At 40.0% G+C, this 144,179-nt stretch overlaps 1 protein-coding gene across 1 annotated transcript; it reads right to left on the minus strand.

Moving 5' to 3' along the window:
- Positions 1–9,803: 9,803 nt before the first annotated feature.
- Positions 9,804–116,049, minus strand: MEGF10 (multiple EGF like domains 10). Its single transcript, XM_082783509.1, has 26 exons — positions 115,964–116,049; positions 104,505–104,606; positions 89,624–89,750; positions 86,435–86,536; positions 85,367–85,467; positions 77,372–77,464; positions 58,715–58,961; positions 57,992–58,112; positions 55,854–55,990; positions 52,329–52,541; positions 46,300–46,474; positions 45,306–45,426; positions 42,275–42,438; positions 39,481–39,583; positions 29,223–29,369; positions 26,881–27,015; positions 26,366–26,494; positions 24,646–24,774; positions 22,873–23,001; positions 20,311–20,439; positions 19,498–19,734; positions 18,084–18,211; positions 17,797–17,920; positions 16,723–16,767; positions 15,005–15,211; positions 9,804–14,024 (listed from the first exon to the last, which is right to left on the minus strand). The coding sequence occupies exons 3-26, from the start codon at positions 89,731–89,733 to the stop codon at positions 13,864–13,866; spliced, it is 3,387 nt and encodes a 1,128-aa protein (XP_082639635.1). The 5' UTR covers positions 89,734–89,750; positions 104,505–104,606; positions 115,964–116,049; the 3' UTR covers positions 9,804–13,863.
- Positions 116,050–144,179: the final 28,130 nt, after the last annotated feature.

The following is a 144,179-nucleotide window of genomic DNA, read 5'->3' on the forward strand; positions in this document are numbered from 1 at the left end:
TCTGGCAACTTGAAGTCCCCCGTAAGGACAAGGGCACTTGATCTCGAGGTATTTCGTAGTTCCTCAAAGACTAATTCATCAGTGTCGTCGTGCTGGCCAGGTGGTCTATAACAGACTGCCACGACGACATCCCCTTTATTTGTTTGTCCCTTAATCCTTACCCGGAGGCTCTCAACTTTGCCATCACCAACAGCAAGCTGCACACAGTCCAGCCCCTCCTTTCCCCCTTCGATTCTAGTTTAAAGCCCTATCTGTCAGCCCCGCTAACTCCTGGGCAAAACTCCTTTCCCCGCTCTGAGAGAGGTGCATCCCATCTGGTGGTGCCAGCGGGCCTGGTGTCACGTAGACCTTCCCATGATCAACAAGCCCAAAGTTCTGCCGGTGGCACCAGTCTCAAAGAGTCACATTTGGACGAGCCGAGTCTGCCTGTCAACATTGATCCCTCCCATCGGAAGGACAGAGGCAAACATGACCTGTGCCCCTGATCCTTCAACCAGTCGACCTGAAGTCCCTTTCGATTGCTCTTGGACTTCTCCTTGCTACGTTGTCATTCCAGCCTTAAAAATCCATTAGCGGGTAGTAGTCAGAGGGCTGCAGCAGGCGAGTGACTTTCCTGGCAATGTCTCTTACCCGAGCCACAGGGAGGCAACAGACTTCATTGTGGGTTGGGTCCAGGTGGCAAATCTCTGTCCCTTTTGACAGGGAGTCCCCCATGGTGATAACCATTCCGTCTTTCTAGACAGGAGATGGAGTGATGCAGGGGGGAGGCTGCCTTGTCTTTGGCACCCCCTCCAACCGGGATGGGCTTTCATCTCCATCGTTGTTTTGACTGTCAAGTTCTATGAGCCTCATACCTGTTACAGAAGGGTGGTCGGGAAGGTGAGGTGGGCAGGGAGAGGGCTCACCTACCATGCCGAGCAGAACCCTGCTTCCGTTCCCCCCTTGACCTAGGTCCCCTCCTACTGCCTGGCGCGATGGGGGAAACCTTGTCTTTTGGGTAGTGGCTGCCTGGTGGGACGGGGGACCCTTTGTTTCTTGTGTGGCGGCTGGCTCCTGTGTCTGTCTCCGGGTGGCTGGAGGATGCTTCCAGCAGCCAGTTGCCCTCTCTGACTCCCTGATGCTCCTCAGCATCACCTCCTCGCAAAGCTCTGCCACCAGGCTGAGCAATTCTTCAGCCTGGGCACACCTCCCACAGGCATACCCAGCGCTGCTGCTGTCAGACACTGACAGAAGACTCGGGCACAGCCTGCAGCCCAAGAGCGGGACGGCCGCGTGTTTCCCCGACACCTCCGTCTGGGTCGCCACGTCGCTAGCTGTGGCTGGAGAGGCCGCGAGAGCTGCGGAGGCCATGGCTTTCTGCGGGGTGGATACCATGGCTGGGCTCTTCCCACGCAGCGGACAAGCACGGATGGCAAAGACCGTTGCGACAGACCGTTAGCAAAGACCGCTAGATGGGGATCCCACCACTTCCCTGGGCAGCCCGTCCCGAGGCTGGAGAAGCCTCTCCAGGAAGAAACTCTTCCTAACAGGCAAGCCTGCTGCAGCTGGAGCTGTACCCTGCGCATTGCACGCTGGCTCCGCTTTGGCCACCAGCGGGTCCCTTGTGGGGGAGCCAGCTCCATCCCGCTTCTGGCAGAAGCCGTCCCTGCAGCTCCCCTTCATGGCCTTGCCACGTCAGCCCAACGCACTTCCCCGCTCAGCATTACAAGGGAAGGTAGTGACAGGAGAAAGGGTGACGCTTCTATACTTCAAGAGGGTAGACGTAGATCAGACTTGAGGCAGACGTTCTTTGCTCAGAGGGTGCTGAAGCACTGCAACGGCTTGCTCAGAGAAGCTGTGGATTCCCCTTCGCTGGAAGCGGTCAAGACCACAGTGGACGGAGGTTTGGGCCTCCTCAATTAACGGCAGGTGTTCGTGGCCATGACGGGGCATGGTGGGAGGGGTAGTGTGACTGGGTGGTCGCGAGGGACCCTTCCAACCCAAACCATTCTGCGATCCTATGGTTCCAAGGTGGTGTCCAGCAGGACCCCAGAAGCTTCCCAGCAAAGCCCTTCTCCCCAGCTGGACAGCTCCCAGCGAGTGCTGCTTCCTGGGGCCGTTCTTGCTCAGCTTCAGGACTTTGCCCTTCACCTCGTTGAGCTTCTTGGGGTTCCTGCCTTGTCTGGACACCGGGCAGCTGCAGACGTGCAGGCCTGGAAACGGGCAGCAAGCGTTTTTGGGGGGAGCAGCTCAGTAGTGCCTTGTTCGTGGGGAAAAATCACACCAACACCGACACCCCAGCTGGCCCTGTGAAGGGCTGCATCGACGTATCCTTCTGCCACCTGTCTGAAGCCACTGGCCTTCAGGCCCAGCGGACACACGAGGAAGTGGTGGGAATATCAGGAGGCAAAGGGGGAGGAAGCAGCGAGGGTAGGGACAGAGACACCAGCTGTGTTGTCACAAATACTGAGACATTTTCTGCAGTTTTCATGGCTTTATTTGCTGTCTAAAAGCCTTAGACTGCTGTGAGCCTCCCTGTTCCCCCCCGGTTGCCGGCAGTGCCCCATCTGCTGGCCCAGCCCCAGCTAGGCCAGCTCCTGGGGCACTGCGCTAGTGTCGCCGGCGGGGTGGCCTCTTTGCGGGTGGGGCAGAGTCCTGGGAAGCGGGGGCCCTCCTCTTTGCAGCTCGCCGGGGCCCCCTGCGTCTTTGGTCCCTGCCCTGGCCGGCAGTGGAGGGACCGGCCGCGGCCTCCTCTGGCTCCTCCGCTGGCGCTTGTTGGTTTCCAGGCGCAGGAACCGGGGTGGATGGACGGCGGCTGGGTCCCCGGCGGAGGGCAGCGGATGAGGTGCCAGGGAGCTCCTGTGCGTTGCTTCCCTCGGAGCTCTCTGGGCCGGCTGCTGGTGTCCCCAGCGATGCGGCGGCGTGGCTGGGGACTGCTGCAGGGCTGCCCTCCTGTCCTCCGGCAGCTGGGGAGGCCCCCAGGCCCAGGATGTTTCGGGCCTCCCCGCTGCAGCGCTGCACGGCAGCGGCAAGGAGCCGCTGCACGAAGCCGGCCGTCTGCCTTCCCAGGGAGGTCCTGAGCAGCAGGGCGAGGGCCCCCTCGTCCAGGCCAAAGAAGCGCAGCCCTGAGATGACGTTGCGCTGCGCTTCTGAGGCTGCCCTGCCGCCATCCCCGAGGAGCTGCCCCAGCTCGTGGCGCAGCCAGGGCAGCAGGGGCTGGAGCACAGCAGGGTAGACGCGGAAGAGGGACGCCCAGACGAAGGGGTGGAGGCCGCCCACAGAGGCTGTGGGCACTGGTCCTGCAGCCTCTGGTCGGGCAGCTGGCTGGGCAGGAGCTGCGTCTGCATCTGCCTGCTGGGCGCTGACCGGTGCCTCCGCAGGTGGTGGGATGACGAGCTCCTTGAAGCTGTTGTCCGCCCGCACCGAGTGCACGATGGAGCTCACCCTGCGCTTGCAGAGGGGGCACTCGGGCTTGCTCTCAGCCCACCGCTGGATGCAGGCGAAGCAGAAGCGGTGGAGGCATGGCAGCACGTAGCTGGGGTTCACCCAGCTGTCCAGACAGATGGGACAGCGGGTGTCCAGCTCCGTGGCCATGCTCTCCACCTGCTGAGGTGAGCTGGGGAGAAGTGGCGATGACGAGCCGCTCCCTCTCACCGGCGCTGCAGCAGCAGGAGTCACGCTGCAAAAGGCAGACAAGAGGCCATGGTCATGGGCTGAGCCGGGGGCGGCTGCAAGAGTTGTGCAGCTCCCTCAAGGACGAAACCCTTCCAGCTGCCCAGGGCCCAGGGCAAGGTGTCCCCACCGCTGCTGCTCTGAGCTCACCTCTGCTGCTCTGAGCGCTCGTCCTGGGTCTCCCGACGGCCCGAACGACGCAGGGCTGCGGAAGAAGCTCCGATGGCTCTGGGAAGGGCACTGAGAGCTACTGCAGCAACTCCCAGGGCACGACACCAGCACCAAGGCCAACCTCGCTCCTCACTCCAGACCTCACGGAACCGCTCAGCCGGAGTGCGGGCACTAGCCGGCGCGGTGGGACTCTGCGCCCGCATATGAGCAGCGAGGGCCACGCAGTCACAATGCGTCGCTCACGGCTCTCACAGGGCATCGCTCGGAGCCATCACAATGGGCCGTCCTGCCCCACAGCGCTCGCTCTGGCAGGGCTCTGGCCCCGGCACCTGCGTCTGTGCCTAGCACAATGTCATTACCACTCTGCCCCACAAAGTGGTTGTCTTCTTCTGGGCATCAGTGTTCTCCACCAGTCTCTGCAGCCTTGGCCGTGTCTCCGCAGGGCACCATCAGCTCACCCTGACCACGGCAGACATCTCCAAGTCCATTCGACGACAGTGTCCAGTCAATAAAACCTCACGCCTGCCCTTGAGGCAGCACCACACAGTCCCACAAGCTCTCCCCACCCTCCAGCTCTGCTGGCCAGTTCTCTGAGTTGCCCTGCTTCTTCCCACGCCAAGCCAAAGGCAGCCCTTGACTTGTTCTCAGTGTTTTTCTCCCTTCTTTCACCCCTCTCTGGGGTCATCTAGAGCAGATGACCCCAGAGAGGGGTCAGCACTTGTCATCCTTTGGGGGTCCTGGGTGGGAGAGACATCAGCAAGCCAGAGGGGTTCAGGAGAGGCCACTGATGCGGTGGGGCTGGAGCACTTGCCCTGTGAGGAGGGTGCGTGGAGCTGGGGCTGGCTCAGCATGGACCAGAGGAGGCTTAGGGACACCTGACAGCACTGCCTGGCGCCTGGGAGAAGGGATGACAGGGATGGGGACAGGCTCTTCCCAGCGGTGCCTGGCAACAGGAGCAGAGAAAAGCAGCATCAGCTGGGACTGGGGAGGTTCAGGCTGGAGATCAGGAAATACCAAAAGTTCTGTGAGGCTCACAAAACACCTGAATGGTTTGTCCAGCAAGTTGTTGGCATCCCAGAGCTTGGAGGTTTTTGAAACCTGCGTGGGCCCAACCCAGGGCACAAGTGTCACAAGCCCATGTAGGGAGGGACTCCCGGGGAAGTCCAGGAAGATACAGCATTGCCAGTGTGAAATCCAGCAAACATTTCCAAATATGCAAGAAATTCCAGAAGTAGCTGTTTCAGAGGGTCCATTGGCTGCAGAGCTTCACCCAGCTCAGCTTTTCCCCAGGTTCCTGCTGTGTGTCTGCAGGGTCCGATGTGGCTCTGCCATTGGGACCTGGCTCTCACTGGAGGACCCTCCAGCAACTCTTGGTGCTCCAAAGCAGCAGTGACTCCAAGGTGGAGTCCAGCAGGACCCCAGCTCCTTCCCTGCAAAGCCCTTCTCCCCAGCTGGACAGCTCCCAGCGAGTGCTGCTTCCTGGGGCCGTTCTTGCTCAGCTGCAGGACTTTGCCCTTCACCTCGTTGAAGATCTTCCCCGCTGTAGCTGGCAGGAAGAGCAGAGGCAGATCTGGGCCTGGACAAGTCCAGGCTGGTGATAGGGAAAACCAGAGAAGTCTTCTCAGGGTTATGAAGAACAGTCAGGAAACCCTGTCGGGCTTAGGAGTGGGTTTTCTAGCAAGTTGGGGTCACCCCTGAGCATGGGGGTTTTCAAGAGCTGAGCAGACCCAGCCCAGAGCACAAGGGTCACAAGCCTGGGAAGGGACACACGAGGAAGTCCCGGGAGGGAAAGCGTCGCCCGTGTGAAATGGAGACAGGGTTCCCAAATGAGCTCACTGCAGCCCAGGCAAGGCACAGAGGCTCTACTGATGCAGAAGGCCCAGCTCCATGGGGCGCTCTCTCCTCAGGGCGCAGAGCCCCTGCGAGAGCACACGTCCCCTCTCTGTGGAGCTCCGAGCAGGGCTTTCGAGCCCTGTAGGAGCAGAGGGCCAGGTGCCATGGTGCTTGATTCAGGGAAAGGGCACCGTAAAAGGCCCTGGTACCAGCAGTGGTGGGACATGAGTGAGCGGAAAGAGGTCCAGCAGGAGCAAGCAACCCAGCTCAGAGGTGCTCAGCTCAGCACCAAGAAGCTGACTCGTCTATAGCACCAGGCCCCACGGTGCTCAAGGAAGGGAAAAGGTCCCCTGCAAGAGTAGAGGGCTCAGCTCCTTCTGCTCTGGAGCAACAGGCACCCAGAGAGCTCAGCTCCAGGCCCCACGAGGGACAAATGGTGGCAAAGAGGCTGTGCAAGAGCAGCCAGAGCAGCCCCCCAGCGCTCTGTTGACGACAAAGAGGCTCTGCAAGAGCAGTGGGCAAGGACAGCTGACCCAAACTGCCAAAAGGGATATCCCATACCAAACTGGGATACCAATACAGACGATACCAAAGTGGGTGGAGCTGTTGACTCCAGCGAGGGTGCTGAGGCCCTGAAGAGAGACCTAGACAGGTTGGAGAGCTGGGCAATCACCAACAATCTGAAGTTTAACAAGAACAAGTGCCCGATTGTGCACCTGGGAAGGGGCAGCCCTGGCTATATGTACTGCCTGGGGGTGAGATGCTGGAGATCAGCCCTGCGGAAAGTGATCGCGGGTTCTGGTCAGCGGCGAGCTGAACACGAGCCGGCAGTGAGCCTGGGCAGCCAGGAGGGCCATCCGTATCCTGGGGTGTATCAGGCACCCAGCCAGTCGAGGCGTAGTGGGTTTACGTGGCAAAGGTTTTGTAGCAGAGGGCTGCAGTGGTGCCCTCTGTGAGAAGAGCCCAGCAGCCGCCCCGTGTTAGATGAGGGCCGATTTCAGCCAGATCCAAAGGGACCCGCTGCTGCCCAGAGCCGAGCCAGTAAGCGATGTCTTTTGCACCTCTGTGAGAGCAGATTTAGGAAAACTGTGGAAAAAAATAAAAAATAAAAAAGGAAAAAGGAAAAATAAAAAAGAATAAAAAAAAAAACACCACCACCAACAAACAACTGCTGTGCAACAGCAGCTGGGAGAGAGGAGTGAGAAATGAGAGAGCTATATCCCTGCAGCCCCCAGGTGAGTGCCGCAGGAGGGCAGGAGGTGCTGCAGGCAGGCAGCAGCAGTTCCCCTGCGGGCTGTGCAGGGAGAGGCCCCTGGTGGAGCAGGCTGTCCCCCTGCAGCCCATGGGTCCCACATGGAGCAGATCTCCACGCTGCAGCCCCCCCATGGGTGGAGGAGCCCCCGGTGGAGCAGGTGGATGTGGCCTGGAGGAGGCTGCGGCCCATGGAGAGCCCCTGCAGGAGCAGGCCCCGGGCCGGAGCTGCAGCCCGTGGAGAGGAGCCCACGCAGGAGCAGGGGGTCTGGGGGGAGCTGCCGCCCACCCGTGGGGACCTGTGCTGGGTGATCCAGATTCAGCTTGAGACTGGTCTCCGATGATGTTCCCCAGGGGTCAGTGTTGGGCCCATCCTCTTAGATATCTTTATTGATGATTTGGATGAGGGAATTGAGTGCTCCCTCAGAAAGTTTGCAGATGACAGCAAACTGGGGCAAAAGTGTTGATCAGACACACTGTCTGATTTTCTTTCGCATCCCTGTGTGAAACCAGGAGTTGGATTCAAAGATCTTTGCTGGTATCTTGCAATTTAGGATGTTCTATAATTCTGTGGATTTTAATTACATATAATATGTTTGAAATGAGGGGTAATTTCATTCAGCTCCATATTCTGATCAGATTCTGAATAGGGGTACAAATCATTTGGCACCATATCATTTAAGTGACTGTAATGTAGGGTTTCAAAGATGTTTTTGTTGCATCAAATGAACCTTATACATGTATTCTGCATTTTTTAAATTAATTAACCAAAAAGAAAGTCAATTAGCGATTACAAAGAAAATGCTGATAAATCAGTGATGTTATATATGCTTTTGTGTGCAGAATGGATTTTCTTCTTTTAAAATAGAAATGACATTTTAAGGCCCTCTTTGGAGACTGTAGAGGTAGCTAAAAGAAGCGTATAAGGAGGAGAAGCAGTCAAAGTGGTGACTCACATACTCTATTCTTCAAACTAGTAACTCACTAATATGTTTTATTTTTGTTTTTGTTTGGTGTGAAAAGCACAATAGTGCTGTGTCTTGTCATTTCAGGAGCTAATGTTGCAGCTCTTACCCATCCTCAGTCACAGTCAACAATGTCATAGACAAAAGGGGAAAAGAATAGGAAGATACTAAGAGGCAGTAGAAAACGAAGTGCAGGTTTTCCTTTTTATTTTGAAGAAAATAATAAAGTGCTTTTCTAGACCACATCTGGTAATACCTTACTTTCCAAATTTTTTTTGCAACATACTTTTTTGTTATTCAAAGAATAAGTAGAAGCAGGTTTTAACCATAATGGTACACAGAAATTGTTTGCATTCTTCAGACAAATGTAGCAGAGCTTCTGCATTGCCATCCATTATTGCTGATTGTGTCACGGACTCATGACGGTAAGAATCTGATTGATGGAACACTCTTCGTCTTCATGTGCCATACAGAGCATACAGTAACCATGCTAGGTTCCATGGTGATAAAATAAACCAATGGCTAGAAAAAGCTCGTATCCAGTCTTTTCTTTGTCTTGCTGCTGTTTTCAAAGCATTATCTTTTCCACTTCCCTATTTTAAAATTATGTTTATGTGGAACAAAATCCTACACACCATTACCACTGCCATGATAGGGATTTAGGGGAAGATTAAAGTGAATGGAAATCAAATTTTCCTTATATTATCTCTGATAATTATCTCTGAAGAGAAGGGATGAGCTGGAGGGTGTAGTGAGGTGGGACACTTGTTCAAAGGCAAGTAATCAGTTTGAAAAACTACTTTTCAACTGCTGCTGAGGTTATACTTTGGCTGATTGCAGTGTAAAGTCTCATCACAAATTTAAGGTGTTAATGAGGTAATTTAACCCATGCAAATATTATCAGATCCTGTCGTTTTTGGAAAACATGCACATATGTTTGAGGCATTTCATTTATTGTTGGCTATCCTGTTGAAGGCAGTCCACTCAGTGTTTTCGATGGTCTTGGGAGAACTAGAGAGTCTTTACTTTCTATTGGTGGTTAGAACCCTAGAAGTAATCTGTATAACCCACACAATCACTCACAAATCTGAGGCATGATCTTCAGTGTAGGTGTCACGGTAACTAACTACTACTTGTTTGCTTAAGGCGAAACATAATTGAACTAGTCCTTAAGAATCTTCTGTGGGATGTAACGCTTTCCTGTTAGTATCTAATGCTAAATCCCTCATCCTTGAGCAAACGGTGATAGCAATGAACAATTTCCCACACCACATACCTGTAGCCACTGCTTTTAGGTTCATATAGAGAGTCAAAGTTAAAAATCAAAAAGAACAGCATCTCATTTTACCCGATGTTTTTACATGGTTTGGTTTTTACTTTGGCTTTGGTCAGTCAAATGTTATTGTCCTACAAAAAAGGAAAATCACCTTGCTTTTGGCAGTTCAGTTCCACATCTTTTTCAAGGGCAAAGCTTTATGCATTCAAGAGACAGGTTTGAAAGAGTCACCCGCTTCAGAGAATTGATTCCTGCGTGATCTGACAGTAATAAAAGTTCAGCAGTTTAGAATCCCAAATCAGCCTTGCTATTCTGCAAAGCATCTCAGAAACTACTGGCTTTTTATAAGAGGGAAAATAAAATACATTACTTGTTGGTCCAGCAATGATAACATTATTTATATTTCCCATTCAATTTAATACTCATCGTAAGGAGCCTAAGGGGGAGGGGGAAGGAGAAATAAATTCAACCATTTCCCATCTTTCATTAGAAACTTTATTATGTTAACCTACAAGTATGTGAAGTGAAATAAATGGTAGTGAAGGGCAAAATGATGAACATCAGTCATCTTTGGAAAATAGATATATTTTAACAATGAAACAGGTTTTTGTTTTTGTTTTGTTACAGCTACGGAAAAAAAAAAAAAAAAAAAAGGAAAAAAAAAAAAAAAAGAATCCAGACATACTTGATAGGTTTTCTTTAAAAATATATTACAATTCAGTCTTATCAAAGTGAAGTCTTGTGGGCTAAAAAAATGAAAATATAAGAGTTAGGTTCAGTGCTCTAGCACTAGTGTAAGTGTACCAAAAATGGAAAGATTTTCTATACAGTAATTAATAAACACACACACAATTGTTTTCAGTCATTTAAACTACTATATATACAATCTTTAATATAAAGCATTTTTGTCAAAATTAGCTCTGTATTCTTCAGTCTGGATTATAGAGCTTCAGTGTAAGGATCACTATTTGGAAACATCTAATTAAAATATCCAGTTGTAGTCACAGTACTTTGAAAATTCAACGTATGTTAAATGATGCATTTTCTGCTTCTGAATTTTTATTCTAATTTCAGTATTAACTTGACTTTGCAGATTGTCTTAGCAGAAAGTACGATTACAACAAAATCTTCATTCTCCTCTAATCTGCACGTGCATTTACAATTAAAATTGATGGGAGTTCTCTGAGTAGATCAAGATAAGGACAAAATTTATGCATAACAGTGTGTTTAAAATATTAAAAATATTTGATAAAATAAAAAGCCCTTGGGGTTTATTATGCTTCTAAGTGACCAGAATTAATAAGCCTGTACTATTTAAACTTAAAGTTTATACTTACCACATGCTTTAAAATCAGCTATTCACTTTGTGCGGAATTTTGCACTTTATTAAACTGCTAAACAACTTGCTAGGGGATAGCTATCTCAATTTTTCAGTGCTATATTGCTCACTCTTATCATGTGAACATGTAGAAACAAGCATTTCTTTCCAATCCTATCTGTGGTGAAGCCAATTCTCTGTGTAGCTGGTGTTTGGTAAAACTATTGCATCAACTTACTCATTAAGTTCCCACCAGCATATGGAATGGATGTTCAAAAGCATTTTAGTTCTTTAAGAGTGGACTATGATCTACAAAAAGGATTGTTACAGTCATGAGAGTTGAGTTTTGAATCTGTTAAATTGACAACAGATGTACTCCAGAGCTAGCCTCCCTAACAGCCGTGCAGGAGATAGAAGGATTGCAAACAGAAGTCCCAGGTGCTTTTTTCCTCTCAAATGAATGATATAAAGGTTCCATTCAAGAGGAATGTATTACCCCTACAGGCAACCCATTTTGTGAGTGTCTACCAACAACCATCCGCTGAAGTGAATTCACAAGTCATTTACTTGACCTAGATGTACTGCAAATACAGCTCAGACATATCTAGACATTGCTTACGCTGACTACACAGCAGGATTTTTACTCGCAGAAAGGCTGGCTATGTATACATGGCTATGTATATACTTAGAACATAAACAATGGCAAAAGTATCAGAAATTCATTTGTTCTCACAAATATCTGGCTGAATATATCACTAGAGGAAGTTTTCAAACCAATTAAAAATCATGTATTGAGCTCTTCATTGCTTCATATTAAAAAAAGAACTGTTTCTGTGATGAGGATTTATTTATCTAGAGGTCTCCACATTTTATACAGAGTAAGAAAATAAATTTTTGTGAGCTTACAATTGCCAAATACAGCATTTTCTATTCACGGCTTCAGAGAAAGGTTTTATTTTAAAGTCTGTTTCACGCAGTACAAACACATGTATATACCATTAGCACTACACGTTCCTATATGCACACAAATTTGTTTTATGGAGGGATTAAATGGTGACTGGCTTTTAAAACCTTGTATTTAATTGCTATGCTGACAATGACCAAAGCTGATCAAGTTTATTCCAAGGAAGTGCAAAGGTCAGTGCTTACAACCAGCAAGAGCCAGGACCATTAAGGGGTGCTGCAAACAGGCATATGCTTTCCCCGAGGTTAAGCACACCTGCTACAAAGTCTCTGATGCAGAACTCTCATTTATCACCACTTCAATGACAACAAATAAAAGCACATGCTATTTCCATTTCAATCCAGGGGTTTGTTTTCAAAAACATTTCCAAAAGTGTGTGTTTGTTTGTTTTTCCATTTGATACCCTGCTGCATTTAGTATTTCAATGGCAACTGGTTATGATTTTCACAGGAGTGCATCTATTCCACCATGATAGATAATTCATTGTCTCAGGCTCTGCTGCACTCCAGGCTTAAAACTGTCACAGCGGTCCCTGTGCTGAGCTGGCACACATACCAGACTACTGACCTATCAGCTCCACTTCACATCATATAGTGAGTGTATCACAGGTCTCATGTGCCAAAATGTGACTCCAGTGCAGAAAAGAAGAGACTAGTAGGACTTTATGCTTCCCATTGTATGCCATAGTATGCAAGCACCTATATCCCTAAACTCCTCATAACAAGCTACAGAGTTGGTACTAGGGCAGGGTGAAGACTGCTGCGATTGTGTCACAAGCACATCAGCAGATGGCATCACCGTACAAGCAGCTGGAAGTAATATTGCAACAGCTGAGAATATCTTTTTTAGGTTTCTAAAGGTATCTTTTTCAGACCGTTTCAAACAGAGAAAAGATCCTTTTGGAAGGATGGTCTCCATCCATGTAGTCAACAGAATGAGCTACACTTCAAAGAGGCAGTCTGTTCTTTTTTTTTTTTTCTTTTTTTTTTTTTTTTTAATACTTTTTTTGCATTGTTATTATCCCCAACAAAAAAAACCTTGATATTTTATTTTTCCAATGAATTCATTAGAATTCAAGTTAAACTATTATGTAATTGCTCACCACCTCTTATAGTATCACTATGACATTATCCTTACTTTAATCCTCTTCCTCCACCCAGAGGTCTCTTTAACCAGACAAAGTAAAGGCCAGTTGGCAAAAATGCAAAAAAAAAAAAAAAAAAAAAAAGAAAAAAAAAAAGAAAAAAAGACACACAGTAGAATATTTTTTGCAATTACAAGCTAGATCACTAGGAACACAGATGTACACCTTAAAAATTGAGACAGAAGTTAATGAAGAATGGGAGTACATGTGTCACGTTATTAGCAATGCAAAAGACCAGCTTAAGCATGTTTTTCCCTACATCAACTATAAAAAAGAAAAGGTGCCTTTAGCAAGTATGCACAGAGATTGCTTAGTTATTTCTAAGAAAAAAATCACAACATTTAACTGTTTTTACCCTATATTACAGTAATTATTACTACCTGTTTATAAAATGTAAACCTTTCATTGCAAGTCAGGTTTACATAATTCATCACCTTTTTCCACTCCTTACACACTCAGTCCATGCTGACAAAAATAATCCGATTTAATTTACATATTTTATGAAGTAATTACTGATATGTTGTGGATTATTAGTTGTGTATGGAAGAAATAGTGGTCAGAACTGCAGCATATGGAGTTGAAATGTAGCAAAAGATTTGTTGAGGACTGGTGCTGGGTTTGGAGTACCCAGAGATCTTGAGGCATCGTATAATATTGATGTATGCAATGCTTTTGTCATCTTCAAAACTATTCAAGCAAAGTATTCCCACCATCAGTAAGGGACAAAAAATGCCTGATGATGGAATTCCCAAACAATTTCAGCATTGTGCTTACTCACAACCCATCTGATCTTGTTTCTTAGTATGTCTTGACTAAAGATCAGAATGGAAGGTAAAATTTGGCAAGGCAGTTTTTCTTCTACATAACTAATCACCTGTATAAAGTGGCATTTGGCAAGTTGCACTGTCCTGGGAGTATTTTCTACTTTGAAACATGACAAATATCAAGTCCACATATAAAGTAGCTGAAGTGGGATCTGTTAGCAAAACTGCAAACTAAGATTTTTAAGCCAGTATATTACAGTATAAATGTGTTGTATACCTGTTTCTATAAAATTAACTGCCATGAAAAAAAAAAAAAAAAAAAAAAGAACAATCAAGGTCTCCCAAGTGTGGCATTTGTCCATCCGTCACTTGTATACACAATACAAACTTCATGTAGAGATTCCTGTTTTATGTACAGCAATCGCCTGCTGGACAGATTAGGAGCCATAGGATGGTAAACTAGAGGAAGGAGCCATGCCACTTGTCCCCTTGAGAGTCCCACTGTGCTACACTTCAGCTTTTGGGGTCATTCACTGCCAACCTCCTTTGTAGAGGATGTGGGGCTGTCTCGAACTGGTAGCAAGTCATAGTGACATGGAATGTGGCTGTTTTTTGGAAGATCATAAGGATCCTGGCTGAAACGTCCACTGCTGCTGAATGCTCCCTGGACAACGCTCACTGTTGGTTCTGCAATAAAAGAGAGCACATATGTTCAGCACAAGAAATGGCAAAGAGAAAACACTGTATTTCGTTGCAGTTTGCATAACAAAATATTCTATCTGCTCCAAGGCAAAGATTCCTTGTCATGCTGAGTCCTGAAATGAAGGTGTGTTGGTGAGTTGATGCTAAGGCATTCGAGCTTTACACCAAATAGTGCCTCTAAGCTTGCATCGGGGCCCTACCATGAGTATATTTAATGACAAAACCAAGTGGATCAGCGTACATGTATGTTCTCTCTATATGGACAAATAAAAAAAATAAAGATTAATTTTTTTAAAAATGGGGGATTTTAATCAAGATCTTATAAAAATCCTTAAAAAATACAACACAGATACTGATGGATTTCAGAAGAATAGCTAACTGGGAACAGTAATGGAAAATGGTGTCCTGTAATGTGTGACACACACATTATTCTGGTCTTGAGACCATTAGGGAAATAATATGCTACAAGACCCTAATGTTTTCTGTAACTACAGTAATGCAGCAACCATATAGGACTCCTATCATTAAAATATCACTTCTGTGGGTGAAAATGCACTTTTCTGCTCAAGGAGAGGAAACAGACCTTTTCTATCCCTCCTATATACACTTGTTCCACCTGTGTTCAGTACTTAACAGATCTGAATTATATTGCAGTTAAAAACTGAGCATATCTTCTGCAGTTGTTTACAGAAAGACTTTCAAACTAAGGAAATCCAGAGGTAGCTGTGGATTATGGAACATAGAGCTCAAGGCATTTTTAAATGGTGCTCTTGTGAATTACACCACTTATCTGAAAATAATGAGTTTGTTTTTACAGTTTTTGAACAAAAAATAGAATTTGAAAGGATCATAATTTTTTTCAGTAGGTATTTTTTCATGTGTTTTCATTAAATTGATTCAAAGGAAAAGAATTTTGTGCTTCCTCTTATTAACCTTCAAAATCTCGAAGCAGAATTTCTACTTACCAACTTCATAAACATTCTTATTGGCTGAAGCAGAGCTGGCAATCTCAGCGTATGGGGAGTCCCTGCGAGCTGGTGACTTCATTTCAACATAGCCACATTCTGAACTCTTTGGTACAAGAGCTGGTGGGTCTTTTATAGTAGCGTATGGGTTTTCAGAGCTACTCAATGAGCAATTGCTTAAATTGTATTCTGAGTTCTTCACTAGATCTGAAAAAAGAAAAACATACTCTCTCAAGTACACGATGTAATTTGGACGTTGATACTAAACAGAGCAAAATGCATTTCCACTTTTACACAACTCTGAAATTACACAGACTTTCTTTAACCTTGAGTTTTAAAAGTCACTCATACATGGGTATTTATATTGAAACTAGTCATAACATTTCCAAATTGTTATACAGCAATTAACCCCTACTGGTCTGCTCTTTTAAGGGATTGATCTTGCCATCAGCAAAACATCCGAGTAACTTCACTTCTGATTAAGATAGAAGCTAGCATTAAATACAGACAATGTGTAGAATCAGATTTTTATACGGTCTTCAGAATACTTTTGCCTTTGCAAGTGCTGAACTAAGGACATGATTAAAATAAGTGATCTAACAGACTATTTCTGATAGCAACGGCAAGGTGGCTTCTAGAGATGGCCTATTTGGTGCAAAGTTTGAACATGCAGCCACACCAAAAGAGTTTCTCAGAAGTTTCTCTTAAGAGATTTTGCAGTGTCTGTGTTACTTTATTCTCTGTGTTGCTCTGTGGTATGTTGTATTATTTAAACTTCAGAGCTGTGACTTTCTCAACTGGTTCCTGAGTAAAGATTCAGCTTGAGAATGACTTTGGTAAGCCTGACAGTGGGTATGTGCTCATAAACTTGTGTCTCCTTTAAGATATGTTGCATTAAGATCCTTCTAGTCCAGCAAAACCAGGGAATCTCAAGTAGCAATATATAGCAAATTACTTCTCCAGCTTAAATTGTCCAGTATTATAAATAAGGTGACAAACCAGCTGTTCTTGTCAACATATTTAACTTATTTAGCTACACTTTTTTCATTGTTTGTATATCCAGACATTCCGATCACCCTTGCTATACCTCAGTCATAAAACAAAAACACAAGTATGGTCCAGCATCAAGTCTTATGAGTAAACTGGATAATTCAAAATATCACAATACCATAATTACCATGAATGTCCCAAGCTTTTTATTCTTCTCTATGCATTCATACTTTGATAAACATTCCAAAGTCCTGCAGTGAGCATGTTGAAGCATTGCAGGCTTGTTTGTGATTATGTAGTCCTACACTGTCCATGCCATTTGCAAGAGGAATTGGTTCTCTTTTAAAGCCTTTCATCTGAGGCAGCATGCATCCTTACCTAACTCACTAAGCTGAAATTCTTCTTCACCTGGCTAGAATAAGAGCCATTTTGTGCCTTGTGCATTACAGAAACATTTGTTGTATGGGACACATAATGGACTTAGAAAGCCTTGAGGTTTTTTGTTTTTTTTTTGTTTGTGGTTCATTTTGTTTTTAAGAAACCTACCCTCACAAAACAAAACAAAAAAATACACAAACAAAAATTCATGCATTTATGGCATTGATTCAATTACACAGTAATTTAGTCCAAAATTATATTATATTCTCTTTGCAGAAATCAAATATAATTTATAAGAGTAAACTGAATATTGATGTCATTTCATCTAGATGCAAGAGAAAAAAACTCACCTTTCAGGGATTTTCCCAAATATCCCCTATCAAGTCCAAAAGCACCTGAGAAAAATAATATCAAAACCAGAGAAGTTTTAAAATCAAAGAAAACTGATTACATAACAGCTTCTATATTTTTCAAATTACTTTTGGGATTAATTTCTACCTTAGTGGAAGTATTCTCTCATAAGCCCTGTGAGACTGCCCAATATAGGGTTGCAAAAGCATTATTAGTATCTGCAAGCTTTCATTAGCTCTCTGAACAAGAAAGGTGGGTAAGGTTATAAAGGAGTATGAAATTACCTGTTTGACCTCACACAAGTCACAGGCCATTACATTTTGCCCAGTTACTCTTGAATGAGCCTAATAACTGATGTTTGATTAACACATATCTTCTGTCTGGGTAAACTGTATCTACCAGAAAGGCATCCCATCTTGACCTGAAAACCTCAGAGTATGGAAGTTCACTACAGTTCTTGGTATTTTGCTTTCACAGTTAATCACTCCCACTGTGTTGTCCAAGGTCACTCTGTTACAGCTCTTTGACCTGAGGGAATGGCCTGAACTACTAGTGCCTACGTCTACAACTTTACAATTAGCTGTTAGGAACAAATTTATCTCAATATAAATCTCAGATTCAAGATGATGGGGATTAAAAAAAAAAAAAGATATATGTAACCTCTCATTTATTTAATATGAAATTGTAGTTTTGCCAAACAAAAACACTACTGTAAAACATTCATTGCATTATGACATTAATTAATATGAAAAACTTTTTATAAAAATGAGATCTTTTGCATATCACACCTCCATGGGGCATGAAATGGAGCATCAGATTGATTGACAGTCCCTCATAAGGAGTCACTTTTTCATCTGTATGGGTACTGCCTTAAAGGAAGTACAAACCCATAACCCTGAGCCTCACAGAATCTGACAAACCTGAAATTACAAACAAGGCTTACTAGTGTCACAGAAGAACCATTCTGATACCTTGACTGGAGAACATGTTCTACACAGAAAAAAAAATAATAAAAAAATCTGTTTTCTATTCCTTCTCAGCTACAATAAAAATAACATTGATTTTTTTCTTACCGAGCTCATTGAGGTAACCACCATGTTTCCAGTCAGCAGGCAGTGTTCCAGTGTAGTCCATCATGGTGCCTCGTTTTCCAGGTTCCACATTTTTAAGGTTCACAAACAGCTGATTGTTTTTTGCCTATTTCAAAGAAAGACAGATAATAGAAACTGAAACTGTTAGGGGATTGCTGCATGCCACTAGGAGATAGTCAGGGAAAGCAAAATAAATCCAATGAGAGGGAACACAGTAAAATAAATTGGCAGCTAATCTACACAGAAGAATCTAGATTTTTCAGCTTTACCTTTGCCAGGGTCAGCCTGTCCATGTTGTTGACATGAGGTGGGGTAGTGCACTGTGTTAGAGTGTGATAACTAGGGTTAGAGAAATAGTGACTGTTAGCATTTCCACCATTACTGTGAGGGATGGTTTCTGAAAAGGAAAAGAAAAGAAAATGATCAACTTAAAATAACATGCAATTTCTTTCTTAATCTATGTTTTCCACAGTGCTACATTGATTTCAGAATCTAGTCTGGAGTTTCTTGAATAAAAATCTAGAAATCTTGCGTACTTCTAAATGAATAAGAGATACAGTGCAGTAACTGACTAGTTGCATCCCCACTTTTAGCAAAGAGCATTCTCAAGTGTTACTTAATGACTTGCCTTTCTGCTCTGATCCCTTGTTTCATTTTGCATCTGTAACCATGGCATTGTCCAAGTCATAGACACTTTCACCACAGAGTTCACAGCAACATTTTTTGGTGCTTAAACAGCACCACTGTCTTCGCTGGTATATCTTTCTCTGCTCTGAAAAATGCTTCTGCTGGCTTCTTTAGCTGCCAGCTTCCTTAATAGCTGTGAGCAAAACAAAGGATTACCTGAATTTTCATGTACACCTGCATCCCAACTCACATCCATGGATCAAAAACTCCTGTCCTGTTTCAGGAACATTGCTCCTTCCCCTGACCTGTTTCAAACTTGGACCACTCTGCCCCTCTACACAGACTTGCTGCAGCTAGTGTGAAATTCTGATTTCCTCAATCTACAGCAGTCTTTCTGTATACAAGCTATTGGCATTGAATTTGAAGTCTCAGCAGAAACTACATTTTGCCACACTTTCCAAGTCTGTTTAAAACTAGGCACAGAGGAATAGTGAGGTTCATATATCCCCTGGTTAACACAGAAAAATATTTAGGGGTGTAAAATGTTACTGAGTAAAGCAAGATATATGATCACTTGATCCTTTATGTTACAAGCATATACCAGCTTTTTTGTACTAAATGCACAGATGAAATGACTACGATACAGAACAAACTAAACAGTTACAGATGCTGAACCAGCATCCTTCTGAACCATGTTGAACTGTCTCTGGCAGCTGGAAGGTGACACAAGCCTGCCACTGCTCTGGTGTGCTGGTTTACTAGTAAGTAGTGTGGTCCCAGGGGCTGCTCTACTATAAAGTGCCATAGGAAACAGTGAATCTGACTCCTCGTTCCTAAAGACAGAAGAACCCTCACCGTCTCTTTCAAGGGAGGCTTGCAAAGCAGACTTGTAGATGCACTCTCTGGAGACAAATATGCTCCTGCTCAGATCAGCCTTCACTAATGTAGAAAGGTGAAACACGCACATTCAACCCTGTTATATGAACCCTGTCAGAGCTCGACTGAAAACACAAAGTCAAGAGACAGAGGAAACAATCTGTTCTAAATCTCACTTACCTGAAATGGTGTAATCTGCATTGATGACTCTCATAGCAGGTGTATAGGTCACTGAGGGCATATTTGTTTCTTTCCCTTTCTGCTTTTGTCTGTAAATGATGAACAGCACTAGCAGGAAAAGTACAACCAAGACAAGAATGATAATGCCTGCTATAGCCCCTATCTGGTAAGAATCAGCAGGGATGGCAGTACTGGTACGGCTTAGACTGTTCAAGTTTCCCACTATAATTACACCAGCTGAAATACAAAAAGAAATGAAAATATATTACATAAATTATGAGGCTCACATGTCAGGAGCAGAAGACAATATTTCACTTCTCAATCTTTCTTTCTGTTAATTTTAACTGTACTTCACAATGCCAAAATAGAACTATGTCAGAAACCAACATAAAAACAGCCCTAGCCTGGAGGAAAGTCATTCATATTTTTCACAGAAAGAGGTGAAAAAGTAAGAAAAAAGAAAAGAAATTTTCTAGGCAAAAGTGCAAAGCAGATAAAGTGCACACTCTTATCAGCAGCTTTGGACAGTACAGCACTGTAAAACATTTCATTCAATCAGCACCTGAGTGCTTTGGTCCAATAAACTACTACTGAGGCATCTAATACTCACAAATATACAAAATATATACAATTTAGTAAAAGACAATTTAAACACGTATTAAACACACACAAAATTAATTTAATGGCTGATGCATAGATGACCTCAAATAGGTTGTCAAATAGGTTGACCTCAAATAGTTGAATAGGTTGACTAAGTTTTAGAGAAAGTAATTACAGTAATTTTCAGCATCTACAGTAATTCTGGCACCTTACCTTGATCACACCTGGCCCCCTTCCAGCCCGGGCTGCAGTAACACGTCCCTGTGATGTGGTCACAGGTCGAGTTGTTCAGACAGTCACATATCTGCCGGCATCCGTACCCATAGGTACCTTGAGGACATTCTGCACAGAATTAGATAAAATACGTGTAAATGAAAAGCAGACAGTTACCACTTCTGAAATGGGTACAGATCTGTATGTATTACAGACCTACAGCACTACACCAGCTACCATTTGCTGTCTAACCACGGATGTTTTCCCACATGGCCAGCAGATGGCGATATCTTATTAGTGGTAGAACTGAAAGATTTTATGAAGAGGAACGCTCTACCTACGTGTGTGTGTGCGTGTGAAAAATGGAAAAAGAAATAGATTAGAAAGGCAGAAGACAGCGAAGACTAGGCATGCCTGGTCTCACAGGTTACGCAGATCTAAGTGCTTGAAGAACCCTGTAATCATAGGAGTGATGCCCAGCATCTGGCTGGTGTCATGTGTATGGCAGATGTGCTAATGTGGTGACAGGGCAAGAGACTAGGACCACAAGCCTAATATGCACCACCTACTTACATAAAAACTGATCCCAGACTGCTTATAGGATACTTTGATACCATAATGTGTACACTGAGAAACTACAAGGAGTAGAAAAATATTAAATTATGAAAAATAACTTAATTGGAACAGTTTTACATGCATTTGTCTCTCCCAGAATGATTTGTATACAATAAATAATTACCAATCAAAATGTATCCTACATCACATAATTCGCATGACAGAAAATTACCCTACACTGATAAAAATTATTTCTTTCATGTTGACACCTGTGTTACTGTGTGACTTGTTACATTGTTGTAGTACTGATAGTTTGAGGAAGGGTGGTATTTCTCTTTCTGAGACTCAAATTTCTGAACCTCAGGATTTTTAACTACATTATTTTGTCCTTTAAAAAAAAAAAAAAATCTAACACATCTTTTATGTATTCCTAGTTTACAATAATTTATGAGATAATATAACACAATAGGTGACAAAGAAACTTCTTTGCAATTTTGATAAATCCAGATGCACATGTAATTTCCTGCTTATATACCACCACCTTCTCTTGGTTACATTCCATAAAACAAGATTACAACCAATGAAGTCAATGTCTGTGCAAAAGATACTATTCCAAGATATATTTTGGCATCTTGAAATCTAAACTGGAATACAAAGTCAATTCTTTAAAACTGAAGTTCCAATTCATAAATATCAGAACACTTAGTTTAATATTGTTGAACCATCATTACCAAATTATAGTATAAAATGTCAAATCTATAAACATCCTAACACAGCTAGATTTGCTAAAGTATTTGAAATAATATTTTGATATGATGACATCAGAAGAGCATCTTAAAAACTTCACCTTTTCCTAAGCATTATTCTCATTTTTAAGTAAAACATCCTGATATCATCAGAGTAGAATAAGAAAATTTAAATAACTAATAATGACATGTTGCAATGTATCATTTTACTGAAATAAACATATTCCCCCAAAATATTTCTATTTCATTGTAACTGTATTTTTCTTAGGAAAAAAAGTACTTTACTGTATTTTCAGTGGTTCTACCCCAGGTGCCCATTAGCCTTACCTACAAAACACCTCCTGCAGCTGGAGCTAGGCCCACTGCTGAGGGAATAAACTGTGTCTGTGGGGATAAAGTTCAGTACATGGTAACCTCCCCTCCCGTCTGTTAGAGTACTGCCAGGTGTGACATGCCATTGATAATATGAAACAACCCCCACATATCAAAAACAAAGACTTATGCGCAGTGCTGACGAAAAACACAAGTTTAAATCTTCAAAATAGTAATTAAGTTAAATTAGGGGTATGTGGGACCTTGTGTGGAATGGATTGCTTCACATTGCACTAATGCATGAATATTGAGAGCACTATTCACACTGTAATGCTTCACTAATAGAGTTCTGTCTTCACGAGCTTTCTGTCTTTATGAGCCTGATTATTCTTTTAATGTTGTACAACATTATACCACCACTGATGTCAGTGGTGCTATTCTTAATTTTCTGGGGTAAAGAATCACATGTAGGAAAATAAAATGACATATATTATGCTTTTATAATCCATCTGAATTGTAAAGACACGTCACAAATTTTAATTTTATCCACTAGTAATGATGTGATACTACTTATCTATAGTTTTCTAACTAATAATTTTCATTGTGCTTTATGCTAATGATAATTACTCAGACTAATTTGTTACTTTTACGTGTCAGAGCTGTTGTTTTTTAAGCATTATGTCCAAAGCAGCTAGAATGTGGTACAAATGCCTCTGAAATGTAGCTACAAGGTGAAAGAAACAACCACCATCATAATCAGTCCTAATAACTAATTCTGGGGGCATTTATCTGTTTGGAAATAGCCTGGGTCTGACTCCTGAAGCTCTTGCACAGTTAAGATTCTCATTGAAGCCAGGAGGTTGCATCACAGCACTTGCCAAAATAACAGGAGCTTGGCTCAGGATTTGGTGTTAGTTATCAAGCATGGACAACTCCCATTCCTACTTACTCTGCTCACAGTGCTTCCCCATGAATCCTGTGCGGCAGGTACACTGCCCACTGATGTGGTCGCAATCAGCTCCATTCTGACATTGGCATATCAATGCACAATCCTTCCCATAAAACCCAAGGGGACATCCTGCAAAACAAGGAGCGAGAGGAAAAAAGGAGTGAAACAGGTGCTCTAGCAATAAATTCAAATATTCTGATTAAGTACGTCATTGAAAAGCCATTTCAATGTGGCACTGTATAAACACAACAGATTAAGACCTACCTCATTTTAAGGGATTTAGAATATTCATTAGGCAACAAGTACATAAAAATGAGATTGCAAATTCTGGGGACAGCAGATGATCATAAGAAGGCAGCAAGAAGGGCTCCTCAAAGATATATGTTTTAAGGAGAAAGAGGGTACTTTGTGAACCAGAGCAGTGATTCTGATTAGTGATGAATGAACCTTCGGACATATTTTCTACACAGCTGATGTCGAATCATAAAAGAATAAAAATAATAACATATTGAATCTCAGCTCCTCACAAAGATGCCATTTCAGTAGGAAGAAGATATATCACCGCAAAGAGATCATTATTCACCAGCAGGAAGCAAAATAACCATGATAGCTGACAGCTGAACCAAAACAGTGAGTGTTTTCCAGAGCTGCATCCATACAGCACTATAATGTATGTGTTACTTCCTGCCACTATGACATTGTTCAGTTGAAAAAGAGAGTTATGATTTTATGAAAACGTTATTTAAACATGGCATGCAAAACAGTCAGAAGTCTTATTTTTCATTAGTTTGAAGATAACGGATGTGCCCGGATTACAGAAAGTGTGGATACCTGTATTGATAAACCAAACCGAAGCCATTAATTTATAATTTGTAATAAAGATAAGAAAACAACTTGTCAGTATCTAATGTTTCTCTCTCGGACTTTGTATGAATTGTTGCCAAGCACATAATGTGTGCCACATACCTACACAGTTGCTGAACTTTTTGTATTTTTACTTGGATGAAAAGGTCTCAGGAAAAAATCAGTATTCATGTACTAATTACCTAAAATCCAAAACAAATGATAGAATAGCAACTTAGTGAATTTATGTTTCTAAGTTCCAAGTAAAATTGTTTCTACATAGAACTGTGAATTACAGCTACTGACCTACAGCTGCTGTTGCAGTTGCCCCCTGGATGTAACAGCTACAGGTCAGAGATGTAGTCTGACCATTTTGGAATGACAACAGGGACTACACCTCGGTAGATCACAGCCACAGCTAAGCCAGAAGCTATTCTCATGGCTTTTGTCAGCATTGTGTTATGTTATTATCTTGGTTGTTGGTTCTCCACTGCAACAGTATTTCTTAGGGAGGTTTTGGAGAGTGAAAGATTTACATGGTACCATCATCTTGCCTGGTACATATTTAATATTAACCATGCTATGGTCCGCAGCCATAACTGTACAGGTATAGTGGTAGCACCTGAATGCCAGTCATTCGTTCTGCATGTGCACATGACAGCTTTTTCCACTGGGATGTCTGCCTGTGGCCAAAGGTTATCTTCCTCTGAAGGAAGGCTAAAAAGGAGCACAAATGCAATGGCCAGCAAGCCTCCAGTGATTTTACAGGGCCTTCCCCTGCAACCGTAGAGGTTATGCCTTGCATCTTCTGGATGAGAAAGGTTTAGCAGCAGCAGAAGAAATTAACAAAGTGTGAAAATACTGAAGGCAAATTTTGTCACTGATTTGTAGGCATGTTAAGACTATGAATGGACAATAACAGTCACTTACGCTGTGTACAGTAAAGGCCAGTCCATCCTGGGGTACATTTGCACTCTCCATCGTAGGCACTGCAGTAAGCTCCATTATGGCAGTTGCACGTGTGGATGCAGTTTGGTCCCCAGTGAGAAGGTGGGCAAGCTGAAACAACCCAGAGCAAGTAATCAATCACAAATGACAAGTTCTTTGGTACTCATGAATGGAGAGCTGCTTACAAGCACATGAGAGGGCTGTTTGGTTTGGGGTTTGTTGTTTTTCTTTTAAACAAATATTTTGGGCTGCTCCATTTAGAGACAATAGCCACAGACTTTTATAAATTATGGATTCATTTTACTAAAGAAAAAAAGTGCTCAAAAAGACTTAATGTATGAAACCAGTGATACATACTCAATTCTTAGTAACTAGGACACTTTACACCAGCTTTCTTGTGGAGAACAGAGAAGTCTGAAATATATCTTGTAGCCTACACCTGAAGAACAATACTAAGATTACTCCCTGCATTTCCACTGTTAGATGCTACATACACTCTTAGATGCTACATTAAAGGTTGGACCTGGTGTTTAGGGACATGGTTTAGTGGGTAACATTGATTGAAATTTTTACATGCATGCGTTGGAGATTGTGTGGATTTTGGTACCTTATACTATTAGCTATGTGCTTCCTCTGAAAATTTTGCTTCATCTAGTTCTTTCTTGTCAATAGTAATTTGTATGGATCCAGTAAGGCATCTGGAGAATGCCTTATTTAGTAATTATTTAATAAAATAACTTGATCAAATGTAAGAAAACTAGGGCCCAGGCCTACTTTTTATGTCAGTAACAAAGTCTTCACTGATTAGCAGACCATGCACAAATCAAGTGAGGTAGAACAACACTAAGAATGTGCATCTGTGAAACTTCTTTATGAAAGGAAGAAAAAAAACAAAAGTACTTACAAAAAGTCATAGCGAAAGAGATTTCCTAATAAGATGTTAACAAGTTTAAGAACAATGAGCTTGTTCTCACAACCACAGTACAGACTTGCTACTTGAGAAAATCTTGGCTTTGTTCTGAGCCTTGCCTGTAGCTCTCTATGCAATGGTAGTTAAAAAACAAAACTGAACAAAACAAAACAAAAAGGCCACGAATATTCATAAAACTGTCCTGAGGATACAAATCATGGGATGCTTACAACATTTACTGTGAGGAGACTACATAATTGCACATGCTAGCAAATAACAGGTCATGTACCCTCTGCACAACGCAAATTCACAAATCACAGAATGCTTCAGGTCGGAAGAGACCTTTGGAATCATTTGGTCCAATATTCCACTCCAAGGATCTCCAACAATAAAAATTTCACAACTTCTTCCAGAATGGAGACTTTGGAGCTTTGGAGAAATTTTTTTCTTGCATCCTGTTAGAGTTGCCCTTGATGTAATCTGTGAGCACTGTCTCTTGTCCTTTGGCAGCACACTTCTGAGACAAGCCTGATGCATATTCTCTAAAACTCCTCTTTAGGCAGAGGAAGACTGAAAATGGATTATCCAGTTGTATGCTCCAGCCCACTTACTAGAAAATTCATTGTGTTTATGATAGTGCAAATGAAATGCAGTAAACTTTAGGATCTCTTAATTAAATACCACGAAGTCCTCATTTCTGATTTATACAGTATTTCTTTACCAACAAGGAGAGAATTTATGTAGCTGAACCTTGATTGCTTCAAAAATAAAGGAAAAAAAGCTGATACTTACGCTGAGAGCAGTCACTACCAATCCAACCAGGGTAACACTGGCAGGATCTGTCGATAGGATTACATGTTCCATTATTGGTGCAGGTGCATATTCCAACGCAGTTCTTGCCAAATCTGCCACTGGGACATACTGAGAACAAGTTACCAGTGTTAGAATTCCTTTAGTAATCAGCACAAAATTGTGATTTCTTTATTTCAAGAATAAGAGATTTATATTTGGAACAAGAAAAGTATTTCTTAGTATAATATAGCAGCATGCATTACAAGTTCTGGTAAGCCCATTATACATACTCATTATAAAAATAATATATATAAGCATAAAGTGCTGTTTTGAAGAAAGGTATTTTTCATACTTAAGGATCAAGTGTTCAGAGAGCTTTAAACTGCTTAAGATTCTATATTTGTAAACTGCACATACCACAACAGAAATCACTTTTTGTTTTATACTTTCAGTAGACGGAATGAAAAACAGCGCTTGGTCTCTGCATCCCACAGAGTCTTTACTATAGCTTGTACCTTCATTACAGAGGGCTCCAGTAAATCCAGGTAAGCAGTCACATAATCCAGTAATATGGTGGCAGGGGCCACTGCTGTGTACACACTGTGGACATGTCTGGCTGCAGCGGTGTCCATAAAACCCAGGGGAACAAACTGGAATCAGAAAGAGCAAACTCCCATTGATTCCTGCACTTTATACACAGTTATGAACTGCTCTTTAGTGCAATTGCTTATAACTTCTAATTAGCTCTGCTTTCTAAATATGCAAGGGTTGTAATGGTCATCAATACTAATACAGATTAATGCTTTATACCTGTGTAAGATTTGCTCATCTTCCTATGGGGCTTTCTGTACTATAGTCAGTAACTACTTATCTGACATTATGTAACTTCTCAGGCCATATTTTACTTGTGTTATGTTTGATACGCATATATATTTCATATATTATGCATACTTGCCTATACATTATAAGCCCTCTACAATGTGAATGTCCTTTAAAGTATATTGGAAGAAAAGTACCTTAAAAAACAGGGTTAGCTTTATCGGTAGATGAATACAGTCACCTTAAACCTTAACTTCTTCTGTTTCCTAACCTGGCAAACAAATTGCCAGCTCTTCACTCAGAAAAATGTACAAATGTTTTCAAGTCATGCATTCATCTAGATACTCATCGTAACTCATTACCTTGTGCAGACAACTACACACCACCTAACTTTTACAGAAGAGATGAAAAATACAAAATGCTCCACTTAATACTTATGCCAAAGGTACTCATTTCTTTGGGGGTTGGGAAGGAGGAGAGAGGAGTTGGAGTTTTGCATAAAATCTCTTTCTTTGTTGCTCTAATTCCTTTTATAAATTTTTCCTTGTAAATTAGAATATTATGTGATACAATCAAGAGAAATACATGTTGCACAGCAGCAATCAGCACTGACACAAACTCTGTTGGAATCTTTTGATATTTCAATTTCATTCAAGATTCAGTCTTTTGGTTATACGCTTAATACAAATTAGGTGGCCACATCTCTCTAAGAAACTAACTTTTCCAAGTGAAACCGTGCCAAAAGGTCTTCCTGTTTACTGAAAAGGCACTTTCTGATTGGGATCCAAATTATTCTTATGACCTTTGTCTTTCGGCCTCCAGACCATGCACCAGAGAGGGGCTCTGAGATGCACTAGCATGGAAGTCACTTGTCCTGATTTTAGGCATAGTTCCAAAACACAAGGGACATTTGTACATGTAGTGTTACATTTACTCTACCTTTGGATTATCTGATTAACCGCAAGTCCTTTAGAGATTAGATAGCGAGGATAATTACTGCACTTAGAAATGCTTAAGGAATACTAATGCTCCACTGATGTGGGATTTAGAAGTACCAGAGGCAATCACATTCTTCAGCTTGAAATCTTGCCCATTCCTGGACTGTTTGTCTTCCTCTGCCTTTTCGTCACTCTACCTTTTGGTAATCGTTTCATGTCTCCTTCTTCCTTTTCTGCCACTTCTAGAGGACTGAGTACCATAGCCAGGGCTTTACTCCCCCTGCTTCTTGACCCTGTTCCTGGGAGAGCTATGAAAACACTGTTACCTTCCATTTGCAGAGGACTCACATTTCTCTGCCCTGAGCACCTTTCCCTCAGAGCTTCAACAATGTAAACTGAAGAAAGCTTCATTGCTGGAAAATGGTGATACATTTTCTTGGGTGGGTAGATATCTGTACATTATCTTATTTTTCCCTCCTTATTTCTGGTATGAATTGCCTCAGTTCATCTGTATCTCTCCTCTTGCAACACTTAAAAGTTTACAAGGACAAGTTTTTTAAATGCAAGCATACACACCTATGCTATCCTGTACTTACTGTGAGGCCTGATCCTATTAGCCATTCTCTGATGCTTCATAATAAATGTTTAAAAAAAAAAAAGCAATAGTTAAACTAATGATTCCTACCAGATTCAGTGGGACAGTGGGAAGCTAAGGATTTTAGTTTCTGAAAATCATGGATGTTTTATTTACCCGTCAAGATGTGTACTGAGAAATTCACATTTGTCAATAACATTTGGAAATGTTGGCCTTAGAGCAGAGTCCCCTATTCTATTTGTTTCTCAAAAAGTCATGTGCATAACAATGTCACTGCACACAATGTGAATAAAAGTAATGTTATACAACAAAGAGAAGAGCACTACTAGTTGGAAACATTTACTGAGTTCAGATAACACATTTCTGTGCACTCATACATTTTAACAATTAAAATGTCCGATCAAGGACTGTACTTGACAGCACAATTAACAAAGTACATGTATCTCATGTATTCCAGTTACAGGATGAAGAAGCAGAAGTTTTAAAGCAATTATTTTGTCCTTACTTCTTTGACAAGTGGTGCCTCGGTATCCTGGTGCACACTCACAGATTCCATCATCTGGAGAACAAGATGCCCCGTTTTTGCAGTAACAGGACAGCGAGCAATTTGGACCCCACTGTCCCTCAGCACACACACTGTCACAGTGTATGCCTGCAACCACAAAGAAAAAACAAATGGTCAGCTCATAAATAGAAAGCACTGTTATGCATAGCTGTTTTAAACCTTTGGTTCCCAGAGGACTTTTTTTTAAAACACTACTAACAAAAAACTGCTTATGAAAACTTCACCAAAATCAGGAGAATAGAACGAGAAGAAGGTAAACCTGTATCTCTGCTCCTGCCTTCCCCAGACCCCCAAACAATGAGTTTCTTTTATATTGCAGCTTGATGAAATGTACTTAAGGGCTGATCCTGAGCTCCGTAACAGGAAAGCACTTCCGCAGCCAATTCACATGGAACATAAGAGCTCCATGGGATGCTAACTCTAGGCTTCCATCCCACAAACACTTTAAGACTTACTACAAAGATGAATGCAAATTTCTCGGTATTACGAAGAGCTCCATCATTTTCCAGGACCGTTACACATATATATTATATAAAAAAAAAAAAAAAAAAAGTCTTTTATTCCTCTCACTTTCACCACTGGTATCAATAAAGAGAAATGAAAGTAGAAAGTAATTCAAATGTAGCAAAACAATGTTTTTTTGCTACCTCCATAATGACTGCTTTAAAACAGCAAACGCTTATTTTCAAATTTTCTGTTAGGAAATACTTGATGAAAAGGTATTGCAAGAACTTTTCCCCCTGACTGTAAAAATTCTTTAAGTCTGAGATAACTTTGTCTAATAATGGGGTGCAGGACACAGAATGATTTCTAATTAGTAGTGAGCTGATTACTGCTAAGCCTCATACCAAATGGAAAAATGTAGTGCACATAAAGAGTTTCAAAACACACCATGTGAGCATTCCAAAATGCTTAGCTGCAACAGTGTTAAGGATGCTGGTCAGTCAGTGTTTTGTCTAACCATTTCTAGCATAAAATTGATTAGAAGATCACCACAACCTGAACCCCTATACATGAGCCATAGCACAAACCACTAACTATCATCACCTAATTGCCTTTTTTTCCATTGCAGCACAGAAACGTGAAATATAACATTCCTGTTTCTTTTTCACACTATCTGCTTTTACAAAGTACGCTGCATGTTAAATGCCAGCAGGCTCCACTGTGGAACTCAGACCGCATTGTGTCTACAGTACTTTGCATTAACAATTAAGTATTATTGTAGCGCCTCTACTGAATGAAGCCCTTCGCTAAGGGAAAAGTGGACTGAATCCAACCACAAGTATGTCTTGCTTTGTAAGTATTTCCAGCAAAATATGCCACAGGTCCAGTGGCTGCCAGGATCCTAAAAAAGCAAAACAGTTTCACATGTGACAAGAAAAAATCTTTAACTTTGAAGAGCAAACCCCAGTGTTTGTAGCAACACTGAAAAATAATTACAGTGTTTATTCCTAGGCCAGGCACAGAGGTAATTCCCCAACCCCCACAGCATGTGCCGTGTAAAGCTGCCTATATCCAAAGACCAAGTCTCTAATTAAAGGAAAGGTGAAACTCCAGACACTCAAATTGTTTGTTTCTTTGCAAGAAAATCAACAGATTGAATAATCAAATATGTGGTTCAATAGACTGCACCAACTAATGCTGGCAGTAGAGAAAACACTTGATTTTTAGAAGCCAGATAATAACCATCAGCAGACAGTGTATGGGCCACCTAAAAGCCCAATTTGTACAAGATCATTTAGTTAATACTGACCTGAAAAGAATTTATTGCCAAGAATACAGCCAAACAAACAAAAAATGAAAGGTTTCTTCTACCATTACTTTCTTTTTTTTCTTTTTTCTTTTTTTTTCATTTTTTGCCTGGACGGGCAATGTCATTCTCCTAGCTGCATCCACATTTGAGAGGCAGAGAGCATAAACTGGCTTCTCAGCAGTCTGGGACAACTTTTTTCCTAAAGTGCACTTGTGCATGAACCCAGATAGAAGAGAGCAGTTTGATTCAGAGAGATGATGATGCACATGAGCAGGATGAGATCACTGCATATTTTAGAAACAAGACCACTTATTTCAGACACTTCAGACTTCTCTGCTTGAGGTTCCCAAATCTGAAAACTTGGGTTTATGTCTGTGAAAGCACAAGCTGACACATGCAGGGGCTTTCAGTGCTGAGCCTGACACTCTGTTCACTTGAGTGTTATCTGTCATATCATACAGAGCTTCACTCAGTGAACCCTGCCAGAGAAAAGACATTTTTCACAGAGTCTTAATGGGTTTCAGTGGTGTTCAATATACAATGGTCACTGTTAACAAGTCAGTGGTTGCCAAGAGTTACCACAGTGCATTATCTGAGATTATGTAGACCAGTGACATACAATAACACCAGGCTCAATTATATCGTCTTGATCAGTGCACAGAGGATGCTTTATGACAGTGCAGTGTCAAAGGGTGATACTGGGCATACTGGGACAGAAGAGACAAGGGACCCCATGCTATACAGATCCACAGAACTTAAAAGAGCCAATGAGCACCATTAAAAATGAAAAAGGAGCAAGTTCCTCCAGCACACATCAGGGAAAATTATGCATCAGGGAAAATGAAATTTAGCTTTTGTTCCCCACTTTCACCACCTTTGAGGAGGTAGTCAGAATGACATCCCTCTACTTCGAAAAGCAACAGTGCATCCTAGGTATCACTGAATAACAGTTGTGACAACATAATGTACTTGAAGAGTGCTGCGTATGGCATGTGTTTCACTATAAAAGGAATTTTATTAAATTCACTACTGATCATAAACAAAATCAATTACACTCCTGTGCCTGATAGTGCCAAGAATGAATGTAACAGGGCAGAAACAAAAATTGATTCAGGGATTTACTGCATCTCTGTCTAGAAAATTGTTGTAAGTCTCACTCACTCACTGGTATTTAGATGAGCCCAAAAGCCATTCAAAACTGGGAAACTGAGTTTAAAATTTTCACAGAATTAATTACATACATTTTTGAGAAAGAATGTATTGGAAATATTAAAAGAGTTCAGAAAAAGAAAAGAAGAATTTTCCTGAGTCTGATGCTTTATATTTCCATAAAAAGAGCTATGCTTTAAGAGAAAATCTAGACATTAGAGAGGAGAAAATAACATTTTACTAGAAGTTGGAAGCAAGATTAGACTTACCTTTCACAATGGTATCAGCAAGCTTATGACTGATACAGTTTTAAGTGAATATTAACTTCTTATACAACAAAATTGGTTTTGATAAGTTTTCATGTTGATTTTGATAGTGATAAGGATATCTGTGAGGAAATGTTTTTGCCAGAGCAATGGACAAAGAGCTCTTTGATGGCCTTCACAAGTTGCTAGGCAATAGCTGAATGGTCATGATAAACTTCAGCTAAGCTGCTCTGAAGAAATGCTCATGCATTTTATGCCCAGGGCTTTATGCCAGGGGCCCCACATCTAAATCAGCATTCCCCCAGCATTTGTGATTGCATGAATGAAGAAAATAATTATTTAAGGATAGGAATGTTTCTGCCCTTGTTAGCAGAGTGTTTAAATAATCCCTATACTATATTCTGAATATGTCGAGACTCAGTGATCTGTCCAAGTCAGTTCAACATAGAGTTAATGGGTTTTAGCACTTGAACTGGAAAAATATACCAATTATTTCTTATGACCTTCCAAGTTAAAGTTATTATTGGACTAAGCATTATTTCCCAGTTTATTTTGTTTCCTTTAGTCTGATAAAAGTTATCCAAACATTAAAAAGTAAGGTTATTTTTATTTAATTATTGTTGATTATTTGAGAAAAACTGTTAAGCACTAGATCACTGCCATTAAAGGAGTCTGAGACTTCTGATGGGGGAAAACAGAGAATTTCTTCCTTACTTCTCTGTCAAATGGGTGAGAGCCAAAAGGAAGTAACAACACAGGAAAGTGATGGAACATTTCAGAGACGCTGTAGAAGTATCCTCATTGCCCTGAGGGGAAGAGAAGGCCTTGCTCCATAGCTGAAGATAGCCAGAAGACTAAATATAATTGTCTCTTTTAGGGGCTAGGGAAAGGATCAAAGATTTTTCTCCAAATGTTCTTACTGTGGCTTCTTCACTGGTGGCAGTAGAATAGTTTGTACCCAGGAGTTTTGATAGGAAGCCAGATACAAATGCTTCTTTACAAAACCAGTGCTGTATCAGCTTGAAAGCAAACATCAGTATCCGTAATTTTTAGTGGAACAATCACTTTTGAGATAAGCTTGGTGTCTTTCTGAAGGCTGTATTGTTGCTGCATACTGTTGTCTGACCCAGTGATGCTCTTCTTACCGTCTACCACAGGAAAATAACAGAAAAAAATACACTTCTCCTTTTCTTGCCTTCTTGACAGGTATAAAATAAGTGTACTTAATTTATTGATTTAACATTCTTCTTTTAAAATAGTACTATTTCTTTCACATGAAGACCTATTGCAAAGTATAGGCAACAGAGATGCAGACACAATAAAGTCCAGAGGTAGAGTATATGTCTAATACTGAATACTAAAATTTGGAAAGCAAACAGTTTATCATGACACTGCTTCACTTTGTGGTGCACCTATGTTCACAGCTATAGGAACTCCTGCTTCAGAAGCAGAGGCAAAATCAGCTGACATGGAGGAAAAACTACGTCTTGGAAGAGGCTGCCAGCTTGGGTGCATGAAGGCACAAACACTATGCACACTCTCAGCAGCATCTCATTTCTCAGTCTGAATGTGAGAAAGGCCTATGACAGTATGCTTTGGTGTCTTTTTCTTCCATGTAGTGGAAAAAAAGAAAAATTGCGTAAGCACTAAAAGCTAAGGAGCATAGGAAAGGTCTAGTTGGTGCTTCCCTGTGGACCTGGTTATTTGCATCAGTGGGATGGGTGTCAGATGACGATCCTCTCTGTTATAATCCAGTAACAAATGTGCCTCTTGAAATAATGTCAGAAGCACATGGAAAGACACAGCACTTCCTCACAGCAACAACACATCTGGTGATGGACAATCTGACTAGCATCAGCAGGTGTCCGAGACAGCAGAAAGTCACCAATATCCTATAAACACTATGCGTGCTGGTAAAATATAGGCTGATATTTCTGCATCTGTCTTTTCCATAAACCAATGCTATTGTTTTGGTTCAGATAGCAGACTACTGGTGTTTCACAATCCCTGGCACCACACAACCTTTAAATTGATTTTAAAAATAACAAGTGTGGTTATTAGTATGACACGACATTTCTTTACAAACAGAAATGTCCAACAGAACTGTATCCAAGAAAACACAGCAGGAATTAATGTGTTACCACTGACACTCATGTTGCAGTGTAATACACAAACTGTCTAGAAGAAAACTTTTGTCTCTTTTACAATGCTTCTGTGAAAAATCTCAGTTTGCAGAAATATGAATTCTCTACTATTTCAGGAAATTTTAAATCTCTGTGTTTTGACAGCTTCTTGCAGGACAGCTAAAATGATGGGATGAAACTAACAGGTACTATGGTGCTTGATGGATTATGTTTATTGAGATAGGTGGTAGAGGTTAACTTCTTTCACACAAGTTAACTTAAGGTTTTGGTAAAAACTACCAGGAGACTTTATTATCTACTGGAGGTTACATTTTCTGTGTCTTTCCTCTACTTCATGGCTCTGTATATTAACGCTTCTTACTCTTTTTCATTGTCTGACTATTGCACTCCTTCTAAATGAAGAGAAGTTATTTATAAATTCTAGTGAAAATGTCAAGGGATGAGAGTGTTTGGGGCAGACATCATGTTCAGTGTGGGCGGATGTTTCTCATTTGTACCATCATGTCATGTGGCTCCTGGAACGTGATGGAATGGTGAGATTGCCAGGAAAAAAACATCACCCTTAACTCTTGTTTTTCTCAGCAGAATTAAGTTGCTCTATAGTGAGCACTCAGTAAATCTCAGAGAGTAGGATCTCTAACAGGAGTCCTATAAATGAAGTGACTTGTTTAGGATGAAAAATCTGAGTAGGTAAAAGAAACTAAATTAAAATTAAAAGGTCAATAAAAAAAATAAAATTAATTATTTCTAGAGTTTTATAACAGCTATTGACACTGCAGTAGTCAGAAACAACTTACCATTTCATTCATAACTGGAATTTCCAGATAATACATCAAGCATTTTCAAAAATAAAGAAAAGCTTCTTTAAGAAACTATGCCACATAGGACCTCATTGCTGACATAATGCTCAGCTGCAGCTCTGTCTTGAGACCAAAGGACAGGGTAGCATGTCAGCTAGGCTGCTCTGTGGTACATGACAACAGCACTTGTGCTTGCTTCAGAAGCAGGGAGCTCCCTCACTATCAGAGGGAGTACGCACCCTACTGGGTCAGTGACCACCACCAGGGCAGTATATTTCCTCTTCCCCAGCACTGTGGCACAACTGTGTCATCCAGCAAGGGAAAAATCTTCCAACCCTGATTTATTTCTGCAAAGTTACATAAACTCTTCCCTCTGATGAAATTCCCTGGAGAACAGAGCAGTAGAAATCTGCCCTGTTCAGAAGGCTGAGAAAAATGTTGCATTTAAAGTAGCTTCTCAGAAGCTTTATATGATTCTGTTGGTATCAAAACATTTGTATTGTCTTGGATTCATCAATTTATTCTTGTTTAAAAAAAAAAAAAGAAAAAAAGAAAAAAAAGAAAAGAAAAAGAAAAACCTTCATTTGGGTTAGATAAGAATTAGACTGATCCAAAATCATTTTCTCCCTTCCTTTGGGGGGATGAGGGGCGTGGGTGGGGAGTAAATAACACTAACAAATAGAAACTATTAAGTCTGACAGTTACTTTAACAAATCTAATAGAAAAAAATCTAACCTATTCTAATATAATTTGTTGCAGTTCAGTACTTTCGTGTATGTGTATCTGTGTCTGCCTATGTGTGTGTTTGTGTGTGTGTGTGTAAAAAAATAAATTCTCCATCTGTTTCTTCATGTATTATGCATCCACACACGTATTCAAAAACTTTTCTTAATCCTGTGGACTAATGCTATCCTTGCGAAGTAACGTTACAGTACAGCTATTTGAGAACCTGTTTCTAAGATCTTCTTTCCTTTTTTTAATTATTCTAAATATAAGTGTCTACACAAAGAACAGATTCCTCATGGGTACTGCTCTGACATGTGAAGTGTGGGAGTAGGATTTTTCCAGGCACTCAGTATAAAGCAAACTATCCCATTTATGTCATGTTGTGTGTCTAGACATCACCAACATGTTGAAACTAGTCTGATACACACGCTGTTGAGATGACATCATCCAGGGACAGATACTCAATTATATCTATAATCAAGCAAGAAGTCTTTTCCTAGTGAAATCTTATTGCTTTCTAAATATGAAATTGAAACAAGCTTTTACTAAAGGCAAAAATATTTTATCCTTTCCAACACCTGAGTTCAAGCACAGGCAAGATTTCTGCTGTGCCTGAAGTTCTTGTCACATACGTCATTAGCTATTCTGCACTGGTTGGAAATCTTTTGGATCTGTTATAAAAGTTGCCAGATTTTTATTATGGCCTTTCAAAACTACTTCTTTTAATCTGGCTTTATTCATTTACATACTTTTGGTGACTGATGATTTCTCTCAGTATTAGAAAACTTGCTACATTTCTTTCAGACAGTACCTCTAAAGCTTGTGAACTTATATCTGTCTACACCAAGTTGCTCAAGATCACCAGCTGACCATGTAATTTTTAATGTGGGATATGTCTATTGACTTTTTTAAAAAAATCATACTTTAAACAGTTCAAAAAAATTTGAGGAAGTATGTTCAAACACACACATGCAATTCTGAGACTACCTGACAATGAGAGCATCAAAGGCTGTTAAAGTCATAACATGATTGCCTAAAAGACAAAGCAGCACCTTTAGAAATATTAATCAATGGAATAATAGTTCATATGTTTTTATCTTTTGTTTGTTTGTTTGTTTTGTTTACAATTCACTCAAACCACTTCTATTGTTTTTGCGTTATTGTAGTATTCATTTCCCAGAGGTATAAGTTCCTGACTGCAAGTCACAGTGTAGCTTGTGGGAAAAGAATAAATTCAATCAAATCCTACAACAGTTAGCTGAGTGCTGGAGAGGCTCTGGAAGCCTCTCTCTTTCACACTGAAAGGAGCAACAAGAGAGAGGTACAAGGAGAAAAGCCTCTTCAAAGGACTTGGCAGAATCTTACAAACAAATTGCACAAATAAGGAATGGGTAAGTACTAATCAACCTGAACTGCAGACACAGAGCACTAAGTAGCTTGAACACAATATTTGTGATCCATCTACAGAGCTAAAAAAGAAACATGTGAAACTCAAAGTGGGGAGGGGGAGGGGAAGAGGGGAGAAGGAGATCAGTAGTGATTGCTTCTGAGGACATTAGAAGCTCAAAGAAAATTTTTTGAGCAGAATAATTTGCTAAACTTGTACATTAGGTAACTTGTTGCATGTTACTTGCTCATTTCCATCTAGTGTGTCTGGAAGTGTCAGAGAAAGAACAATACCGTATTATATGCACAGAATCTGCATAGGACCACCCCAAAATCAGACCAGATGTCTAAGTGTGTTGTCCAAGCACTCTTTGAACTCCGTCAGCCTCGGTGCCGTGACTAGCGCCCTGGGCAGCCCGTGCCAGTGCCCGACCACCCTCTGGGTGCAGAACCTTTCCCTAGCCCCCATCCTGACCCTCCCCTGTCCCAGCGCCATGCCGTTCCCTCGGGTCCTGTCGCTGTCCCCAGAGAGCAGAGCTCAGCGCCTGCCCCTCCGCTCCCCTCGTGAGGGAGCTGCAGGCCGCCATGAGGCCTCCCCTCAGCCTGCTCTGCTCGGGGCTGGACAAACCAAGGGACCTCAGCTGCTCCTCATACATCTTGTCCTCCAAACCCTTCACCGTCTTTGCAGCCCTCCTTTGGACACTCTCTAATAGTTTTATGTCCTTTTTAGACTGTACTACCCCAAACTGCACACGCCATTTGAGGTAAGGACACACCAGCCCAGAGCAAAAAGGGACAATCCTTTCCCTCAACTAGCTATCAGTGCTATGCTTGAGGCAGTCCAGAGCACAGTTGGCCTTGCTGGCTATCACAGCACACTGATGACTTATATTCAACTTGCAGTCAAACACAATCACTTTCTGTGGGGCTGTTTTCCAGCCTCTTGTCCCCGACCTGTATGTATAGTCAGGGTTGCCCCTTCCCAGGTGCAGAATCTGTCACTCACTCTTGTTAAACTTCTTATTGTTGGTGATTGCCCTGCTCTCTAATTTGCCTAGATCTCTATTATACCTGAAAGCATAAAAAAAAATAATCCTTTCTTAAAGCTGCAGAAACAAAACAGTGTGTTTTTCTTCCTGACTTCTCATCCTTAAATGGTATGAGTCCCTCCTTGAAATCAGACCCTTGCAACAGTACAGTATCACAGTGGGACACAAAGTCCTGAGCACTCAAACAGACAAACTTACAGTGTCAATTAGTCGTTACTGATGATGGAACAGCTTTTCTATCACTTAGAGCAGAGATCTATGTGAGAACTAAATCTCCTGAAGTGACTAATTTTCATGACGTTTCACACTTCTGCATAGTTTCATCATGTTTTCAGAGATTCTGCTTTACACAAACAGGGTGACAACAGTGTGAAACATGAATCTGATAAATTACTAAATACATATATTTCCTAAAGCCACATAGACAATATTGGAGAAACCTAGTAAAAAAGAAAAAAAAAAGTGCAACCTTTTACACGATAAAATATATATATACAGAGTTTTGGTGTTTTTTTTTTTTTTTCAAAAGTTTAAGAAACCCATATGGCAACACAGCTTCTGCATGACTTATGATCTTTATGGCTGCCTGATCAAAGTTCCTCAGTTTCTGGATATGATGCTTCTCTAACAAAACTGCCAGCAGAATCTTGATTATCTACAGTTGTTCCCCAATTTCATGAGGAGTCATATTGTGGAGGTGCCCAAGCTGTAAGATTTTGCCTTCTGTTTCCAGTTTTCTGTGGAACCCACACCCAACGAAGTTTCCGTGCCCATGCCTGTGAATCACAGGAAGGGACACAACAGCCACAGAACTGGCCCCTTCTTCTTCCAAGCCCACATATTCCTCCTCTACCCACAAAAAGCCAAGATTGAATACCATCATACTGGAAACTTTCATCATACTTTGCAACAGTCTCTTTTGTACCTGACCATCCTGGTAGACAGCGACAGTAACCCGTGGTAGGATGACAACCATCTGCATGGCTGCAATCACAGCGTTCAGCACAATCCATGCCATATGTGCCGTCCTGTGGCCAGGAAAAAAAATAAATTAAAAAAATGGAGAGATGACGAGAACTGAGAGTTAGAGGAGAACAAGTTCTGGTCAGTCCTGCCCCAGAAAGAAACCTCAGATCTCTGCTAAGTCTGTAATCAGCTTACTTAATATAAAACTCTTCTGGCTTTTGGAAAAGTTTAATGTTGTACATTTTCACTTTTTCATCCATGAGGAGAAGATAAAGAATTAATTAAATTCTCTTGACAAATCACAGACTGAGGGGTCTGGAAACTGTGATTCAGAAAATAGTAGCCTATGTTATCAGTGGTAGCAATGAAAGCTCTATTGTAATGTCCTTCTAACTTCCCTTACAGAGGAGTCCCTACTCTGGGACCCAGGGGTCCTAAAGAGGCAAGTATTTCAGTTTCCTTTCTGTCTCAGACCCTGACATCTCCATATCTGCCAAAAAAAAAAAAGGATGCCATGTAAAGCCATAATTTCTAAAACAGAGAAGCAAAATGTTATATTAAAATACATGTTCAGAGTGAAGTTTATTGCATAAACAATGCAAACTATACTACTTTCTTTCAATTAACAGTCTTTTCTTCTGCACTACAGTATATACTATGTTATACAATGGTATAAAGAGAAGTTATCTGCCTATGACACGGAACAAAAAATAAAATTACATTTTGGATGTGGAGCATTTTTGAACCCACAAAGAAGGTTATCAAGAGATTAATGTTACAAGCTGAATATCCTCCTCAGTGTGTTCAGCTGTGCCAAAAGAACATTGCCAATTTTCAGGGCACTATATGTGAATGTTTGAATATGACTTTCTCCTTCTTCAGTAGAAGGTTGCACACACTTCTAGGCAATAATTCCATACAAAATTACTCTAAGAACAAAATCTTTGCAAAAACCAATGAAGAATGATCCAAGGAAAAACACAATGTAATTTCACGTAATACTTCTCGGACTATCCAAACCAAGGGAAAAAAAAAAAAAAAAAAAAAAAAAAAAGGAAAAAAGAAACATGCCACGTTTAACCAATCATTTACATTCAAGACTAAAAATTGGTCACAGTCACATTTAAAACTGGAATTAAACCTGTATCAAAATTCATCTGCTGTTCTTTGATGTTTGTGTCTACATTTCTCTTTATTCTCCCACTCTGGAATTTTGAGGTAGAATATGCACTATAGTGTGTAAATGTTTATGGACATTATTTGATGCAGAGAGAAATAAATCAGGGAAAAACAGACAGACTAAGACACTGAGTGTGGAAATGCTGAGTTATTTGAGACAGAAATTCTTTTGAGCATTATTTTGCTATATTTGGAACAGTGGAACAAATGGCATAAAAATACTTTTTGTTTTAATAAGTTACTTTTGGAAGTTATTGATCTTGGGTAATCTTCAAAATTGGACACTAAGCGATAAACAAAACAGCTTTAGAAACAAAAAAAATAGTCTTCTGATGGAGACTATGATGGAGATGCATTTGTTGGAAATACTGCATAAACACACAATGTAGACATTCTAATGAGCTTTCCAGAATATTTGTTTGCCACTTAACTTACTATATCAGAATCAGCATATGCTATACCACAACAGTTCAATAGATCAAATTTTTATTCAAAACAAAGGTGTGCCTTCCAGTCATATGCTGTAGTTCGGGTACTTTTATCATGTTACTGCTAAGCAGAGCTAATCCAAAATGACAGAAGCTGGAATATGACATAGGTGGAGAATTTATATGGTTCATGTAAATTCAAAGGACAGGAAAAGAAGAGCAGAGACAAAATAAAAAGTCTCCCAGATTATTTGTTTAAAATCTCCCAGAAAATTGAACCTTGCCATTGGAAAAGATAGAATCTGGAAAGCCACATTTATCCGCAGAAAATTTCTTTTTTTTTTTTTTTTTTGTTTATTCTATGAAATGTACTTACAACAAATGATTAGTAAAACAATATGCTTTTGCATTTTCCAATTTTTTGTATTTACAAATTAAATAGTTTTATGGCTTCTCTTGGCTACAGATTGCAATGTGGAACAAAACTGACTAGAAACTTGTCTTCATCTACACAGTGATTTCTAATTGTGCTGTTCTCAAAGTCTGGGAGATGACGGAAGTTTGAGTCCTGATACAAAGGTAAAGATCTATCATGGAATTGGGTGAAAAGAGTGCTTGCTCATGTCTGGTTGAGAAGACAGGAAAGTTTATCACAGGTATAAGATAATTTAATTAAAATTATGTTGTTAGATGTGGAATATGTTTTTGCTACATTTATCTCTCATCATTCTTCCTAGAAATAGTTTAACAGAAGCAGTTTGGATGGCATGTGATGCTGAAAAAGAATAAAAAATTTGGTACTGAGTGTTTCCACACATTCTGTGTGAGTTTGTGAAAAGTCTCAGGTTAAACATTCCAGTATGAAAGCAGAGGAAATGTTCATCTGTGCATCTTCATTGTACGTATTCATTTTTTGGGTGGCTATCTATTCTGTTTGCTTTAGTGTGCTGCATAGTAGGATTCTTCCAGAAGATTTTTTGGTGTGTGTTTCTAATCTTGAACCCAGTAAAATATGGGCTAACAGGTACAGAGATCCTTAGGATTTATACACATAAAGTCAGGAGAATCACAGGAGTGTCCCCTTGCCCAGTATTCCACAGTGCAATATTGAGCACTTGGTATATTTAATAATATTTATTAAACTACCTGGCAAGGAAGTTCACACTTTTCTCCTCTCCAGCCTGGGGCACAGGTACAGGTTCCATCCAGAGCATTGCAAGCCCCTCCATTAAGACACTGGCAAGTCAAGTTACAGCCAAGTCCCCAGGTACCACTGGGACAATTGATTGAGCAGTCTACACCATGCCAACCTGCCAAGAATAAGAATTAAAGTGACAAATGAATCAGGTTTCCCTCCATTCCTCACTAAGGACATGTTTCCCTCCGTGTCCCACTTGGAATCTCTGAGATGCACAGCACCAGTAACATTAACTACAGGACGGTATTAGCTGTTTCAGCTGATTTGTCCGGATTTGAGTAAAGGAGTTGAAGGGCACCTTGTAACATCTGTGCACAGCATATACTTTGCAGATGGGTGCCAACATATGAGAGCTATTGATGGGAGATCTGAAAGGAAAACACAGACACCTTGAAATTTTGCTGAGAAGCACCAAACTATGTTGAAAGTTTTAAAGGATGGCCTGAAAAAAACAGGATTTTTTTCCTTACACTTAAGCTGCTGCTTTCATAACTCTTCCACCATCATTCAATAGACATTTCTGCAGCACAATTTTAACAGAAATCTTAGACTCTTCCCAACCTCCTGCCTCCCTTCTCTGCTACCAACCCCCTCCCCAAAAACAAACAAACAAAAAACACACTATAGAGAAAGCATAAAAGCAAAGTGTAGTTTGGATTTCTTCAAGGATACATAGAAGACATTTTAGATGATTTCTATACTTCTCTCCAAATACAAAATAGATTGCAATGGAAAGTGTTTCTGAAATGCAGCATTCACTGCTGATTATGCCTGATAGCAATGCTTCACAGACTGTGCTCTGGAGAGAAAGAAATGTAAATAGGTTTTCAAAAATGTGATCATCTATTGGATATGACAGAAACCGAGTGAGCCAGTCATATGTTATCATCAGCAATGACAGAGGCCAAGTTGCTAATTTTGTACCTTGTTTACAGTAAGTGAAGGGAAAAATAATTCTGTGCTGAGCCTAATCAATAGACTATGCAAAACACATGTATTGAAATAAAGCTGCCTCATGGCCTAGATTAACTTCAGAGTTTAGGGGTCATTTCAGGAAAATGTTATACTGTAGTAGATAGAAAATTGAGATATTTTCTCTAAGTGTCTTTCAAGCTTTTTAAAGTTTCCTTCTACACTTCCTAAAAGAGCTTCCCATATCATAAGCACTATTAAAAATGGCAATACTATGAGATATAACATCAGGTTTGCAATCGTCTAAGGCAGAGAGGTTATATTTTCCAGCCACGTGCTGACCCATCCACACTAACCTGTTTTTCTCAGAGCTAGAGCTGCCTCATTCCTAACATAATGTCTGAACAGCAATGTGACTATTAGTTCAAAAAGCAGAGGCAGGATTTTCTTAAAGATGGAGTGAAGCAGGGAAGATATTCAGTTATATGCAACATTGAAAACTGGAAGGTATTCTGACTTCACTGAAATCAATGGGATTTTCATCACTGTCTCAGTGGTGTTATACCAACCTCCAAAATGCTGGGCACCTGAGATATTCCATATGTGGGAAATACCTCTAATTATTAGAGACAACATGGAAAGATACATTATGTTATTGCTTTTGACTTGGTGCTTTGATCCAACATCTTTTACATGACGAGTGTTGGGTTTCAGTTTAATAAATCCATTTCACCATTTGCTGTGCTTTTCCAGTGCGGTATGACTAAAATGCACAAGAAGATAGGATGATATATGGCTCAAGTAGCTTCTCTCCTCATAATGCAGCTACTCTGCAGACATGCAACAGAGTCAAATCTGCTCCACTGTCTCTGGACAGAAAACAGAAGAACATAAGCTGGAAACTCTGCACATTCACTGCAGGGCTGATTTAATTGTAACAATCCCCAGTAAGTTGGAACTAGTTGATCTTTAAGGTCACTTCCAACCTGAGCCATTCCATGAAAATTAGCAGCCTACGTTGTCTACGTTTACTCTAACATTTCTTCTCCACTCTCAACCTTTCTGGCATGGGATTTGCTTGGGGGCATTCAACAGCCTGCCCCCTCTCTTCTCAGCAGTTCAGCATCACAGCTAAGAGATGCTTGCCTATAAATCCTTCCTCACAGCAGAAACAAAACAAAACAAAAAAACAACAGGCTATCAATGTGTATTTCAAGAGGGGATCTCTAAGCGGAGTTTAGAATAATATTTTTGGTTAAACCTTGTCGATCTCTGGATCTTAGTATGTGAAAAGATCTCTGCAAAATGCACCTGAGGTTGTCAGGTATCCTTGTTCCTGCCAAAAGCATATGCTGCTGGGAGATGCAGGCAGGCACACATAATTTCTGGAGGAGGTACACTGACCATCAAAGTTACTGTTGGGAGGAGATATGTTCAGCAGAGGGGCTGAAAGGCCTGAGCCCACTCACAGTAATGCTGGTAGATGCAGAAAGTTTTGGAAGCAGGGAGCAGAAGCTAGCACTGTTGATGGTGTCCTGAAGCTAATACATGTAAGGGGGTTAGACAAAGATTTGTCAGAGAACTGCTGAGAAAAAACAGTATTCAAGAAGAAAAACTTGCCAGAAGGTATCCATGTCAGTGCTAAAATGGCAGGAAAGGAGACTGTGCCTCTATGGTTCTGAGATGGGTGAGGATAGCAGATAGAGATGGTATTCATCCAGATGGAGCAGAAATGGGGCTAAGTGTTTTGGTTAGGTAGGCTGACAACACAGAAATTGCATACCAGTACTCATTCTAGCAGCTCATAGCCCTGCCATGAGAGATAAGACACAGCTCATCTCTGAGTAAGTAAGTACCAGTAATTCACCCAGCCACAGTATCCATATCTTTCAGAATGAACACAAAGTACATATTATTCTCTCTGAGCAAATGTCAGGAGAAGCATAAAGTATTGAATATATGGCCTTCTAGGGTGTCTTCTATTAACCAAATGTCCTGCTTCCTCTCTACTTCAGACACTCAACTTGATTTTATGATTATAGAAAGTTAATCTGAAGACATACTTACCTGCTTTGCAGGTACAAGAACCATCTACTGGTGAACAGATGGCTTCGTTTTTACAGTTGCACACAGAAGAACAGTTCACTCCATATGTCCCCGGTAGACAAGGAGTACCACAGTCAGCACCCTGAATTATACAATAAACAGTTTAAAAACTCTTCCAGGAAGATCAAGCAATACAATTGTATCTTTAACAAGTGACTTAGACATGGGATTGACTGTCTGTGATCACTGACTCTGGTGCTACAACAGTCAGAAAACATGCAACTCATGACCGTTCCAGGTTGTCACAAAGTCATTTTAAATTTAGCAAAAGGGAGTCCTTCGAGCTGGGCTCTTCATGGCTTCTAGGTCTACATAAAGCCACTCATTTTCTATTAGTTGCTGCGAGAGCTCATCACACATGGTGAACAGCACATGGTGAGACCAATGCACAGTATTTTCAGTAATAAGGATGCCTTTTGCAAAACCAAAACACACTAAGGTAGTAGTTTAATGGAAAATAATATGGCTTGTAAAATATTTTTAAGAATTAATTTGGTTGAACTATTATTCCTCGAAGAACAGTCATACTGTAAAATGTTTTCTGTGTTAGACTATAAGCATCCAATGCACAAACAGCAAATGTGTAAAAGCTACTGAATCCTAAACTGTAAAAACAAATGTCTTTATATCTAGAGTTTCTCTGAATGGATCATGAGTTGTTGTGGTAGGATGTCTGAAAATTATACTTCCTTTTTTTACACCTCAGGAGCACCTCCTCATTAGTAGCGATGTCTTATAAAGCAATGAACTTTTCTTTGTTAAAATGGTTTCATTTCAGAACTGAGAGCTAATCATAAGGCCTTTCCAGGGCCTTATCCTATAACACAGCCAGTGGTACCCAAATACTCTTCTCTCTCCTTTCCTGTTGTAGAGACACTCTGGCATCTTGAACAATTTCACACTTAACTAAAGGCAGAGGAGTTGAAAATGGACTGTGAAAGTGAAATGTATTTACCTTAAATCCAGGGGCACAGGTGCATTTTCCAGTCACACTGTCACAGTCAGCACCATTTTGGCAGCTGCAAATCTGCTGACAAGACTCACCATAGAACCCCGGGGAACATGTCTCATTGCAGTAGAGTCCAGACCAGCCAGGCTTGCAGGAGCATTCCCCAGACATAGGGTGACAGCTGCCAGGAGGGGATGAAAGGATAAATAATTCAGAGCTAAACATGACACCAATATTTTTTTCCAGAGAACAAAATGCTGTTATAGATAGGTTGCATAAAGGATCTTGCATTCTATGCATAGAGATGGTTTTCCTCCACAAACCACAGAACAGAGAGGACATATAAATGCATGCTAACTAAGATAAAAAGAGCAGCATTGTACAATAGGCAGACATTTTGGTAGAACATAGAAAGAAAAAAAGATAGATCATTTTTCCATGGCTTGCTGAAAATAAACGTGTCTTAAAAAATAGGTTTTACTATAAAATGCATAACAATAGTTACACATATTAATGTGATGAAAGCATTAAATTACACAAAATATATCACTAGGTTTCCATTGTAGGTAAAATGGGATCCTTTTCATAACTCCACCCACATTCATCCGTGTTTTGTCTGAGAAATATGATGCTTTACAAAAATAATATCACAGCATCTAATGCTAAAATAATAACACAACATCTGAGCAAGCATGCTCTTTTTTTTTAAACCTTTGGTTGAAAAGAGGACAGCTAGCAACTTCAGATATACCATCAGACCTGTGACCTTCTGGAGAGTATCTCCCCTGTGTTGGCCATACCTGGTAGGAGACCAGCTGTCCCTACCTGGAACAGCAGTTCCATTGAAGGGCCAGTCAGACAGCTGTTGCCTCATGACAAATGGACATCATCAGCTGTGGTAAGATGTATGTGCTGGAAAAGTGGACACAATGGGGTGCTCTGTGGTACTCTGGCAGACAAAGCACTTGCTTAATTCTCACCAAAGGAAAGTCTTAATATCCAAATCCAATATATTTACAATGGGAAGACTGTTTAAAGATATTTGTCTCCACTGACTGAAGTAAAGTTCCTTTAAGTGTGCTGGAAAAAATGTGCCTTTGTCCAGACACATTAAATGATCCATGACAAGAGCCTGGTTCTGCAAGACATGCTGACATGTTGTGTGGGGGTGTATATTTTTCTAACCATCTGAAAGCTTGAAAAAACACCTACAACACTTTTAGGTGATATAACAAAAGTAATAATAATGTTATTTGAAAAAGTTGCATCACAACAAGGAAAAGCAGTATTGGTTGCAACTGCTCTTGGTCTCAAGGTATATTATTTCAAGCCAGGAATTTTCTGTTGACAAACGCAACCACCTGATAATGTAGTGATGATCACAGAAAGCACGAATCATAAAAGGTATGGGATGATATTATGCCTACGTAATTAATATGGCTCTGTATTAATGCCTACACTATAAAACTCCGATAATTTGGGGATTGTAAAGACATTAAAATCTATTTTTTTTTAAAGTATTAAGCTGGTTTACATGAAGTGAGAGGAAAAGTCTTTTCAACTAAATGATACATGCAGAATTGGTTTAAACTCATGGGATTCACAGTCAACAGTACTGGTTATTTATTCTAAGTACACTTACTATGGAATAAACTGAAACAGAACTATTATCATAGAAAATAAATGTGAGATTATGAAAACACACGATACAGCAGTAGAATCAGACTTGTACCCTAGTCATAACTCCTTCTTGTAGGCACCTAAGTGACATTTTGGATCCGATTGCCCTGTTTCTTACCAGCAGAGGAATACGGAAAGACTGTGCAATCCTGAACAAATAGTCATTAGAATATGAATTAGGATCTATTTAAATTTTAAAATTAGTGGTACTGTCATTTTAAGACATAAACCCCAGCATTATTTGTTGTTGGCTTTTTTCCCTTCAGTAGAAGGGGAGACTACATGCATGAGCAAGCATTGGGTATGAAGCAGACAGAGGCATTGATATTCTGTGCCCCCCAGTGAGCGTTACTAAGGCATACTTGCACATATATTGATTGACACCAAAATTAGTATTCCATAATTTGTAATTAGATGCAGGAAGCTGGAGCACTTCTGAAGCTTTTTGATGGCTTCTCATGCAGTTAGCTTAATTGGCAATAAGATTTATATGTTAAGATAGGGAAATAAAGATACATTGAGAGATGCTGCCAGTACATTTGCTTTTATTCCTGGTCTTTTGTTCACACTTTCTGGAAATACAACCTTATTTTGTACACAGACAAAAAATATTTGTGGATAATTGATAATATACATTAGGAAGACTTAGATGAAGTTGATCATTTTCTAATGATTTATATAGATTCTAAACTGCTACAACAACCTGATACACTGAAATTCTGTATCAATTTATGCAGTACAAAATTTCCATGAAAAGTTCTACATGTATGTACAAGCCCATCAGAAAAATGCAAAATCACAAGATTCCTGAATCTTGATTTTAAAAACACCCCTAGACTATCTGCGTTAAGCATGTATCACATCATAAAATTTCCCTCAACTGTATGTTTCTCAGAAAAGGCATAAGACAACAGAAATGCCATTAGGGCTCATGTCAAGAATAAACCCTAATTCCAGCCTGAACCGTAGGAAATTATTGGTAATCCAGAATGACCCCAGATTATACTACCTACAGTAGTATCTAACGAGTAGTGGAAGATTACCAGAAAGAGCTTAAAAGAAGAGATCAAATTTAGCTTGTAGATCAAGCTGAAAGGAGTACTCATTCAGTAACACAGGTGTAATGTAAATCTTTGTAAAGCTTCTAGACAAATACACAACTACAGTCTGATCTCTTTAAATTTTTCAAACAATCATTGGGTGTTACTTGAGCAAAGCCATGATGAAACCCAGCCTAGCCACGTTTTAGCCTAGAACGCTTCTGTAAAAAATGAAGTAGTCACGTTGACAAAAGCAGATCAGGAAGTCTTTTGTGCTCATTCCAGCAAACTAGATTATCATAAAGACAACTTTTAATAAGTCCCACATGCAGTGGGTGTGGGTGGCAGGCACACATGGGTCTGCTCATACCATCTCACAGCACTGCTCCTGTCAACGAAGAGCGTTTTATGTGGTCATAGTCTCAACCAGCTAACTCTCAATCTAGTTTTATTGTTGACTACCTAGTGAAAAGGTGAAAAATCAACAGTGTCACCTAGTCGCAGAGTTCAGAGGGAGGTCTGTGTCTGATTTGAGCTCTAGCTCAAATCCTTTCATCCATATGACAAGATGCAACAGAGAAGAACCATTTGTAAAAAAATTACTTGACACATGAGGGTTGTTATCCACTGCTGTCCTCTGGGCAACTCAAAAAGAACAAAATATCTCAAGTACATCTATCTCTAACCCTTTATGGAATGCTTCACTGCTGGTATACCCAAGAACAATGATGGGCATGCCTCTCATTCCCAGCAAGTGCTATAAACCAACAGCAGCAGTGAAATCAGTGTAGCTTGTCCTACCCAAAACGTGAATTGACTCAGGTTTTAAAAAAAAAAAAAACAAAGTCTGATTGGCAAAGCTGTTCTGATGAATTTTCCTCAGTCAATGTACAGAAATAGAAATACATATTTTTTAATTATATCATGTATCTGTTCCTTTAAGCATTTGAAGAAAATGGCTAGTTACATTCTTGTATGGTTCGACTTACCTACATATATTTTACAGTTGTTTTTTTTGTTTGTTTGTTTGTTTGTTTTTCCTGCTAAGCATTTTTTTAATTAACTTTTAGTTCATTTTCTGAGCATTTTCTTATACAAAAACATCAGCAATAACCTGGGGCTCAAGGCTGACTAACAGCTCCTCTTTGAGAACATCTAAACCAGTGGTCATACCCAGATGAACGGTCACATCAGAATACTAGATATACAGACACACAACGTTTATTCAAAGAAGGAAATATACCCCCTTTTAAGTAACCTGGAATTACTCATTGTTACACTGCTAAATGGTTAATGCCATGAAGATCCTTTGGCTACTACCAGCCTAAATATTACTTGTGGTAAGCAAGTAAGGGATGAGGCTATTCCCTGAATTATTTAGCAAGTTGTCTCCTGAATGACTGATATTTAGTCACAGATGAACCCCCTAAAAAGATTCTCAAAAGCATAAGGGAACATGTCTGCAAGGGAGCTTTCTCTTCCATTCTGTTCCTAAGATACCCTTTGATTTTTCTTATTCGGTGGTCTTAATCATTTCCTGACCTTAGGGGATGAAATGTATATGAAAAATACACTTGTAAAGTCAGGAAAATTTTTGTTTTCCTCACTTTTATTATGTCTTTGCAAATGTGCTTCCAAATCTAAAGTGCTGTTTTGATTTGTCATATGGAGGTAAAAATGTTCAAAAAAAGACCAACCAACCATATGCTATTGTTTACATGTGAACACTTGTGATCCGATTTGACCACAAGCTGTCTTGCAACAGTATAAATGAAGAAACAGCTGTGTTGAACATGAATCAGAAGTAATCCCCGTAATATCAGAAATACTATACACGTCATGCATTCCTGTCAAACAAAGCTTCTACAACAGTCTAGAGACAAATTTTCAGGAACGCAGCTAACCATAATTCATAACACAATAGTATTCAGTCTGCTAGCATAATTTGAGAGCTGGACAGGTCAGCATTATAGTTCCATTTATTCTTGAATGCATTGCCGAGAGAATAAATGGCTTGATTTTATGTTGAAAACTCAGTATTTTTTTTCAAAAGGCTTTTCAAGTAAATGGGATAAACAGAAGTGCAAGCACACAACTGTGTAAGAGTATGAATGGAAAGTAAATTCAGTTTGCTGTCACATGGTTCGCCAGCAAAAGATATGTTGAACAACTCAGGCAATCCACAAAGTAATTTTTCACAGAGGCCTAGCAGGTATTTCCACATAAGTGCTTGAGTGTTTTAACATTACTTTTACATTCTGACTAAAGGTTTTTGTTTCATCTGTGAGGAAAACTGCATCTTGTATACAAAGTACAGCACCATTCTATGCAACAGTCGATTTCTGCAAATTTCTTCCACAACAGCTTTCAACAGCTGAACCTTACAGTATGCTCACAGAAGTTATGTAAGGTACTGTGATTATTAATACAGTCATGTATATAAACTCATGCACAACAACCAAAGTATTTCATCAAAACAATTGTGTTTTGTTATAAGAAAAGAATTGTTCTATAAATATGTTGGCTTGCTTCAACTGACATTCCTCCTTCACAGCTGAAAGACTGTCTCTGAATAGCTAGTCTATAGATTTTCATCATAATATGTCCAAACAGTGTGGAATCCACGAAGACACACAAAACCCAAAAATAGGACTCATTATCCCTGAATGAGGAGAGATGATAGAAGGTAAGCCAACTGGAAAACTATTTTCATTTGATTTCTAGGGATCAGATTTTAAGCTGTTTCTAGAAAAAAATATTTAAGTGAAACAAACAAAACAGTATTTCTGAAATCTAGAGTTACAATTGCTAGGACTTCAGATATTTTTATTAAAAGAACCTACTCCAATTCTTCTATACATATAGAGGAGGAGTAGGAAGAAAAATGGATTCTCTTCTTATGCTTTATCTCTTAATGTGATATCTCCATTGATTTCAATTCAGTTACTTCTCATTTATAATATGTGAGAATACTGGCTCCATATAGTGAACAATATAAAGATTTATTCATGTGATAAATATAGACAAAGGTCATACTTTGTCTTATTTCATGGATCATTGATTGAATATGGAGGTTAATATTAAGATCAAATATAGTTGCAAACACCAACATGCAGAAGGTCTGGGTTGGTGTTTTCTTTCTTGACATGGTTAGAGAATACTAAGCATTCTCAGAAATCTTCAGCTGTTTTTGTTTGCATGAAAGTATATCAGGAAACATTTCTACCTCAGAATATATATAATTTTTCCAGATTATATCCTGATTTCTACATCCTATCCAGAAAAAGAGAACACACTAAATGGTGTAAAGCCTACCTCCAGGTATTAGGCAAGTGGCAGGGACACTTTTTGTCACATTTGAGACCATAAACTCCGTCAGGGCAAAGCCTTGTTTCACAGCGCTCTCCAGTATATCCTGGTTCACAGAGACAAGCACCACTAATATGGTAGCATTTCCCACCATTCATACACTGGCAGGTCTCAGCACACCGTACTCCGTAAGTCCCCACCGGACACTCATCTTGGCATCTGTGAGAAAAACAAACAAAAATTAAGTTTACTTCCCATAAACTATAGTTTTGGGGGATTTAAGGGAGGTAGGATTTATGAGGAATTTCTAATACAGGTCTAAAACTCCTCATAAGTAGAGCAGGAATTTATATAACTTTATATTTTAAAGTGTCTGTCTCTCTGGCTTCCTTTACTGCTTAGTAAGTAAGACGTTAAAACATTGCTTCGGCAGATTTCTCTGGAAAAGTTCTCCCTTCTCTCCAGTAAAGGAGAAAACATGCATATGGAGAACACTGCATTTCTCATTCAAAAAACAGAACAAAAATGAATCCACTTAAATTAGACCTTAGGAATGAAATGGAATAAATTGTTAAGTATTTTGTTTCAAAAGTTGTCTACCTGTAACTTTTTTTTTTTCCCTTTCTTTTTAAGTGTTCTGGATTCTCCACTTAGTAATACTGTGAACAGCCAGCAGACATCTGTGCCCCTGCACTCAGGCTTGGAGGTTCCCTGACAACTGCTATCAGCTGACTGAAGAGAGTATTTTCTAATTATGTTTGCAAACGTGAAGTTTCCAGAATACCCTTATTTTCAGAATTTTACACTAAACATTTTTTTTTTTTTTTTTTAAGTTGTATTTGTCCTTCGAAAATTCATAGAACAACATAGGAAAATCTTCAACATCCCCAAATTCTTTCTTTCATCTGACTTTACTTATGTTCATATGTTAGGAAAAAACCTGGGTTTAACCCATATGGAAGAGTAGTAATATTTTTTGTTTCTTGTTAAGCAGAATGTTTCCTAATAAAGACAGTTCTTCACCAAACCTTTCCCTTTCATTCACAGAGCTTTCAGAAGACAGATGTTTAGTATGTAAAACATTAAAGGAATACAACTTAGCTTAAAGAAATTTAACTTTATCAGACTGTATGTTTAGATGACCAGCCTGACTACTAAAAGACAATTTCCAATACCCCACTTCTATAACTTCCAAATCAATTACTAATGAGCTTCAAAAGTTCATTTGGTTTCAAAAGTTCATAAAGTTCATTTGGTGATTTTAAGAGACACGATGCAAGTTTATTTTTTTCAGCTTTAACTGTCAATAGTTCTACAGCATAACTAAAGTTTCCAGCAATAAGTACACTTAAAATATTTTATATGTGCCTCAGGGTAGACCTCTCAGCTAAACATGTTCATGCCTTGGTGTCAGGGACGACAACTTTTCATAGCTTGCATGACACAGAAAATGCGCCTTATTTATCAATATAAGCATCCTATAAATTATGAATTATGTTTACCATTCCACAGAAACAAAAACAATAAAACAGTTAAATATCAAAGCATCAGATCAGAACATGATGACACTGAAAGTCAGAGGTCTGCAGTCAATTTAGCACAGAATATCACACACAGAACATCTTGGATGCCTGTAAATTATATCAAGTTACTGATTACTTGATAATATGGCACACTGTTAATGCTTTTATCAGATTATAACCTGCTCATTTCCCCAGTCTTATAAAAGAATCTCCATGGTGGTGTCTTTCCATTTTTCTTATGAATTTTCTTATAGCATTTCTTTTTAAATTATTTTTTTCTTTTATGGTTGATTTCAGAAGAATTTCAAAGACTGGTATGATACAAGACACTGCACCATGTAACAATTTAGCAAAGCCCTCTGCCTGAGGTTTAATAGGAAGACCTGTTCAGTTCACACTTCTGCAGTATTTGCCTCAAATTGATATAAATACCTTGAAACTTCTGGACAACACTATCCCTGTTCTGAGTGGAGCCAGCAATAAAATACCTTTTACTTTAGAGCTGAAGCATTACACTAAAGTGGACAGTCCTGTCTAAATATTTCTTAATGTAGTTATACAAATAAAGGTGAGAATGAAATCTCTCCAAATGACCATCAATGACACCAGGCAAATTAGACAAAATTTAACCTTTCTACTTCTTTTTAATTTCATCTTCTTCAGCCTCAGAAAGTTCTAGTTTAAGTTGCATGCCCCTGTGTTAATATGCCTGAGGAGTTCTCTGTTTCTTGCTATTAGACCAACTTCCAGGAGTCACTACCACACTGAAATCTCAGATAAACACCACTAAGTTACGAACAAAACTGAAAAATAGCTTAGAACCTTTAAATACTGTCCTTTTTTCTGCTGGTGCATGCAGCCAATGCCCACACAATTCTTTTAGTACTTCCATCCCTTGCCAATCCATTGACGTGAAATAAGAACCAGCTGTCTACAACCTTGCTTCTGACCCATTCCTGCCCTTAGTGTATCTTGAAAAACAAAACAATTGCAAATACAGCCTGTTTTGCAGGAAAGAGGGAGTTCAGACTTGCAAAATGGATCAAAATACAGAAACCTGTAAGGCATTTCTGATTACAGTCAGATTTAAATTACAAGACATAAAATTTAACTGCTTTAAGACACATCAGAGTGTGGTATGTGTATTCTCACATTGATACTCATTTGATTTCCCTGCTGAAATGTTTTTCTTTAAATGCATCTGCCACCTTCTGCACCGTTTCTTCACAGAAGCAAATTTAATTTTTGCAAGCTCTGGACTAATTGTGTCTCTTTTTCATGATTTTGTTTTCCCTTATGCCTGGCATGGCTCTCCCCATGTCCTGTGAACAGTTGCGTGGGAAGTGCATATGATTGTAATACCTACTATTGTTGGCAGAGATCCCCTGGACTGACCCCAGTGATTAAGCTACTGCTGACTTCAGCAAATGAGTTGTGTACTATTTAAAATATATGCAGAAAAGCACTTCTTTTATACCTTTTCAAATATGCCTTCACAAATGATGTCTTGCTATGTTTTCTTTTCTCTGACATCTACTAAAGATGTTTTATCAGCAACGTCTGAAAATAATGAAGTTTCAGTACTTTGAATGGAATACTTTATGAGACAACTCTCCTGTGTGCTCATTTTGAAGAGGAGCTGGATGAGCTTTCCTTCCTATTACCACTGCCAAACATCTGCACAAAACCAAGAGCTTCCCACCTTACCCCACAGCCCAAACTGCATTATTCTGCACCGCACTCAAATGAAGACACACAGGATACTGGCAACTCATGTGACACAGTAGAAAAATTCTAAAACAGAGCAAATCTTCACAGAAGAGTAATCATGTAGGCTTTTTTAAATTGTGACCCAGTGTCAGCTAAGCAACATGGCACACATTTCACAAAACTCTTAATCATATCATGGGCATTCTCATTCATCTTTCTAGCAGCTTCTTAAATTTCTCTGTTGTAGCAGACCCCTTGCAGTTTCAACAGTCTCACCAAAAAAAACACTTTTACTTACCGTTCCCCTGTGTAACCTGGGCTGCAATGGCATTGGCCTGTCGCTGAGTCACAGGTCCCTCCGTTGTGGCACTGACACTCCTGGGAACAGTTTTTCCCATAACGACCCTCAGGACAAGGCTGACCACAAACCGTGCCCTGTGTATACAGAAAAAAATCTTAACATTAGGTTTGGAATTGCAGGTCAGATGGACAGTGAAGAAAGGTTTGTAATGAAGGAAGATCAAGATCGTGTCACTCATCTAGTGCTGATCTTGGAAATGCCAGACTCCTCTCCAGCTTTAAACACAGGGTACGCTTCAGGAATGTAGGAACGATCTTCTAGGATTTCCATTTTGCAGGCCAAAGCTCAGGGAAAACACTATCTCTAAGCAACAGTGAAAAAACTCAGACATCTAAGTCTAATTGATGTCAGTCTCTTCCCAATTTCTTTATCAGGAGTAGTATACCTCAAGACATCTAGAAATGCCCTCCAATGAATAGTGGCTTACAAATCTGTAATTGCTGTAATGCCCCAATTATACTAGTTTATGGTTTGTTTGTTTGTTTGTTTGTTTGTTGTTTTTTTTTTTTTTTTTTTCTGACAAAAGGAAAAGCTCCTTTAATTTCATTGAAAGCAGTATATTTTAAAAGCTTAGGTAGGATTTCTGCTTCTTTTCCACAGGTTTTGAATTTCTGCACTGCTAATTACATCACTGGAATTAACCGCACCTAGGTAGTGATAGGAGTATCAGACCTTAAGACTTTTAAGAAGCTAATTCAAGTGAAGCAGATTTACAAGCATCTCAGATGAAAAATACACAGGTATTTTAGCATACGTAAGACACTACAGAGCTTGTACCAGGCTTCTTCATTCCATCATTACATGAAAAGCAAAAAAGATTATGCTGACAAAATTGTTTCACAAAATTGAAAAATCTAAAACTAACAAGTTGTGCTTAAATAACTACAATGGAAAATTAGTCAATGAGATACATAAAAAATGAGTAATTTGTTAGTTAAGACACACTGGTATAAAATTTCCATCACTTCTTCATAGGTTATATTGTTTTTCATTAGCTGCATTGAGGATAATAGAGAATGTAAAGAATTTATGCAAATATTTTGAGTATTTGCATTTAAATTTATTTGCATAAATTTATCAGTAATTTCTGTTCTTCTATCATGAAGTGGAATAAAAAGCAAAAATTACCACAATCCAAGCTAGGGAGACAGTAAACAGTGCTACTCAAACACACAAAGAGACATCATCCACTTTCAGAAAAGCTCTCTAGTTGGTGAAAACCCACCACCACAAAAGTCCTCATGTACTGTGAGATAATTAAAAGAAAAACAAATGTGTTTTTTTATCCACCTATTTACCCACCCCACTATCTTAATGTGCTTTAAAAAGTTATTAATAAATACAATTAATAAATATTATCAGCAATGGTATTTTAAGAAAATAGTTGGGCTTTATTACTTCCAACTTTTTGGTCACCTTCCAACTCCTTTTTTTTCTAAATTAGAATTGGCATGGCAGCCTTGTGGTAAGGGGGCCTACAGATAAGCAAGGCATTTCATTTGTAGCTCAGAGGTAGATTCTTCTTTCCCTACCCACTGACAAGAGGGTAGGAAGTCTAAAGATAATGTCCAAGATCTGTTCTATTTCTGTCACCGCCATTTAACCATTTAACATGGTACTTTGGTGTTTTCTTGGAAATGTATGCATACCATACACTTGAGAACAGATAAAAAATCCACCACAACCAATGAATAAATTAAAAAAAAAAATAACCTCTCTCTAGGGAGGTACCTAGGAAGGTTATGATCTCCCTAAAGCACCAAACTATATCTAGAAATGAGCACCTTCTAGACAAAATTTAAAGGATATTGTCTCTTCATAGCGTGATTCATGTCCTTAGCATTCCAGAATCTTACACGGTTAAAAAGGCAGCACAGAACTGGAGGACTTTCAGTAACAGATGGTTTTGCAAGTATTTTATTCCAGTCCCTTGTGTTAAAGTACAGTTCTTAGTACTCCTGGCTACAGGGAGACTGTGTTTGCTATACTACTTGGCTATCCATTCCTGATGCTGCCTGAAATCTACAAATATGGAAATTTTATGGGGTCGTGTTGATTTCAGAAAGTGTTTTTACCATCCATCCCGATGGGCAGGCGCACTCCCCGGTCACGTGGTGACAGATGCCTCCGTTCTGGCAGGGGCACCTCTCCTCACACTGCGGCCCATGCTTCCCAGGGGGACAGAGATCCTCGCAGCTGGGGAGTTGGTGCACAACAGACAACTGTTACTTCAGCACGTGCCCCAGTCCCCAGCCACCTCTTCATTTTTAATGCTATTGTTAAATTTTCTGGCCAAAAGTATGCAACAGAAAGCAGTCCAAAATAAAGAGAAGCAAACTGAATATAGCATCCATAAAAACAAAAACAAAAACTAACAAAACCTAGGGAACAGACATAGCAAGCTAAGAATTATTTCTTCATAAAGATGTTTTTTTCTGCAGTGGTTGGTGTTCATTCACTTCTGCTGACAAACTCAATATATATTCTGCTAGGACAAAACCAAGTAAGTGTTTCAACGCAGTTTTCCAAACTTGTAGCCAAACAATCCTCATGGTTGTCATAAAGAAGCTCCTGCTGCTACTTTTTGTGGCTTTTACTTAGCAGTGCAGATCAAGACAACTTGAGGACGCAGTGAAATATGGTTTGCACAGCAGCCTCTCAGCCAGCCCTGCTTCTCTGTGTTACACAGCAGAATGAACAACAACTTAGTGGCAGAATTTATTCCAGACTTTATTTCTCCTGTTAGCACTATTTCAATCCTTAACCTCCCCCCAGGTTATAATATTCCCTCTGCTTACAAGGCACCAGTGTATCCAGGAGGACATCTGCACTCTCCAGTCACATGGTCACAGGTGGCTCCGTTTTGACACTGGCATTTTTGATGGCAGTCATTTCCATACGTCCCTTGGTCACAGCGCTCCTCGCAGCGCCAGCCCTTGAACCCCGAGGAACAGTGGCAGGCTCCTGTGATGGGGTTGCACAAGGCTCCGTTTTTGCACTGGCATCGGCTGCTGCAGTGAGGTCCCCAGTGGTCAGGGTCACATGCTGAAAGGGCAGAAGGAACAATTTATAGCACTTTTGTAAATAGCTTGTGGTAGAGCACTGAAGATACTATGAGTCAACCATAAAAATTAAAAAAAAAAAAAAAAAGGTTATGTGGTGCTTCCTCAGCTCCTTAATAGAAATTAACTACTTGGTGTTAAAACATATGGATGTTACAGTTTTGGTTATCTAACGTGTCATCACAATCACTCAAGTGCATCTTTCCTTGTCTGCCCCAATGCAGCCCATTAAGCCCTATAAGCAAACCAGTCAGGATATTTCAGCATCAAAAGAAAAAACACATTGTTTATGAAGAAATTTTTCTTAAGAGAGAAACATAGGAATTCTGTAAATAGCCGGAAGATTAAGGTCACACAGAGTTCAACAGGAATGTGCTAATCATATGGTCAAATGACCTGGTTTTATTTTTATGTTCTGTTGATAACAGCAATGCAACAGAAAAGCCTCAATTGCAGCTACTGGAAGTCTGGGCTCTCCCCTTGGTGACTGACAAGCATTGTTCTCCCCATCTTCTCCTGGGGCAAAAACGCCAGGCAAAGAACAGGCACGTTTTCTGAGAGTAAGACGATGTAATTCAAGACACATCCTCAGGGTAGGAATTATTGAGCTATGGGAGCTGTTCACTTAGGCTACACAAATAAAAAGGGATTAAGGTCTTTTAAAGAATCTTTTCCTTAAGATTTTTTTTTTCCCCAGCAAAGGTCACAAGAATGCACATGCTTAATGGAGATACTGGGAGCATCTAGACGCAAGAAAATGCAGAGCAACCTAAAGCATTATAAGCACCCAGCATTACTTTTCAAACTGACAGAGTGACTGCCCATCTGATTACTGCCATAGTTTCTCCATTTACCTATTTGAAGATGCTTATTTTCTGTTCTTATTTTCTGTTCTGAACTATACACACAACACATGGCTATCTGTGCCACACAGCATGTCACAAGATGCCTTTACCCTTGATAACTCACGTTCATTCACAACTTGTATAAACTTATTTTAAATGTCTGCATGGAGCAGAACATGTAATCTGCTTAATCAGTCCTCAAACTGTCCTCAGCAAACTAGATATTTGGAGATATATTTATATGTAAGGCAGTGGGACTGAGACAGTTGCATGTCTCTGATCCCTATACTTATTTTATTTATTTTTTTTACTTAACACATTAGTCTGGATTCAGATAACAGTCATCCTTCTGTTCCCAAGCAAAATAGATAATTTAAATTTCAGTTATTCCTCATGGAATAATAATTAAAACAAAAAAGAAGGTCCTGAGATGTCTGATAAACAGAAGAATTCAGACTGACCAAGCATGGCTCTTCCAGTGCAGAGCTCATTCAAGGATGAAACTGGCCTGAACCCACCCTAGATATAAAGACATGACAGACAGTGTTTGGTTGAAAAATTCCAGCTTGTGCTCTTCCACGAACAGCTGGAAATGGTGGAGCCCAACACATAGCTGTTTGTAGAACTAGCACAATGAGTCTCAGAGCCATACAGACCAAAACCATCCACCACGCATCTACCATTGCATCAGACACCCAGGCATGGAGATTGCCTTGCTAGAGATTGCCTCACTTGTGAAGCAGAGGATCCTCGTAGCCCCCTTGCTCTTTTTACAGCCCCATCCCCAGTCTGCCTCCCTGAACGCATCCTGCTGACACCTGCAGATTTACTGATGTTCGAGGTGAACGTGCTGTGTCTGTGAACTTGAACCTCTCTAGACTATTTTACTGCAAGAGCATGTACTGCACAGTACATAATAATTTATTAGTTTCCTGACGTGATCTTCACATTATGCTTGCAGGAAATCATTAAAATAAAAAGCATGGTATGGCTGCTAATAGGATTTCCAGTCTCATGACCATTCTCCTGGCAATGGCCAGGTGGGTAACAAATATTGACTATGTAATTTTTCACTACATCACAACAGTGAAGCATCCCACCAGGATCATGATGGCCATACCATAGCATGGCTGCACAACAGTCCATTATGCAAGTTCTGTCACCAGTGTAGTACCTAACTGTGAGTTATGGGCAGAGCCATGGAGAAATTTGCAGGATTAATGGGAAAAAGCAGTATTTTTGAATGAGACAGATAAATCATGTATTTTACCTCTATGTCCATTGACTGCTAATCAATAATGGTCCCCATAGGAAATTAAAGTGATTTGTCAGAAACTGATACACAGTTTACTATTAAAACAGAAAAGGGCAAAGGGTAGAAATGTTTTCTGTGGTGAGTTCTGTTTATTTTTAATTGCTTTTTGGAAGCTAAATTTACCAGCTACAATACCAGACTATTTCTGCTGCTTCCTATTATTCAGAAACTGAGAAAGCTGGACTGGAAGTTGCACAGCTGCTAATCTGGTGGAATGGATAGTGTTTGTGCTAATGACTATTGTCAGGTTACAGACTGTCAGCTGGAGTTTAATCAGAATAGCTGCTCCACTGTCCTGACTGCACCAAGGTCACAGACACGCGCATATGCTAACACTACATGCACACACGCACCAAAGTGCCAGCTCCTGGCTGCTGAACAGAGCTGAGGTTGTACATCATCTGTCAGCAGAGGGTATGCATGAAATAGAAGCAAAGCAGAGAGAGAGGAGTCCTCTGTTCGGAATGGTCTCAACATAAAGACAATGCATCTTAGCCCCACTGACTCCTGAAAACAGTCTCAATACTGCAGAAATGCAAGACCCAATCTGTAAACCAGGGTTAATTTTCTGTATTTCTCATATACAACTTGCCTGATACTGCTGTTTCATGCAGAGCACCATTCTTAGAAAGGTCACTCTCCTTCCCCTTTTCACATATGTTGCATTCACCCCCTTTTTTTCTGATTTAAACAGACAAGATAGTTAGCTGTAATGCTCACTACCAGTTTTTGTAGGAGATTCTCAGGATCCTCACTACCTTCATCTTACACCGCTGGGAAAAAAAGCATCAAAGGAAATGTTTAACAACACTGTGGTATTGATGCCACACCTTGCTGCTGTTTTTACACATTCTGTTCATCTGGGAGCATCTTTTTAGTCTCCATGGTGCATGCAGTGCACGTCATACAGTGCTACAAATACCATACAAAGAACTTTTCCTTCAAAAGGATGCTCAGTGAAAGTGAAAGTATGCCTTTGGCAATAGGGACAAAAACCCTCATGTAAAATAAGCAAGAATGGTTTGAAAATATAAGATAATAGTCTGCAGACATAAAAAAAATGCTCTCTGAAACTGAGTGCCAAATTATGATTTTAGGAACAAGGAGAAGCTCACAGATTCAAGTAAAAAAAAAAAATCTTTCATGGAAAAAAAAAAAAAAATCTGTGACGCAAATTGCTATAATTCTTCGGCATTTTGTAGCATCTTTGAAAAACTGAAGTTGTGTATTTCCTATAACTTTAATACACATATTTACTATACAAGGTGAGATATGTTTTTATGCAAATGGTTTCTGTGAGCGGCTGGTGACTTGCAAATTTCAGTTCAGGGAGCCCTGATATTTTATATCACAGAATATTGGTTTATATAATAATTAGAAGCATATCTGAAGAATTTGATGACTTATTTCTGTTCCTTCTAAACAAAGATGTTTTTAACAAAATGTGGTTGCATATTTGTCTTTTTTTTTTCTGTCCTTTTTTTTTTCTTTTTTTTTTAATTTGATTTCATTTCATTTTTAGTTGATTTCATTGAAAGGCAAAAAAAATAAATAAAAAAAAAATGAATGAGCAAGTATTCTCAACAAACCCACCTTGATCACCTACAATTCTATACTTCTGTAAAGAATGGCCCATAATGAGAACAAAATAAGGCTATCAAATCAAGTCAAAGAACATTTCAGAAGAAAATTCTCTTTAGAAACTCTGACTTACAACTACATTTTAAGTATGCTATAGCTCCCTTTATAACATCACATTCAAGTCAATGTTTTGTTTGTTTTGAAATCTGACTTCCTTCTCCTTTTGTCTTTCTTTTAGGCTAATGGGGAGGTAAAAGGAAAAAAAAAATCACAGCAAAACTTTACTTTTCTTACCATTGCGTTTTGCAGCTGTCTTACATGTAGCACCAAGATTTTATTTTGGTTTATATATCTTCCCTTTTGTACAGCAAAATGCTGTTGTGTGGTTTTGGCAAAACAGAGGAGACCCTTACTGCATAGCTATCATATTGTTATGGTCTTTTAAAACAACTTAAAATAATATCCCCTTCCACAAGTGGCAGAAATACATTAAACCACTCTCTCACTGCAAACACATTGTCAAGTACAAATTTAAAATAAACAGTGGCAAATATGCAGAATTCCTATCTTTCTGTCTCCAAAACATCAGCAAAATTTCTTCATATATGTTCAAGGAATCACAGCCTTTTCTAAATGAAAGTTACTTTTCCTTGCTTCAGTATGGAAAACAAACTGAAGCTGCCTGTAATATCTGTGGCTGTCCTTTCCTCATTTCTAGGCTGCCATATCAAGGACATGTCTAAATCTTTGCTCTTCCCTTTGCGTCCCTCCATTGACTCTCAGATATCTATTAACTTGTCCTTACTTCGTGGCCTCTGTGGTCTATCCCTCATTTATCATTTATCATTCAGTATACAAATATCAACCACTACATTTACACTGTCCATGACATTAGCCCCTTTGTTACATTTTCAGACCATTGTTTTTCTTGCTTCTCAAGTTTCCTCTACTACTTGGCACAGCTCACCACAACCCCAAACTATAAAACTGTCATGTTGCTCTTCTCCATGCCCCTACCTTGTAACTCTTCCTTCCCATGAAGTCCACAAAAAGTAGACGTTAAGCAGCAAGTACATTGAAATCAGTATCTGCTATGGTCATTTGTCAGTGTTGCTTCCTTCCTCATCTCCTATGTTTTGAGCTTTGTGTTAATGTCTTTTCCTTCAATGATGGGTTCTCTAGGACAGAAGCAATGTTCTATTCTGCATTTTTTCTTGCAGAAAGAATTTAAGACTACTTTATAATAATAAGTACAGGGTACTGCAGGGACAGAAAAGATGTCTACAAGGACTCCAGGAACCACCACCATCTACAACTAGGAGTATATCAACTGTAACATATCCTGTTTAAAAAGTATTCCAGTCTTTTGAAGCAGAGGATATAAATAAGAAAAGAGTTGTGGAGGAATGGTTAAGTGAAGTAGGTCATGTGAATGTTGAGCAACTAGGAGGTCGCGAGCTAACAAAGTATCGAACGCAGCTCATATGAGTCTGAGAAAGTACGTAAAATCTGGGAGGTTTCTGGGAGGTTTTAGGGAGGTTTCAGGTACAAGAACATGATATCTGTTGGTATGCTGGGAAAGTACTAACTGTTATTTTGGTGGGAAACTAGCTGATAGAATAGAGAAATGCACTAACCAATCATGAGCTTAGCTTTTGCAATATGTATGAGCTAATTATATTGAATTAGATAAAAGACGACTGAGCTATCCAATAAATCGAAGTTCACTGATCACTCATATTGAGCGTCTGTGTCTTCCTTCCGTCGACAACAAATGTCCTCGCAACAAATGGCGCCCGAACAGGGACTAATCTGAACGGGAACAGGGACATGCAATACAGGAACAGGGACTTCGCTGGAGTTGAACCTGCGCTGGAATTGTACCTGCGAGCCACGGTTGGACGGAATACGAGGACCGGTCCTGCAACGCAGCTCAGGAGGTGAAAAGGATTATAAATTGCTGAATCCCTGCATCTGAGGTCTGAAAGGTGAATGGACAAGAAACCTGGAATCCCCACACCCGCAGCTCGGAAAGGGAGTCCTCGCACCCGGGATGAGCCTATAGAGGGTCCCGCCGGAAAGCGTCGCCGAGGTCTTTGCAAAGGCTGCAACGGTACCGACGTATATAAAGGTATGGAGAGACAAGCGGCGTATGATTTGCTCAAATGCTTTTTAGAAAAGCGGAGCACACAGCTTACAGACTGCAAAAAGGATTTACCAGGATTATTAGCATATGGGGTAGCTAAGGGTTGTTTTATCAATCCTGATACAGTTTTTGAACAAACAGAGTGGCGTAAATTTGGGGACAAATTGTTTGATGAAAATAAGACTGCTAAAAAATTATTGAAGCCTTGGAGAGCAGTCACTAACGCCTTAGTTATACATCAGGCTGAGCAGAGAGTTGCTGCTACCGCTACAGAGCGACTGGGATTGCCGGGAAGTGCTGGAGCTGTGGATTGCCCACTGCCGCCTTCAGTGAGAACGATAACGCTGCCTCAGGGGGCTACGGGGCAATGGGAGCCTCCCCCCCCTCAGTCACCGCCACGAGCAGCGCTGCACTCGGAGTTCCGCGGAATCGAACGGCAGCCGACCCTCACCGTGTGGCGAGTCGGCACAGAGCAGAGGGACGGACATCAGGACCCTGCAGCCTGTCTGACGTAACCATGGAAGCAGCGGCGGCTGTGCTGCTTCTCTCTGGCATTCTTTTTATAAGAGGTTTACCTTGCAATGAAAAAGGGATACTAACTGGAGTGTTAATAATTGTATGTGTTATTCTTAAATGTCCAGGTATTTTGTGTTGAAAGTATTTGTGTAAGGGTAAGGTTTTAAAACAAAGTGTTGCAAGTCACTTCAGGAGGAACACAATGAGAGGCAATACTTGTTTGTTTGCTTATCATTCTAAATTATATTCTTGTGGTATGATTGAGGTTGTGGTATGATTGAGAGTGAGATGTGCAAGAGGCCTCTGAGTGTACAATTGTGCTCTGAGTGTGCAAGTGTGCTCTGGGTGTGAGTGTGCTGTGTACTGTGTTAGTGAGAGCCCATTTATTGCCATAGTACAGGCTGAAATCATAGGAAATTAGTACTGGTCAAGCAAAATCATGTTTCACAAGTATGGGGTCATTGTGTGAAGTAGCCACTAGGAGAAACTTAAGGGAACGTACTGTTTAAAACTTTTTGATCAAAAATGTTATAGAGATTTTGAAATGGTGCCGGAAACAGGTACCCAGTGGATCACTGCAAAGTGGACTGAAGCAGCTTTAGAATCTGCACACGCCAAAGATGACCAGGAAGAGGTTCCTGATAATTATTCTGACAATGACGTGGGTTGTGACACCTCGACAACTGTCAAGAACAGCCTTCGATCACCATCAAGTGATTAGGTTTAAGTGTGTTACTATTAAGTTGTGTTACTTACTATTAATTGTGTTACCATTAAGTGCTTACAGTAATTGTAGTGTTATTAGGGTTAAGTTGTATAGTTGTGTTACGTTATGTATCCTTTCAGAACATGCTTGTTTGGGGTCCCAATAGGGGATCCAAAGGAACTGAGTGAAATGTTAGCACCATATTCTGCCAGTATTACTCTACTCAGTAGATCCCTTTCTGCAAACATCTCGGATGGAGTAGTTGCTGCCCTGCAAGCTCTTAATAACTCACTGCCATGGGACCCTCAAGAACTGGATCTCCTGGGGTCTGTGGTAGTAGGGAATAGCAGTAGTAACTGGACACAAACATGCTTTGTACTCAATGAAGGGAAACAAAATAAAACACACTGGACCAACATAACATCGAGGACCCTTGGATTTGAGGCCAATGGACATTACTGTGGATGGAACAACACCGGGAACATTAGTGTACCATTTGGGGCATATGGAATAGGTGACACCAATTCGATCTGGTTTCAAAGTCAGGCCAAAGCTTTGCCACCTGGCATGTTTTTAATCTGTGGGGACCGTGCATGGCAAGGAATACCAGCTAGTGCTTTTGGGGGTCCGTGTTACCTAGGACGACTTACACTTTTCGCTCCAGATTTGCACTCGTGGCAGAACTCGACAGGGAGCAGAAGAATTAAACGAGAATTAAAAACTTTGGGTTCTGACTGTAATGATGGTGTAGAATTGTGGGGTCCAGCAGAAAGATTCTTTGCTTCTTTGGTACCTGGTGTGGGAACTGCACATGCTTTGACTAACATTAATAAGCTTGCTTGTTGGGCTGTTAAACAATCAAATGTAACAACACAAGTTCTTTCTGAAATGTCGCAAGATATGGAGAGCATAAGACATGCTGTATTACAAAATAGGGCCGCTATTGATTTCTTGTTACTAGCTCAAGGACATGGGTGTGAAGATGTAGAAGGAATGTGTTGCTTTAATCTCTCTGATCATGGGCAATCAATTCACAATCAATTAAAATGGTTAATGGATCATACACAAAAAATTACGATACAGAATAATTGGTTTGATGATTGGCTTAAATCTGTCTTTGGAAATGTAGGGGGATGGGTTTTTAACTTAATCAAAGAGGGACTTCACTTTTTGCTTATAATTGTATTGATTATAATTGCTGCACGGGTAGTCTTTAGCTGCTTATCTAGGAAACTAGAACAACTCACAGAGAAGGTGTTTATAGCCCAAAATAAAAACGGGGGAATTGTGGAGGAATGGTTAAGTGAAGTAGGTCATGTGAATGTTGAGCAACTAGGAGGTCGCGAGCTAACAAAGTATCGAACGCAGCTCATATGAGTCTGAGAAAGTACGTAAAATCTGGGAGGTTTCTGGGAGGTTTTAGGGAGGTTTCAGGTACAAGAACATGATATCTGTTGGTATGCTGGGAAAGTACTAACTGTTATTTTGGTGGGAAACTAGCTGATAGAATAGAGAAATGCACTAACCAATCATGAGCTTAGCTTTTGCAATATGTATGAGCTAATTATATTGAATTAGATAAAAGACGACTGAGCTATCCAATAAATCGAAGTTCACTGATCACTCATATTGAGCGTCTGTGTCTTCCTTCCGTCGACAACAAATGTCCTCGCAACAAAGAGTAACATTTCTAGGAGTGTCCACAGGTGACTTGCATTACTTGTGTTGGTTGGCAAGAGCTGGCAATGTGCAGTTGCATCCCAGAAAGCCACCTGTATTCTGGCTGCACCAAAAGCAGTGTGGCCAGCAGGGCTGGGGAGGTGATTGTTCCCCTCTACTCTTGTGAGATCCCACCTGGAGTGCTGCATTCTGCTCTGGGGCCCCAAGCACAAAAAGGACATCGATGTATTAGAACAAGTCTAGATGAGGGCCATGAGGATGATCAACGGTCTGGAGCACCTCTCCTACAAAGGCAGTCTGGAGGAGTTGGGGTTGTTCAGCCTGGAGAAGAGAAGGTTCCAGGGACATCTTGTAGTGGCCTTCCAGTACCTAAAAGGGTGGTAGGGGGACTACAGAAAAGCTGAGGAGGGACTTTTTGTCAGGAAGTAAAGTGATAGGACAAGGGGGAATGGCGTTAAACTAAAAGAGGGAGAATTAAATTAGACATTAGGTAGATTAGGTAGATAAAGACATTTACTTACTCTGAGGGTGGTGAGGCACTGTCACAGAGAAGCTGTGGATGCCCACCCCTAGAAGTGTTTAAGGCCAGGTTGGATGGGGCATTGGACAACCTGATCTAGAGGAAGGGGTCCTTGCCCATGGCTGGGGGGGAGGGCATGAATTAGATGGTCTTTGAAGTCCCTTCCAACCCAAACTGTTCTATAATTCTGATTATCAGGGAATAACAGCTACTAACAGCTAAGAATTGATGATGTTAATGAAGCAGACTAACACTGAGAAAACTTTGATGTATCTAAACATCAGTTTTTGATTTATGACAATCTGGCTGTCAAAAACCACTCAAAAGCTACTCATAGTTTTGAATTTGGAATAGCTTCTTTTTTCTCAACTACAGAAGTGAAAAAATGCTTGTCTTAACCTAAATACATGTTAATAGAACTAATATCTCAGATATCCAGTATTAAGTAGAATCTGATGGATCTCAGTAAGAAATTCAGAACAAAACAAAATGACTTTTTATGAAGGCTATTTTTCCATGGTGAAATAGCCACTCAGCTCATCTACCCTTCTGAGGACCTCAATAAATAAATGCACGCATACTTCCCCTTTCTCAATTAACAACAGATGCCCCATCTGACTTCCAATTGTCAACAGGAAAAAGGAAATTCAGTTCTAATTCATGTATTGCATACATGAACATAGTGTTCACTCTTTTCCCCAATTATGGGAATTTCCTCAATTCCTATAATTACAATATGAAGGTTTGCAAAGGCATGGCATACACCATACTCCAGATTAAAATCTTGTCAGAAAATTACATCAATAACCTTCACAGAAAACAAGGTTTTCACATACATAACAGCAGTCAGATCATATTTTATGTTAATACATTATGTAACTTTGATCTATACAAAACTAAATGTGATAACACTTTATGGATCCTCAATAACTCTTTGCTGATATGAACAGGAAAAGTCTTAGCCATGCAGATGTTACTCAATTTCTGAGCATGTTTGTGTTTAGAACAACATCTGTTGATTCACTAAGCAAAAGCCATGACAAAAATATAAAAGTTGTCACCAATCTAAATCCAGATCAACCTTACTGGGAAGTTTACAGAGCATTAAAACTATTCTCTGATACTACGGTTTGGTTAGCAGTGGATCTGAACTGATAGCATTTGTTTCCCTCGGAACATTCCTGCAGGATAATTAATCTCCCAAGTGGAATTAAAACCAAATAAAATTCAAGTCCTGCTGATTCTGAAATCTATAAATTACCAAGTATGTTCAAAAATTGACAAGATGCAATAAGCCCCTAGTGCCAAAAACCTGTATGTCAGCACAGACTGCAAGACAGTAAACATGGAACATGACAAACAAAAATTTCAGAGATGAGTCTAAAAGGCCAGAAAACAAAGCTGGCTATTCTGAATACAAGAATAAAAATATCCTCTAGAAAAGTTTCAAAGTCTGATTTAACAAAAAAAATGAGATTATTCTCCATGTATTTTTGGATATGCTGTTCTAGACACCTCAGGATTTTATGAAAATACATGCACATACATATCAGAATATAAATCTTTTCCTGCAGAGAATCACTTATAATAATTATAAAATATCACTGACTTTTAGTAAAGGACTTAGTATGTCAACAACCTAGACACAGAAATGCACAGTGTTTTTTTTGTTTGTTTGTTTTTGTTTTTCAGAACATGCTTTCTATTAAAATCTGAATTTCCTTTGAATCTTTTGTTTCTATCTGATTTCATTTGTTATATTGAAGGCTTTTTACCCTGTGGCATATTTTTCATTCTTTCTTTTTGTTTTGTGCAAAAGAAAGGATTTTGATTCAAAATGCTAAGCTTTAATTTAATTTAGGGATTTTATTTTATTTTATTACTTTGTAAAAGCCTTTTGATCCGTGAAGTGGAAGAACAATGAAAATGTGTTTTTCAGATACTATAAAAGACTAGAACTATATGCCTTTCACATGCCATAAATTTCAGAAGACTCTTTAAAGTGCTTTGGACATCAGAACACAAGTCTGGATAATGGCTAGGGAAAACACATACAGATGGCTCTTGATGTTCAATTTACTTGGTACTGAGATAAAATGTGTTAAAAATAATCACTATTATAAGAAAAGTTACAAAAGATTGAATTGTATAAAATATATTGTTGTCCATGATTCCAATATTCCACAGATCTCCAAGTAGGGCCATAAATTAGCTTTTTCCTTTCCTTTCCTTTCCTTTCCTTTCCTTTCCTTTCCTTTCCTTTCCTTTCCTTTCCTTTCCTTTCCTTTCCTTTCCTTTCCTTTCTCCTTTCCTTTCCTTTCTCCTTTCCTTTCCTTTCTCCTTTCCTTTCCTTTCTCCTTTCCTTTCTCCTTTCCTTTCCTTTCCTTTCCTTTCCTTTCCCCCAATTAATTGGTAAATTCCATCTTAACTGTTAAGTTAGTAAAAAATGTTATAATTATCCTTCACATGTTTGAAACCTGCTAAATGAGACAGTGACCAAATATATAAAACAGACCGAAAAGAAACCAACTCTAAAAATACTTCTGCATTGCTACTGGCAAAAAATAAATATAAAAAAAACAGGTTATCCAACAAATCAGCTCAGGTAAACACCACAAATACACTGAGTTTAAAAAATTGGTCAAAGACAAAATGAAAGACTTCTCTGATCCAGTTTTTTTTTTTTTTTTTTTTTTTTTTTTTTTTTTTACAAATGAATAAAATGATTGCCACTTACTTCGGTGTCTTTTTTCAGTAAATCTCAGTTTAAGTAAATTCTGTAACTGATAACTCAGCTTTGTAGAATATACATTTTTGTTTATGATTTCACTTCAAGACTGAAATGGTAATCCATCAGAAAAAAATGAAGCATCCTATAAATCCTAAAACTTCGCAACTCACTTGCTTTATAGAAATGATCTTACACATGATAATAATATAGTTTTAAATGAATTGTTGTACTCCAGAAAAGCACAGCTTCTGTGTAGCCCTGGGAATTTTGATATGACCTACTGTGATCCCACTGCAGTGACTTCACTGACAATGAACATGATGGCTACTTCCATTAATATCTGTTTTCCCTGTTAGCACCTGTCCTGACTTGCTGGTGGGTCGGTTTCTCATCCCAGAAATACTAGCCTTGTTAGAGGAGAAAATAAATTGTTCAGCTGGCAAAACTGCTATGTCAGTTATGGAATTATAGAAGTCCTACCTAAGAGAAGTAAAAACTATAAGAAGGATATGCATAATAGGAAAAGTTTGAATTTAAGACTGTTTATATTATTCTGTCACTTTTGCTAACATAATGCATTTATATGTGGCCATTCTGAAGTTGAGGGGCAGGAGGGAGGTTCTAAATTACTTGAATGAGCTAATTCTCTACATTTTCCATAAAAATAAATGGCTCCATATCAGGACACTCTGCAGTTTTACTAGTGTGTTTAGTAGTTACTAAGTTCTGTGAATTAATCCTCTGTAGTACTAGCATGTGATTAAAACCAGAACTCATTCCTACTGCCTGTTGAATGGCTTAGAAAAATTAAGGAAGAACTAGGCTCTCTATCTCGCAAGCTCTCAGTTCAAATGTTTTTGAGAAACAAAACAGAAAGCAATGCCTTAGCATTCAAGGCTCACAAGTTGTGTTGTCACAAATGAGATGCTCCTAGGCACCTTGATTAGCACCTAGAATTTGGGGGCTGTTTTATTTGGGGTGTAATGTTGTCTGCAGAAAATATTCACACATCCACCTCCTCAGGGTTAATGGATATTACAAGCCCCACTGAGAAACTGGCAGTGTCTGCAGCTCACGTGAGTGTCTCACACAAGCTATGCCAAGGGATCCAGTTTCTGCCATACTCTGCATCTGCCAAGTGCCATGAAGAAAGCAGCAAGATTTTCATGGAATTTGTAAACTTTATAAACATCCACAAGAGTAAATGAAATCTGACAGTAGCAGGGCTACTGTACCTTTCCTTAACAGGTGCATTTAAGGGTACAAAGATGTTTTTCTGAGCTGAGAGCTTTAAACACTCAACTTGAAATACTAAAGAAAAAAACAAAGCTGTTCTTTTCTCATGGTTTATAGAACTCTGGAGTCAAACTGCTTAATGCCATAAAGCTACTTGTTCTACCTCCATGCCTTCAGACTATAGTCACAATATTATTCTATTAATTACCAACAGAATTAAATTACAAATGAAAATCCAATAATTCAAACAAATCTGAGATTACACAACAGAACAGAAAGTGCATATTCGTGTTTCCATAGACAGTCTTAGCATAGTTGTCATAAACCAAAATGGAATATATATCATTCCCTTTCTGCCTTACTACTGAAGCTAGCTGGGGATTGTGAAGGCTATATTCCTTGCAGACATGCCAGTGAAATATCGATTTTGGCCTTTTGCCTCTGCTCCAGCTTATTCAGAAATTGTCCTATTGATTTTGAAGGAATTATTTGTGGACTACTGGGCATAAGAAGAAAAACAAAGTGAACGTCATGATTGCTTTACTGGGGATCCACATTAGGTTGCATATGTATCTAACTTGCACACACATTCAAAACTGATGATGAGGTCTGTATATTATGTATTACAGCAAAATACTGTTCCAATATTGAGAAAAGAAAATGGGCAGAAAATATAATCTATAAATGGAAAACAGAGTCTGATCTGCTCTACACGTCTGGACAGCCAGCTATCATTACACTTAGCAACTTTTACAGAAGACTTCTATATACAGCCCATAGTCAAAAATGCTCTTATAACAAATAACAACGCAACCTGACACACACAGTTTAAAAATCTGATACAAACAATAATCGAGTTTAGCAATCTAGTTTAGCAGGGAAAGATTGGGGTTGGTTGGTTGATGTTTCTTTTCAATAAAATTTATTTGTTCATATTTTTCACCTATAAACATATCTATCTGTGTCCCTTTCTGAGTTTTGTCCTTCTCCCCAGGACCTATCAACTTACACTCCTGAAGTTCAAAAACACTTCAAAGTGGTGCTGAGAGTGTGCTGTTTGTGCTGATTGACTCACTTCAAGGTACTTCAAGGCATTCAACATGTCTTCTGTCCACTCATTTGTCATTAATCTGTATACCGTGCTCAGTCAATAAATCTTTATTAGAATAACTTATTTTGTATGACTTTTATCGTTCTGCTAGGATGGAAGTATTCTGTAAATGAGTGACATCCCAATTCAAGTTGTTGATTTAAAAAAATTTTTTTTTTTTTAGATAGATGTATGTTAGCATCATCTCCTTCATCAATTCCCACTGAAATTCACTGCAAGCAAATACTACCTAATAGGCTGCAATACCTTTAACTGGAGGGAAAAAAAAAAAAAAAAAAAAAGAGAGAGAAAAAAAGAAAAAAAGCCTGAAGGAAAAAAAAAACAAACAACAACATTTCACAGAGGAAACATTCTCCAAGGAGATACAATTTAATTAGTCAAATTCATAAAACATGATCCATATTCTACACACAGCAGAAAACATCCACTCATACATTTTTTTGGGGTAGGATATAAGGTTTTCAGATCGGCAGAGGATGTGAAGGACAGGAGAGCTAAGGGTTAGGTTAGAAATAAGCACTGAATGAGGACAGCCTCAGAGACATTGACAGAGTATTCTACTTAAATCTTTATCCTTCTTTCCCCCGAACTGAAAGAAGCTGCTGACCTAAGCTATTGGGATGTAAAGGTTGCCACAAAAGGAAATGAGAGTCCACCAAAAAGTTTAGTCCCTGACAAGTTTATTAGACCATAGCATGTGATGGTGTGCAAAGATAGGAGGAAATGTAATTACGCAGCTTTTATTGTACAATACACCAATTTAGTCCATGCAATTACTATCACTTTTAGAGAGAATATTACAGTGTTCGGGAAGCACTTGTCTGCAATTACCACCACCGTAATTCAGAACCCACTGTAATACAGAGGCCACAGCATATGGTTTAAAAAATTGTTTTAAACAAAGTGGGTAAATAGAACTGAGAGACAACAAATAAAGCGTAGGGTGTGATTTGGCAGATGGACAGATGATGCAACAGGTCTAGCAGTGTTGTTCTGATACTTGCAAATGAAATTCCTTTGTAAGGAGAATAATCAATCCCAATAGAGAAAGGATCATATTTTGGAAGAAAATCTTTAGTTCTGAAGTTTTATGAAAATTTTTGTGCTTAGGTAGAAAACAGTTGCTTCCAAGGTATCTGTGTCCATGAAAATGAACAGAGTTCCAAATCTGAGAGTTTGCCTAGGATCTCCCACTTTGAGAATAGTCTCTCCCCTTCAGTCAGACTATCTTATTTAGTCATCAGTAACCACTACTGTACTGGCATGTCTTTTAACCATTGTTCCTGCTTCATTATTTAATTAAGTAATCAAGTGTTTATATGATGCACATTAATACAGTATGGCAATTTACATGTATTTTGCTTTAATTAGTATCTTGTTGTATCAACAGAAATGATTGCAAAAATAAAGCTCTCTCTTCATTGTATCCCATTGTGCCTTTCTGTTACTAACACTAATCAAGTCAGGGATCAGGCAGAAAATACAGTTAAAAGCAAAATTTGAAAATCTCCTACACCAAGCGCCAGGGCAATCAACAATAAAAGCCAGTGCCAGAGATTCAACTTATCTTTCCAAGACTACTGTCTGCTCTACAATTTGATGTGATCTGCATTGTAGCTCTCAGACACATGGACAAGTACATCACACATGGTTAGCAACAAATAGCGGCATTAACACTCAAAAGGACAATCTAGTGAAAGCAACATCTTACTTAAATTTGTCTGCATGGAATGGGACAAATTCCAAGCCAAATCTCCCAGTAACACATGAACAAAACTATCCCCCTCCTCAGCCTACCCCACTTCTAGGGCCACACTAGCAATCTGAAACAAATTTCTGCAGTTCCAGTTAGCTCTAATGTCATGCAGAAGCCTTCCGAGGATCACAAAACTCTCAAGAGATCACACTGTTCAAAAGTGCTTGAACAAAGGCTCTTTCAGTTTTGGCCTGTTGTGTATTCACACCAGAAAGTATTTTTGCTATTGAGACTGCCATGACAAGCAGTAAAAGGCAGTGAACTGAGGAAGAAGCACAGGAAAATAGCCGCACATGTATTCAGAATGAATTATACCAGACAGGTAAGGGAAATGGATTCTACAAAATCCTGTGAGAGGAAGGATTATTTCCAAAGAGAGATTTAGAGATTCCTCTCTCATCAAAATTGCCCTTTCAATTAGTTTCAAACTTGGAAATTTCAATAAATAAAAGTATTTCCTCATTCTAGGTTGTATAGTGATACACGTTTCTTTTGTACATTTGATTAGTTACAGAGGAGCTCAATTCATAAGGCTTTCAAAAAGAAAGATAACATTTCTTGACAATTTCCTTTTACAATTCAGCACACTAGATTACGATCAGCATTACCATAACACTGCAATGCCAACTCTTTCCATTTTATGCCTTAAGCAAAATTTGCTGCTTCTTTAGAGCTGTTTATGAGAAGAAGCGCTTGTAAGTATATACAAAGACTATACACCAAACATAATAATTTTAAAATAGTAAGTTCTTTTTCATGTAATTTATTAATTCTCTCTCATATTTCAGAAAATAAGCAACACATGATCAGTTCCAGATGGAGAGTCACTAAAGTATCTTACTAAAAAAAAAAAATCCATATTTTTATTAAGTAAAAAAAATGAGGGTGAAAATATAACCAAAATTATTTTTGTCCTATTGATTATCTATGTTTTTCACAGTTATTATTTTTTACAGGAACCCCATACTAAGTAAACCGGTAGCATAATAGCTATGCAAAACATAAGCTCTGTTTTATGAATTATATTTTTATATGGTCTGTTAAATTTAAATTATGAACATATCTTTTATTTTTGACTAAAAAAAAATAATGCATTCCTTTCAAGTGGACAGTCACCAGCAGTGACCTACTTTGAACTTGACTGTAATGAAGTACATGATTTAGTGTTAGACTAAACATAATATCTCCAAAGACTTTATGAAAGGGAATAGAAAGACTGAATAAATAACTTGTTATAATGAGCAAAAATACAGAATTACTCTGAGAAACTCTATGTTGGGTAAAGGCAAAAAATAATTTGTGCAGACCATGAATTGTTTACCTTTGACAGATGAAGACAAAGTACACAAAATGCCACTCCTACTATGGAGGGGTTTCTGCCCTCTGTCAAGACTCATTGTCTTATGACAGCCTCGTTCCTCGACTGCAGCACCTGGTTTCACATTCAGAGGGTCTAGAAAATTGCAATGCCTAAAAATGTTGTTAATTGCTATTACTTTAGTACTTCATTACATGGTTTTGCTATGTTCTTGTATGAAGTGTGTGATGGCCTCCACCTTCATAATTTCCCTATTAAGTATGACCACCAGCTGGCTGATGTGTGACTAAAGCCATATATCAACCGGGACACCATAGCAAGGTGTCCCAGACTCATCCTATATATGTCCTCGATAATCCTTTCTTGCTTCCCTTCTCTTCTGCACACACTCTTATGGCAAAGGGGAAGGAGAAGACAGTTGGAGAAAGATGACTGAAGTGAGAAAAAAATGTAAAGAGAATGAGCAAACAGGGAGGAAGTATTGATGCAAGAGAAGAACACAGCTGGTTAAAAAAAAAAAAAAAAAAAAAAAAAAGGAAGATAGGGTTGTCTGGAAGATTTACTTATAGCTTTTGTAGATGACCTTGCACCATCATTCTTCACAGAGCAAGAAAATAATGGAAAAAAAAAAAAAAAAAAAAAAAAAAGATTTTACTGCTCAAATACAACTTTGTTTACTTACTCCAGATACTAAGATCTGTACTTTTTGGAACGTTTCTGAGCACAAAATAGTTCAAGACATTTTGTGCTGCTACAAGGTAACACTGTCTTCAAGTAAATGAAGAAAAAAATCAGAACAGACACAGAACCTCACAACTCAAAACAAATGCCTTGACCAGGAGACCAAGCACAGGATCAGTGATAATCCACCCAAAATAGAGGACAACACATTGGAAAAAGCCCAAGACAGGCAGAAGCAGGTGAAAACTCACCACTGGAGCAGTTGGGTCCTCCCCAGCCAGGCTCACACTGACAGGTGTTTGGAGCAATACAGCGACCATGGACACATTTGTCAGCACAGTGAGCTGTCAGAGAAGGAAATAAGAATAAAAATTAATTACAGCTCTTAACACTTGGAAAGATATTCAAAACTTACTCTCATTCCAGATGTTTCATGCCTCAAATACCGTTTAAAAGTAAAATAAATATTAGCACATTAATATTTGATGGCTGCTCTTCAAAATAAGTTATCTGACTTCTGTCTCTTCCATTTTGCCTTATTCTGAAGGATCCAACTAATCCAGGTTGGTGCTTCTCAAATACTTCTGCATTTAACAAAGAGAAAATTGTCCACATTCAATGGAAAAACAGTCATAGTGTAATTTAGCTTAGAGAGCTGCCTGGATATGGTCGTGGGCAGCCTGCTCTTGGTGGCCCTGCTTGAGCAAGGGTGAAACCCTTTACCCTAACAAAGGGAAAACTGCAAGCCAAAAACATGTGGTTCTCTTGAAACAGCATGGACAAAATATGATTCGCAACACGTCAGGACTTTAATATTGCTTTTTCTGAATAGTTGCATAGTTCAAATAAAGCACAACAATACACTGATGACACTTAAGGTAAGGCACAAGGTACAAACCCTATGAATCACTGCAACTTTTTAATAAGTGATAATCAGAGCTGCTTAAAAGTTTTCATTATTATTTTTTGTTATGATTTGCAAGAATGTATGTGTGTGGTTCTGCAGATAAGGCTTATTTTGAAATAAGTCTTATTTGACACCTCATTTTGACACAAAGAAAACTTGAATTAGCTTCTGTATGCTGCACACCAACATAATTGACTCATAATACAAAAGGAAGAACTGGCAACCAGCAACTTTTTTGGCATTATATTCATAAGGAAATGCCCTCAGCTTTCCAAAATATATACACTGGAATCATTTCCATCCAGTTCAAACAACAATAAAACTTAAAAAATGTGCACAGGATGAGAATTTTCTTTGAACCTACATTTCCAGAAAAAATAAAAATTAAAAAATGACAGGAATATGATCAGTGTACCAATTAATACAAGGTGAACAATGGGGAAAGACAAAGTTGGTGTATACAAGAATTTTAATGAGACTTCACACAAATCATTTCTGTGCTGAACAGATTGAAAGTGCTATACAATAATTGGAGCAAATACTTGTAAAATGTCCTGTGATAGTTTTTCTAATTAAACATGATGAAGCAGGATAGTCATATTTATATTTTGTGTGGTCACAAAGAAAGAGAGCCACAAAGAGATCAACAGTATATATTACTTAAATCATTGGTTATCTGGGATCCCAGACACTAATTACATATTACAGCCTTTAGGTTTCCTTTGCAACTTTTATGTTTAATAAGCTACTTTTCAGATGTGCATTAAAATGACCTTCAACAGGGAGAATATGTATTTTTAAATGTCAAAAGTTAAAAACATTAATGTGTATTAATACTCCCAAAGCTATTTCATTCTATCTATTACGGAAATAATGACTAAATAATACATCCCACAACTCCATTAGTTTTACATCTAGATACGAATTACTTACATCTTTGAATATTCTTGCATAATAAGTGGTGACATGGGCACTGAAGCTCTCCCTAAACCAAGTGTGTGAAAAATCTTCCCAGTGAACCATAAAACAACATGAGATAGCAGTGCACATACATGCTATGTGTGCATGCTTGAATAACTTACTGAATACCAACATACATTACCCAAAATCATTACCACTGTATACATTTTTTGACAGCCAAACCTCTGCTAACTTCAGCAATTAAACAACATGGGATAAGGGCCAATGAAAGACCTCTTAAAATGTAAATACTATTGTTTCCAAATAAACATAATAAAGATCGCTTAAAATTGTGTGTGTATATATATATATATATATATATATATATATATATACATATACATGTGTGTATATATACATATATGGCATACAAATTTCTTTCTCTGAGAAGGGTGACATGAAATTCTTTACTTTGAAGAAGTTAAAGGCCAAGAATATTTCAAAAATGTTCAAGATTTATAAAAAATAACTATCCAGTATTCCTTTATTTCTTTTTTAAGTTACTTAATGCCCCAAAATATATCTGATCAATAAGCAATTTCCTTCTATATTCTAGATATACCTATTTTGTAACCAAAAGAAATTACTCTCCAGACACTAACTGGGCTAACTGATTCTTATTAACTGAATTGTAGTTAACATTCCTAAGAGACAGCATATATACCAAGATTATTTCACTGAACATTGGGACAAGAGAACCACAATTTACTACATGACCTAAAAAGTGTGCAAGGCTTTTCAGCTTTCAGGCTGAAAAGACCTGAAGTACATCTGGAACAGAGAGACTTTTCTTGTACACAAGATGTAAGAAAATATTTATGGGCAAAAACAGATGAAAAATTTAATGTGAAATCTCTTTGATAATGAGCAGTGTAAAGAAGCACCAATAATTCACTGACAGCAGTAAATTGCATAAGTCATATCTTATTCTTTTGCAAAGGAAAATCAATCAACATATGAAAAGCAATGAGAGCTTAAACTTGCATACTTGCTTTTTTATCTATTTTCCATTTTCTTCTGTTTCTTATTGTTTCTTTCAAAATCTTCCCTAAAATTTTGCCTTTTCCTACTTACATGTCTGTATTTCAGCAGGTCACATCTTTTTCATTTTCTTAAACACAGAAGGTAGATTTGCTTTTTCTGACTACAGAGTATCATCAGCCAACCTGAAGTATCTACAAAACACCTGCTGCTGTGCACACGTGCAGGAAGGGGCTGCCCAGTTCCCCAGACACAAGTGTATCTTCGTCTCTGTTCCTAACACCAGGCACTGGTGTTTCTGCACCCAGCCAAATGATAATGCCCTGTTGAGAAAACTCAGCAATGTGAATTAACATGAAAAGACACGTATAACCTGTGCAGATCGTTGACACAACTAGTACAGCAAGCTGAAAGCAGTGTAAAGCAAGGGCTTCGCAAAAGTGCTCACAGACATGCTGCAGCACTATAGCTTCATACTAAGGGGGATTAAGCCAGTCGTGCCAGAAGAGTAGCACGTGTAATGCAATCTTAGATCAAGTTGTCATATTCACATGCTGATTACGTGGCTCATACTGATACCAATGAAGGGAGGGAGAGAGTGCTCCAACTCAGGAGAAGATTACAATTCAAATACCTATTTAAATGCTGATGGATTCCACCATACCACCTGCGGTGGAAATGCAGATTGCTCCTCCGCTGTGATGCCTACTTAAAGTATCACAGCTGAGTGGAGTAACTCCAGTGCCTCATGCCACTTCCACTTCTGAACTAGAGCATGTATGAAGAGTGGAATATGATAAGACTTGAAATTTCTGAATGGCATTTTATGAATCCGCTCTCTGTGATTAAGAAAGTGATATGAAGTTATTTAATGATAAATCGCCATAGACAACATCTAGACAGCTGTGCATTACATTATCTGATGTTAAAAGAAGATACAGAAGAATTTCCAGTTATAAAATGTGAAAAGGCTATTTTTATCTTTAATGGAAGTTCATGAAAGCATTTTTATGATCATATTATCTGTCATTTATTTCCTTTGAAAAGCCAGGCGTAAATCAACTAACACAAACAAAAGCTTGAGATATTTTGTCTGTAATTATTTATGTATGTAAATGACCAAGAGAATCCACTATGGTTCCCAATTTAAACTTTCAGCTTTAAAACAAATGAGTCACAACATCAGATAAGCAGCTACCTGAAGACATACTTGATTTCATGAAATTTCATACCTGAAATCTCATTAAATAAATCTCATATTAAATATAATTCTGATCAACTGCACTGAGAATTTATATTAGAAGGAAAAAAGTGATACCTGAACAAGGTCTGTTTTGGGGTTGTAAGTAAATCTCCATATTATTTCTTTCACATAAATCACTTCCAACAAAAGAAGTCATACCACATGCATGACTGCATGCTCTGTGTTTGTCATTTGTGCTAATACCACTGTATCCTGATTTGGATTCCTAGAGTCTTCAGAAAGAGTAATTTGAAGAGATATATCTCTTTTCAAGAAAAAAAAAAAAAAAGCTTCTTTATCTGTTAAAGTCCTCAACATTTTGAGAATGAAAATTGAATGCATAAACCAAGTTAGATTGGAAATGTAAAAGAACTCTTCCACATATTGTACAAGATTTAACTTCAACTTCCTTGAAATTAATTAAAATATAGTCCCTCAGCATTTTCTGTGAAAAATGAAACACACATAACTACTTTTAAACTACATTATAAATGTGTTCTTTCAAATAAATTCTTCAATTCCATACTATATGCTAGAACGTATCCTTTGGTTAAACCTTTTTTTTTTTTTTTTTCTTCTGTGCTTAACATCTGTTTTTTATTAAGGTGAGGGAAATTCAGTTACTTGGTAAAATAGCTTCATAATTCTACCTATATTCTTCCTATTCTCCATTTTCTTTCTCAAGGAAATTCAACAGGCTTAATCCTGCTATGTTGTCAGAAACTGTAAATTAATGTTCACGCTACCAATATGCTACAAGGATGAATCTACTTTATGTGCGTTAATCTACAGCAAAGCTACCAGAAGACATCTTAAAGCCTGAATCCTTTTGCTTCAGAAACATGATAAAATTGAATGGATTTTGTAAACTTAATAAATAATAATAATAATACACTATTAATAAAAAGGTGTCTCAGCATGTAGCCCAGACTAGCATCCATATTCCAAATTAAAATAAATAAATAAATAAATAAATGAGAGCTGCAATATTCACAATGCACTTCCTTAACTAAATAAGAGACGAGTCAGAATTATGCAATCCATGTAAATACCTCTACTTTAACAGACAGTGTCATGATATTTTTCTACTGATACTGCTAACAATATCTGATTCTGATATAGTCTCTGCCACTAGTGTTACTTGCCTGTTTCTTGGCTAAAATGTGAAAGAGTTTGGATTTTTTTGAGCAATCATATGTGTATTTATATTGTTGATTTTTCACTTTGTGGCACCATACATAGGCTTATCAATGGCATTAGTTAAAAGGTGATACTAAAACTCTGAATCTGGGTTTGAACAGTTTACATTACAACAGTAATTTGTTGTTTAGAGAAGAACAAACAAAATACAAATTATTGTTTAAGTGATAAAAAGGTCTGTTTGTGTATTTTCCACACATGAGTTTACTTACTGAATCCAAAAACAAAACACAAATTTAATTTTTACTGAAAAGTGAAATCTTAACAGAAGTGTCACCTACTGAATCACCTGAAACTGAAAGATTTTAGAAACAACTACGAAGTTAGAGTCACAATTCCACAGAAAACTTATATCCTAAGACAAATTCAAATTCATATGTTCAGAATGAACTTGGAAAAAATCAAAAACATATATGTAAACCACTTAAATTTCAGCCCATGCTTTTCTCTTGCTGTTGGTCATTCTTTTCTTTGTGAATACTACATTTAGAGACTTCAGCAATGTGAGGCACCCACATTCTTGCTATAATTCTATACAGTGACAAGTAATTCTCTTCCCACAATAGTGCAGTAGCACTACCATTAGTAAGTGCTACCACTAGGACAATAGGCACTGGTGAGTATTCATGCTGTAAATTCCTAATTAGTATTTTAAAAAGGAAGTCACAAGATTTCACTTCATCACTAAATGCACTGAAGTGTTGAGTCATACCAAAATCATCTGCCAGTAGAATTTTCTAATTGAGCTTTTTAAACTGAGAAGTCAAGCAAAGGAACAAACAAAACATCAAACGAAAAACATCACTGTCCTTGGGGGTGCTTAGGGAAAGGTTGGATGTAGTGCTTAGGAACATGGTCTAGTGGGTGATATTGGTGGCAGGGGGATGGTTGGACCAGATGATCTTGGAGGTCTTTTGACCTAATGATTCTATGATTCTGTGATCATTCTCATTTATATAATAACCAAATATAGACAAAAATTGGTTCTTATAAGTCTAATAAATACGTTTAAAAAAAAAAAAAAAGATAAAAAAAATGCTGATCTGATCTTAGATTGATTCTCTTTTAAAGTAGGGTGTTTTTTTTTTCAGTATCATTTTGACCTTGCTTTGTCTTGTGCAGAAAATACATTTTAAATCAAAGATCTTACTGCTTTATTTTCAAATTCCAGTGAGTGCCATAAAACAAAAAAAGTAAATGAGGATTTCATGATGTTTTGACATTCACGGCGTACAATTTTCCAATATACAACTAAATCCGATCAGTCACTTCCAGTATGCACTTCACAAAACACAGAACTGTGCCTCTGAACAAATCTAGGCACTGTTTCACATTTATATTGAATAAATAATGTTAATGTATGTATTGATGCTAATTTTTCAGACTCTGTTTACCAGAGACCAAAGATGCATCCACTGTACTGACTTCTCCTAACATGGTTTGCAAAATCCAGCAGCAATGGCAAATCTCTTGTTATCTGTTATTTTGCAGAGCGTTTTGCTGGAGCAGCTCCTCCAAACTTTGAAAACTATGCTTCACCACTGTCTTTGAAGCAGTAAGGGAGGCGATAAATCTATGAAATTATCTCTGTTTCTCCCACTCTCAGATGAGAAAAAGCACCAGGTAAAGAGTGCTGTAGATGGTTAGGCAGGAGGTGTGTGGTGACAGACACAAGGTGACCTGGGCCAAGGCCTGCCCGGCCCCAGGATGGCAGGAGCCCACCCGCAGGCTGCGCTGTGCAGGCCCTGGGGGCCAGGCCTGGGCTGGGGGGACATGAGGCTGATCTACACACACAAGCAGCCCACAGGTCTGACGGGGCAGCGTACACGCTGCAGCTCTCCCAGTACGTAGGGCTTGTCACATTTTTCCCTTGGCTGGGCTTGCCAAGCACAGGCCTGCTCAGCAACTGGGCGGCAAGCTGGGACCAGCCCCCACAATCCAGAGGCTCCAGCCCCTCACTGGGCTGCTCTTAAAGACACCCACAAATGACATTACTGACAAAAGACTGGCTCTGATAAACCCATTTTTTCAAGGAGATTAAAAGTTTAAGACAAATTCAGTGTCCTGACTTCTGGAAAATTTACAGCTACAGTCCATGCTGTGTACATGTGTATCCACAGAGGAAAATAATGTTAAATACTACTGAATTAATTCTATTTTTAGCTGTATACATTTACACAACTTTGAGGACACACTGCCTTTCACATGTGCTCACCTATTATAAACTCCTCTCTGTCACTCTTGCCAGTGGAAGCCCCTAGCTGTCCAGTCTGCTGTACAGCTTTGAACAAGTTTCCACCTGACCTGTGTTCAGCCACTCACATATACTCTCAAGGCTATGGATTAACACACCCTCTATTTTCATTCCTCCTTTCTGCTGTGATCTTGAATGAATATTAGTTTAAGAATCAGACCTTTCTAGGTTCTTCACAAGGCTTTGCAAGAGGGAGAAAGAGAGCCAAGCCAGGGTTACTGCCAGTCTGGACAGAGTTCTTCAAATTCTAGATTTAGGAAGCTTTGGAGACAGCAGCATGTGCCCTACAACAGGGTGGTGCTGCTGCCTTCAAACAGTTGTTACAGACCTTCATACCTTCAAGAGTTGCTCAGGGATCAACCTGGGCCCATGCTGAGGCCTTGCATTTCCCTCCTGGTTTTGTTGGTGTTTGTTTTTTGTGTTGAAAAATGCTCTGACACTTGTGCTGTCTGAGATGTAATGTGCCATGTAATCATTAGTGAGAATCACATCAAGGTTGGTTACTTAGACTTCTGAGATCCAATTATCCTGTCATTTCCATATGCACAACACCAACTGACTTCAACAAGATCTGCATATGCACCACTGATGAGTAACTGAGCCCCCAGTAATGCAGCTCCCACAGATCATCCCCAAAAGGGAGCCAAACCAGCCCTGCAATGAATGTACGGAATTTCAAAGCAAAAAGAAGCTAGACTTACGGACACACATTTCCTTGCTTTCATAAAATCCAGGGCAGCACTGGGATTTACGTCTGTACATCGTTTTTTCACCATGTCTGTAGGCAGTACGGTAACTGATTCTAAAGAAAAAAATGAATGGTTGATGCATATATTTAATGGTTCAGAAACTAAATCATTTATATGCTTACATATTTTTTAAAATCTTCAGATAGCAGTAAAGATATCTCAGAAATATCAGATATATCAGAGATATCTCGGAGAATTCTCCAGAAAGAGACCTTTATTTATCTGTTGATGTATTTAATAGTCTTGTGGGTTCCACAACAAACCTTATTTCCATGGTTGGACAGACAGCAGTAAAGTTAAGGATTCTGGCTACTTAACCAAATCACAAACTACAGTATCATTGCCTTCACCATTAGCATCCCCAATGGAGACTAAAGTGTGGCAAAACAAATCCATTTCCCTGATCACTACTGGTGTCAGTTTCCAAGGAGAGACTACTTGGGGTTTATCCTTACAAGGGTGAGTCTGGTTTCTGGGACAGTGTTGATTAAGACAAGAGAAGTGCTAGTTAAGACACTTGAAGATGTCTTGAATATCTCTAAGGATATGGTTGCCCTGGACATGATCCTGGGCAACCTGCTCTAGGTGGCTCTGCTTGAGCATAGGGGTTGGACCAGATAACCTCCAGATGTGCCTTCCAACCTTCTTTTTACTTCCTTTTCAAGTAACACACATTTTCCCCAGAACATAAGGTTCAAAGCAGCAAAGTGTCTCATGAAGTTTTTGAACAAGTGCACCTGGTAGGATCTGGAGAATTGCACTTCATGCACTGCATGCTTTTTTCCTAACCTGTTCTTTTTCTGTCAGCCCTCAGTAGGGTGATATACCCTGACATGCTAATGACAGATATGTGACTTTGCTTGGATCAGACATTTTTCAGTTGACTCAGACAATCAGTGCTACACAAATAACTCACTATAAATGAAATATCCTATATGCCATGCTTGATTTTAGCAGACACAAGGTCTCTACACATATCTACAATATCAGCAGTTTGACAATTTAGCAATTATACATCACCTGTGTCGTGTGCACTTAAACCAGTTTAGGATGTCAGTACAGCTGGTGTAGTAAATTTGATCAAAAGGATGTGGATATGACTCTTGCACTGTGACTGAATAACTGGGGAAAAAGAGAGAGAGAGAGTGAACAGATTACTGAGCAAGTCCTTTACAATACAGTGATTTTATTAAGTCTTTAACAAAGTCCTAGTAAGTAGCTGTAGTTAGAACAGATAACAAGGCACATAACAAGAACAGATAACAAGGCACACCTTTTAGGCACATCCTGTAACTTCTGGATGTACACACAGTCATAGCACACTTAGCAATAGACAGTCATGGCTTTGACAAATACTTCTTTGCTTTCTAAGGTGAGGAGTCTGCTAAAAAGGTGCTCCATAAGCCCTCACAAACAAAGTTGTTCAGTCAATTTCAGCCTAATGCTGTCTGTTACAAAGGATCTATTATAGTCTGCTATTGTTTTTAACTACTATCTAAATGCTACTAGTTCTTAATTTCCTCTTTAAAAAGGGAGGCATAAAATATGTATTAAAATTCATGAGGAAATGCGTAAAATAAAGGTATAAAAAATAACAAAATATTCATATGCAACAAAACAGCAAGTGCAAGTTTAGGCTAAATATGAACCAGCTAACTTTATAAAATAGAATATATGGATTGAAAGGGTTTTTATCCACTGAGGGAAGAAAAACATACATGTAGAAAGCAATCATGTCTCTGTGTAATACATTTGATGAAATGGTACTACTAGACACTTAAAGAAAAGTAATTACGTTTAAATTCTAAAAGCAATTGTTGTCTCGAATGAGCAGCTAACTGAAGCAGCAAGGCAATGAGATGTGTGGCACATTTTCTCCTGCTTTACTAACATCACTGGAGAGCTGAAGAACTAGTTAAGAGACAAGATTATATTTATTCTTTTGTCATACAAAACAGAAAAATCTCACAGGATTTTCTGAAAAAAAATATATATTTTTAAAAACTGTAGCTGTATCCGTAATAAAACATCTTCATCGGTAGTGGAAAGGTCTGTCAATGTACTTACATATACAGGTGGGTGTTAATATAGAAGTACACCCACATAATAATTACTGAAAACAGATAAGACAACTGTACCATCCAACAGTCTGTTGAGCAATCAGAAGTTATAAAATACTTAAATGTGTACTTTTTCTTGTTTTCTGGCTAATTTTGAACAGAGATTTTTATTTACTTATTTATTTTATTTGTTTATATTTTGGTCAGAAGTACTATACTGAAGACCTATTACTTCTGCCTGTCAAATTATGAATATAGTGAAAATCCAGAGCCTCCAGAGCTGTCAGTGGGGCCAGAGGAACACAGCCCTGCTGCAGAAGGGAAAAATATTGAATCACCCTAGAAAATTCTTGCACAGACTGTTTGTGCTGGCAGTCCGACAGTCCTTGGTTGCGTAAGGGGGTTAGAAAATATGGGAACGTGTGGTCCGTTCCTGCTGTAGTGCTGGTTCCTGGGCTGGCTCAGCAAGTCAAAACACTTGCTGAGCGCACAGCCCGTCTGGCTTTTACTCACACTTTGACCCCCTCAGCACCTACTACAGGGTAAAAGCCACAGTCTCCTCCTCCTAGTGTCATCACCTACACTTAGAGAAAACATGTCCAGATCTACTTACTCCTCGCTGCCCAGCACTTGCTCCCTGTTTTCCCTATGCCCATATAGAGGCAAGCATCCCTAATCTCTCCAGCTGTCAGAGCGAGCCCGACAAAACGTCTGCGCTTGTTGTTGGACACGATGCTCAGCCCATCCGCTCTTGCTGTGATCGCAGTTCATTTGTAAAGAATGTTTCATGACAGGGTGGGGTAGGTTTATTTAAAGGATATAGTGCTGCCAGTGACAGCAGCAGCAATGAACTGGGATCTGTTGGTTTTACTCATTCGTAGCTATGTTCCCCTGCTGCCTGCTCTGAGACACAGCACAGATCTTTCAGTTCATTCAACAAACTGGAAACAGTCAATGAGTGTATTTTCTCTTCTGTAGACTTTAATTACTTTGTTTTAAAATACATTATGCACTATATATATATTTTTTTTTCCATGTTGCTTTCACTATGCTGCTTCTTCCCTCAAAAAAACACTTACATGGATAAAAACAGTTAACAAATGATACACAACATGGAGTAGTATCAGGCTTGTTGTGTTTTTCCTAACCATGGGTATCTAGTCTTGTGCCTGAATATTGTAACCAGGTATTTAGTATGGTAATTACTTCATATACAAAATTTTGTATATGCCAAATTGCATACCAAGAATCTGCTCTGACCTTTGCTGCACATAAGCTAAAATAAATGGCTGGGGGAAGTCCTTAAGTACATTTTTTGATATACAGACCATAAAAATTTAAATACAAGTTTCAACTTCCTCTACAAAGATTTAGCCCAAACAATTGCAAATATATGTACAGTGGCTCAGCAGCATTTCCAGAAACTAAACATAAAAAACAATTTACCTCCAATGGAGGAAATACTTATGGTCTCAAATGAACAGTTAGACTGTCTCAGGGGTTAGCTGATCAGTCATGGGCTTAATTAAATAATAATAATGAGACATTCAGGCTGGTTTCACTACTATAATCTTTGCTCAAGAAAACTACAACAAATGCTTGTGGTTCAACTTCTCCTACCCACTGTGAGCAATCCACTTGCAATTAACCTGAAATTGGGTGAACAATTGGACTAACTAAACTGATGAATTTATAGCTGCACGTTATAAATTTCTGAACCTCATCAAAAAAAAAAAAAAATCTTAATTTAGATTCCAGTAATGTTGAAAAAGAAAGAATCAGCATAATCAAATTTGGCCAAACTCCAATATGGCTAATCACATTTTGCATATGTAAAACCTCCTTTTCACTTAAATTGAAAAAAGCTATTTTTAATTTCTTTCTTGTCCCTAGACAGTTCTGTAATATTACTGGTGCCACTGTTGTGTTTTTCCTAACCACTACTGCAAAGATGGCTGCACTTCAACCCACTGTGAAATAGTCTTTTAGTTATGCATGAACTTACCTTGCCCACATGGTTATGCAAAATTTTATTCCCAGATCATTATTTAACTGAAAGTTATAAATCAATTAAAATGTAATAAGCAAAACAAACCAAAACTTTTACAATCAGAATTTGTGTCAAGTCTTACATAAAAGAAATTATTACCTTTCCCAGTGGCTACACACATTTGGATCTTCAAGGTTCAAAGATAAAGTTATCCCCACCCAATGGTACAGGAATATGACAGGAAAGCCAAAAAAGGAGTTAAGAACCATCTTTTCAAAACGGTGACCTGTAAGAAAAAAAAAATATATATATATATATATATAAAATACATTAATTATTACATAAACAATAAAGGAGCCAAAACCATTGACTCATTTTATTAGGCTATGCATAAAATCAAAGGTTTAGTGATATATATGAATAGGTACTTCAAGAAACACATGAAGCATGCCTAGTGGCAGCAAATACATGCCCATTCTGGTAGAAGAAGACAAATAGAGTAATTAATGCAAGTAGCAGGGCAGCCAGCAAGTCCTACCGCATTGCAGGCGGCCAGGGTCAGTCTGTTTAGAGATGGCTCATACATACCAGGTAACAGAGCTGCAGTTTTAAAACAGATTGGCACTTGCTCAAGACCACAAGCGTAGAAACACCTCTGCTCAAGGTTTTGCTGATAACATGCCACCAGAAAGCCTAAAGACCACTTAACCAAAATGCTACACCATTAGCATTTTGGTTAAGTGCATAGCAGCACCAACTTCTTAAAAACCCCAGATAAAGCCCCACCTCGAGCAGCTTTAATCCACGTAGCACCATCTGTGAAAAGCTCACCCCCAAATCACACAGTGACTGCACATCCCTAGGGATGCCAGAGCACTGAGTATACTTGGGCCACCAAGGGGCTGATGCTCGGGAAAGGCTGTACTCCGACACCGGGGCAGTGCCTCAAACCCAGGTGCCTCTCTGGGGAGACGCAGCAGCGTAATGCAGAGAGATGGATGTCAGAGGAGCAAAAAGCAGTGTTATAGGATTCTGTGATGGGTGCGTGTATGTCTGTGTGCTATTCTTTTACGCAAATGTATACGTGAAATTATATATATATGCATGAATGCTCCTCAGTTCTTCAAGATGTTAAACATCATTATTAGTAGCTACAATGTCAGCTCAGGACTTGCTAAAAATGGCACAGTGCCTTTTACTAACTAATAATTCCCATGCAAGCAAATTAATCAGTCAGGGGAAGGGTTTAAATGACTTTGCTTTAAATTGTTAACAGACAGTCTCACATTTTATTCTCTAGCGTTACTGCTCTTTTAAGTTGAATTCCCAGTATAGTTTGCATAAATATCCCCTTCTATGCCAGTTGTACAATTCCCAAACAGAAAAAGCTTTCTGCTCATAAAAAAGTTACTATTATAACATAAAAATCTAAAAGATTATCACAGTACTTTGACTGGGTCTATCTTAGTTTTCAAGCAAGTGATTTCATTTGCATACCAAAACACTTTTAATCTAACCTACCATTAGTTCAAAATTGCCAGAATGAAAGCTGGCAGAAGGTTACCTGTAATGATTCAAACGTCCCTTTCTGGGAAACATTTGACCTCTTATCTTCATTTTCACACAAATATTAATACTGGTTTCTGATATCACACCAAAAATTGAGATAATTGAGTGTAATCCATAGGATAATAAAAAAAATAACTTCTAATTTTATCTTCTAAATATTTTTTAACAAAAATAACATATTTTTAACAAAATAAAATAACTAGGAAAAGAAATGTCTTACTCTAAATATTACGGTACGGAATAGAGTAAAACACACCAATAATTAAGACAAAAAAAAAAAAAGTCCACTTATCCATGAAAATAAAGAGATGTAATAGTCTTACTTTACAAGCACTTATTCAGAAGTCAACATAAAAAGCTCACCAAAAAAAATGAAAATATTATATTTAAGATATCTGAGGACACAGAGATGATCCCATTTTGCTAAATCCCTCTTGAAAAACCATGGCTGCTGAAGGACATTTCATGGTCTATAACTGTTTCTGTGCACAAACACCGCATAGCAGTGTCGTCAATGTGGAGCAGTTTAAGACGGAATAAAAGCAGCTATATTTTCAGTTAATAATTTCAACGAAGTGGTGATTTCCCTCATTAGAAATATGCACTTTGATTATGCAGACTATAAACTGTATTTTCTTTTTTTCTTCTTCTCAACTTCAGTAACTTTCCTTTTGGATACATTTAACAAAATTTAAAATTAAAAAAATAATAATTTGCATGAACCCCCTAGTGTAAAACTTGATTGCATTCCCAATCTTTTGCTTAATTATTAAGGAAAATCAAAACAGAAAATCAGTACCACTGATTAGCATTGCTAAAGTGTTTATATTAGCAATAAAAAATGCAGATGACTGATTTAACTCTTGCTGTCTGCAGTTGGCACTGAGATACCCTGTTCAGAGATTCACTTTTCTTCTTGCTTATTGCTTAAATCATCTTACCCAATACAACATCAGTGTCTTCGCTGTCTAAATACTTACATGTATACATAGTACCTGTGGTTTCAGTACTAAAAGTGCTCATGCTGCAGAATGCTTTCTCTATGTAAATCAATGATTAGTTCAAGTATGAGGGAAATAGTAATTCAGGCTAAAACAGAAAGCTCCTCCAACCTAGTACAGCATATATTTATAATTCACATCCCCAAGCCATAAACACTTTCTACAAGTCATCCAGCCCTCTCCTGTGAGAAGCACTGTTGACCTCAATGAAGAACAACTTCAAAGAGGCAAATGGTTGTTCCCAAACACTCTCTAATATCCAGCAACATGTTTGCATATACAGAAAAAAATGACACTTTTGAAACTGTATTTAAACAATTAAACAATTTAAACAATTTGTTTAAAGAATTTAAACAAAAAGCAAAATTATAGAACCGCTGGCTAAGACGATATGGCAATGACCAAGTCATAGGGAAACTAGCAAAATTCATATTCCAGTCATTTGGATTGTTAACCAGCATGTGCAACTCTCTCAATCTATGACTTCAACATCTAACTGAACACACAATTAATTTAACTGAGCCTAAGGTGTTTTACTGCCAGGTCTTTCTAGTGTTGTATACTATAGTGTACTATTAGTACAGTGCACAACAGAACACACATATCTAAACAGAGCACTAAAATCTTACTGCCCCTTGACATTGTATCGGAGGAAAAAACTTTAGTTGACAAAGCTGCAGCTTTAATCCCATTTGAGCAGGATCTTTAAGGCAAGGCCTGTGCAATATGAGGTCATGGTCTGTTTAGCTCTGAGATGTCTCTGTCTCCACAAACTTTAATACAGGTCCGTGGTTTTTAAACTCTAATAGGAGAACAGCCCAGCTGCATGAAACATCTGCAGGTTACCCCCATGCATTTCTCTATTCCTATTAAATAAATTTAGCTAGTGATATCTCTATTATATCAAATGAAGATATTAATAGTAATCAAAAATAGTCATAGTAACAAATTTTTCTGATCATCCCAAGGCATATTAAAATTACTATCAAGTTCATTTTTAAGATGGTATAACAGGTGTACAGTTATCCCAAAAATATACTCCTACAAATTACAGGTATTCACCTAAAATATGTTTGATGAATTATATTCATCCCACTAGTAAGCAGATGGCAAAGCCTGTATGTGTACTGCATAAACACAGACAGTTAAACCATGCTACACATGATCTGAGATTTGTAGGCACCTTCTCTGTGACTGCTGCCAGTTCTGTACACTTGTTTTTTTCCCCGTACAGTCCAAAATCAAAACTAGAAAAAGAATAAACAAATAAAAAATAAAACCAAACATTTCTCCTCCATCTACTGAAAACGAAGTCATGATTTCAAATGAGTTTCTCCACCTACCCCAAGCAGAGCTACAAGCAGAACACAGAGCACACAGTTCTCCCTTATGTTGGTCTGCACAAAAGGTAAAAAAAAAAAAAAAAAAAAAAAATAGGTGGAACTGGGGGTGAAGAGGGAAACAAAGCAATGCAAAACATGAAAGTGAAGGTTGCTCAAGGCTGTGAACAAATATTTTATGGTCAGCAAAATCAAGCACTGCTAGTGAATTAAGCAGGATTAGCACTGCATGAGCAATAGAGAATACGATGATACAGTTGCTAACATGACATAATGGACCCAAGAGCAAGGGAAATGCTGATGTAGCTTTCTCATTAATGTTGCAAAAGTGTTTTTACTACTCCAACATAAAAAATGCATCAAGAACATACAATATAATTAGAGGAAGAACTTCCAGATAGTAAGAGCTTTTCATACTCTGTGATGGTGTATCCAAGGTTTTACAACACTCATTTCCATCTTTCTGCAGTGATACAGCAGAAGTATGTCAAATAATGTTATCTGGGCTGTAATCCAATGGGTTGTTTTTAATTATGCTAACATTGAATTATCCTACATATACAGCAAATACTATTTTAAAAAAAAATCTTCATTCTGTCCACTCCCAGACTGAATCTGTAAACTTCACACTCATTAGTGGAGACTCTGTTGCTAGTACCTCTGCCTTCACCACCTCCATACCATGACTAAGCCAGAGACCCAAAATAGGCTTAATGACTGCTAGTACCCACTAGAAATTACAGCTCCAGGTAAGAAAAGACTTTTTGTAAAGATTTTGTGGTGAGTTCTTTGGTTCTTCACTTCCTATTTAGTGTTTTCCATAGCATTATACTATTGTCACTCTTGAGGTTCAGCTGCTCTATCAGAGACACCCACACACACACACAAACAAACAAACAAACAAAAGTGACTTCTTGTATTGATTACATTTGAAAAATAATAGATGAAAAATAGGAGGTGATTTTTCTTTGGTTGTCAGTTAGATGTGGTGTCACATGAAACTTCACCCATAAAACAAATATGAACCAACCTTAATGGCAGCATTATCACACAGAGCCTAGACTGGCTGGAGAAAAAATAAAATAAAAATAAAAATAAAAATAAAATAAAATAAAATAAAATAAAATAAAATAAAATAAAATAAAATAAAATAAAATAAAATAAAATAAAATAAAATAAAATAAAATAAAATAAAATAAAATAAAAACCACAACAAATGTAAATAAAGCAACTGTCTTTTCTTGAGTGCTCAAAATATGTCACTCCAAAGGCATCATCCCCAGTTAGGGGAGTGCAGAAGAGACCAAACTGTAACTCATCTGGCAAGGCTGAACAGAACATGTATGGAACATGCTTGACAGAACATGTGTGGAACCTGGAGCTAAGTGATAACCTGATAGGGCCCTAAACTGCAGGACTCTTTCACACCTTGATGATCAGAGATGACAAGAGGCCCTTTCTTGGTGCAGCTTAATCAAGTTAACTCTGTTAACGTGTGCTTCTTTACTTTTAAGCAGTAATGCACATCCAAATGTCTACTGACTGACAGGCCACTTCAGCCACATGCTTAATGACAACCTGACCTTACTTGCTGAATATGCTAGATGTATGACTAGCCATGACATGTAGTAACCCAGACACCGAGCAAGTTGTCCCCACAAGAGAGGATGTTGATTTCCTGATTCCACATCCTACAAGACCAGAGTTACTTAGTCCCTCCAGCCTTCCACTCCTTACACATTTATTCTTCCAATGGCTTTTTCATACCAGCAGTGTCTAGGGGGATGGTAGCCATTTACACTAGTTAACACAAGTTTAACGCCAGTTAACACAGCAACCCAGCAATGTCCCAGACACCCTTTCTCAGTTGTTAGCAGGTCTTGCATGAAGACACGCATATCCTTAAGAGTCTCAAGAACAGCTATATCTCAGACAGAATCTCAAACTTAAAAACCAGCGTCTTTAATATTCGAAGTGAAAAAAATGAAAACTTTCAAGAGTCCAAAGCTCTTTAAAACAGACCATGAAAATTTAATGGAAAAAACATGAAGTTAGGCTGATATCTGTAAAATAACCAAATTAAAAGCTGAGTGTGCTGGAAAAATTCTCCTTTATGGGGACAGATGTTTTGCTATTTTTTTTCAAGGGTAACATTATGAAGAAAAACAAATAATGAATCACTGTTTTTTAATTCAGTTACTTTTTTTTTTTTTTTGTCTCCTTTTAATTATAAAAGTTCCTAAAAAAAATGAGGCTTACGTAATCCTACTAATTGTGTATATGTATTGGCCCCAATGGTTCCAATAAATTCCAAATCTGTTGGTCATTTCAAGTGAAGTTAATGGAGGGAAAGAAGTCTTGATTCACCAGGTTCCAGAGAATCCACTGACAACCCATGTCTGCAGATGACCAGAAATTATTTGCCCATAAGTCACAGAAATGCCTGATTTGGAAGCTATAGCATCAGGATCCTTTAACAAATGATATCATTTCATAGCCCGCATGTCTGAACTGCTTCTTCTAAATAAATAAATAAAAACAAAATAAAAAGAAGACTAATATGTGATTTTATATTAAATAACAGAGAGAACTTGTTAATTTGTGTTTTGGAGCACCTTCTACTTAAGCGTGAAAATCTTCAGGTGCGAATCTGGAGAGGCTGGCTAGTGTCACATTGCATATTGCTCCAGACTTCAATTATAAGGACGTTTCTATTTCCAGAATGAAATAGAGTAACAATGCATGTTGGAAGAATCAGAAACCTTTAACCCTCAGCAAACTTTCAGCTTTACACCAGCTGTGCCACCCAGTGCTGCAGCATGGTCCAGACAGCTGGAAACCCTGCAGCACTGCTGCCCAGCATCACACTGCAGTACAGACACAAAACACAGCGCTGTTCCATCACTGGCATGATACTGGTAGTTTGTCCTGAGCACTTGGGACTTCCCTGCAAGTCACTGAGCAGTATTCTTCACAATATACAACCTCACTGTAAACAACTAAATGGGCGTTTCCCTAGGATCTTCAGGCCTCCTGAAAAATAAGACTCTCTTTGGCTCACCAGACTCACTTACTGCCATGCAACACGCTGACTGCACAGTGAGAACTTCCACAGGCGTTAAGGTGCCAGGGATGATACATCCATTCATCAGTCCCCTTCTCCTCCCTCAGATCAGTATTAAAAGGAAAAGTAAAGAAAGTTCAGTGGAAATCAAGTTTGCATGGGGCAAGGAGGCATGGTAAAGAACAAATGCCAGCATGCCAGATCCTTTGCAGATGGACTCATTATTATTCCTCTGGGGCAGGCTGCCAAACATCACAAGCATGGGGTCATTTCACTGTAGCTGTCATTGTGCTCAGAGCACTGTTCGCATTAAAAGTTGTGTTGTTTTTTTTTCCTTCTCTTTTTCTGGGAAGATAACAAGTACAGGTCTTTAACATGCAAGCTTGTGATCATTAAGGTTAGTCATAGCACATGGAACTGTGTGAATGGCACATTGAACATGTTTAAAGATAATTCACACAGGAAGCTGAAAGGATGAATTGTTAACAAATAAATCTTTTGGCTAAATGTGCTGTCCACCTATTTTCTACTCAGATGAAAAGTTACCAAATAAAGACCGTTAAAGCTGTCTAGAATCCAAGCCAAAGTATCTGAAAAGCACACTTTCAGAAGATGAAATGTCAGCTAGAGCATAAATCCTGATATAACTTCTTTTAAACAAGAAACATGAAGTGAACCATATAAAACTATGTCAAGTAAGAGTACTTACTATCTTAGTATCTATTTCTGCTCTGGGTATCCCTGGAGAATGACTTATTTAGTTCTCATACAAAAAGTAAACAAAACAAAACCAAACAAAAAAAGAAGGAAATTCCTCAATATGTTTAATGTTCCTTCATCCCAAGCCAAATAATGTAACAAGAGTAACTGATGGACAGAGAAGCTACATGTGAAATGAGGAAGTACAAACAAATGGAAATTAGTTCTGGGAAGAATTTATAATTAGCCAGTTTTGTAAACACAGATCACTGAAAATCTTAACAGGTTGTGTCTGTACGTTGATGTACATTGCCTCAGGGTCACTGCAACCTGCAGCTTTCACCAGTGGAGAACCTTGGTCTCTCTCTTCCACACAAAGTGAAGTGCATACAGGAGCCTGTCTTGCCTGATCTTTCTCTCAGGTTTTGTGTAGCTGTTCAGAGGTTACCATTTCCAAGCAGACCACCTGAACACAAGCAAGCTGCTACACCTGTTTGTTGCCTCCAGCCAGACCTTTGAGGTCCTCCTCCTCTCCTTCCAGCCCCTCTCACAGCATCTGAAGGCCCCATGTCTGGCCAGCTGCTCCTGGGGAAGCCACCAACCACCTTTTGGAAGAAAGCAGTGGCAGGACATAGGAACATGCAGGAGCTGGGATTTGGCTGGTGCTCTCCCCCGGCTGGGACGATGCCACCAGTGCAGGGGGCTGCAGTGATAGGGGGGCAGGCACCAGGCGTGAGTCTGCAGGGCTGGCAGGCACGGGACTGTTCAGAGATGCACCAGCAGCTTTCAGTCCGTACACAGATGGCACCCATCAGCCCTGGGCATCCTTCCCAATGTGGCTGTTGACAGATAACAGAAAGCAAATAACATACATTTTAAGAAAGGCTATACACTACAGGAGTTGATCTAAAAGCTATATCCAAACAGACAGACTTTTCCCCTCCCTTTTTCCTTTTTAATCGAATAATGCACTCCTTCCTGGACTATCAGTCTGTATATTAATCCCAGTGCTGTTTCAATAGTACAGGTGAAGGCTGAAGCACTAAGGTCTAATATCCAGATTATCCAGATGCATTTGTTTAGGACTAATTATTTCTAAATTTAGATCACTGAATTTTTAGCATAGTCCCTTTACCAGATAACATGACCACATGACCAGACATCTTTTTTTTTTTTTTTTTTTTTTTTTTTTTTTTTTTTTTTTTTTCCCCCCTAAGGATATTGAATTCATGGATGCAACTGTGAAAACTTTGTGGTTGCTGACAAGTTGCCTGGCACAATCCTGTGGTCGCCTTAATACACCAATTCCCTGGTTCCACTTATGCGGAAATTTTAATTCATGGTTTTACCCTCTCTTGACTGTAGCTTTTGTGAACTTTCTTTTCCTTTTATCTCAAGTACCAGCCTTCCAGACATTGTATCCAATTTTTTGCCAGTGCATAAAGGAGCACAACCACAAGACTTTGAGCTTCCTATGCATTTTAGGATCCATTTCAAATGTGTTCATCTTCATGTAACAGTCTTTTGCTTTCTTGTTTCAGCTCTCTTCAAAGACCTCCTCTGTTGTTTGTTTTTTTTTTCCTTCCCCCATTACATACACATTCTCTTTTTCCACATACATTGCCCTCCTACATTAGATTCTTCTCCTTTCCTGACATAGCCTCTGTTATCACTGACAAAAATCTTCAGTCTGCACTTCCCCACACTTGCAACAGCCTTTCACTGGCATTTTCACTGAAATATTTCATAATGTTTCATTATGAACAACACAGGTATAAACATCCTCATTTGTTTATATTTCTACTTGCTAACAACTAGCTGTAATTTGTGAATAAATTTGTTGGTAATACTGTGTCAGTACACTTATATTTTTAAATCATCCAAGGAAATGTCATTTACATATGACACTTTAGCAAACAAAATTGTTATTTCAGTTAACTCATGTTTTCGTGATTTAGACTGAGCATTTCATTTCTGGAAATTCTTATCGCATAACTTTGTTACAGTCTTCAAGTTTCAAAGGAAAAAAAATAATTCTGATGCCAACTCATTTTAACAGTCTATGTAGCTTCTCAACATTTTAATGCAATACTCACCAACTTTTGTTTTTAATCTCCAGCAATCTATTTCAAAACATATATGACCTGAACAAGAGTCCCCTCCCCACAACAAAGTAAACCCAAAACATTCTGATAAAAGAACAAGGAACTTTGTGAAAATAACTTCCTTCACATTTCATTCATTCATTTCTTTCACATTTTGGCTTTTAAAAAAGTTAGAATGGATACTACAATGGGAAAGTACTCCTCCATTCTTTCCTCAAAGGGGAAAATGGAAGACCATAATGCAAGACCAAATGAGCCTGAATAATTCTATTTAGCAAGCCCACAGTTAAAGGAGTAAACCCTACTCCCTTAAAGTCAAAGGCAATTCTTCCCTGAACAGCTTTCAGTGAGCCTAGGAGATAACCTACAGAGTGAACAACATGTTGAGACCATGGTTACCACAGTGAAGTGGCTTAATAACAGTGGGAGCTCCTTTTAGTGCATCTTTTGGATTTGTTACTAACTGGAATAAATGGAACAAGATATAGACTAACATGCAAGATCAGGCCAACTTTCCCATCTTGTCATTTCACTTCTCACTTATTTTCCTTCACCACAGCTACTTAACTACATCTGAAGGCCCTAAGAGATGCTGCCAAGTGATCACATCATGTCCATTTATAGTGGTTCGTCACTCTACCTCATTGCCTCTGCCCCCAGGAGAGCATGGGCAAGACTTTGTTTTACTCTTAACTGTACGCCCTTCGTAAAGCTTATGAACATCTGCAGTTCTGAAAACAATGCCTGCATGTGTAAGCCTTCTCTCTAAATAATCCCTGACCTTTACTTTAGACTAACTTGTTTGATTTGTACTGCTCCTTGACATTACTGGGTAATGATCTGGATTGGTCATATTGCTCCATCTGTAGCCTGTAATATCTGCAGACATATAAATAACCAAGGGGTTAAGGAACAGCTGATCATTTAAGACACCTAAACCCAACATTTCATTATTTAAAAAAAAAAAAGAAAATAAAAATCAAACTTAAAAATATATTTATGATTGTGTAATTTTAGTACTTAGTGTTCCTATTTGTCAACAGAGAGGAAAAGATAGCCCTGGAGAGAAGTTCAGCTTGGCCTATGGGGTCTAGAGGTTTTCTCTCTTCCACGTTTGCATGCATGAACACCTGCACACATCCACACACACTGGTGCATATATATAGATGCAGGTAAATGCACACCGACACATACAGATTCACTGTACTACTTGCTAACTAGATGCAGCTGCAAGGCAAGGTGCTGTGCATTAGGGAATAAATACTACTTCTAAAGAAATAAAGCTGCTACCCAACACTAGTGACTGGTAGTAATAAAGCATGTTATTTCCAACAATAACAAAGTAAACAACTGTGCATTTTATGCATAAAAATATTTTGATAATATGAAAGTAATTTCATATCAAAGTTCCCAATCATGATTTGTATCATTTTCAGTTTTCTCTTACCTCAATTTTGAATACATTCCAAATTATTACATTCTTAAATTCATTTATTTTAATGATGAACCAGAATCTCCTTTAAAAAGAGTTCCTGGTTCATCATTAAAAGAAACTAATGAAGGCAATTGCCTTAGAAGCTCTAACAATCAAAAGAAGACCTTTCTGGTTTTAATTAATATTTCTTTCAAGATAAATTTTCCTATTAAAATATGTTAATTCACTTTGGTTCCAGGTTATCTGAAACCTTCCTAAAAATGATGTCTGCTGCTAATTCCAGCTGAAAGCAGTGTAATTTGAAGCTAGAAGAATCAAGACTGCATTTTTATTAACTTGAGCACAAGGTCTTAAATCCCTCAAATTGTTATCCTTTAGGACACATGTTGCATTCTTTAAATCTGTACCTCTTTGCAGTATGGGTTGTAAAAGGACAGCAGTAGCATGAGCACATATCAGTCATTACAAAAACGGCCTATTGATAGCATTGTCTGACAAAGCACCTTTAGTAACAAGGCACTCTATTCAGAGATCTAATTTTTGCAGACATTTGTATGCCAAACTCAAAGAATCTCTATGATGGTGGGTTTAATGAGGTACTTTGTCATTCTCTGTAATAAAAATTAAAAGACAGACAGAATTCTTCAGCTTAATTGCCACATCTGTTATTAGGCACTTCACTGTGATTGACTGGAGTGTATGTGTCAGAGACCATGCCAGAAAACAGGCAAACTTTGTAAGCAGAGTTATAACTTATAGCTCAACTGGTATTAACAGCATCTCTGTTACAACTTCTGCTGCTACTCAGTTAAAGTTACAGGAACATTGGCCTTGATTCAGACATTCATCAGAAGAAAAAAAAAAAGAAAAAAAAAAGTGCTTTTTTTAAAGCATTTGCAACATTCAGAAGGAAATGCAATGGCCATTTGAATGTGTGAATGTGTCATCTCTCATTAATTAATGAGCAATATAAGCAATCCGTAGAACCAACCAGGACAAAATTTAACATTGAGTAGTACAACTGCTGTTTTAGTTTGATAGCAGATGAGCAACCAGCTGAGAGGACAGTGAAAAACAGCACAGAATTTGCAGAGGGATTGCACAGTCACAGTCAGGGAGCTTCTAGAAAGAAAAAAAAAAAAAAAAACAAACAAACATGGACACTCTCCTCTGATTGGTGTGGAAATTTGGGATGAAACCTGAATTAAGTCATGAAACTTCTTATTCCCTCTGAAATACAGAGCAGCCCAACAGCTCAAAGCTGCCAACATTTGCCAGGTCACTTGGCTGACTGCAGCAGTGATGCCCCAGGCATCTTAACTGGGCACTTCATGCAGGGGTAGCAAACCTAACTGCAGTTACACAGGTAGGGTAAAAGCCCATGTTAGTGGGAGCAATCAAAGCAGCTGCCCTGAGGAACTGCCTGATGCTAGGAGGAAGCACATCCCTCCTCCTGCCCATGGCAATATGCTGGATGATGCTGACAGCTGACTTCTTATAACTGAAGACTCAGTTTCATGGTAATGACACCTATGACAACTCCACACCTAGGCTGGTGTATGACCACTGTTACAGTGTTTTTACTACCAGCTGATACTCTTTTGTCTCTAAAATCCAAATGATTCACATCTACTAGTCCTGACATAGCAAAATGACTCAGCTTACTCAGGCATTCTCCCTCAACTAACTGCTCTTTTCCAATTTCACACAGCCTTTTTACTAAATGCACAGAAATGTATGTTGCTATTGTTACCAAGGAAGATGGACAGGCCAGCTGCTATATTGCTTAAAATTGCTTCTTTTCATCCAGTTCATCCAGTAAGGAGCAAGGGATTATTTGACCTTCCTTACTGATTTTCTGCTCTGTGCTAGCAAGTCAGAAGAAAGGTAGGAATGCGTAGAAGAGCAACAAAAACTCTACCAATATCCGTTGCATCCTCTCCTGAAAGGCACCAGGATGTCCTTATGTTGAAAGCCAAAAAAAACCGCTGTCTACCATGGGCTGGGACAAAAGACAGTCACTTCATCCAACCCAATCTATCAGCTGCCTCATGAACTAATCCATGAATAAACCTTTCTTCTCTTTGGAGGGCAGACTGGGACACTCCAATTCACTCCCTCCATGACAATAAGTGAACATTTTTTGGAAAGTCTTCCTCACTGGCTGAGATGAGCCAGGGCAGATGCTCTCTGCTACTGTCTGAAGGTCTTTGTTGTGCTCTCAGGAGTCCAAGGCTGCTCCAGACTACAAGGAGTTCCAGCAAGTTCCTGTGTAGTTCTCTACCTTGCAGGTCTTTTTCTTCTTATGTGCCTTTTGCAAATACCTGATCTCCCTTATTCTCTTTAATTTAGGCTTCACTTACTTAAGCAAAATTACTTTTAAGTGTATGTCATGAAATAATCTTGCATATTGTATTTTTATCAGCATAACTCCCTTCGAGTTCTACATTTTTTCCAACACTGTAAGGCTTTTTGTTCTCTAGGCTACTATCAAGAAACACACTGTGTATACAAAGTATTTAAACTTCTGTCTAGATGTTTTATTTAATTTCATAAAAGGCATCAACAGTAGAGCAGAAAATAGAACTTAGGTCTCCTAGTCCCTGTTTTCAGGCAACCCTAAGGACTCAATACCTCCAGTATATTATTTTGCCACATTGTGCATACCATGTCTGTAGCATCATTATTAGAACCTGAAAAGACAGGTTTGGGGCTACTGGGCATTCACAAATGAATCACTGCACAGAGAATCATGACTGAGACAATTTTTAACAGATTTGGTTTGTCTCAGAAGAGGCCAGTAATGTCCCCTTATCTATTCACTTTTGCATTTCTGTGTTTTTCCCAATGGTGTTCTTGTTGTAAACTGCAATGAAGAAAAACACACATACATGCCTAAGAGAAAACCTTCATGTACTGAAACTTTGGTATTTCCCTGGAGACAGGCAATACAGAAGAAAGCAGGGTAATTTTTGGAAGTGTGGTAAGAGACTCCCACAGGAGAGGAAAAGGAAGCTTCAAGTATGTCCTCGCATGCAGCCTCCACAGATGTTTCTGAATTCCACTAAACATATTTGGAGTGACTGCAGTGGATTTCTACTTCATTCCAACAGCTTCCTACCAAATAACAAGAAGCAGAAAGCTAGGAATTTTTTACATTTCTCATTGCCAGGAGAAAAGCATTTCCTCCCTGCATCCCAATACTACTTTAGCAAACCAAACCAAACCAAACAAAAATCTATTTTCTGAAGTTGATTCACTGTCAAAATAGAAATCAACTTGTAAAAGGGTGGGGTGTGCACAGAAAGCTTGACAGTTTTCAAAGACTGAAAAAAGAAAAAAAAAATCTGTATTTTAGTGGTGCAGACAAGGACTGCAAATTTGGACTTTTTTCCAAATCACTGCATCCTTGGAGGTTCACTTCACAACTTCTGGCTGTTGTTATTCGTACATAATGCAAATTGGCATAAACTAGCATTGAGCAAGAAAGAGTTGAGCACATCTTGAAAGTGCATTAAAGTTACAGAACAACAATACCATTTCAGAGATATGACCAAGTCTCCTGGCTCTCTGAAATAGGTTATGGAGATGGAAAAATCAACTGACAGCAGCAGGGATATTTACAGTGAGGAATTATATTCCTCGCTGTGCTTTTGTTTTGGTTTTCAACAGCTACTCACCCAACCTGCTTACTCAATAATTAAAATTTGATTATTTTGTGAATTCATGGTAGCTTGCCCAGAACTACTGAAATTCACTTCTGTTCAGTGCCATCTTCTGTCTTAAAGTGGTGATGCCCCGTTGTATACCTGCACAGCAATACTTACAACACCTAGCTCTGCATCCAAAGTGACTCTGAAGCACACAGGGCACTAATGATGTTATGCGTCCTCAGCAGAGTCCATCCCAGAGTTGGCAATGCAGCTCTTCTATAAAAGAAAAAAATAATAATCTGGTAAAAGAGATAAATTGTTCTGGGTGTGGACGCAGAGCTGGGATTTCTGAATGCTCACATGCCTGATAGCACGTTACCCAGGTAAAGTGTGAAGGTGCTGCATTCATACTCCTCACCTCATCTACTGATTTCACTTGAGCTTTAACTGGTTTACTCGATGCCAGTGGGAACACCAGGCCATCGGCCTCTGTTCTCTTATGTCTTTTATTTTAGAAGAAATTAAAATAGGTAAAATTTAAAATACATATATTTGCAGACAGCATAAATCTTCATGACATGTACTCCTCAATTTAAAATACACACTTCAATCTCACTGGCAGATACCCGTCAGAAACAGTTGTTATTTACAATATCAGTCTGGGGAAAAAAAAAAAAAAAAAAAAAAAAAAAAAAAAAAAAAAAAGATTAAAGGATCAAGTTACTCTTCACTTCTAAACAAGCCTGGCCACAGCTGTACACCAGCTTCTGAGCAACTGCTCTGCAAGCACACAACAGGGCTTCTGTCCTCCCGCAGGGTTTGCTCGGGTCACCCACCCGCATGTGGCGCAGGCCTGGGTAGCACCATGGTGGGGCAGGCCAGGCTGTGAGGCGCAGGGGCCACGGAGCCCTCGATGCTGGGGTATAGTGCCCAGACGACCTCCATGCCGCCCATGGCAGGGGATGCGTGGGCACAGGGGACTGAATCAATTTTTCTCGGATTTTTCTCAATTGCAGAGGCAATCAGGGAGGGCTGACAGTTCACAACAAGGCCCCACAGGCCAGGCATGACTGATAGGTACAGCGCCCATGCAGGCCACCAGTGCCCAGCTCTGTGGAGAAGATCAGCATGCTCCAGAGGGGGTGGGTTTTGGCTTCCAGTTCTTCTGCTTGTAAACAAGACTCTGAGAAACTGCAGTTTTCAATATTTTTTTTTTTTTTTTTACACTATGCCAGGAAGGCAACCCCAGGTACAAAGCAGTGGCAGCACCAGACTGGCCAAGGGCTTTGCTATGTCAGGAGAATAAACTATTTTTCAATTGGCACGTAAAACAATCATTTGGTTAACCAGAACCTGCTATGACAATGATAATAACTAAGTACATTATAATAATTATTATAATGTGTGTTACTTGGTCATCTCTAAAGAAACTGATAATGCACTCTTATCTACTTTTTTATTTCTTTATTTTTCCCTTTGTCATTTTTTATTTTTCTATATTGGTATTATTGTTGTAAACCATGATGAAAAAAAAGCACACATATATCAGAGGGCTGGCGCACCTCTCCTACAAAGACAGGCTGAGAAAGCTGGGATTGCTCAGCGTGGAGAAGAGAGTGACTCTGGGGTGACCTCATTGCTGCCTTTCAATACTTAAAAGGGTCTTATAAAAGAGGTGGAGAGCAACTTTTTTTCTCAGGCAGACAATGACAGGACAAGGAGAAAAAGGTTTTAGACTAAAAGAGGGAGATTTAGATTAGATGTTAGGAGGAAATTCTTCACTCAGAGTGTGGTGAGGCACTTGAAGAGGTTGCCCAGAGAAGCTGCGGATGCCTTATCCCTGGAAGTGTTCAAAGTGAGGTTGGATGGGACCCTGGGCACCCTGGTCTAGTGGGTGGCACAAGAGAACATGCCAGGGAATTGGAATTAGGTGAGCTTTAAGGTCCCTTCCAGCTCAAGCTGTTTGATGATTCTACGATATATGCCTAAGAGAAAACTTTGATGTACTAAAACTTTGGTTTATTTATATATTTTACATATTAGTATTTATTAAGAAAAAAACATATATATAATAAAAGTATAATAATAGTCACCAAGCATAGTATTTTGCATACTTTCAATGCATCAGAAAATTCCAAAAGATTGGGGGAATCTGACAGCATCAGGCAGGACTGTGGGATCTTATGTCATGAAAGACAGTGACACCAAACTGTATGAAATAAGCGAGAAACATACAGTGCCATCTCAGCATTATGCCCTACCTCTAATTTTTAAAATACATACTCAAATGTCCTGCTTTTGTGGCCTCAGAAACAAACACAGTACAGACAGATGTGATCTTAACAGAAAAACATACTTTGGACATGAGTTCATTTGTACAAATCCAAATGTTGGTATTTGAAAACAATTTCCTCTCACTGAGAATAATGGCCACATGAGAAAATGGATTTCAAATTTGAAGAGTCTTCTTGCTTTGCTGTTTTTAGGAACAGGACAATTTCCTGTTTCATATGATGTGCACTTTAAAGACATTAGAAATGACATTATAATTGAAGAGATTCTTATGCACACAAAAAAAAAAAAAAAAAAAAGAAAAAAAAAGAAAAATTATATGGATAATTAAAATCCACTGCAGTAAAAAGGCTGTGCTGTGGCCTACAAACATCCTTTAGTGGCAGCACATACAGAGGTCACAAGCATCATTTCCATGGCACTTGCAGGAGAAAAGGGAAACCCAGCTCCTACACAGGCTGTCATCCTCCTAACACAGTTTAAAAATATGGAGAAGTACCAAATCCTTTTCTTGAGTACTGTTTGGGGAGAAAAAACACACACCTCCTTTCCTCCCGCCACCAAAAACAAACAAACAAAACAAAACAAAAACAAACAAATGAAAAACCAAACAGCCTATTAGCCTATTTAGCCCTGCTTTACTATTGGGAAGCCTTTATTCATCTGACTCACTAACCATTCATCCCAGCAGGTTTCTTTATCAATGGGATGAATTTCTTGGATGCCAGCTAGGCTGTATCACAGAATCATAAAATCATTTAGGTTGGAAAAGATCTCTAATATATCTGGTCCAATTTTTAAGCTGGCACTGGCAAGTTCACTATTTAACCATGTCCTTAAGCACTATATTTATATGTTTTTTAAAGACCTTCAGGGATGGTGACTCAACTTCTTCCCTAGGCAGCCTGTTCCAATACTTCACAACCCGTTCAGTGAAGTATTTTAATAATATCCAACCTAAACCTCCCCTGGTGCAACTTGAAGCTATTTCCTCTTGTCTTATCACCCACCTGGTGCTTGGAAGATGAGATCAATCCCCGCCTAACTATAGCCTCCTTTAAAGTAATTGTATCCTCACTATATATTTTTTTCTATTACAAAAACTTACTAAAATACATAACTTAAGTATCAAAGAAGCTGGTCAGGAGTCTAACTATGCTCGTCTTGATCCCCAAAACCAACACCTCCTGGTATTTTCCCAACAAAACTCTTCAGTGTCCTTCATGTGTACTAAAGGCACAAGAAAGAAGCAACAAGCACCAAAAAAATGTCCAGGGGTCAGGTCAAAATTAGATGGGATTTTTATTGACATACAAAATTCAGATAAAGTCATTAAGGTCTCCACTTTTGACCTTCAACCACACGCAACTTGTCATTAAAAATAATCTGTGCTGAGTACATATACAGCCTGCAAGAACACCTGACAGTGATGTTTTTGGTGTGTGGGAAGTGAGGGTGGCAAAAGACTGGATGAAGCAGGGCAGAGCTCAGACCTTTGTTGGTGCAAGTGCAAGAAACAAAAATCAGCTCTCCAGGCACTTATTAACATACAGATATCAATATACCATGCTTTTTGATTTATAATTTGTACCCCAAACACAAAATACAGCCTAACACTCTCCAGCTTACTTCTGCTGACACAGAACTCTTAATACAAGCATAAGTAATTTTGGTGAGAGCCTCTCCCAAAAGTATAGACAAAAACCCTCCACTAAAAAGCCTTATGACAGAGGACTGAATAAATAGGAAGATGAATTATTTAATACAACTCCGTTAGTAGTTACAAAAAAAAAAAAAAAAAAAAAAAAACTTTCTCTTTCTCTGAGCACTTCAAAAGCTTTTCTAATGTAAAATATTCACTAGAAAAGTGTAAACAGAGTAAGAATTATGTGTCAGTGTAAAAGAAACACAACCACAGAATACAGAAATATTTTTTTATTCTGAATTCTATATTCAAAATTATAATAGTCACAAATGAAAAACACATATTTGAACTTTTCAGGAAATTAAAGGTACTGACCTCATAGCGCTCTGTTTTTATACTAGTACTAATATACCAACAAATAGGCAAAGACCACTGTAAATCACATTTCCCTTTAGCTGAGGGCTTAGGGGCAAGTTGAATAGTCTTCCATCAGAATTCAAACAAAAAAGGTAATGCATGGCAGTATGTGAGGAATGAGGCCAAGGCACCTCTGCCAGGCATGATCCCCAGCAGATCTGGCCAGCATTGGGTGCAACTGCATGTGTGCTGGAGAAGACAATCCAGCCCTCAGGGCTGCAAAGGCAAAACAGTTGGTATTATACAAATACATTTCTAATTGAAGAGCTTTCCACTCCAGCTGCTGTATCCTATTTTTTAAGTACATTTACAATGGCTGATGCAAGTATGCTGCCTCTGGGGCCAAGATTGCTGCAGTTCACAAGTTATTAAAGACATTTCTTCATATATCAACTTGAACCCTTTCAAGAGGGATTTTAAGTCACCAAAGAACTGCTTCCCACAAACACACATGACCATTATTTGTGTATAAGTTCTAGTAACCATAACATGTATGTGTTGACAGACCAGTGTGGTTCTAAGTTTTGTAAACACTCTAGGGGAAATTATAACTCAATTATGCATGCTTAAAAGTGCACTGTATAGAAGCACAGGGCAAAAGGAACTGAAAGATCTGCATGGTCTCTTGACATACTCTTTCTGATTTCCACCATGTCTGTTCTCAGTTCTACATTACATTTTTATTTATTTATTTATTGCTGATTTCTGACAGCAACTTCCAAAAACAATACACAAACCAGTTATGTTATTTTGTAGTACCGTTTAACTAGACCTTGGCACACCTACGTGTGTACACATGGACACATACATGTCTTTTCCTTCTTTTTAACATGCAACTGCTTCTAGCATATTCACATTCTCAGGGCTACCAAGCTTAGTTTGACTATTGGCTTTCGGAGGATCTGATGCCAGCCAGCCATGCATAATGGCCTCTTTGTCTGGCTGTCACATGAACAGTGTTGTGTTACAATTATTGTCACTCCAGGCTTAAACTGCAAGGCATGCTTTCACACAAAACGTTCACTTTGGGGGCTCTTTTTGGCAGAACCCTGTGATGAAGACTCTTTCGCTCCTGCAGTTAATCAGTTTAGCAATTCTGAAACTTTAAACATAAGGATTCAAAAGCTGTCATCCAAATCAACTGATTCCAAAACTTCTCTATGTAAAGAAAGGGGCAAGTAATGTAAAATAACTATCAGCTAAATCATTATGCATGAATCAAAATCAAACTCAAGAGCTTAATACAAAAAACAGACAGCTATGGTACAAAAGGTCTGAATAAGGCCAACACTGAGTGAAAACAGAAAAAAATTCAATCTAGTTCACCTTTGCAGTATGTGATGTAACCAGTATACCACCATGTTAGTGGGATCCCCCTGAAATCCGGCTTAGGAGAAGACAAGCACCGCATCACAGCTGCGAATTCCTCTGCTTTGTTCCACCAGCTAACAACCTCATTGTTCCTGTCTGGGTCTATAATGCAAGGCAGATGCACCCTGCAGCCGTGATCTTTAGATATGAATTATGACCACGTCTTAACTGCATGTCACAACGAGACTGCAGCATATGGCTTCCTCGAGCACACGCTGGTTCCTCATGTGAAGCCCCCACACATGGTCTGAGCTGAAGCTGGGGAGCTCTGGGAGAGCTCCCAAAACCTGGGATAGCACTGCGGCAGAGCTGTGGTGTGACTGCCGAGCTCAGTCAGTGGACAGCATCACCAGACACACTGCAGACTATGGCTGAAGATCTCATCATGGCTTTACATCATGGCTCTTTTGGTAGTCAAGTATTTTGTTCCAAATAACAGCCTGAGACAGCTTTGACTTGAAATTTTCCCTTTCTCCACCTTGAATATTTTTCTCTTGTACCTTAGAAAAATGCTTGCAAGATAAAATTTATATCAAAATATTTCTACAAGATAAATATGAGTAACTTAGCAGGTGAAAATATTATTACTTGTTATGTTAATCCTTTAAATTTACTGAGCACCCAATCAGACTCTGTTACAAAAAATGTCCTGAAAAGTAGATAAACAAGATTTTAGTGTAAGAGAAACTTCAAAAGATGCTGTGCACATGCTGAACTCATTGAGACTCTAAACAGATGTCTTTGTTTTCATTAATACAAAGTCTTCTCACAAGGCTAAGACTGAAATATGTTAAGAACTACATCCTCATGTCTTCACCGTCTCTTTGAAACATTTTGCACTGCATATATTTGTCTCATACTGTTGCTTATGGGATATAGTACTACTCACTTTGAAGAGGGCTTATAGGATCTAACCCTGAAGGAGTGTAGCAAAACTTACAGCATAGTGCTTGCAATGTTTGCAAAACTTTAAAAAACAATGGCTTCTTTCCAAAAGACATGGGAGTGTGCATAAAACAACAAACTACCAGCTTGTTTATTTGTTTCCTGCCCAGTTCATTTTTCTTTCCTTTATAGTCCCTTAAAGCAACATAACTGCTGCTAAACCCAGGTTTCATATTCTATCCTACTACTGCTCACAGATGTGTCAGTCACCCTAAGCACACATTATTGCTCTCTTGTTCATGTTTCTTTCTTTAGGTTCATCAACCAGCCCTCCATGCTCTCAGCATCCTCTGCTATTGTTTCAAGCATTCCTTCCTGGACCAGCACTGCCCCTGAAAGACACCACCAGGACAGGTCAGGATCCCCCATCTTCATGTCTGGACACCTTCACTGACACCACAAAGCCCTGCTGGTTTTCTCTAGACCAGGCTGACAACTCTGCCTTCTGCATCTCCATAAGCTCATGACTCCTCTGAGCCAACACACAGTCTCAAGCTATTTCACTTACTGCCTCTTGGGACATCAAATGAAATTCTTTACCACTAAAGCTGGAGTGCTCTCCTCTCTTCTGAAAACCTTCTCGGTATCTGTGGGACACCATCCTTTTAGCCATTCAGGCCAGTATCTGATGAATCATCTTTGATATAGTTCTCTCTCTAAATATTCCTATGTTTTGAATTCAATTTTCCTGGATGTTTCCTGCAAATGTCCAAATTATAACTTTCTATCCACACACAAAGCTCTTGTGCAGTCTGACACCTTTCTGACCATTGCAGCCTTTTTTTTTTTTTTTTTTGTGAATTGGAAATCTGATCAATACTTTTTCATATACCTTCAGAAGACTGCTACAAAGAATATTTCCCCATTTCTATGTGACAACATGTCAGCTATTTCACTGAAACACTTCCTGAATTGCTTCCTGTTTTCATAACTCGTGCCTTTCATGGCCTCTTCCCATACCCATCATTTCTTGTATCCAACAAGATGCTGACCCCTTTTTTGGAAGGGCCATGGCACCAGCCCTCACTGGCAATATACTAGTTCTGCAGGGAAACAGTTTTGTGCCATCTTCTGTTTAAAGACACCCACTTAGGAGGAACTGTTAGTACCTGAAAAAACTTACATTAACCTCTTCAAATATTTTCATGATTTTTCTAGACAATACTATGACTGTGGCTTGACAGCTGTTTTTATGATTTCATTGTCCTTCTTTTTTTTTTTTTTTTCCTATTGTCTTTTGTCTTAGATTTTAGACTATAAAAGGCAAGATCATTTTTGGTTTTGTTTTTGTGCTGTTATACAGCTCCTGTTACTAGAGCTGCACAACCTACAGCTGTTAGCAGTGCTAGTATTTCTACTTTAAATATAAGATACTTTTATAGTAAGTCTTTGTATTCCAGTAACTTTGCAAATGTTAACTTGCATCTCTTCAACAAAAATAATTTGGTAGCAGTGTTAGGAGCAGTGTTCTTTTACAGCCGCAGGAAAAAAAAAATCAACATCTTTTCTGAGGTCACACAGCAAGTCAATGTCAAAGTTAAAGTTATGCTTTCTGATTACCAATCTATATTCTTTCATTGTCTTGCATATTGAAAAGACTCAGAATTAGTGCCTCATTGCTGACTGTGGGCTAATTTCTCTGACAATCAGATACAAAACACAGATAAAACACTAAGAGCTGGCTGTCTACATTTTAGTATAAACCTAATGTGTACATCCAAAGGAATGAACCACAAATCCTTACACAAGCAAAACATCAATTAAAATCCAGACAGTTTGAATGGGTTAATTAACAAGAATGCTGACACAATCAATAAAGCTATTTTAGTAAAGCCAATCCTTGCCCAGAATTCTCCTCCTACTTTTCTGACAGATGGCTTTAAATCATACATTACTCTTTTCATAAGAAAAACATTTGGAATATCCAGAAACAGAATCTAATCATAGATATCATTGCATTATTTTTTCATCTAAGTTCATGATATATTGATTCTAGTGCATGTTTCAAATCTTTGAAGGGAAATATGAGTACCAATTACTCTGAAACCAATCTCTTAATATTAAAAATCAGAACCAAATTGTATTGCTGACAGCCAGTTGGTAACATAACTACCATATAGTGAAATCTAGTGCCACTGGCATCGTTCATCAAGCAAGACACCACCTAACGGGAATATGGGTGTAAGAACCTTGACTGTAATTCCACTGCTCTATTCCACCCCACACCTAAGAAAAGGTTCACTGTGGATTTTTATTGCTGTATTCTGTGTTCTTTAAAAAAACAAACTATATCACATCCATGTTGCAGCATTCTCCACAGAAGAATTAACCTACTCTAATTATGACTAAAATTGTATCACATGTGAAGAGAATCTTTTTTTTTTTTTTTTTTTTTTTCCCCCTCAAAAGCCACTTACTTTCCCTAATGAGAAGAAGTGAAAGTGCCTAGACAACAAAAAGGTATGTAGAGACATGGTGCAAAACTCCTGCCAAGTAATCTGAATATAAATTTAAGGGACACTTACCAGCTGCAGTCAAAAGCCCACTCCAAACTCTGTTAGATGTTAATCAAACTTAAGTATGTTAATGCGTGGTTCCTGTGCTCTTTGCACAGCTGAGCTAACTGCTTTTGCTAAAGTGCCTTTGCTTCCCTGGGTCTACACCCCCATTTAGTAGAACATCCTTTTGTGGAAAACATTGTTATGAAAGCCACCAATGGACCACTCACAAGGCCAAAACTGTCACCCCTGGGCTCCTTCCTCCTCCACCTTCTGCCTTCCCTGGATACCTGCCACACAAGTCCAGGCTTCTAATCGTGTTTGAAGTGTAGGCATTAGCTATGTGTATTTCAGCTACAGCAGCTAAACAGTCATGGTATACAAAGGGGGTGAAAAATCACATAACAGAGGCAAAGGCAGCACAGTTTGTGTCTACTGGTGCTGCCTATGGAGGGTTGAAACACGTACAGTGTCCTGCCCCTGGAGAACAGTGCAAGTATGATTGGCAATTTACAGGAAAATTAAATAGACACAGCCAACTCACTTCCCATAGGTCACTGAGCAGCCAGCAGTTGTGATTTTTTTTTTTTTTTTTTTTTTTTTCCAAAACGTGGATTTGCACCAGTGAGGAAGAAATAGAAAATTCACTGCCAGTCCTGGGAGCTGCTCAGCTTCCACCAGAGATTCCTTTAAATCTATAACACTAACAAATTCAGCATCCAAAGAACTCAAATGCAAAGTCGTACTGTCTCCAAAGCATTATTAACAATCAGTGTTAGTATGATGCAACTGATCTACCTCTTGTGGGAGTGATCTGCATTTAAATTTGATTGTATGACAACGGCACATGGTGATTGCAGTTGCCTTTGTAAGAAGTGAAATACTACATTTTACTAGATTAGGTCTGATGTTCTGAAGCTGTGCAGCCACATGAGTTGTATGAACAACTAGGAACTTGTATCTAAATTACACTGTTTGTCCAGCCTATTGAAAAATCCAGACCACACCTGCTCATCTAGCATTTCTGACTCAAGATCAGGGAATCACAGAATATCCTGAGCTGGAAGGGACCTGTAAGGGTCCTCAACTCCAGGTCCTGTGGCAATGGAGATGGAAGACAAAAACAGGCTTCCTAACACCATTTTACTTGGAGGTCCACAGAGTAGCAACTGATAATTTGCCCACCCATTCAGTTTTTTCCTAAATTCTTTCTCTGGAGTTGCATACTCCCTCCTCCCCACACACACACTCACACACTTCAAGAAGAACACACATGACTAATTATGTCTGCTTTCCTCCCATTATTGTGTTATTGGGCACAAATGCCATTTAGGGGTGTTGACAGGGAAACTGATGCCTGAAGCCAGCTTTCAGTTTCAGTCTCACGACAGACACGCGGGTCAGTCAAAGCATCTAAGAATTTTCCACACGGGTCTGTAGTTTATCTTCTTGGGAAAGAAATGTCACTCTCCAGACTATTTTTTTTTTTTTTTTTCCCAAGCTGGTGGGTAAAATCATTTTTTCCTACATATAGTCATTATATTAATCTGCTGCTGCCAAATCTCAGTTACAAACCTGAGAAAGTACAACATCAGACACCTTCAGTACTGATGGCATATTCCAAGTTGAGGTTTTAAACTCTGTCTAATCAGAAGTTGGGTACCCAAGCAAAACTTCAGGGTTCATTTAGGGATACTGAAATTGCACATCTGCTTTGACTACATGAAAACGCTCAGAGATTGGCAGCAACACTTAAGTAATCCATAAGATTACAAATAAAACGACATTCCCAGCTCATTCTAGGAAAAGCAGCTATTTTGGGGTGTTTCGTTTTCCCTAACTGATTTGTACCTACATTTCCAATTTGAGCCTCCTTCTTGGCTGAAACAAAAAATAGGAAATATTTACACTTCTATGACTGCAGCCAAAACAAAATATGTACGGGATGCCACACAAGTGCGAATTTTTCTAGGCAGCCTGTGCAGGAAGACGTCTGCTGGAACGAAGTCAAGCTATTAGGCAGATGTGCATTTCCATGTGCAGGTCATGCTTATTTACATACGCACACAAACATCCCTCTCCCTCACTGTACGCCCTACTTTCAGTCTCTGTTCAGGACTGCTGAAAGCTTTCCACGACAGCGATGGTGACCTTTGAAAAACAAAATAAAACCGCTCAAACCAGCGCGCCCGAAGCCGGCGGAGGGGGTGAGCTTCTAGCTGCCTCCTACCCCGCAGCGTGGGCTCGGGGGGCAGCAGCGACACCCCCAGACCCGCAGCCCCGCCAACGAGAGCCGGACCCCCCAAAAAAATCAGCGACGCGGAGCGGGATGCGCGCGGGGCTGCTGCCAGCTGCCCCGCAAGGACGGGGGGACACCGGTGGTCACCGCAGGATCCCTCAGGACCCCTCAGCCCCCCTCCACACCCCTCCGCACCCCTCCGTCCCGCAGACCCCCCCGTGCCCACCTGCCCCGTCCGACCGGGCTCTGGCTGCCGCCGCCGGGTCCCCGCCGCCGCTGCGCCGGGCGAGGGGCGGTCGGTGTGAGCAGCGGGGCCGGCGGGGCGCTGCCCCTCCTTCCCTCCCTCCTCTCCCTCCCTTCTCTTTCTCCCTCCCTCCTCTCCTTCCCTCCGCCCGCCCCAAACGCCGGCCCGGCCCGGCCCGCCCCCCCCCCAGCCCCACCGCCCCGGCGGAAAGACGGACGGACGGACAGAGGGACAGGCGAGCACTCAGCCGCTGCAGGGCTGCACCACCTCCCCAAATAATCCCCGTGCAGTCCCTTTCGTGCGGCGTGAAAATTACCCGGGGAGGCTGTTTGGTAAAAGCTGGGTGTATTTTAGTGCTCGAGGGGCGAAGCCCTGCCCGGACAGACAGACGTCCCGTGCCCCCCGCCTCGGCACCGCTCGGGTGGGGAAGGACATCACGGCTTTTCCGCTGCCGTGTGCCCGCGCGAAATTAAGTGGGGAGAGGATTTGGGTTGTTTCCCACACGTTTCAGGCGAATCGGACGTGGGAGGAAAATATTTCGCCAAGCTAAGCAAGCACTGCCTCGCAGAAGAGCCCCAGAAGGACGGACAAACGCAATCCTATCCCCTAAAACTCCTCTTAGCACACCTTCTGCAGCGTTGGTTGATACGCTTTAAATATAAAAAAGCAACCATAAATACCCGGGATAGTATGTAATCTGCCAAATTGGCTGTTGCAAGGAGAAGCCCTTTGCTCAGGGCAAACTGAGCGCTGTTTCTTCCCGGGGATGGAGGTCCGGGCTCTGCTGTTCCCGCACGGGGAAGCTGTGCCAAGGCAGCATCACCGGCTTCCCGGCAGAGCGGGTGGGTTTCGGCCCGAGGACCTCTGCCGGGTGCTGTGGGGAGCAGTGACACCTGCCGGGACGGGTCGCCTCCGCCCTCCCTTGGGCACAGCGCGGAGCTGCAGCGGCTCCGCGGGCACCTGGAGACCCGGCAGGTGAAGGCCTGCGGGTCTGATTCCACCTCAGCTCTCAGGAATCAAAATCAAAAAAGAAAAAAAAAAAAAAAAAAAAAAAGAAGGAAAATCGATGAGCCGAACGCTCTTGTTACGTGCACTCCTATTCCCTGTGTCTGATCCCGTTAGAGCTAAGTGCAGTTTTCACAGGATCTCATAATGGTTTGAAGGGTTGAAGATCATCTAACGCCAACCCACCTGCCATGGGAAGGGGCATTCCCCACTAGAAGGTGTTCAGATCTCAAGTCTAAGTGATTTAAAAATAATAATAATAACATTAAGAGGGCAAATAATAAAATAATAATAATAATAATAATAAAAGTTTATTTCCAGGTTGAACCAGATTAAAAATCCTGATTAGACTTTTTAAGACTATCCAGAACTAAGTGGGATTTGTCTGCAAAAGGAGCTTTTCTACCCAAGTGAAAAAGATTACTATTCTCTTTTCCGAGGTTGTTGCTTAAATTTAGCTTCATTGCCCTTCATGGGAGAATGTATCAGTTTGTTCATTCTCAATATGTGTGCCTTAATACTTATTAGTGTTTTAAAACACAACAGTCATTCCAAATAATGGTAAATTCATAATTTAGTTGCAAATCACTGCTCCTCCAGTTTTGGTGTCTGAAAGGGATATTCTTAAATATTCATTTTCAGATCCTAGTCAACACATCAAAAAAAAGTTATGTTAGTGCTGTGCTACTCCTTGGCATCTCTCACAAGTTGAAGGACATTTTCTCTGTTTCTCTTAATCTCAACTGTTACATATGCATATGCACATGAAATAGTGGGAATAGTGCTTTATATTCCTCATCCCCTTTTGCAGTGAGAACCACATTCTTTTGCGAATTGTATCATTTTCTTAAAGGGAAGTTGCAGAAAGAACTGTGCTGTAAGAATATGGCCCTAAGTGCCCATTTGAAGACAACTTCCTCTTTAGCACAGTTGTCATGGAAATGCACATACCAAGTTGAAAATGAACAAACTTAGCAACAAGTGATACAGAGATCTTCTACTGGAAAACTGCATCTCCTTTGAGAAGTTCCTCTCTCTTTCTCTCTTTCTCTCTCTCTCTCTCTCTCTCTTTCTCTTTGTATGGCTTCCAACGGAAATCTTCAGATAGTCCACATCTTACTATTAGGTTAAGAATCAGTGTCCATTTTAGAGGTCTGTGACACATACAAATCAGGGACAGAGACAGCATTATTTGCTTTAGAAGCTAGTTCCTACTTCTCAGTCTTAAAGTCTACACTGTTTTATGGTTATTTGGAGTATTATTCTCAGTAACTGCAAGTGTAGAACAATATTGTGTTTTCATTTCAACCATCTTAATCTGACCTCCTTAATCAGACAAAGTTTGTAACACTGTTCAGGAAACATGCTCAAACTCATTTGACAGTTCACAGGTTACTCTAAAAATTATGAACCTGCAGAAGATCAAACATTATAAGAAAATACAGCCATCACAGAAAGTTAAACATCAGGTTAAGCTAGTCATCATTGCAAAGGGCAATTCAACTTGGCTGTGATAAGACACTGCTCTTGGGATGTGGTGAATTGGCCTCTAAAGGTGTTTGTCTATCACTGCTGACTAAACACAACCTAGATTGGATGTTTATCTTTCAGTGATAGGTGGTGTGAGATGAAAGCCACTCAATGCTGCATGCTCAGGGATGTTCTAGGCAGTGCATCCAGATTGCCAGCCAGAAGCTCATGGTGAGCTACAGTCTTTCTCTGTAGAAACAATGAAGATGTAATTCCTGTTCTGAATTGTAGGAGAAAGCTGTATATCTTGAATACAGCTGGATGATAAAAATGCCTGACTTGTTAATGAGAGCTAAACAGTATTAATAATTCTGAGGATTAAAGGACAAAAAATGAGACTTCTCATGTCTACGCTCTCCCGCTATCAGTAAAGCCCTTCAATTCAACCAACAAGTCTTAGTTTCAAAACATTCCAAGTGGAGTGTCCATATGTGGTCTGCCTTAATTTCTGTGTAAGTGTGATTATTTCTCCACAGATGTGCCTCTTCACAGTAGCCATTGCCACTCTTTGACTGCCCAGAAAAAGTAAATTGTATGATGGTGTCTGTGATTCTTTTTTTTTTTTTTTTTCTTTTCTTTTTTTTTCTTTTTTTCTTTTTTTCAGTATGAAAAACTTTTAAATTATTTTGTGGAACTTCTGGATTCTAGATAGCAATTAGAAATCACAGGGGGATCATCTTTGGTCATACCAATATCTCAAAGCCTTTGAGCACACTCATAATATAACACAACACTCCAAAGTGACACTGGGTAAGTAGTAAAGCAGCAACAGGAGGAGTACAGATACAGAAGAGAAAAGGTGCTGAACAATGTGTACTGAGAAAAAGAATTACAGAGGTATAAAATATGCGTGTATAAGTACAGCACAAGAAGTGTTATCTACAAATACACCTACACAATATTTTCTAGACTGGGACCACTTCTATTTATCACCAATAATTTATCAAGCAAAATTATTTGATCTGAAAATAATTACACCTGAAAATAAATAATTTGACTGACTCAACAGCAACACAGCAACATGTTTCATTAGAACACAAAACCTGCAATCACAGTCCAGATTGTGTCTATAATTTCACACTGTCATGATTTCAAGGTGAGGTATTCTTTCTCAGAAAATGAGGTACAAAGAAGAGAAATGGTGTGACTCCCAGTCCAAAGTGGTTTTCTCATCCCATAACCTCTTCAATGGCCCAGGAAAGCAGAGTAATGCTGCTGCATTCTCTGAGTGGTTCTTTATTCTCTTTTTTTTTTTTTTTTTTTTTTTTTTTTTTTTTTTGGTGTGTGTGTGTGTGTGTGTGTGTGATAGGGGAAGTGTTACTTTGTTAGAAACTGTAAAAACAGGCAAGAGAAAAAGTTAAAGAAGGGAGTCACTGAGATCAGTCTGTCTCCTCTTATTTGTGCTTTGGCTTTCAGAAGTAAAAGTTGAAATGATCATCAGCTGGCCGTAAACTTGAATGTAAAAGGCTCTGGGGAATGGTGATGGGAAAACAAGAGAACAAAAGTAAGGAAAGACAGGAAATGAGTGTGGAAACGTAGAAAGATAGCAAGGATAAAAAGGCAAAGCAATAAGTAGACCAAGGAAGGAGAAAGGAGTAAGAAAAAATATACAGAAGAGAACATGCAAGAATGTTTTTTGAATTGTCATGGTCTTTAAATCCATGCTGCATTACAAGAAAAACAATATTTTTTTTTTACAATTTCTTATCATTTTACAGCATTGTACTGTATTGTGCAGTATTGTGGGCCTATTTCTGGGCACGAGTAGCAGAGGTAATCCTTCTGTGACATGTGACATTGAGATAGAATGGAACAATTTAAAAATCAATGGCTATTTTTTAACATAATATTCTAGTCAACAATTATTTCTTTTAACAAAGATCTCCATTTCTTTTTGTTGTAGACTTGGGGATGCATCATTACAGGTTTTCAAATGAATCTGTAAGATAAAAAATGTCAAAAACTTAAGTGTAATAATAGAACCATCTGCTATATGAAGACACAGGAAAAAAAAAAAAAAAAGACATTCATTGTTGGAATTCCTAAGTTTTCACTGTGTAAGAAATAATAGACATTCTATGTTTACCTTCAAAACCAGATTTTATTCATTTTACATTGATCACCTTGGCTACACCCAAGGACGCTGTCAGGTAAAAAAAAATAAATATATGTACTACTGCCAGCAGACAACTACTTAACATTCCAAGCCCAACAAAATAGGTACAGCAGATGCAAGCAGTCTTGTACAATAATCCCATCAAAACAAAATAAACTGAAATAAGATATAACTTACAGTATTGGCTTTTCAGAGGTGTTTTCTATATACAGAAAAATTATCTTTACATTGCAATGATCTTCCTTAGAAAAATAATACTGTTTCCATGCTTGTGATATTTAAAAGAATGTAATAGGAAAATCCAGGACTGCTTATCCTACTGCCAATAAAATGACAAACAGAAGTAACTTAAGTAGAGTTCTTAAAAATATTTCTTCACTCTTTTATAACACTACTTATCAAAAAACTCTCAGCTTCTTGCAAGCATTAATTCAGAGAATTTTGAGATCCTTATCTCACATACACTAGTAAACAGAGACTCAGCCTGGCTGACTGATAGAGCTTAAAACAGACCACATAAGAATCATAGAATCGTAGAATATCTTGGGTTGGAAGGGACATCAAAGACCATCTAATTCCAACCCCCCTTCCATAGGCAGGAATGCCACATACTAGACCAGGTTGGCCAAAGCCCTATCCAACCTGGCCTTGAATACCTCAGGGATGGGGCATCCACAGCTTCTCTGGGCAACCTGTGCCAGTGCCTCACCACCCCCTGAGTGAAGAATTTCCTCCTAGTGTCTAGTCGAAATCTTCCTTCTTTTAGTTTAAGACCATTCCCCCTTGTCCTATCATTATCTACACAAGTAAACAGTCCATCTCCATCTTTTTTATAAGATCTCTTTAAGTATTGAAAGGCTGCAATGAGGTCACCCCAAAGCCTTCTCTTCTCCAGGCTGAACATCCCCACCTCTCTCAGCCTTTCTTCATAGGAGAGGTGCTCCAGCCCCTCTGATCATCAGCCCCTCTGAGTCCTCCTTTGGACTCGCTCTATCAGACCAGTGTCCTTCTTATGCTGGGGCCCCCAAACATGTCCACAGCACTCCAGGTGGGGCCTCACAAGAACAGAGCAGAAGTGACAATCACTTCCCTTGACCATCTGGTCACACCTATTTTGATACAGCTCAGGATGCAGTTGGCCTTCTGGGCTGCAAGCATGCACTGCTGGCTCATGTTGAGCATTTCATCCACCAGAACCTCCAAGTCCTTCTCCACAGGGCTGCTCTCAATGAGTTCTTCTCCCAGTCTGTGCTCTTGTCTGGCATTGCCATGATCCATGTGCAGCATCTTGCACTTGGCCTTGTTGAACCTCATGCAGTTCACATGGGCCCACTTCTCCAGCCTGTCCAGGTCCTTTTCAATGGCATCTCTTCATTCTTTGTTGTCAACCACACCATTCAGCTTGGTGTCTTTTGCAAATTTGCTGAGGGTGTGCTCAATCCCATCGCCTATGTCATTGATGAAGATGCTGAAAAGCAACAGCCCCAAGACAGACTGCTGAAGGACACTGCTTGTTACCTGTCTCCACCTGGACATGGAACATTTGACTGATAGAGCTCTCTGGGTTTGGCCATCAAGTCAATTCCTTATCCCCCAAATAGTCCACTCTTCAATTCCATATCTCTCCAATTTGGAGATGAGAATGTCATGTGGCACTGTGTTGAAGACCTTACAGAAGTCCAGGTAGATGACATCAATCACTCTTCCCTTGTTGACTGATGCAGTGACTCTGTTGTAGAAGGCCACCAGATTGGTCAGGCATGATTTATCCTTGGTGAAGCCATGCTGGCTGTTCTGTATTCTTCCTTGTCTTGCATGTGCCTTAACATTGCCTCCAGGAAGCTTTGTTCCATTATCTTGCCAGGCACAGAGCTGAGTCTCACCAGTCTGTAGTTCCCCTTGTTTTCTTTTCTACTGTTTTTAAAAATGAGAGTGATGTTTCCCTTTTTCCAGTTACCAGGAACTTCATCTGACTGCCCAGGCCTTTCAAATAGGATGGAGAGAGGCTTGGCAACTACATCAGCCAATTCCCTTGGGACCCTGGGATTCATGTCATCAGACATGTTCTCTGTCTTCATTTGTCAGAAGCACTACACTCTCCCTAGTCTTTCTTCTGTGGCCATAGTACCTGTAAAAACCCTTTTTGTTATTCGTTGCATCCTTCTCCAAGTTTATTTCTGTCAGTGCCTCGGCTTTCCTGATCCCATCCCTGCACATCAAGACTGCATTTTTATATTCTTCCCAGGGCACAATGGCCTTGTTTCCACCATCTGTGACTTTATTTCTTTTGCACAAGTTTGACCAGCAGATCCTTATTCAACTATGCCAGTTTTCACCTCCCTGCTTTATTTATTAAGTATGGGAATAGAGATCTCTTACACTACAAAGAAAATATCCTTAAAGAGTTGCCAGATCTGATCAGGTCCTCTGTCCCTAAGTACTGTGTCCCATGGGATCTCTTCCACTAATTCTTTGAACAGCTAGAATTTGGCTTTTCTGAAGTACAGGGTCCTGATTTTGCTCTTAGCCAGGTCCACATCCCTTGAGATCACAAACGCAAACAGGGTGTGGTCATTGCAGTTTAGGCTTCCTCCTATCTTAACATCTTTAATGAGTGTGAATGCCTTGAATCCTTATTCCCTATTTGCCAATACGATATGAGACTTCTACACTGCTACAAATATACTTCCCCACACACAGCCCCACACCACCACCAAAACTTGGAATTAGTGGAGTAGTGGTGTTTTTTTTTTTTTGTTTGTTTGTTTGTTTGTTTGTTTTTCTCTGAAACCTCAGAATGAAATGCATTGCCTGGTGTGCTTCTCAGTAAAGCTCAGATTTTACTCACTGGTAAAAAGAGCAGCTGTAACAGCATCTTCAGGCTTACTGACAGAAATGGAGGTACATTCTCTTTAAAAAACACTCCTGCAAACTAAAGCAATGCATTTTATTTTTTAAAATAAGATTTTGCTTTGTAACTTTCCAGTAAGCAGAACTGGTAATGCCCAAGTGGGGTACTATACTCCAATCAGAGGTGACACCAGTCAAGGAGACTGCCCCCTCCCTCCCCTTCCCCATGGAATGCTCTGCATAAGTGTGCCCCCATATCTTCTCACTGTCTCTCTGCTATTGATTTCCTGGAAGAAGACAAATGGGCAGTTCAGATCACACAATACGACCCAAACGTTCTGCTAGTTTACAACAGCTCAGAGTAGTGCACTGAGGCTGGTAGCAGAAGCCAGAAAGGGGTTTCCTCATGCTGTTCCAGAATATGGTCAAGCTTAGTGTAGACAACAAGCAAAGATATATATTTCAACATGATATTGCATTTATATCCTCTAAGTGGTACGCAGTGATAAAGAAAATAATCTGAACAGGTCATCTAACAGCTAAGCATCACCTCAGTTAACGATGTTACAGGTATTCTTTTATCTTTAGCAAAAAAATATTTAATGTTTCTGTTTCTTTTGTTTGTCTCAGACCAAACTCACATATTTCCACTTAAAAATCTAAACAGCATATTTAAAGAATACCCATGTACAATGAACTTTCTCTTTTCTAAATGATAATACTGTTCCAAAGCATTCACATTAGTGAAGTACACTTCTGTTGCAGGGCAACAGAGCTACAATCTACTTCAAAAGAGTTCTGTAGCAATGCTTATACTTGTACGAAAACTATTTATAATACAAGGTTGGGGTGGGAGGGGATGGGGCAGAGAGGGAAGGGAGCAGGAGGAAGGAAGGAGAGTTGCCAAAACTTCAGGCTGATTGGTTATCTAGTCCTTGAAATCTTTTTAATGCAGAAATATGAGTTCAGTTTAATTCAAGTTCAGTATTCCCACATAAGATGTTAAAAGATATGTATTCGTTTTCAGAAGAGGAGCATCTTTTAATTTCACTCATTTTTTATGTTTCTGTGCTAGACTGTAGACCAATTTCTGATGTGTGGAACAGTCAATGCAATAGAAGGAAGCTATTTCCAGCATATGCAACCAAGCTAGTAATATCCCTTGCAGCAATAAAGCCATGAATAGCACAAAATCACTGGCATAATCAATCAGATATACTTTACCACATGTTTATACCCATCATTGGAAGTAAACCTATTGTCTCCTTCATTTAATAACTAGTGTTGCTTGTAGAATTATAGAAATCACAAAGGTCCAAAAGTTCAGTACAGTTTTCTTTAAGGTCAAGTGCATTGATAAGACCTTCTTTGAACTTCTTCTTCTCTAGGGTAAGTAGTCTCTGCTGTATCAGCCTTTCCTTACAGGAGAAACACTCCAGTCCCTTCATCACCTTGGTGGCCTTATCTTGGACTCTTTCCAGTTTGGTCAAGTCTTTCTTTTATTGGGAGGTCCAGAACTGAAAACAATACTCCAGGTGTGGCCTCAATTCTGAACAGAAGGATCACCTCTCTGGATCTACTGGTGATACTTTTCCTCATACAGCTAAAAATACCATTAGCGTTCTTAGCAGCAAGAGCACATTGCTGCTTCATGAACAACTTTGTGTCTAGCAGGACCTCCAGGTCATTTTCTGCCAAGCTGATTTTCATGTGGGTGACTCCCAGCATCACCTTGTAACTGGGGCTGCACCTCACCACACGCAGGACTGAAAATCATAGAATCATTAAGGTAGGAAAAGACATCCAAGATCATTTGGTACAACCATGCCCCTGCCACCAATATTGCACAATAAATCATGTCTCTGTACCACATCCACTCTTCCTTAAACACCTGCAGGGACAGTGACTCCACCACTTTCCCGGGTAACACCAACCAAGGCCTGAATACAATACAGGAAAAGAAGTGTCTCCTAATTTCTATTGAGAAAATACCCTGGCCATTCCCTCTAGTCCTATCACTATTTATCTGTGACAAAAGGCTGAACCCCAGCTCTCCACAACTTCCTTTCAGGAGGTTGTAAGGTTGTAGAGAGCAGTGAGGTCTCCCCTGAGCCTCCTCTTCTCCAGACTAAAAAACCCCAGTTCCCTCAGCTGTTCCTCATAGGACTTGTGCTCTAGGTCCGCCACCAGCTTCGTAGCCCTTCTCTGGACATGCTCCAGGCAGGGCCTTGATGTCTTTCTTCTGCTGAGGGGCACGGAACTGAGCACAGTGCTCGAGGTGCACCCTCACCAGAGCAGAGCACAAGGGGACGATCGCCCCCCTGCTCCTGCTGGCTGCACGATTCCTGATACAAGCCAGGATGCCGTTGGCCTTCTTGGCAACCTGGGCACGCTGCCAGCTCATGGTCAGGTGAGCGTCGATCAACATCCCCAGGTCCTTTTCCTCTGCACAGCTTTCCAGCCACTCTGCCCCAAGCTTGTAGCGGTGCATAGCCTTGTTGTGGCTGAAGTGCACGACCCGGAGGATGAAGAAGTGCTGCTGCCTGCCAGGACCACCGCCTGACCCCTGCTGCACTGTCCTGGAGGGCTGCTTCTTACTCCTCACCCTACCACGTGCTGGTGTGCAGTAGATTTTTGTTTGTTTGTTGGTTTTTGTTTGTTGGTTTGTTTCTTCCTTTACTTCAATCTGCTCTCACAGAGGTGCAAAAGACATCGCTTACTGGCTCAGCTCTGGGCAGCAGCGGGTCCCTTTGGATCTGGCTGAAATCGGCCCTCATCTAACACGGGGCGGCTGCTGGGCTCTTCTCACAGAGGGCACCACTGCAGCCCTCTGCTACAAAACCCTTGCCACGTAAACCCACTACGCCTCGACTGGCTGGGTGCCTGATACACCCCAGGATACGGATGGCCCTCCTGGCTGCCCAGGCACACTGCCGGCTCGTGTTCAGCTCGCCGCTGACCAGAACCCGCGATCACTTTCCGCAGGGCTGATCTCCAGCATCTCACCCCCAGGCAGTACATATAGCCAGGGCTGCCCCTTCCCAGGTGCACAATCGGGCACTTGTTCTTGTTAAACTTCAGATTGTTGGTGATTGCCCAGCTCTCCAACCTGTCTAGGTCTCTCTTCAGGGCCTCAGCACCCTCGCTGGAGTCAACAGCTCCACCCACTTTGGTATCGTCTGTATTGGTATCCCAGTTTGGTATGGGATATCCCTTTTGGCAGTTTGGGTCAGCTGTCCTTGCCCACTGCTCTTGCAGAGCCTCTTTGTCATCAACAGAGCGCTGGGGGGCTGCTCTGGCTGCTCTTGCACAGCCTCTTTGCCACCATTTGTCCCTCGTGGGGCCTGGAGCTGAGCTCTCTGGGTGCCTGTTGCTCCAGAGCAGAAGGAGCTGAGCCCTCTACTCTTGCAGGGGACCTTTTCCCTTCCTTGAGCACCGTGGGGCCTGGTGCTATAGACGAGTCAGCTTCTTGGTGCTGAGCTGAGCACCTCTGAGCTGGGTTGCTTGCTCCTGCTGGACCTCTTTCCGCTCACTCATGTCCCACCACTGCTGGTACCAGGGCCTTTTACGGTGCCCTTTCCCTGAATCAAGCACCATGGCACCTGGCCCTCTGCTCCTACAGGGCTCGAAAGCCCTGCTCAGAGCTCCACAGAGAGGGGACGTGTGCTCTCGCAGGGGCTCTGCGCCCTGAGGAGAGAGCGCCCCATGGAGCTGGGCCTTCTGCATCAGTAGAGCCTCTGTGCCTTGCCTGGGCTGCAGTGAGCTCATTTGGGAACCCTGTCTCCATTTCACACGGGCGACGCTTTCCCTCCCGGGACTTCCCCGTGTGTCCCTCCACAGGTTTGTGGCCTCCTTTGTGCTCTGGGCTGGGTCCGCTCAGCTCTTGAAAACCCCCATGCTCAGGGGTGACCCCAACTTGCTAGAAAACCCACTCCTAAGCCCGACAGGGCTTCCTGACTGTTCTTCATAACCCTGAGAAGACTTCTCTGGTTTTCCCTATCACCAGCCTGGACTTGTCCAGGCCCAGATCTGCCTCCGCTCTTCCTGCCAGCTACAGCGGGGAAGATCTTCAACGAGGTGAAGGGCAAAGTCCTGCAGCTGAGCAGGAATGGCCCCAGGAAGCAGCACTCGCTGGGAGCTGTCCAGCTGGGGAGAAGGGCTTTGCAGGGAAGGAGCTGGGGTCCTGCTGGACTCCACCTTGGAGTCACTGCTGCTTTGGAGCACCAAGAGTTGCTGGAGGGTCCTCCAGTGAGAGCCAGGTCCCAATGGCAGAGCCACATCGGACCCTGCAGACACACAGCAGGAACCTGGGGAAAAGCTGAGCTGGGTGAAGCTCTGCAGCCAATGGACCCTCTGAAACAGTTACTTCTGGAATTTCTTGCATATTTGGAAATGTTTGCTGGATTTCACACTGGCAATGCTGTATCTTCCTGGACTTCCCCGGGAGTCCCTCCCTACATGGGCTTGTGACACTTGTGCCCTGGGTTGGGCCCACGCAGGTTTCAAAAACCTCCAAGCTCTGGGATGCCAACAACTTGCTGGACAAACCATTCAGGTGTTTTGTGAGCCTCACAGAACTTTTGGTATTTCCTGATCTCCAGCCTGAACCTCCCCAGTCCCAGCTGATGCTGCTTTTCTCTGCTCCTGTTGCCAGGCACCGCTGGGAAGAGCCTGTCCCCATCCCTGTCATCCCTTCTCCCAGGCGCCAGGCAGTGCTGTCAGGTGTCCCTAAGCCTCCTCTGGTCCATGCTGAGCCAGCCCCAGCTCCACGCACCCTCCTCACAGGGCAAGTGCTCCAGCCCCACCGCATCAGTGGCCTCTCCTGAACCCCTCTGGCTTGTTGATGTCTCTCCCACCCAGGACCCCCAAAGGATGACAAGTGCTGACCCCTCTCTGGGGTCATCTGCTCTAGATGACCCCAGAGAGGGGTGAAAGAAGGGAGAAAAACACTGAGAACAAGTCAAGGGCTGCCTTTGGCTTGGCGTGGGAAGAAGCAGGGCAACTCAGAGAACTGGCCAGCAGAGCTGGAGGGTGGGGAGAGCTTGTGGGACTGTGTGGTGCTGCCTCAAGGGCAGGCGTGAGGTTTTATTGACTGGACACTGTCGTCGAATGGACTTGGAGATGTCTGCCGTGGTCAGGGTGAGCTGATGGTGCCCTGGGGAGACACGGTCAAGGCTGCAGAGACTGGTGGAGAACACCGAAGCCGAGAAGAAGACAACCACTTTGTGGGGCAGAGTGGTAATGACATTGTGCTAGACACAGATGCAGGTGCCGGGGCCAGAGCCCTGCCAGAGCGAGCGCTGTGGGGCAGGACGGCCCATTGTGATGGCTCCGAGTGATGCCCTGTGAGAGCCGTGAGCGACGCATTGTGACTGCGTGGCCCTCGCTGCTCATATGCGGGCGCAGAGTCCCACCGCGCCGGCTAGTGCCCGCACTCCGGCTGAGCGGTTCCGTGAGGTCTGGAGTGAGGAGCGAGGTTGGCCTTGGTGCTGGTGTCGTGCCCTGGGAGTTGCTGCAGTAGCTCTCAGTGCCCTTCCCAGAGCCATCGGAGCTTCTTCCGCGGCCCTGCGTCGTTCGGGCCGTCGGGAGACCCAGGACGAGCGCTCAGAGCAGCAGAGGTGAGCTCAGAGCAGCAGCGGTGGGGACACCTTGCCCTGGGCCCTGGGCAGCTGGAAGGGTTTCGTCCTTGAGGGAGCTGCACAACTCTTGCAGCCGCCCCCGGCTCAGCCCATGACCATGGCCTCTTGTCTGCCTTTTGCAGCGTGACTCCTGCTGCTGCAGCGCCGGTGAGAGGGAGCGGCTCGTCATCGCCACTTCTCCCCAGCTCACCTCAGCAGGTGGAGAGCATGGCCACGGAGCTGGACACCCGCTGTCCCATCTGTCTGGACAGCTGGGTGAACCCCAGCTACGTGCTGCCATGCCTCCACCGCTTCTGCTTCGCCTGCATCCAGCGGTGGGCTGAGAGCAAGCCCGAGTGCCCCCTCTGCAAGCGCAGGGTGAGCTCCATCGTGCACTCGGTGCGGGCGGACAACAGCTTCAAGGAGCTCGTCATCCCACCACCTGCGGAGGCACCGGTCAGCGCCCAGCAGGCAGATGCAGACGCAGCTCCTGCCCAGCCAGCTGCCCGACCAGAGGCTGCAGGACCAGTGCCCACAGCCTCTGTGGGCGGCCTCCACCCCTTCGTCTGGGCGTCCCTCTTCCGCGTCTACCCTGCTGTGCTCCAGCCCCTGCTGCCCTGGCTGCGCCACGAGCTGGGGCAGCTCCTCGGGGATGGCAGCAGGGCAGCCTCAGAAGCGCAGCGCAACGTCATCTCAGGGCTGCGCTTCTTTGGCCTGGACGAGGGGGCCCTCGCCCTGCTGCTCAGGACCTCCCTGGGAAGGCAGACGGCCGGCTTCGTGCAGCGGCTCCTTGCCGCTGCCGTGCAGCGCTGCAGCGGGGAGGCCCGAAACATCCTGGGCCTGGGGGCCTCCCCAGCTGCCGGAGGACAGGAGGGCAGCCCTGCAGCAGTCCCCAGCCACGCCGCCGCATCGCTGGGGACACCAGCAGCCGGCCCAGAGAGCTCCGAGGGAAGCAACGCACAGGAGCTCCCTGGCACCTCATCCGCTGCCCTCCGCCGGGGACCCAGCCGCCGTCCATCCACCCCGGTTCCTGCGCCTGGAAACCAACAAGCGCCAGCGGAGGAGCCAGAGGAGGCCGCGGCCGGTCCCTCCAGTGCCGGCCAGGGCAGGGACCAAAGACGCAGGGGGCCCCGGCGAGCTGCAAAGAGGAGGGCCCCCACTTCCCAGGACTCTGCCCCACCCGCAAAGAGGCCACCCCGCCGGCGACACTAGCGCAGTGCCCCAGGAGCTGGCCTAGCTGGGGCTGGGCCAGCAGATGGGGCACTGCCGGCAACCGGGGGGGAACAGGGAGGCTCACAGCAGTCTAAGGCTTTTAGACAGCAAATAAAGCCATGAAAACTGCAGAAAATGTCTCAGTATTTGTGACAACACAGCTGGTGTCTCTGTCCCTACCCTCGCTGCTTCCTCCCCCTTTGCCTCCTGATATTCCCACCACTTCCTCGTGTGTCCGCTGGGCCTGAAGGCCAGTGGCTTCAGACAGGTGGCAGAAGGATACGTCGATGCAGCCCTTCACAGGGCCAGCTGGGGTGTCGGTGTTGGTGTGATTTTTCCCCACGAACAAGGCACTACTGAGCTGCTCCCCCCAAAAACGCTTGCTGCCCGTTTCCAGGCCTGCACGTCTGCAGCTGCCCGGTGTCCAGACAAGGCAGGAACCCCAAGAAGCTCAACGAGGTGAAGGGCAAAGTCCTGCAGCTGAGCAAGAACGGCCCCAGGAAGCAGCACTCGCTGGGAGCTGTCCAGCTGGGGAGAAGGGCTTTGCTGGGAAGCTTCTGGGGTCCTGCTGGACACCACCTTGGAACCATAGGATCGCAGAATGGTTTGGGTTGGAAGGGTCCCTCGCGACCACCCAGTCACACTACCCCTCCCACCATGCCCCGTCATGGCCACGAACACCTGCCGTTAATTGAGGAGGCCCAAACCTCCGTCCACTGTGGTCTTGACCGCTTCTAGCGAAGGGGAATCCACAGCTTCTCTGAGCAAGCCGTTGCAGTGCTTCAGCACTGCAACGGCTGCCCAGGGATGAGGTGCAATCCCCATCTCTCGAGGTATTTAAGTGATAAGTGGTTGTGGCCCAAAGGACATGGTCTCATCATGGGACTCTAGGTGAGGCTAATGGGTGGACCTGATAATCTTGTGCGTCTTTTCCAACCTGGAAGATTATATGCTTCTACAACAGTGCATGCAGGCAGGGCGTTGAAAGAAGGGCACTCACTGCTCTTTTTCAACAGTGCCCCAGGAGCTGGCGATGCCGGGGCTGAGATGGCATGTGTGGCACATGCTGTCAAACATTTGGGACCAGAAGGCTCACAGCAGTCACAACACGCCCACAGACAATGACTCCACCACCTCCCTGAGCAACCCATTCCAATGCCTTACTACTCTACAGGAGAAGAAATATCTCTCAATTGCCATCCTGAAACTCCCAAGCCATTCTCTCCAGTCCTATCATTAGTTATCTGTGAGAAGAGGCTGACCCCCAGATCCCCACACCTTCCTTTCAGGTAGCTGTAGAGAGCAGTGAGGTCTCCCCCGAGCCTTCTCTTCTCCAGACTAAACAACCCCAGTTCCCTCAGCCACTCCTCACAGGACTTGTGCTCCAGGTCCGTCACCAGCTTTGTAGCCCTTCTCTGGACATGCTCCAGGGCCTTGATGTCTTTCTTTTGGACATTTCATGTGTCCAAAACTGAACACAGTACTTGAAGTGATGCCTCACCATAGCAGAGTACAGGGGGACAGTCACCTACTCTCTAGGCTACACTATTCCTGATACAAGCCAGGATGCCATTGGCCTTCTTGGCCACCTGGGCATACTGAGAGCTCATGTTCAGGTGAGTGTCAATCAACACCCCCAGATCCTTTTCCTCTGCACAGCTTTCCAGCCACTCTGTCCTTCAGATTGTCAATGTTCCTCTGGATAACAACACGACAATCTGGTCAGTCAGCCGCTCTCTGTAGTTTCATGTGGTGTGCAAGTTTTCTGAAGGTGCGTTCTACCACATTTTCCAGATTATTAACACAGATGTTAAAGAGGAGTGGAACCATTATTGACCCCTTGGGTACTGTACTCGTTGCTGGTCTCCAGCTAGAGTTTGACCACAACCCTCTGGATCCAGCCATTCAGTCACTTTTTGATCCACCTCACTTTTGGCTCATCCAGCCCTTACTTCAACAGCTTCTCTATTAGGATCCTTGTTTCCCCTCTCTCCCCATTACAAGTAACTTTTGAAAAACATAGCCCAAAATCTCTGATTACACTAGATGCTGACTGGCTGTCACTTCAAATTCTTCAAGGTTGCTAGTAAGGTCTTCAAATTTCATTTCTGGAAAAATACTTCAGGCCCAGCATACAATCTTCTGTACCAACAAATGCAGGTATTCTGTCTGTAACATTACATATAAACAAAAATGAATGTATATGACAGTCTATACCAAGAAACAATTCCAATCTAGCAAAGACATTTTCATGAACATGATGACAATAGATGAGGCTCTGCTCTCTGTACTCACTCACATACTCTAGAAGAAGTGTCTGTAGCCAAAAGAGCCATGGCAATTTTATTTATTCAGTGTCTAGTATAAAACTATAACTTATCCTATTCCAATATTAGATTCTACATATATGAATGAGGAATACGTGGTTTGAGGTGACAGGAATAAGCTCGGTAATTTTTGAGATCACTTGTGTCTCAAGTAATTTTGTATATAGCCTATCAAGTTGGTGTTGACAAACTAACATTGAGACAACACAGTAGGGAAAAAATACACACAAATAAAGAGCATTGTTTGAAGTTAGTTATTTTTTTTTTTAAGTAACATATTTAAACTTTTAATTTTGTTGCATTACATAAAGGCAAAAGATTTTCCTGAACCCAGTGGAAAAATATAGTGCTTCTTTTGTAGGTTCTGGTACCTTATAAGAAAACAGAATTAATTTTCCAGTTCATTATAACATCTCAGTAAGGTACATCACATTAGCATAAGGAAGAAAAGGAAATTGTTCATTTGTTGCAAAGGTATCCAAGTAGAAATCTCAACAGACAACCTAGCTACAAAAATCCTGAGGATGATATGTTGAGACATTTAACATTAACAAGAACACAGAAATTAGATAAATGAGGCAAATTCATTTGTAAATTGGCTGTTAAGAACTTCTTTACTTTGTGTTTGTTTGTCTGGTTTTGTTTTGTTTCTTTTTTGTTTGTTTGTTTTGTTTTGTTTTAAATCTAATCTGTTTTACCAAAAATTTAAAGCTAAGTAGTGAATTATGTGCTTTTACACAAATCCATCCACAAAGTTTGGAGAAAAAAATTAAGATGTTCAGAGCCTCATAAAACTGAGTGCAATGTAAATCAATCAAACCTTTACACGCAGGGAACAGAAGTAAATTATCACTTAATTAGGTCCACAAACACTGGAGTGCTATGTGCTGCCTGGCATTGACTGCTGACATACTGGCTTGCTTTGGGAATTGTCAGAGGTGCCTTATATATTCAAATACATGTTTAAATGTTTCAGATTCTGTAGCATGTAAAACTGTGGAGCATTTAATTAACCCTCCTTAAAGATTTAGTGCTTTTTTATTTACTTTTTTTAAGAAAATTGTGTTGTGGGATTATGCCTTTTGAATTGCAAATTTAGGTTAAACATCTTATTAGTCTTCCTTGCTAAAGGCATGTTATTCAAAGTTAATGCAAGCTATATTTATAGCTACATTTTTCTGTCAGAGTTGGGAATTTAAAAGTCTAGAAAAGCCTGCCAGGCTAGAAAAATAAAAGTTCAAAATACTGCCACATTCCCTCCAATGTAATTCCACAGCCTGAAAACCAATTATATGCCATAGGTTATTTGCTACATGCACTCTGCACTAACTCAAGTCCTGGACATTTATTTTCATTATGTAGTTGTACATTTCCAATTTTTGTAACATGTGGGACATCTGGAAGTAATGTTGCCCAGTGCCCTAAGTGCAACATAAATAGGATATGGGATAGTTGCATTACAAAGGATATATGGAAATAGGTTGCACAGAAAACATACAGATGTTGCATGCAACTCTGAGACATTGCAGATGTGTCTGTGTTCAACACAGCTCTCTTCTCCTGCTGCACACATTGATATCTCAGAGGACAGAAATCAATAAGGCAATTATATTTGCAGCAATGCAGTGCTACTGGCAAAATCCCTATGATGTTGAGGGCAATAGATCAAGTACAGAAACTTCTGAGTCTCAGACTGGAAAGCAACCACATTGCAGCTCAGCATGCATTGATAGCATTATTATAACCTTTGGGTTTTATGTAACTATCTTTTTTCCTTTTTTTATGAAGTAGTCTACCTTCACTGGAAAGTATGCACAACTTTTTCTTTTTTCCCTACACTTTGCTGAGAAGTGTTACTCCATAAAGTACCCTACACTTTGCACTTTGTTGAGAAGTGTTACTGTTTATTTTACTAATTATGAAGTTCATTTTGCCTAAAGTGAATATTAACTTCACTCATAGAAATGACAAATTATTTTTGCATGTCAGAATTTGAAAGATTTGGAAGTCTATATGGTGCCTATTAATGTGTGTTCCCTTAGTTATGTTATAGATTCACAACCAGCAGAGTCATAATACAGTAGTGGGGGAATACTTGCATGGTGTGTTCTATAGTTCATTGTACTGTCCCACAAACAATTGCAGACACTCCATCCACTATAATGCGGATGCTTTTTGACCACACTGCTTTTGATGCAGCCCAGGATATGTTTGGAAAATTCTTCAAATGTTAAATACAACACATATTTTGGAAAAAAGCACATATCTTTCATACTATATTTTGAATAATTGGATTGTTCTTTTGAATTTCATATTCATCTTTATACATTTGAAGATAAACACAAGCAGGATTTGACCTAGAAACCTCCCAATACCTTAAATCTCATTCTCAGACTTCTCTTAAGGATCTCATTATAGAAGGTCTTGAACTGCTAACAACTCCATCCATCAATAACCATAGGCAGAACACAGCACAGTTACTGAAATCTCATACTGACAGATTTCAGTATGTTTCTCTAAATGTGTCAGAATTATTATTTCTGTTCTGCATTAGAATGTAAAAGGATAAATGATTGCAAAGGTACTTATGACACCTAATGATTCAGAGGCCAAAATCATGCTTTCTTTTCTCAAATCCACTTGAAATGTGAGGAGTATTTCCTTAAGACCTGCTCACTAAATTTTCAATGTTATAGTTCTGTCATTCAAAAGGAGCTGGTTCCTGAACTTTTGGCAGAATATGTAACAGTCCAAACCTGAAAGACATGATTGGTATTGTTAAGTATTGATAATACGTAGCCATTAGAACTATTGACTGTGAGAGTAAGTAGCTATTAGTACATAAATGTGCTAGTTAACTTCTCGTTAAGACTAATTCCCCACTGAGCTCTATAATTGTACAGCAAAGCTGCTAAGTATTGCATGAAGCCAGTTTAAAACAATCTCAGGCATCCCTATTCTTTGTTTCCATCATTTTTCTGCATGGAAGGATAATCTGATAGATAGCTGTCAAAGATGAATAAATAAATAAATAAATAAATAAATAAATAAATAAATAAATAAAGGATCTTTTTTCCTCCCATTTTAGCACGCACAAAACCATTTGTTCAGCCCTCTTTCCCTTTGTTTTCTTACATTTGCCACTTGAGTTGCTCTGGGATTTCATGCCTCAGTATTGTTGCTTCCATCCCAGCCACAAACAGATACCATTGCTCACTCTGAAATGGTCACCTTCATTTAAATGTATCTGAGAAACAATCTGTTATCAGAGCCTACCCAGTTCTTGTTTCAATGTCTAAGGCAAATGTCTGAGAAAATAGTGAAAAATTAGCATGCGTGAGAAAAGTTGGCATACATTAGCTTGGATGTGACATATGAAATAAGCACCTCCAGCATTACCTATATGCAAACAAAATAACTGAAAATTATTACTAGAAATGTTTCACAGTCTGGGCTGGTTTTGAACAACAAGTTAAGCCATGTTTTCATCAATATAACCAAAATTCCACCCAAACTCAGTCCAGACATCACCCCTTACACTTCTCCATGTTCTTTAGGTATACTTTACTGACCAAGAAACACAGTTTATGGTTTATATTCAGTGTTCAGGACCAGGATTTAGAGTTTGTGATTTTGGAACAAAATCCATCAACCAGGGTTGTTTGAACCCTGCAAAGCACCATAAATTTGGTGGCTATCAAAGCAGACCCTTGTCAATGTTTCCATTTCTTCCCAAGTAGAGAACCAAACTCTGGTGTGTTTATTAAGAGTGGCATACCATTACATCAGTTGTGAAAGAAGTTGTAGTGATTTTAGGGCTGGTTTACAAGGAGTAAGTAAAACAGTTGAGTAAGAGCACAAACAATAGCATCCTTTGTCATTATGTCACTGTCTCATATTTGTGACTGTTGTGGCTGAATTTTGTCAAAACATGATTAATGACAGACACCCAAAGAAGCTACGGAGACCTCCCAGTCTTTGCCACAACAGCCAGATGCCGGTGTGCAGTAGATGCAACACTGGAAGGTGTACAGAACATTATCTCATTATTTAGTGCCCTTTGCACATGCCAAAAAGGGTACACAGGGCCTCCTGAAACTGGAATATGTGCTTGCATTTATTCATTATAATCTGAACACTCTGTGACTAGCAGGTTTACTTAACTTCCCACCTGAATTTAAATAGTACATATTGGGTTTCTAGGCTGGTAAAACGCTGAATGAAGCACAGCTGGAGGTCCCGACCAACTTGATTCACTATAATCCATACCACTGCATACATATACGCATGTGTATGTGCTCAGAGATGACTTTGTAGCATTCTGTGAATAACAGAAAAGTGGTGAAGAAGAGTGAAAACCGTTTATTTTAGATAACTTTCCTAAGTGGAAGTCATTTTCTTGCTCTGAATACACTCTATCTCATATGCAGAGAATCGAAGTTTCTAAACAAAATCTGCATTTAATAGCCATTTGTATGCACGTTTAATAATAACCATCATCTAGCAGACTTTACTGTAGTATTTGAAATGTTGCAAAGTGGAGCACAAGCCACAGGGTGCCGCTATTCCCGCTGTCAAACAACATTTTTCAGCATTTTATTGCCCAAGAAAGAACGATAGGGAACGTTGTAAACGGTGCTATGAAATGCAGTTAGAAGAACCAAGGAACGATGTGGTATCCTGATGACTCTCCCTGAGTAACTGAGGTCTGTTATGATTGCTCCAGTACAATTAAAACCATTAGAAAGTGAAGTGAAATTCGGCATAAGTGAAGCAACTATAGAAGGGAGTACAATTTACAGAGACAGATACTGACAGTTTCTAAAACAACTTTGGTTTATTTCCACTCCATCATCACACAAACTTCTGATTGTTCCTTCTCCATCAATTGTTGTAGAAGTGGGACAAACAGAAGATTATGCAACTTCAGCTCACTGTATTGATTCTTTGAATCAATTAATTTATGGTGGTCATATTCCTCATCTTAGTTCTCAGCTAAAAACTTGAATCTTACCTACAATTCCCTTTCTGGAGTTCTGATGTCTGAAGTACAGGAAGCAGTCACCAACACCTCCACGTGTAATGCAAAATGAACAGTAGAGCCAAATATAAAATTACGTATCAATGAACTTTGCAATGGATAAAATATTGCTGTGTGTACTATCAGAACAGTAGTATCAAAATCTGATTGTGAAAAATGTTATGCCACTGAATTAGAATGCTTACTATACTGGCAGACAAGTTCAACTTATTACTAAGAAGGGATGGAATATAGGTTATTTATTTAATTTCCTTAGGACATACCATAAGATATTCAGTAGACATATTATCTGGATTTATAAGCATAAGTTTTTTCTAGCCCCTAAACTCATCATTTTAATTTGTAATATGATACTAAATAGAAAAATCAATAACAAATTATCTTGTGTGATAATTCTTACCATACAGTTATCACTATATATCCAAAAAAAAAAAAAATATATATATATATATATCAATGCAAATGGTGGGGGAGGGAGGTGAACAAAACAAAATAAAAACCTTAACTGTCTTCAGCAAAGCATAGCTTAAAAGGGTCAGATTTTCAAACAAACTGTTCGGTACATTCTGGAAATCACACCCTTGGAAATGTATGTTGTCTCCTTTGGGTTCAAGAATTCTTTAGTTCTGACATGGGAAGTTTTCTTCAAATTCATGGGTAATATTTATATTTTAAAATTCAGTAACTGATAATAATCACTGATTGCTTGCCCTATGAGTTATCCACAGGCTCCTCAGGAACATCAGGTAGGTCAATGCAGTTGGTGTTATTAATGGACTGTAAGTATTTGAATAAAAGGATTTCAGAAAAGTTGGGCATAAAGTAAAACTCACTAAGATGTTGTCCTGAATTTATGTTAAAGTCATATGATGTCAAAACATTGTAGACATACTAAGAATTCAAAAAAAAAAAAAAAAAATCATCAGATTTGTAACTGTATTTAAATTTTATTCTCTACATAGGCTACTTAACACTGCTTTGGCAAGGACACAAATACAAATTTGCTGACCAAATGCCAAGGTGAGAACACTTATTAACATGAATGGAAAACCATGAGACAACTACAGACTTGTTACATTGCGTATAGGGAGTCAAGTGCAAAATGTATGTCTCTGGAGTGGACTATTTTATGTCTCACTCTAAAATGACTCTTTCATCAGATCATGAGTATCACATAATGACCTGCAAGTAGATTTGACATGTAAAAAACAGTTATAAAGATATTGTACAAAAATCATAGTAAGTAGGTTCTCTAGGTTACAATAAGGAAAATATTTTAAGCTTTGTTTACTTTCATGCAAATAATTTAATGTTAGCAGTAGAATAAATCAGCATGTTACCATCTTTTCTCTAATATTCAGCAGTAAAGTATAGGTGGGACCATTATGAAAAAATTTGAGCTCACAGTCTTTCCTCAGCTGCTCTTAAGTTAATGGTGCAAATGTCAAATGACACTTTGGGCAAAAGTAGAAGTTTAAAGAGACCTGTAAAACGTTTTCTGCCATGGGTGGATCCAAATGCATAAAGATCTTACTATTTAAACAAGAATCCCCACAAAGATACATGAAAATAAAAGAGGAAACAGAAGAATATACAGGAATTCTGCCCATTTTCTTTACATGGGAGTTCACAAATGTTTTGTTAGTTATGCATAACCACATCCTGTTTGTGACCATGTTTGGGAAAGCATCCTCTGTGAACTGGATAGAAAGTGTTAAATTGGGTCTTGGACAACATCTCTCTCTCTCTCTCTTTTTTTTTTTTTTTTAAATTATTATTGTTATATTTTCTTCTTCGTTCTTTAGAAAAATCCCACAAAATTTGTTGCAAGTCTATTATTATTTTTTTTTTTAGTTTGTTGGTTGCTTTTTTGCTGTGCTGTTCTCTTAAAGATTTAAGCCTCTTGTCTCAATCTACTCCTTCATGTCAGTTTGATGTCATCCAGATTATTTGAACATTTCCCAGCAAATTCACTTGTTGCCAGTCAAAAGAGAAAGACTACATATCTATAGAATCCAGAAATTCATGGAGATTCAATTTATGTCTTACTGTTCTGGTATAAAACATGCTCAGTTTGAATTTTTAAATGGATCCAAAATTCATTTATTTTAAAGACAATTTAATTGCTAGATTGTAACAGGTTAATTTATACATTTATTTAAAGGAAATAAGTCTGTGTTAATTAGAAGAAATTTCCTACAAGCATAGCAGAAGGCCCTCAAAATGCTAGATTTTAATTGCTAATACAAGAGAATTAGAAAAATTCTGAAACTGATGTAATGTTTATAACATTTTAAACAATGTATTTTGCAGTTATCTCTTTCTTGCAAGTGTTGAGCCATACCTGTCAACACTTTAAACACAGATGCAGTTTAGCCCACTCATTGCATAAAAAGCCTTGTTTAAAGGGCTGGAGTTTTGCAGCCAGAAATCTTCTTTCATAAAACAGTTTTCAAAACTCTTCCTATTTCACTTTAAATAACTACTCAAGTGATACTGTTAACATAAAGCTGAGACTTCCCATTTTCTTTTATTTGTCGTCTGGTCTACTTTGTTGTATTGACTGAATTCTTCAAGTATAGATCCTGTATCTGGCCTGTTTGAAGTCCTGTAATTTGTTTGCGATATTTCCCATAAAAACAATTTTTGGTGATGCCACTGAACTGGTGAATTTAAAGACTCAAGGATTTTCAAGAGTATTTCATTGCCAACTGTGTAACCATCCAGTTTTTCAGTCAATGATAATTTATAACCAAAATAAAAGGTCTGCAATTCTGTCATTTTTTTTTCCATGCTAGCACATGCTAACCGCAATTAAACTTAATGGCTGAAAGTACTTAAAGCTTTATTTGTCTTTATGAAAATGTGACAAATATTAAAAACATTCTGAAGCTCATTATAGTAAAGAATTGTTAATTAAAATTAAATATTACACCTACAATTTTTGATTGTTTATTTCTACATGTTTGATTGATTTACACTGCCTTATTGAAGAATTGTAGGCATGTTTTAAAAGAACTATATATATGTTGGTTATAGCCTTTGAATCATGGTATATTGTTCTGTTCTTACAAAGTGGAAGTCCTTGAACAGATAATTACATAATTATTACATAATTACAAAATCTTGAGGCTCAGTTTTGCTTACTAACAAGTATTCCTTATTGCTGAAACCAAAATAAGTACTCTGCTTTGCTTAAGCCAAAGGAACAGCACAGCATAGCTTTTGAATCAAAACTGAACATCCTTGAAATATAAAGAAAACTTTCTGAAAGAGATTCTGAATGCTGTTCAGAGTAAACTCATGCCAGTTTACTTTGGTCTTACAACAAAGAAAGTGAATACAATAAATTATTAGCATGCAACTTGAGTTTGTCATGATCATAACAAATACAAATGTTACTCCATTTGGTATTTTACTTCTTTGTATTGCATTGACTTTGTAGATACCCAGCTATGAATTAGAAAAACCATGAGAAGGGGGAAGGATGTGGTCTTTTTTCTTTGCTATGTGTCTTTCTCAATGCAAGTAAAATTTTCTTAACATATTACATTCATCATGTCATATCTCTAGTTTCATTCAGCCCATGACTCTTGCTTTTCTGCCATATCAAATACAAGTTAATTCTCCTTACACAGCATTTAATGTTCACCTGTCATCTCTGATTTTTAATCTAATATAAGACTTTTGTATGTATTCTGGCATTCACTTTCCTTTGATGATGGCTTACTGACTGATGGCTTACTGACTGGCCACTTTTGGATAAAAAAGTGAAGCCATGTTTCTCTGACTCATCTATTTAGGACAGATGGTTTTTCATGCCAGTAGCAATAATTAGGTGTCACCATCATATAAGACATCATATAACTTCTTTGCAATGTTATCATAATCACAGCAACACCCAAGCACAACTTAGCCCATCATCTGTAGTACCAGGGGCAGTACAGCCACATATGTTAGGGAAAGCAAAACAAAACAAAAACAAACAAACAAACAAACAAAATTATTAGAAGGTTAGCTTTGAATGCAGTTTGAGAGCTGATTCATTCAGTGATCCATGCAAATGGAATCATAGAATCACAAAATGGTTTGGTTTGGAAAAGACCTTAAAGACCATCTAATTCAAAACCTCCTGCCATGGGCAGGGACACCTCGCACTAGACCAGGTAGCTCAAAACCCCATCCAACCTGGCCTTGAACATTTCCAGGGATGGGACATCCACAGCTTCTCTGAGCAACTTGTTCCTGTTCTTCACCACCCTCAGAATTAAGAATTTCTTCCAAATATTTAATCTAAACCTACTCTCTTTTGCTTTAAAACCATTACCCCTTGTCCTATCACTACACCACCTGACAATGAGTTCCTCCCCAGATTTCCCACAGGCCCCTTTTAGACACTGGAAGGCCACTGTGAGGTCTGCCCGGAGCCTTCTCTTCTCCAGGCTGAACAACCCCAACTCCCTCAGCCTGTCTTCATAGGAGAGGTACTTCAGCCCCTTGATCATCTTTGCCATCTCCTCTGGACAAAAGCATGCCATAACTGAACTTTGCGGCTGTGAGACTGTAGTAAATGGTTAAGTCCCAAATAGGGTCACAATCAAAGTTTACAATTTATTAAATGAATAGAGGTAAGCAAACAGCGCTGGATGTGCCAGGAGTCTCTGCTCCACCAAGACGCACACAAATTACATTAGGCGGCTGGTTTTTATGTGCCTAGGCTCCTACATATTCATTATTACTTCTAGAAAAGGCAGGGTTATTATAATTAGTTCCCGGAATCCAAACCCTCCTACTGGCGCATGCATATCAGTCTCCAGTGGCCCCTCTGGGGGTCTCTCGTGCTGAAGGCTCATAGTCTTCCTCCCAGGCTTTTGTTCTTGTCCTTCTCCTTTGTCCATCTTGGCCAGATGTCAGAGGCTTGTGTAGCATCCTCTGCAAGCTTTGTCTTTTAGTCATCCTTCAGCTTTACCCTTCTCCTTAATCTCTTGGCCAGATATCAGAGACTTGCATAGTGCCCCATACAATGGTCATAATAGTTAGCAGTTATTCTGAAACCCCTTTGTTCTCTTATCTCCTATTGACACAAATTGCTGGACTATTCCTTTGCAAGTTACAAGAACTATATACATCAACCACTCTCTTTTTCTTAGACTTGTGGTTATACAAGAGTATGCAAGAAGGTCACATTCGTCATACCATGCAGCCCTAGCATTGTTCCGTATTGACACAAATCAAATGAACACATTTCACAATCTCCCATCTCCTTTTTCATGGTATTGATTCATGTTTTCCTTTCCAATCAAGTCAATACTTGCCGAATTGATATCAATTTTGGATCTTCGTTGAGATGTCTAGATGATGAAGATTGTAGAGCTCAACTCATTTTTGGCAACAAGTTTTACACAGAAAGAGAGTCCTCATCTGTTGAGAAATCATCATGTTGCGCTAGATCACATTATATTGAAAGGCACGAAAACAATGGCCTTTTCATCTTGGCAATCCATTTCTTTAAATACAAGTCTACCTTTACAGCTGTTGCCAACGTCAAGAAGCAGAGTAAACAAGCATGGGCTGAACTCTTGTTAATTCTGCTACATAAGACAGCTACAAGAAAAACAAATAGTGTGTTTAAAGACTGTCTGGGAATCCTCAGACCACAGAAATTGTTGCTCTGTAGATAACCCCAAAGACAGACACATCCATGAAGCTGGAAACTATTTTCGTCCTTTCTATTCTCCCCTGCCTGACCACAATGCATTAATGGTCCCCCAGACTTTTGCAGCAAAACCCATGAATTGTCACCCTGAGGTCTTGACCCAATAAAGCAGGTGCTGAAATAAATATATATTTTACAAAGGACTAATGAAATGTCCAAGTAAAGGGGCAAGAAGAGAATGATGAAGCCATTGTTTGATGCCTTCAGGTAATTATTTAAGAGGTAAATAGTAAACCCACTGTTTAACTATTCTCATCCCTTCAAGTAGTTCTGCTGAGAGGACAAGCTATTTTTGGATTTGAAGATGCACACTTTTCCATTTGTTTATCTTCCAATCTTAACGTTGAAAGTAAAACCTTTTAGCATAAATAAAAAGATATCCCCATCATGGAAACCCCTTCTGTAGTTGAACTGCCATGCATAAATATGTTTTATTACCACTCCTTCGCCTGAAAATAAATAACACAGCTGATATGTTAATGCGGGGCTGGTGCTGAGCCACAGCCCAGTGATGCAGAAAGAGCTGAGTGATGCATCCAGACATCAAATGGTGAGGGGCATGGGGAGCGGATACTCACCTTGGTAGGTGGAAGAAGGAGCATGCTCCCATCCCCTCCTGAGAAGCAAGATCATGAGACTTCCCTGACGACTGCATAGCACCTTAGTTAGTACTGTAGCTTATATGATTCAGTACTTTTATTACACAGTGAGAAGGTAAAATAAATTGGATTACCCAACAATTAAGACAAAGTACACATTGGATAAATGGCTTGCTATACCAGA

Source organism: Aythya marila (genome assembly GCF_965140915.1).
Source record: "Aythya marila genome assembly, chromosome: Z".
Classification (NCBI taxonomy): domain Eukaryota; kingdom Metazoa; phylum Chordata; class Aves; order Anseriformes; family Anatidae; genus Aythya; species Aythya marila.

Bases quoted from the DNA above. Each gene is read 5' to 3' on its own strand.
- MEGF10 (XM_082783509.1), bottom strand. From the start codon at position 89,733: ATGGTTCTTAACTCCTTTTTTGGCTTTCCTGTCATATTCCTGTACCAT. The intron at 52,542-55,853 runs GTAAGTAAAAGT...TTTTTCTCACAG, and splicing joins CCAGGTTACACAGGGGAACG to ATGCCAAGATGAGTGTCCGG. The intron at 46,475-52,328 runs GTAGGCTTTACA...CCCTCCTGGCAG, and splicing joins CACTTGCCTAATACCTGGAG to CTGTCACCCTATGTCTGGGG.